The sequence below is a fragment of the Phasianus colchicus genome, chromosome 3 (assembly GCF_987193195.1).
Source record: "Phasianus colchicus chromosome 3, bPhaCol1.hap1.1, whole genome shotgun sequence".
Lineage (NCBI taxonomy): Eukaryota > Metazoa > Chordata > Aves > Galliformes > Phasianidae > Phasianus > Phasianus colchicus.
Genome location: NC_143438.1, coordinates 94,756,777 through 94,897,737, shown reverse-complemented (window position 1 = coordinate 94,897,737; position 140,961 = coordinate 94,756,777). Strand labels below are relative to the sequence as shown.

At 58.7% G+C, this 140,961-nt stretch overlaps 5 protein-coding genes across 9 annotated transcripts in view; all 5 read right to left on the bottom strand.

Annotated features, from left to right (window-relative positions):
* The window catches only part of PUF60 (poly(U) binding splicing factor 60), a 26,759-nt gene extending 12,353 nt beyond the window's left edge, over positions 1–14,406 (bottom strand). Inside the window, exons 1-5 of one of the 4 annotated variants that reach the window (XM_090138238.1) lie at positions 14,258–14,406; positions 5,529–5,624; positions 4,556–4,640; positions 3,720–3,809; positions 2,643–2,693 (exon numbers count right to left, since the gene is read on the bottom strand). In XM_090138238.1, coding sequence (XP_089994364.1) covers positions 2,643–2,693; positions 3,720–3,809; positions 4,556–4,640; positions 5,529–5,624; positions 14,258–14,391 — 456 coding nt within the window. In that variant the 5' untranslated portion in view covers positions 14,392–14,406. Of the gene's footprint in view, positions 1–2,642; positions 2,694–3,719; positions 3,810–4,555; positions 4,641–5,528; positions 5,625–9,820; positions 9,929–14,257 lie in introns of all 4 variants that reach the window. The other 3 variants (XM_031606381.2, XM_031606380.2, XM_031606382.2) reach the window with 3 other exon arrangements.
* A 2,700-nt stretch (positions 14,407–17,106) lies between these two features.
* Positions 17,107–44,187, bottom strand: NRBP2 (nuclear receptor binding protein 2). 2 transcript variants are annotated; one of them, XM_090138202.1, is made up of 18 exons: positions 44,035–44,182; positions 31,589–31,711; positions 31,326–31,421; positions 30,834–30,923; positions 29,279–29,319; positions 29,109–29,203; positions 28,474–28,497; positions 28,152–28,235; positions 27,504–27,559; positions 26,904–26,999; positions 25,853–25,985; positions 25,598–25,700; positions 25,419–25,469; positions 25,109–25,244; positions 20,450–20,503; positions 20,022–20,085; positions 19,131–19,186; positions 17,107–18,327 (listed from the first exon to the last, which is right to left on the bottom strand). In XM_090138202.1, exons 1-18 carry the CDS (start codon positions 44,149–44,151, stop codon positions 18,259–18,261), a joined length of 1,488 nt encoding a protein of 495 aa, XP_089994328.1. In that variant the 5' UTR covers positions 44,152–44,182; the 3' UTR covers positions 17,107–18,258. The 2 variants fall into 2 exon arrangements, with proteins under 2 accessions (XP_089994328.1, XP_031462233.1); XM_031606373.2 differs by having other exon boundaries at positions 17,109–18,327; positions 31,320–31,421; positions 44,035–44,187.
* Positions 44,188–57,512: 13,325 nt separating this feature from the next.
* On the bottom strand, positions 57,513–60,623 carry LOC149918797 (epiplakin-like). The gene has a single exon (XM_090138200.1). It carries the CDS (start codon positions 60,581–60,583, stop codon positions 57,662–57,664), a length of 2,922 nt encoding a protein of 973 aa, XP_089994326.1. The 5' UTR covers positions 60,584–60,623; the 3' UTR covers positions 57,513–57,661.
* Positions 60,624–70,232: 9,609 nt separating this feature from the next.
* EPPK1 (epiplakin 1) lies at positions 70,233–98,500 on the bottom strand. The gene is made up of 4 exons (XM_090138307.1): positions 98,250–98,500; positions 96,786–96,880; positions 96,638–96,708; positions 70,233–92,224 (listed from the first exon to the last, which is right to left on the bottom strand). The coding sequence occupies exons 1-4, from the start codon at positions 98,498–98,500 to the stop codon at positions 71,273–71,275; spliced, it is 21,369 nt and encodes a 7,122-aa protein (XP_089994433.1). The 3' UTR covers positions 70,233–71,272.
* Positions 98,501–100,627: 2,127 nt separating this feature from the next.
* LOC149918796 (microtubule-actin cross-linking factor 1, isoforms 6/7-like) lies at positions 100,628–140,428 on the bottom strand. The gene is given in 37 exon segments (XM_090138306.1): positions 100,628–101,219; positions 101,299–101,419; positions 101,486–101,670; positions 101,774–101,891; positions 103,053–103,127; positions 103,599–103,753; positions 105,189–105,351; positions 107,848–108,036; positions 108,545–108,724; positions 110,317–110,505; positions 111,675–111,818; positions 112,939–113,064; positions 113,582–113,800; positions 114,697–114,856; positions 115,487–115,656; positions 116,401–116,523; positions 117,655–117,864; positions 120,450–120,605; positions 121,539–121,709; positions 121,977–122,303; positions 123,144–123,299; positions 124,813–124,959; positions 125,425–125,526; positions 125,629–125,730; positions 127,754–127,876; positions 130,315–130,541; positions 131,512–131,743; positions 131,820–132,023; positions 132,783–133,001; positions 133,089–133,196; positions 133,292–133,411; positions 133,605–133,828; positions 135,151–135,235; positions 137,010–137,169; positions 138,233–138,360; positions 138,819–138,998; positions 139,772–140,428. Coding segments are annotated over 37 exon segments (6,309 nt in total). The 5' UTR covers positions 140,336–140,428; the 3' UTR covers positions 100,628–101,172.
* Between the last annotated feature and the right edge of the window lie 533 nt (positions 140,429–140,961).

Here is a 140,961-nt window from a genome sequence, read left to right as displayed (position 1 = left end):
AGCATGAGCACAATAGCTCTGACGTGTCTGGGGTTGCCACAGCTCGCATGGCAGAACAGAAGGGCAGTGTTCCATCTTTGACAATCATGGGACTGTAGACATGAACTGTACCTGAAGGAATTCTTCTCCCTGACCATAGGAGGACACAAACGGTGAAGGTTCAACTCCTATTTGCACAAAACAGGGATACTATAAACAGGAACGGTTCTCACCCCATACTGCTGCTCCTGAAGCGATATTAAACTTGCCTCTTGATTGGGTTTAAGTATTTCACACAATTAAAAACCAGCTGTTTGTCAACAGCTCGGCAGTGCTGTGACTGGGAGGACCAGGGCACAAGCACGAGAGCTGACGTGTTGTCTCCCAGGTTCTCCACCACCTTCCCAGCTTTGGTGCATGAAAACCAGTGACCAGCAGACCCTCAGTCTGTGCGCTGCATCCATTTATCGGTGCAGAGCCACCACCATTCTAACCCCGTGCCTGAGCAAAGTGCCTCACCCACGCTGACACAGACTGTGAGACAAATTTAGAGTGCTCTTGGACAAGATACTGCAGCCCTGCACCAGGCAGAGGCAAACCCCACCTTCTGAAGACTATGTTTAAAATTCATGAGCTCCCTTCTTTTCAGTTATCAGTGCAACAGTGGCAAGAAACGTGGCCTTTGCCTTCTCCCACAGCAGCAACCTTTAGAAGAGGATATCCACATCTTACACTGCTGCACAGATTCTGAAATAGGTGGGGCCACATTAGGGCTGTTACATCTGGAGCACACTGGAAAACCGGACTGACAAAGGCAGAATTTTAGATAGACCATCATGACTACAGGCACACGTAAATCACTGACATGGTTCAGCAGCACCAATTTGGGGCAATGATGTAATGTACACCTGTGTGTCTGTGAAACTCACGGACAGAAATGCACTGGCTTTCACTAACTACATCAAGTTGTTTTTGCTGGCCACTGATCCTCTTACTCCATCTCCAAACAGAGCTTAAGGTACCTGCAACCCTCATCACACGGGCAACAGTTAATATTTTTATCAGCGTAACGTTGTTAAGTGTTTATGAAGGTGATTTTAAGGAGAAGCCAAAACATCACCTTGGAATGCTGCTTTTAAAGCAGGAGGTGATGCAAAGTCATCACCACCAGCCTCAGTTTTAACACAACAACGCCAGGAAATTGTGCTCATCTTGCTGATGCAAAATTGGAATCTCGAGCTGTAATACTTGGAGGATTAAGCAGACAGGAAGCTTTAATGACAGGCACTAGGATATCCCAATGGGAAGCTCAGGCTGCACTTCCTTCACATAGGAAATGAGGAATCTCGCCAACGGGACGCGTTGGACGCAGCCAGTCTGCACTTCCTACGTTCCTGATGGGCAGCTGCTGAGTAAAGCACACCCAAACTGCACTGAGCTGTAGCACAGCACAGTGATTCAGAGCAGGCTCCTGCCTCCAGGTTCTGCCCCATCAGCAGCACTCTCCAACTGCCCACAGTCTGAGGGAAAGGATTCAAAATACCAACTATGTCCCTGAGCCTAATGAGAAATCAATCATTTCCTGTTATGCCATCGGTACATACTTTTCATCTATTGCCCATCTATTAACAAGCTATAAAATTTAACAAAAATTGGTGGGGTTAAAGCTGTAATTCAGCATCTACATTAACTGGTAAAGGGCACAAGGGTTCAGAAACCACCTGTGCAGAACTCACATTGAGATACCTGCTCCTGTTCCATTCCACACATCCATCAGTTTTATCTTGGCTGTCCTGCTGACACGCTACCTAGCGTGACAGCATTACAGGAGGGAAAACAGGCAGTTTTATTTTATACTTTGGAGGACAGGCCACCAGATGCATTTTACACCAAACAGAAACATTATATTCCAACAAGATGGAAAATACTTGCAAATGAACCTTTGCATGCAGAATGGAGCTTATTGGACACTTTCTGCAGTGGCCATTGTCCAACATGTCTAGGAAAAAGGAGGGGGTGGATAATGCCAGGTAATCAGAGTCATCGAGTTCTTTGTCATAGCTCATTAAAAACTGCAGCACTAAAGAGACACAGGTTAGCTGAGCAGCTCTGTGGTTCTGTCACTTCCATCACGCTTTCACTTGACTTGAAACATACCGTATTCACCTAGTCTGGACATTTGTACAGTAAGAACAGTCTTACACCTTGGCTACAGTATGTTCTGCAAGCCTGCAGTGCCCCAGCCTTCCCCAGCACTGCGGCTGCCAGGCTTCTGCTGCTGTCAGTTTGCTTCATTAAGAAATTGCCCATTTGTGAGTTACCTTGGCAGTTAGTTTTAGGTCAGGACCTCAGAACTGCAGCGTCCCTAGAAATGCAGCTCCCACAATTTCACAGGTGTGTTCAGTACTGTTCGAAATCTAAAGCTGTCTTTGCCAACTGACTCCAGGGCCCCGACTGCCCGTGTCCCAGCAGACTGCACTCAGCCCACAGGGTCTTCCTCTGGGGAGTTTACACTTTGCCTCTGCTTGCTGTGCTTGTCCATAACAGGTGGGTAAGTGGGAGGGTTGTGCTGGGTTGAATTAAGAGCATTGTATCACCGCTACATACTTCCCCATTCTAGTCCCTGACTAAGTGCCCAAGAAGAAGTGAATATGTCTATTGACCGATTGTAAAGGTGAGAGAGGATCTCCAAAGCCCATTGTCACTGCTGCCATCTGAAAGACAGTAAAGACAGAGTTCAGTCTGTTGGAGCTGAGCATACTACGGCTGTTTGTACAAACTCAAGCAGAGCGGCGGCACAGGGAACCTGTGAGAGAGGCCTCTCCTTCCTCGCCCCTCACTGCCTGGTCCCAAGGACTGTCCAGCGCTGGGACCCTGCAGATTCCAGGCCACCAGGTCAGGGTGGAGTTGTGCTGCTGCCACTGCCTCAGGAAGCAGGGTCTTCTCCCAGGGGGGACTCAAGGCAATAGTAACCTCTGCAACCACTGTCGTTGATTCACCCCCAGCATTTAAAAAGAAGCCCCTCAAACTAGAGCGGCCACTCAGAAACACGCACGGCCCTGACAGGCCGGAGCTGCCTAATGTGGCAAGCACATCCACAGTGACACTTCATTAAACACATCCAGACCCCGGAACCATTATTTTGGGCTTCCCAACTGAATAGAAAACAGTGAGATGTGTTGAAATCTCCAGCAGAAGGGAGATGTAAATGGCAGTTCAATTGCAATCCTTTCCCAGGATGTAAGCATTGCAGCCTAAATTTCAGGAACAGCCAATGACTTCCCAGCAGGGCCGGCAAGGGCTGAAGGGGAACAAAATGGGGCAGCACTGTCAACAACAGAGGAGAGAGAGCACCCTCCCCTGAAGTGGGAAAGATGGTGAAAGGATACTGATCTCAGTAACCCCAGACACCACCTTACACATAAGCTGAAGGGGAAACCCACAGCTAATTCTTTAGCTTCTGGTGTTTTAAGAAGTGTTTGGCCAACTAACAGGAGAGAAACTCTTTTAACAATTTTCTCTTTGAATACATGAAACTGGGGGGGGCAATTTGTACAGGTGAGCAAAGGGCATTTCTTTAGAGGGCTGAAGGCAGTATACTTCGATTTCACTGTGGAAATAGAAGTGCTTGTACCTGGCTCCGGGCATGCCTCAGGGCTGTGCTCTGCTTCTAAGTGTAAAAAGAACTCCACCTTGTTGGGGAGAGTAAGACAGAAAGAGCATCTGGGAAGGCCTCTCACCTGCAGGTTGGTTAGCTGTTGTTGCTGGTGGGCGATGGTTTGCTTCACCAGCACACTCTTGATACTCTGCTCCATCGCATACTTCTTTGCCTACGAGGAAATACAAGGCTCTGTAATCACAAAGCAATACCACAGAACACAGAATGACATTTGACTTCACACCATCGCTCCCCAGAACCACACAACTGGCTGCCAATGGTGCTTTCTGGTGCTCCAGCCCTAAGCACTACGGCACGGTACATTAGGCAGCAGCCAGCAGCTCACTAACGTCTCGGTCTGCATCTCGGAGTTGCAAGCCCTGAAATACAGCACAATGCTTGAGCAGAGGGTTGGATGGACTCGATCTGCAGCAGGCGCAATGTTAGGAAAGCAGCATGCACTACACACTCAGTATTTCCCCTCTTCCTCCCTCTGTCCCTCAGATCCCACCGCAGCACCTTACCTGCCGGGATGAGGGCAGCACAGATAGCCTCCTTCAAATCCTTTCCACTCAGAACATCTGGACAAAGAGGTTCTACAGAAGGGAAAGGGGCTCCTAATGCCCACGCCCAGTTTCTTGGCTAAGCACTACCCCTCCCTTGCCTCATTGCATCTGTCCTCTTCTGACTTGAAGGACCCACTGCTCACGCTCACTGAAATGCTCCAGCATTCCAGTTTCTAGCCTATGGACACAAAGCTGATTCATCTCTTTTATTCAGTCTTCTAGAGATTTGACAAAGCCCAAGCGTTACACCCAGCGGTGTTAGAATGGTGGCTTTTTGTCAAAGGAAACCTAACACCCACAGATGTGCCTGTGCCCACGGGACAAACACTTTCAGCCAAAACCCCTCAGGCACCTGCTGTCCGTGGCTGTACGTGTTTGGGAGGTGCCAGGGAACAGTAGGCTCTAAACCGTGGATTTGAGACGTGTGCTTCGGAAACCTGGAAATGGACAAGGGGAGGATGTACATCTGTCAGCTACGGAGAAGCCAGAGGAAACGAGGCCGTCTCACACTGTGAGCCAAACACATACACAAGCAGCTTCAGCACAACGGGAACATTCACATGAAGCCTACCCACAACAACGCTAGGCTCACCTCACCAGGATGCAGAAGGTGCCTACCCCACAGCTCCCACATCCCCTGGTTTGGTTCTCTTTCTCCTCTTTTCCCAGTTTTGCTCTCAGCAGCAAAGTGGGCCACAAGTCAGCTGTAAGCTCCCCACCAGCTGCACAAAGCGGTACCAGAAACAGAGCTGGACTGAAGTTTCAGCTACATTAAGGCTCGAGTGGGATTGCAAATTGCTGCGTGCTACTGGGTCTCCTTATGAGAAAGGAGGGTAAGGGGACAACAGATGTTTTGTGATGCGTTCTTGTGTGGATGAAATGAGATAGCTGGAGCATATCAGAATCCTACTGCTTGTGGTGTAAGGCTGCTCCTCACAGGAACTCAGTGGCAGTTATATATTGTCTCAGAATTACAGTGTGATCTACTTATGATTCAGATTTATAAAAAAAAAAATTACAGCTCCTACCCCAGTGGTAATTCCATGATGTGCTCTCCAAAAATCATCTTTAAACTGCAAGCTAAACCAAGCAATCCTTGGGCACAACGCTGAAGGTGCGAATCCACAGGGAGCACACGCATTACCCCTGCACATTGCTGGCAGGTGAGTTCTGCTCTTGTAATATCAACAATAAAGGTGTGTTTCAAAACACAGCAAAAAAATAGCAACCACCAAGCAAATAAAACTAAACCAAAAAAGTAAAACCAAACGAAGATAAAAGAAGAGTGATTAAGTGTGAGACAGAGTGACGTGGGGTATACTCACCTTCTGGAGGGCCTCCTGCTGCTCTGGTGTGAGGGGGGGAAGCCCCAGTTTGGCTGCTGTGCTTTGACCATTTTCCATCTTAATGGACTCTGTACCCTAAGGAAATAGAAAAGCACTCATGGAAAAGCTGTTCTGACAAAACCATGCAGATTAAGTATTTCCAGAATCCCAATATGTCAGCATTGGCTAAAAAGCCTTCCCAAATCTGCTGGTATGTCATGCAAACCTGTTCTCAAACGCTATGTCCCCTTCCCACGGAGCACTATCCAACCACTGTACAAAGTGACAAACAACTTGGCAGCTCAATCTGAAGAGTTCCCCAACCATCACGTTTTCAACAAAGAAAAATTAAATAACTTCCAGCCTTCACTTACACCATCTCCATTCCATCCCCCAACAGTTCCACTCCACCAAACATCATCACCCATTCTCTCCATTACTCCCTGCACCGGTTTGTTACCCTCAGTTTCTCACATTCTCTTTTTCAATCTTCTCTCAGTTCTCCAAATTAAAACACTGCTGTAGGTCCCGAGTCACACCACCACCATTCTCATCCCTGGTACAATGCACGTTACCTGCACGTGCAAAATCACAAACCCAACACAGGAATGAAAGGAGCTGCTGGGCTCCTGAACTAACATCTCATGGTTTCACTGATGTATGAAATCCTTCTTTGGGTTTAATGTATCCTACTGCCTTCATGCTTGTGTTTTATACCAAGATTTCTTCCTGTGACGTAACTGATTATCCCCACCGTGTAGGTAACACTTCTCTAAGGCACATGCATTGCAACAGCTCACGCCTGCCTGCTAAGCATCCACCAACTCATATTCTTAACATGTGCTCTGGCATCCCAGTCCCCATCACATCACTGCCAGTCACAGTAAGGCTCATCTCTGGAATCCTTTTAGTGGGCATCTCAGTTCTCCAGTTAAAAACAAATGAAAGAATATGTCAGAACTCTCCAACAAGAATGGGGAGGAGAAAAAGAAAAAGAAACAGACCCGCTCAGGTTCATTAGTAAAACAAGAGCAGCTCTCCTGGCACTGCAGCAAAGCCATTACATGGGAAAAACCAACAGTATAAAAGTAACCAGCAGCTTAGCAGCAGTACTGCCATTCCTTCTGCTCATCTGGTTCCCATCCATTCAAACAGAGCACTGACTGACAGTGAAGAGTTTCCCTGCAGGCACAAACACTGCTGACAGACCAGCGGTCCTCCTCACAAAAAGGATCTCACTGATACATCGAGCTCTTACAGCCCTGATCCCAAAACAGAGACCAGCAAAGAGCTGCTTCTTGGGATCACTCGACGCCTTGGAGAGGAAAACCCATTCTGCTAAAAGCAAGAGATCTGCATCACATCTGCACGCAAACTCTGCACTTTATTGCATTCTCTTTATCCCACCACAAGCAAAGGCAGCATGCACTGCTAGCAGGCTGCTGCTGCAGCTCCCTGCAAGGCACAGGGCTGCGTTACACCCAGCACCAGCACTGGGGTTCAGGCACTGCACACACACGTCCCCCTAAGGAGCCACACACACTGCAAGAACGCTCCAATACTTTAACCAGACAAATTCCTTCCACAGCAGTGATGGACAGCACCTCAACACTAATGCAGCTCCAGTACATTCGTGTTATTCTCAATGCAGGGTAATAATTTGATTTTGAAATTGCCATGGAAATAACAGAGGTTGCCAAGTTCAAGAGGTGAACAGCAGAGAGAAGGGAAATGCCACATATCTGTGTTCTCAGCAGACACCCTAAGGTACAGAGCCAACACAACCATCCTCAAGCCTACCCACTGAAAAGGGTGGAAGAAGGACCCTTCAGCTCAGGGCCTCCTCTGCAGCCTACAGAACTGCAAGCTCCACATGCACCAACAGAAGCTCAGATGCAGCAATCCTTAATATCAGTGCCACCAAGTGCCTCCCCTGAGGACACACCTGATCCATTCACAGCCAGCACAGAGCTCTGCACCAACAGCTGGCGCTGCCCCAGGACTGCAGCTCCCTTCCCTGGAGGCAGCGCTGCCACTGATCCTCCCACCAGCAAACCTGGGGGAAAGCAATGCTAATCGGTGCTCAGCCAGCTCATTAACCAGCTTCTTGTTTTCAATCTGGGCATAAAGTGGGATGGCATTCCTTCTAAGACGACAGACTTCCTAGAGGTGTCTGTGCCCCATACCTGTCGGTGTTTAAAACACATCTGGATAATGCTCTCACTGATGCTCTGACTTCAGGCAGTCTGACAGCCAGACCCACCCACTGCTGTAGGCCTCACTATGGGGACTATTCCTACCTGACAGCCACCAGAGCACCTTACTGGATTAGATTCCTTACAATGAGGCAAACAGTGCTCATTTTCCCAAAAGAATTCTGTTCATTCCTTGTGCAGACCTGATCTGACTTCCATTCACATGGATGTAGAATCATAGAACCACAAGGTCAGAAAGGACCTACAATATCATCTAATCCAACCGTCCTCCTGTCACCATCTAAGCTTATAAACCGTATCTCATAGCACCCCATGCAGATGCCTCCTGAACACGGTGACTCCACCCCTTCCCTGGGCATTCCAGCACCTGACCACACTTTGAGAGAAGCTGTTTTTCCTTATATCTAATCTAAATCTCCCCTGGCACAACTTGTGGCCATAACCTGGGGTCCTATTTGTTGCTTGGGAGAAGAGGAAAGATACCGTGCCATGGCAGAAACTGCCTTCCTACAGAATCAGAGGAAGAAGTGAGAACGGACCACAGCATTGCAGTCGCACAGCTGCAGCTATCCATCCCACACCAGGACTGCATCCTTGGCCTGAAGCCACACATCTGCACCTGCTCTGCTGCTCCTATCAGCTCTGTCTGCACCATCCATTAAAGCAGAACTCAGCTCCTCTCCCAAACAACTTAAAATCCTAGACTGAACAAATACCCCATCTGTCCAGCTGCAGGGAGGTATCAGGCTGAATGGACCTCCCATGCAAAGTTGCACCAGTATAAAAATTACCACAGGGCAAACCTAAGATAAGAACAGAATGCATGAATGTAAGCCCATCCTTCACCCACTGAAAGGTTCCTCCCAGTTCAGTCCGCCTGCCCCAGTGTACCACCGAGGTCTGCATGCTGCCTCCCAGCAGGTCACAGCACAGCTGCTGCTCTGCAGGGCAGGAGGGCAGGGAGCTGCCTACCAGGACAGCAAATGGAGTTGCAGGGTGAGCTCACTGACATCCAGAGATGTCCTAAATCATTCATAGCCTATTCCATAGCAAATCCTGACTGTGCATCAGTCTCGAGCTTACCCTAAGGAGGCTATGAGCATTTTCTGGCATAACAAACACTAAGCAGATGTTAAATCACAGAATCCTTGAATGGCCTGGGTTGCAAAGGAGCACAATGCTCATCAGTTCCAACCCCCTGCTGTGTGCAGGTCGCCAACCAGCAGCCCAGGCTGCCCAGAGCCACATCCAGCCTGGCCTCAAATGCCTGCAGGGATGGGGCATCCACAGCCTCCTTGGACAACCTGTTCCAGTGCCTCACCACCCTCTGGATGAAAACCTTCCTCCTCACAGCCAACCTAAATCTCCCCTGGCTCACTTTAAAGCCATTCCCCTTGTCCCATCACCATCCACCATCCACCCTCACAAACAGTCCTTCCCCTCCTGTTTATACACTCCCTTCAAGTACTGGAAGGAAATAAACCATGCTAACATAAATACCCACTGCACAAGCACTGGAACACAACATTCTAGAGTTGCAATTGCTTCACTGGACCCCATGGACCGCAGTTCACAACTCCATTAAACATCACACAGGGACCTGAGGTGAATTAGAAAGCGCAAAAAGAAAAGCTGACACACAAATAAGAACAGTGGCAGTTGGAACCACTGCAGCCTTCAAATTGGGAAGCTCAAGAGCACACTGCTGATCAGAAGGAAGCACTGCACAGCCCACACTAAAACTGAGAACAGGAAGCAATCAGCAAAGCCATACAGCAACAGTGATCTGTGCAGTGCAGGAAGGCTACGCCATCTCCAGGATTAATTGTGACCATGAAACACTGAAAAAAAGCCAATGTGCTTCCCAAGTGTGTGAGGGTAACAGCACTACCAAGAAAAGGTGGAGCTGTCAGGCAGCAGTGGGACAGCAGCTCTGGAAAAGCAGGCTGTGCTTCACACCACGCTCCTTGCAAACTGCCTCATTCCAACAGCAGAGAGCAACAGGAATGTGTGTCACGCTGCCAGCAGGAGGGAGAATGCGAGCTGCCTTTACAGAGAGAGAAACACAAACTATACCTGGTGCTACGGACACTGCTTCTGAGCGCTGCGAGGCCCTTTGAGTGGTTTGAACTCCAAGAGTTCAGGCACATCCCTTGGAAATCTATTACAGGGCTGAGAACTTCTCTGAAGTACAAACACACACAAGAGAAAAAAAATACAGAGGCTTGTTTATTTTAGGAACCATAACAAGTGAGCAACACAGGAGATTAAATAAGGTAGGAGTGGAAAAACTACTGATGATACTTGAGGAGTAACTAACCAGCAAGAAGCTTCATCTAATAGTCATCCTTCCAACAGCACTGCCAGGTGTGCTGCACAGAGAAGGGGCAGGCATTTAAACCTTCTGAAACACGGCATCTTTCTAGCATCCTGGAGTGCTTGAATAACCACACATTTGTGTGAGCAACACCTCTTTCATAGAAGTGAAAAAGGAAATTCTGCAACATATTTCACTGATGCTATCTGGCAGCATACTCAATTCCCCCAGAGCTCTAAATTCAATACAAGTCCAACTTCTGAAAATATGGGAAGTCTTAAAAACACGCACAAACAAATGGATCATGCTCCCCTGACACAGTTCTTGCGGTGCTTTGTAAACTACACTCAGCTGCATCAGAACTGAGATTCAAACCAACACCATTCTGGATAGAATCACAGAACTGCCCAGGTTGGAAAAGACCTCAAAGATCACCAGGTCCAACCACAGCCCAACCATCCGACCCCAACCCTAACAGCCCTCTGCTAAACCACGGCCCTGAGCACCACATCCAGACGGCTGTTAAACACATCCAGGGATGCTGACCCAACCACCTCCCTGGGCAGCCACTGCACTGCTCAGCAGCCCTTTCTTAGAGAAGTTCCTCCGGAGATCCAACCTGAACCTCCCCTGCCACAACTCCAGGCCATTGCCCCTCGTCCCGTCACCTGTCACCAGTGAGCAGAGAGCAGCCCCGCTCTGCTGCAATCCCCTTTCAGACGCTGGAAGGGAGCGACAAGGTCTGCCCTCAGCCTCCTCTTCCCCACCCTGAACAGCCCCAGTTCTTTCGCTCTCTCCTCAGAGGCCATATTCTCCAAGCCCTTCCTCAGCCTCGCTGCCCTTCTCTGGTCCTGCTGCAGCACCTCCATGTCCTTTCTGTGCTCGGGTGCCCAAAACTGAACCCAGCACTCGAGGTGAGGCCTCACAGTGCCGAGTGCAGGGCAGGACGACTTCCAGAACTACTCACTACACACTGCCCTCCTGTCCATCATCTCAGTCCCTTGGGGAAAAGTCACTGATTGCCCAACGAAGTGTCAGTATGTCAGCCACAAAGCACAGCACCTGGGAGGGAGCGCTGTGGACAGAGGACAAAGCCAGGGGTGCACCTAGAGGTACTGCACTAAGGCAGCATTTGCAATGAAATGACATCTAGAGCCAATACTCCAAGCTGCAATGCGCACTGGCATTTCCACAGCCCTGCTCTAACAGCAAAGATCTGAATGGTTATGAGTGCACCTGCAGCTGTCCAGGCCCTAAAGAAAGGAAAAGATGCCATAACAGAATTACAGACACGATGCCATGTCACCTGTCTGCCTGTCCTGCAAACAGAGACACATGGCCTACAGTAACAGCAGGGGATAAAGGGATCCTAAGGAAGTGCTGAGAAATAAATGCAGATGGAGAAGAAGAAACAGCAGAACTACCCTAGGTAAACAATAGTAACATTCTGAGTAAGGAAATGCCCTAACACAGAGCCTTGGTGTTAACTGACTGCTTGTGGCATTCAGCAAGTTAGAGCTGTGAAACCATCTCAGTACACAGCCTGCTTCTACGTGAAGTTCAGGTCTGGGAAATAAGGATCCTTTTTCTCAGTGACACAGAGATCAGGAAAAGAACAAATTGGGGAAGGTGGGATGGAAGACACCAGATGAAGAAGGGGTGAATCCCATCTTGTCTGCTAAAATGGTGTCATATGTTTACATATAAAACGTATTCAACAATGTAAACTGGTGGACTCAATACCTGGTAAATCTGTGGCACCAGGTAAGCATGCAATGAACATGAAAGTGATCAAACATTGTGCAGCTTTCACAGGATTTATAAGACCCAATTCAATCTCCTTAAAAGATGCATTGCTTTTGACAAAGGAACATCCTCTCCTTTCCATTTTTTTACTGTTTTCCCAATTAACTGCTTCCAGTACAACAGCAGAGCCCATACTGGACATCTCCATTCAGAAAGTTAGCTGAGAGTAAAACCTATGTTTGCCAAACCCCAGAGCTCTGTTTGTCTTCACTGAACTCATTTTGCCCTTCACTCTCCAACTTTTCCAGCCAGCCACCACAATCTCAATTATCCCTGAGCAGAAAAGCACTACAGCTGCACTGAGAGAAGCAGTTTGTGCAGCAGCACTGAAGCGACTCCAGGCACATCAGAGCAGCCTGCTTCCCTTCCAGCACAGAGGGAAGACTAAAGCAGCGAGAGGCAGCGACACTGACCTTGGAAGGAAAGGTGCCAGTGATCACACACAGCATGACTGATGGCTGGGATGTTCAATTCAGTCTGTATCTTAAGGGCTATAAACAAGTGTGGGTCAGTAAAAACATGCAGTGCCTCCAATCGCAATGAATTAACACCATACTGGATGGTCAGATCCAGCTGTTTTCAGGAAGATCAGAACAAAACTCACATAAAAACCACACAGACCGTTAAGAATCCCTTCATACCACATCCACACCCCCGAGACCTGCATGGATGGGGCCTCCATCACCCCCCTGGGCAGCCTGCTGCAACTCATGACCACTCTGAGAAGAAATTCATACACTCATTCCTTATCTTCCATCCCTGTCACATGCTGAGGTGCTCCCTTCAGTTCCAGGACTGCTGCTGCCAATTTCTAGTGTTCACCTACACACCAAAGCTACCTCCCAGCTGCTGCTGCCATGGATAGCCATTACAGGAACCTAAATTAAATTTAAGTCCATAGAGCCAATGATAACTCTTGGTTAACACCAGGTTCATTAAAGCCTGCTTGGGCTCCATGCAATGCTTTGTCTGTGACAGGATTACAGCTCTCTGAGTGGGAACACTCACATTAAGCTGACACTGTGAGCTGCACAGAATCACAGAACGATTGGATTGGAAGGGACCTCAAGGATCACGAAGCTCCAACCCCCCACCACAGGCAGGGCCACCAACCTCCACATTTCACAGCAGCCCAGGGCCCCATCCAACCTGGCCCTGAACACCTCCAGGGATGGACGGGGCACCCACAGCCTCTCTGGGCAGCTGTTCCAGCACCTCACCGCTCTCACAGCAAACAACTTCCCCCTCACATCCATCTGAAATCCGCCCTCCCTCAGCTTCAAACCATTCCCTTGTCCCGCTGTCATCTCCCCCTCCCAAGAGCTGACTCCCCTCCCGTCTTGTGTGGGTTCAAGGGTAACAGCTATGGAGTCAGTTCTGTTCAGAACAAAAATCCAACATCTTAATGAAAACGATGGCAGGGTCAGGAAGCAGAAAACACAAAAACATAATGAAGCATCCCGCTGTGCTACACCAGTGGTCCATGCAAAGCTGTGAGCATCAGATGGTGCCTGGGGGGGCACATCAGCATGGCCACCCTTTGGTAGCTCCCCAGCATCCAGTTTTCACACCACAGGCTCCCCCAGCAGTGTGACACAGCAGAGGTTTCATGTTTCCGTTTCACACAATTCTATTTACAATTCTGTATTTTGAAAAAAAACAAAAAAAAAAAAACAAAAAAAAAAAAACAAACCAACGACAAGAACAAAACAAATTAGTCCAAGAAAGGCTGAACAGCACCCGAATGAAGCACTTAACTTCCAAAATTTGAGACTTCACTCGCACAGAAAACAAACAAGCCTCTGAAATGAGACTTCTGGCTTCACACAGCATCAGCAGCTCCTTGAGAAGAAATCTACTGAACCATCTGAAAACACGATGGACTCCTACAAAACGGGTACGGCTGGGATCCCTTCACGAGCAGATAAACTGACAGCAAACACAAAAACACCCAACGCCTCAGGCGTGCAAAGCCCTTCCATCAGAGCTGAAACCACCAGCCCAACCTCGGGGCCATACGCCACGAGGCCTCAGGGCAGAACACATTCTAAAATACGCTAAAATCCTCTGACGACAACAGCGAGAACTTACTTCCCGAACGAACCTGCGGGCACCAGGCGCGACGTGCCGGTCTGCAGAGCCGCAGCCCCGGCCCCGACCCAGCGCGGGGCGAGCAGAGCCGCAGCCCCGGCCAGCAGCGCCGGGACAGGCCGCAGCCCCGGCCCCGACCCAGCGCGGGGCGAGCAGAGGGCCCCGAGCAGCAGCCGGGCCTCGGGGAGCCGCGGGACGGCCCGAAGGAAGCTGAGCCAAGCCGGACCGAGGCGAGGCGAGCCGCCCGCCCGATCCAGCCCAGGCCGCACGGAGCAGAGCCGGCTCGCGCTGCGACTCACCAAGGAGATGGTCGTTGTGGCCGCCATCTTGTCCACCCCGTCGGCGATCGGCACGGAACTCTCGCGAGAACCTTCAGGGGCGCGCAGAAGGGTAACTTTCGCGAGAGCTCCTGTAGAAAGACTCGGGGGAACATCTCGCGAGAATTCGCGTGAGAGCGGGCGGGACGACGGACTTGGCGCGCCAGCCTCACTCTGCTTCCGCTTCCGCTGCCACGCCCAACCCCCCCCCGTCACAGAGCGCCCCCTGCGCGTTGGGCGGAGTGCTGAGCCCGCGCTGGGTGTTGTGGGAGTGCGATCGGTGCTGCTGCTGCAGCGCGGTGAGCCTGGGCCATTTTGCTCTGCTCCTCGGCGGCCCAGTCTTTTGTGCACAGATTTAAATGCACGGGCAAGGTCAGACCAGTGGAAATACCATTTCTGCCACAGAGGCTGGGAATGCCACAGGAGTTCTACAGATCCTTCGGGTTCTGATAAACGATTCAGAAAGTTCAAGCCAATAAAGCTTCGCAAAGGCGATGACTTCACATCTCAGTGCTGATGGCCAGAAGTTCTGCCACTGCAAAGCATCTTTTTTTCAGCTAGCAGAAAAGGTGCAACGTGTGAATAAGAACACAAAACCGACGTGCCTTAGTTCTAGCCTGAATTTAAGTGCGAGCAGTGAACCACTGGCAGACATTAACTCCTGAGGCTCAGTGGGCTCCTACACTGTGCAATTGCTAGTGACTAGACCTTCTAGTCTGTAGACCAGAACACCTTCTAGTAGATCTAGCAGATCTTCTTGTAGATACTCTGCAAGATGTATCAGCTGCCAGCTGGCCAAGAAGGCCAATGGCACCCTGGCTTGTACCAGAAATGGTGCAGCCAGCAGAGCAGGAGGTGATCATCCCTCTGTACTCAGCTCTGGTGAGGCCGTACCTCAGTGCTGTGCTCAGTGTTGGGTCCTCACTGCAAGAAAGAACCGAGGCCCTGCAGTGTGCGCAGAGAAGGGCAGCAGAGCTGTGAGGGGTCTGGAGCACAAATCCTATTGGAGCGGCTGAGGGAATGGGGTGGTTCAGTGTGGAGAAGAGGAGCTCGGGGGTGACCTTATTGCTCTCTACAGTGACCTGAAGGGAGGTTGTGGTGAGCTGGGGTCGGCCTTTGCTCCCGTGTAATAATGATAGGATGAGAGGGAATGGCCTGAGGTCGAGCCAGGGGAGATTCAAGTTGGATATTTGGAAAAACCTCTCCTCCAAAAGAATGGTCAGGAGCTGCAATGGGCTGCCTAGGGAGGTGCCCAGGGAGTCACAGACCATGGAGGTGTTCAATGAACATTTAGATATACGAGGGACGTGGTTCTGTGGGCGGTGATAGGTGGGAGGTTGGACTGCATGATCTCGGATGTCTTTTCCAACCTTTGTGATTCTATGATTCCATGTGGCATACCTAAGCATTCCTGATACATGGACAGGAATTTCAGGCATTGTGAGCTGACAGACCTGACCATAAGTGCCAAGGACACATCCCCTCCCTTGTCTGGCAGGACTGTTGTCCGACTTGCAAATACAAGGGCAGGATTTCCATTCTTGTGCTGGTGACAGTTCTGCTGAGAAGGCCATGCACATCTCTCTGGATGCTGAGCTGTGGGCCTGCAATACTCCTGCTGCAAAGGAGGCCCAAGGCCACCTGAGCTGCCCCAGGAAAGCCTCATTAACTGGCTGAGGGAAGAACCCTCCTCTGCTCCTCTCTCATGAGGCCCCATCCAAAGCACAGAACCCATGAAGCGCAGACTGCCTAGATGGCAAAGGGCCTGGAGGATTGGTGGGAGAGTCTGAGAGCTGGGGTGGCTGTACATCAGTGTGAACAAATGCCTGATCAGTGGGTGAAGAATCATGGAATCATAGAACAGGTTTGGTTGGATGGGTCTTTAAAGACCATAGAACCATGGAGTGGTTCGTATTGGAAGGAGGCTTAAAGATCATCCAGTTCCAACCCAAGAAGATGGACCTAGGCTGTTCTTGGTGGTCCCAGCACTGGGACAAGAGGCTGAGCAATGGGCCCAAATTGAAAAAATGGGAAAATATTTTTTTCAGTGAGGTTGGCTGAACACTGGCATGGGTAATCCAGAGAGGCTGGATGTCTCCACCTGTGGGGGTTCTCAGACCTGACTGGCCGTGGGTGCATGGCACTGGACCACCCAGCACTGGGCTGGAGTACGGCAGAGGGTGGCTGGACCTCGAGTGGTCCTCACTGACCTCAGATCTTCTATGATGCTGTGACTGCTGCCTGACATGTGCTTGAAACATCCTGCGGCTGCCAGTTAATAAACTTATAACTGCTGAGTGCAGCCAGTAGGAGGGAGATCCATCACTCAAGCTGAGTTGTAACGACATTTACAGAGAGAGTGGTGAGGTACTGGAACAGGCTGCCCAGGGAGGTTGTGGATGCCCCGTCCCTGGAGGTGTTCAAGGCCAGATTGGATGGGGCCATGGGCAGCCTGGTCTAGCATTACGTGGGATGGTTGGTGGCCCTGCGTGTGGCAGGGGGTTGGAGATTCATGATCCTTGAGGTCCCTTCCAACCCTGGCAATTCTGTGATTCTGTGACATTCAAAGAATTGAGTCAGGTGAAATGTGCTAAAGAAGAGCTCACTGGCTGATCAGGGAAGCAGCAGCTGGTGTATGAAGGCATTTCTTAGTTTGCAAAGGCAAGTGCAAGCTTGTTCTGGAGAAAGCAATTTCTGCATCACACAGCTGAATGCTGTTTTTCTTGTGAATGCCTGCTCTATCCAATTTACCCAACTTTGTTGGATCAGCGTTGAACTCGAGGAAGCCGTTTCACTCTTCTTAACTGTAAGAGTGACTAAGAGATCACTGAGTGCTCGCTCAGCAGACCAGCTCCTCGCATGAGACAAGCTGCTTGCAATGGCTTTATTGATTTGTCAGTTCTGTCAGGTTGGCACAGCGCAGCGCGACTGGGAAACACAGCACAACTGACAGCTCAGCGCAGCGTGGCGGCACGGCAGACCCAGCCATACAGTTGGTGCAGCACCACAAAGCACGATGCAGGCAATGGAAGAGTTGGCACAGCGCAGCACGGCAGCAGGGCTGCTCACAGCACGACGTGAGCAGCACGGAGCGCAGCACAGCTTTTGCTACACGAATCATTTCTGTTGGTGATTTTTACCAATGGAACCCAATGTGCAGCAGCTACGATTGCCCCTTTCTACGCACAAGCAATGGAAGTTCCAAACACCCCAGGACACACAGGGAAGGAAGAGACATAGGGGTTTTTCCCCTTAGGATACCGTAAGATTTTTGAAGGCCATGAGACAAACAGGAGTGAAAAAGGTTCTGTTCAGCACCAGTGACATTTCTGCTGTTCCCCGTGTTGGGATCCAGCTGGTGGGTTTGGATTGCTGCAGTTGCTTCTCCTGCTGTGCCAAGTCCAGCTCACAAAGTCCACCTGTCAGCTTATACCAAGATGAGAGCTTCTAACTGAAAGGTATCACAGTGGTTCATCTGTGTGTGGGAAACCTTAAAAAAACAGCAGGAAATGGAGATAGAGGATGGAACATGGCAGATTGCAAACTATGCTGGAGCTTTCCTCCCTTCCGCACCCATCACCAGCTGGCAAAGAGGAAAAAAAAAGAGCTTTAGGACCCGCAGAGAAAATCTTATCACTCCCAGAGGCAAATTTATCAGTCTGTGGAACTCTTGCAGCAGCTCCTCATCTTCACAAACACCGTCAGCACTCCCCCAGGCCCCACAGCTCCCCCTGGATTGCTGCTCCAGGAGTAGGGGCCAGGGCACGTGCTCGTGCAGAGGCCATTCCTTGTGTTATAGCTGGTTGCTATTCCACTTGCTGTTGTCTTTCCACGCCACAACAAAGGCATACACCTCTCATGGACTGCAAAGATTCAGTCTGGAGTGGCCCCGCTGGAGGAGTTGGTTCCAGAGCCCATGGTTGCTCCTTGCTGGGTTTGTGCCCATCCCCATAGCGCAGGGACCCCGCTGCCCCAGGGGTGACTCACAAGGGAGGAGACCGGTGCTTGTGGAAGGCATTTTCCAGGAAGTTAGCCAGTTTCTCACAGTCATCCTAAATATAGAAGAAAAAGCAAGCCAATAGATTAGTTTGCCATGCTTTTTCCAGCATACGGGAGAAAGCACTCTGCTGTTTCAGTTCCAAGCCGTGCAGTTGCTCTGCTCAGATGAAGAAGAGAAGGAAGTCTAGATACACTTTTTTTTTTTCCAGGCATACTCACATATATTTTTCAGTGAGCGAAGCTAAGCCCTGCCTTATCTAATGTCAACATCCAGAATGAGAAATGCTTCAAAACTTTGCCTACAGCCCCAGAATTCCTAACTTGTACAAAATAAAAAAAATAAACGCATTTTTCATTTCCTCCACACTCCTTTACCCTGAGGCCGCGCTGCCCAAATGACTGCACACACAGCTCTGCATTCCTCCTTGAGTCGGTCTGCAGACACCAAGGGAGAGCCTGGAACTGCAGAAGAGGCAGTGCTGCTGACAGGGAGAAGTTTGCAAAGTGACCTGAGAGCAGCGTGGGCTGTTGGGTCCTGGCTGCTTCTCCCTGGCACTGCTCAGGCTTTCACATTCAGAAAGGCAGTGAGTTGATGCCACGAGTGTGGTGACCTGTCATTGCTGGATGGCTGACCCTTCAGAACAGTGGGAGCAAAGTCTGGAGCCCAGAAAAATCAAACAGAGAGGCACTGAGCAAGGGCAGGAGTGCAGCACAGAGCTGCAGCCTGGGCCACGTGGCTGCTGCTGGCTGCAGATGGGGAATAAGGCACGAGGCATTCATGCTGCACGCTGTGCACGATGCTGATGTGGCACAGTGCATGCACACTGATAGTGGCACGGTGTACAAGCAGCCTTACCTCGTGGATGAACCCATAGTGCACCAGCTCTGTGGCAAGGTCCTTGGAATTATCAGCTGCAGAGGGAAGGAACAGTGAGAACATTGGTGCATCCCAGCTCATCCTCTCCCAACAAAGCACACCTCTCCAGCCCACAGCACAGCTGCACTGCGCCTCATTGCATGTTAGGGGCACACACTGTGTGCTGCTGCTCACAGTTCTGAGTAATGCTAGGGCCAACAGAGCAGAGTGTGCAGCGAGTGAGATGCAGGACTGAGCTCCAGCCCCACATCACACAGCACAATGCCTCGGCAGTGCGTCACTGTCAGGTCTTTGAGCTTGCCATGCTTGGGCTCAGCATGAAAAGGAAGCAGGCCGCTTCCTGCAGGTAGGAACAGAAGGAGCTGGTGGAGCAGCAAATCCCAAGTGTCAGTTTGCAAGCTTTGTGTTTTTGTTCTGCCTGTAAGGGACTCCAGCTGTGCAGCCTGCAGAGGGCTCCTGCACACCTTACGAAGGAGCTGCTGCATTGGACAGACCCCAGGAGAAGTGCCCTTCCCCACACCCGTGGGATTCCCCAAGAGAAGAGCGCAGCAGCTCCTTGGAAGGTGCTGTGGAGACTGCCCCAGGGCTGGGAAAAGGCAAAGAATGCACTCATTCACTGGTATTGCCCCAGCCGCACATCTCTGGGTTAAGTGCACGCTCCTGATGGCCACAGGACTCACAAAGTTCACTTCAGCTGCAGGTTGGCACCGCATGCCAAAGGTATGGGAACAAGAAAATGAAGTTTGGTCTGCTCTCCCAGCATGAGAAGGAGAGAAGAGCTGAGTGCAAGCAGTCTGTGCCTAGCCCTAACCCCAAACCTGACCATGGCTACCAGGAAATACTTCATGCACAAGAAGCAAGGAGACCTACTGGGCAGCAAGTCGTAGCTCAGCTGTCGGTGCAGCTTGTCCTCCAGGATCAGCAGGAGCGTGAGCTGCAAAGAAAAGAGAGAGCTCTGTGCATTCATCTGTAAGAGGCAGTATCAATGCTGGAAGCTGCTAGCAGGGCAGGTAGGGGGTGCTGGTCAATGCCAGCATGTGGGGTGTCTTTGGGGCATAGTTTGGGTGACTCAGAGAGATGCTCTCTCTGTTAAACTGGAAAGAAGCAGAGCTAAGAGGTGTCCAAAGACGTCATGGACTGCTGACAGAGGGGTCTGTCAGCTTTGCTCTTCTCTGGGCTTCTTTTGCCTCAGACAGAAGGGCAGGTCTTTTGGGTCCTGCAGCGAACTGAGACCAAGCTGTGCCACGGCACAGAGAACAGATGCTGCCCATTGCATCCTGGTGGGGCTGTGCACTCACATGCCACTGAGTCTTGTCCTCATTCAGCTCCATGTTGCATTGCATCTGCACCACCTGGAAGAGGCCAAAGTGAGCGTCAGCCCGGACACAGCCCCTTGAACTCCCCCAGGTCTGTTTTGCTCCTGTTTTCCAAGCACAACTCTCAAAATCCCACTTAAAAACTGAGCTACCAGCCTGACCTTCTCCTCTGCCTACACCTCCAGGTGCTGTCCAGAACAGCTGAGGGTTCATTGAGCCCAACACCCAGTCACAAACTGCCATCAGCTGATGAAGGGTTGAGTGGGAGCCCTGCAGGAGGTGCAGTTCAGGGGCAGCATTACATCAGGATGAATTCCTCTGCTTTATTTGTCTGGCTGGGTTTTCCCCTTGAGGCCCTGCCCAAACTCTTGGTTATGTTTTAGTGTCATGCTTTAGTTCATGTCCCTGAGGGATGACAACTTCTTAAAACAAAACCAAGATGTCAAAAACTATTGAAATGATGCAGAGTTCATTTTGGGAATGCTGCATTGCACTGCAGCGCATTGAAATTAAATAGACCAATATGGCTTTTCCTTAATATGTCAGCTTCAAGCTCCAGGACGATGACGTGCCCAAGGTGGACGCTCCTTCCTTACACTGAGTAACACCAGAGATCCCTTGTTTGTGTGCAGAACTTCCCCACATCCTGCACACATCACTGAGAACAATGATGGTAACTGAGTGCATCACTGCCACCTGCTCCCGGCTCTCTCTACCCAATGCCCATGATCATCATCCTGTGGGAGGGGACATCGGGAGCTCTCTAGACCCCCCCCCGCCCAAAAGAAGAAGGCAGTGAGTTCAGAGAAGGCTGCCCAGCATCACTTTGCTGCCCTCCTTTGAACTAGTTCCAATTTATCAGTGTCTTTCTGTGTTGTCCAGATGCAGAATAATGACAGCGTGAATGTTCCATCGCTGAGCACGATCCCACTGATACCTCATCCTATGCAGTTTTATTCACGGTCTGCTGCATTCCAACAGATCTTAGCAGTCACGGGGAATGAAGGCATTTGGCTGCTGAAGCAAGCAATGCTCTGGGGAAGCACAGTGACTCCTCACCCTGAACTCCTGACCCGCTCCACCACAGCAGAAAGCAGTGCTCCCACTGAGATGGACATTTCCATCAGTCATCACCTCTTGTAGCTGACTCTGCAGTTTTGATGCAGCTCAAATATTTGGTTCCGGAGCAGAGGAGGCGATGGCTGAGCTGTGAGCCGTGCAGGACCCACACGTCAGCACTGCCTCTCTTATCTCCTCTCACTCTCACTTCTCTTTCTCACCTCTTTTTCTGCTTTTCATATCTCTTCTGCTTGCTAAATGGAACGGTACAGATGGAGGCCTCCATCAGGCTCCTGCAGACCACAACTTCCAGCACTGGAACCTCACACCATGCACTGCTGAGCGCCCTCTGCCACCTTCCCCAGCCTGGCTGCTCTCTGACCTCATACCAAAGAGCTGAGCCCACAGACAAATGTGTGGGCTGCAGGAACATCCAGTGGGTTGATGTGGATGTTATAGCCACGGTCCCAGGCCAACTGCTCTGGGTGGCACAGCTTGAGGAGGGAGACTGGACACGGAATCTCAACTGTGATTCCATGTGAAAACACGCAACCCTGAATGAGTCTCCTGCCAGCCCAAGCTGAGCCACTGAATCATGGAACCACTGAGGTTGGAAAAGACTTCCAAGATCCCCACATCCAACCCCATCCCATCCCATCCCTCCCATCCCATCCCATCTCATCCCATCCCTCTCATCCCATCCCATCTCATCCCATCCCTCCCATCGCATCCCATCGCATCCCATCCCACCCCACCATGCCCACTGACCATGTCCCCATGTGCCACATCTCCTCCATTCTGGGACGGTGACTCCCCAGCCTCCTTTTGCAGCTGTGCCACTGCATCACCACTCTTTGTAGATTAAATGTTTCCTAACATCCAGCCTGAGTCACCTGCACAGGACAGCGATGCTATCTCAAAAGTTCTAAAGCAACCTAGAAAGCACTCTGCTCCACACAGGTTTATAATGGAGTGAGGAAACATCTCCCTGCAGTGCATTTAGGAAGCCTAAAGAGGCTGGAAACTTCCCTTCCTCTTAAATTAATTGTAGTGAGTGATAGCTCATCAACATGGTTTCTTGATTGTGCTGCAACACCTTTTGGATATGGAGGCAATCATAGAATTACAGAACCCTAGAATGGCCTGGGTTGCAAAGGAGCACAGTGCTCATCTGGTTCCAACCCTCTGCTGTGTGCAGAGTCGCCAACCAGCAGACCAGGCTGCACAAAGAACCCACAGGGTGCCATAAGGATCCATAGGGTGCCATAGGGACCCATAATCATAGAATCACTGTAGAGTCACAGAATGGCCTGGGTTGCAAAGGAGCACAATGCTCATCAGTTCCAACCCCTGCTGTGTGCAGGTCGCCAACCAGCAGACCAGGCTGCCCAGAGCCACATCCAGCCTGGCCTTGGATGCCTGCAGGGATGGGGCATCCACAGCCTCCTTGGGCAACCTGTTCCAGTGCCTCACCACCCTCTGGCTGAAAAACTTCCTCCTCACATCCAACCTAAATCTCCCCTGGCTCACTTTAAAGCCATTCCCCTTGCCCTATCACCATCCACCCTCGTAAACATCACCCCAGGCAATGCCAGGGGCCTATAACCAGCAGCACCAGCACTTTCTGCATGGCACTAAAAACACGGCTGAAATGCAGAGTTACTTCAAAGCCCACCCATTAGCTGCCCACAGGCACGCTCCTGTGCTCAGAAATGCTGCTCAGAGCTGCATGGGTGCCCCCATGTCCGTCCACGGGGCTCGCTGGGCATCCCACTGCTGCCTCCCAGAGCTGCCAGCTGTGGTCACATTCCTTTGGCACTTGCAGGTTTGTCCAGATGCAAGATTTCATGCAATGAAACTCAGATCGCCGCTCCCCTCTCAACCCCCGGTAAAATCAATGTGTGTTTTTTCACCAGCCATTAGCCAGACCACGCACCTGCAGAACTGGGGCACTGGATGAAAATGTAGCATATAGCAAATGTAGAGGGGGAGACAGCATAAATGCTTGGGTTTACGCTGACATTCCTCCAATTGATCCAACTGAGCACTGCAGCGCTCTCTAAAAATAAGCCCGGAGCACTATGAATAAACCATAAGTTAAGTGCTCTGAGAGCTGATTTACGGCCGTGATGGAACCACTGACTGCTTTGTAGAGTCATTTCACAGCATCTTGCAGGAACGAGAACCAGTTTGGGGCCTGCGTAGCATTTTTAACATTAATTCAATGCAAGGATGAAGTTGTGTTCATAACATCCACGGTGACACAAGGAGTGCCACGGGCGATCGATGACAAATGACATGATAGCATCAGCGCAGGGAAATACCTCATACAGGGAATAAAGACACAGAATGTTGTTTTAAGGAACAGAGGTGCACACAGACCTATGCCTGATCCCAAAGCTCTGCAGCTCAGCAGATGGAAGCCGGCTGAGCCGTGCCATGCTGGGGCTGCGTCCTGCCAACAGCAGCCAACCCTCCTCTCCCCATGCACTTGTCAGCAAAGTGCCCCTGCTGCCTCCGATTTGGGGCTTCCAATAGAAGACACTGATAAAATGGAGTGAGTTCAATGGAGAGATGGCAAAACCGTGCAGGGCTGCAGCACTGGGACGGGAGGCAGAGCGAGCAGGACCTGGGGGATCGGAGATTCATGATCCTTGAGGTCCCTTCCAACCCTGGCAATTCTGTGATTCTGTGATTCTGTGACTTGCTCTGCCTGATGGCTTTGGGGAAACCAATGGCAGCACGCCCATAGCTGTGGGGGTGCTGAGAGGCTGTTTGCAGAGAGAAAGGAGAGAAGAGACAGACTTAAACAGGGATGTTCTGGACGGACCCAAGGAAATCCTTTTTCATGGTGAGAATGTTCAAACAGTGGATCAGGGACCCACAGAGATTATTGGGTCTCCATCCCTGGAGGATCTCAGGACCCAGTTGGACTCCTGATGTCCCTTCCCATTGAGCAACTGCATGGCAGAATGAGACCCAGCACTGGATACCCAATTTAGGTCAAGCAGCAGTGATTAATCCTGGGAAACTGCTCCTGAGACCAAAGTGGATTCAGCATTTCAAAATGCTGTCAGACCCACGGCGCCCACCCTTCCTGCAAACAACCCTGGGACAAACACAAAAAAGCCCTTGAATCGAAGATGCTGAGTGAAATCCAGCAACCTGGGAGAGACAGAGATGATCTCACAGAGCTTATTCCTGGCACCTGAAACTGACTCCAGGACACTAATAATACAGGAAATCATAAAAGAAGACTTTAAGCTGCCATCACAGAATCACTGAAAATAAGAGCTGAAAGGGTTCAGGATGCCATCCTAGAGAATCATAGGATCGTTAAGGTTGGAAAAGACCTCTAAGCCCAGCTGTCAACACAACCCCTTTGTGCTCACTCATAGAATCATCACATCACTGAGGTTGGAAAAGAACCCCAAAATCCCCAAGTCCAACCCCAACCCACCATGCCCACTGCCCATGTCCCCAGGTGCCACATCTCCACCGCTCTGGAACACCTCCAGGGATGCAGACCCTCCCATTTTCCTGTTCCAACTGCCACTCTGATTGTACCTGGCCTGACTTTACCTTCCTGGTCTCCACATCAAAAGGTTCTGGCGTGGGGGTTTTGGCTTTCTGAGGGTCCTCTGGGGGCTGAGAGAGTGCCCGTGGGAGGGCATGGGGTCTGGAAACAGCGAAATTCATCAGAGGGTAAATCCCATTCCTGGTACAGACACAGAGAGAGGAGACAACCAACTGAGCCCCGTCCTCCTGCTGCCAGGCAGAAGGTCTGTTCGTCCATGTGGAGAGCCACAGAGGGGCTCAAACGAGAGACTAAGCACGGTCCTGCCAGTGGGACACTCCATGGGATGGGATCTGGGGATGTCCCAACACCCACCTGACATCTTCTAAGAACTTGTCCAACTCAAGGAACGAGACCTCTGAGTACCTGGGAGGGAAGGATGGGAACGTCACTGCGAGAGCAGGGCAGGAGAGCAGCACGAAGGGCTGCATGGTGACAGCGTGGTCAGGGTGAATGCAGGTCCTGGGTTCACATCTTGTGCTCCAAACCCTCACCTCCACTGTGCTCCAGGCCGACCCTCACGCCGGATCTCTGCCATCACCATGTTCAGGTCCAGCTCCTTTATCTTCTCCTCCACCACGTTCTCTGGCATCAGATCTAGGGCAGAACCAGAGAGAGGCATCAGCCGGGAGATGCTGCAGGCTGGGCTCTGTGCTCACTGCCATTCTCCACAGGCCCCTCCATCCCCCCAGCTCTGCGGGGCCAGGATGCACGAGCTCAGTGGGGCAGGGCAGTCTCCTGTAACTCACACTGGTTGTTGATGAAGCAGTGTGCTGCCAGCAGCTTCAGGGAATGGACCTCAAAGAGCACACGGTGGAAGAGGAGGCTGTTGGCCGTCGGCCGCTTGTCGGGGTTGAGGGTCAGGCACGACAGAATGAACTCCTGAGGGTCAAACACAAAGCATGAACTGGAGGCAAAGCCCCGCTCCACGTCTGTTTCAGTGCTTGGTAACTCTGTTGGAAAAGAAATTGTTCCTAATATCCAACCTGAACCTCCCCTGGTGCAACTTCAGGCCATCACCTCTCATCCTACCTTACCTCAAAGGATGCCTGGGAGAATGCTGGAATCACCCGAGAGAATGGGGAGAATGTGCACACATGATGGAATGTTTTGGGGATGAATGTGGAGAGAAACAAAAGATGCATGCTGCTGTCTGAGCCCTGTACTGGGCACTTCAGCCTGCCCTGTCTTCTCACCACGCCCTGCCCTTCAGATATTGATAAGCATTTATCAGATCCCCTCTTGACCTTCTCTCCCCCAGGTGCACAGCCCCAGGGCTCTCAGACTCCCCATCAGGAGATGTTCCAGCCCCCTCCCATCTCTGCACCCTCTGCTGGGCTCTCTCCAGCAGTTCCCAGTCTGCCCTGAACTGGGACCCCCACACAGTGCTCCAGCATTGCCCCCCCAGGGCAGAGCAGAGTGGGGAGAACCTCCCTGCCCTGCTGGCCATGCTCTGTGCAATGCACCCCAGCATCCCATCTTGGCAATCAGGGCACACTGCTGGCTCACAGTCAGCCTGCTGGCCACCAGAACCCCCTGGTCCTTTTCCATAGAGCATGCACACACGTGTACACATGCACCTACTGGGATCTGGCACCCAGCCTCACTGCTGTTCCCAGTGGGACAACATGTGGGGACAAGATCTCATCATGATCAGCCGAGCAGGAAGGATTCTGGTGCCCTTCAGCCTGCCAGACTGCTGCCCGCTGCTCCCAGAAGGCTGCTCCAGGGCCACCTGAAACACGTGGGTCTGGCTGTGTCCCAGTGGCTCCGTCCCACAGCTCAGCTGCCCGCACTCACCCTCATGTTGGGGTCATCCAGAGAATGCCGTGCCCTCATGATGGCCTCCTCCGAGACCCGTGTGTCACCGTTGGTCTGGATCTCCAGCACTGCCATCTGGGGAAGGAGGAGCGCAGCTGTGTTTGCAGGCAGCCAAGCCCTGGCTCAGTCCTTGGGGCCCATTTCTCTACCCCAGTGCTGCACAGGCAACCCCCAACCAACAAGCAACAGCCCCCTCATAACAGCACTGAATGTCCCTGTCCCATGTGCTCCCCCTCCCTGGGGGTGCCGCAGCCCGTGGAGGCTGAGCCACAGCAGCAGTGGATGCTCTGCTGAGCCCAGCAGTAGTGCCTCCACCTCCATAGAATCATAGAATCACAGAATCACAGAATGGCCTGGGTTGCAAAGGAGCACAGTGCTCATCTGGTTCCAACCCCCTGCTGTGTGCAGGGTCGCCAACCAGCAGACCAGGCTGCCCAGAGCCGCATCCAGCCTGGACCCGCAGCTCACAGCCAGGTATGGGGAGCTCCCAGGCAGCCAGCAGGCCCTACAAGGCACTGCCTTGCCCCATAAGTGGGGGTCCTGCAGGTTGCCATGCTCTGCAGCAGCCCAGCTCCGTACCTCCAGTGCGCACATCCCAAAGGAGAAGATGTCCACGGCGGTGCCATCAGCCTTCTCTGCAGAACCAAACCAGAAGCCCATCAGCCCAGTTGTGGTGGGACTTCAACCCCCCCACCAGGAGCAGACGACGTCCCCCCTGTGGGCCCTTCTCCCCACACACTTCTATCTGTGCCTGCTTCCCTACCCCAACACCCAGAGCTCTACACAAACCTTTCCAATTAACTCAGAAGACCCGAGGTGGGGCTCACGCTGTGTGCGTGCACAAGGCACAAAGGCTCCTTGCTCCTTTTTTCCCCTCACTCTAATACTTCACACGCTGCTGAGCACTTCTGAGCCAGAACCTTTTCAGGCAGCAACCTGAGCTCATGCTGAGACCTTGTTCTGAACCAGCAACATCCAACTCTCAGCCCATTGCTAGGTGTGCACAGCTATTCTCCCTGTGGGCACAGCTATTCCCCCCACGCGCACAGCTCCGCACTGATCAGCGCAGCATTTCACCTACAGCATTGGCACAACCATCCACAGTCACGAGATTTTCTCTTGGCTGACAGCTTTAGTTCTGAAAGCACCAAACTGCAAACCCGCAGCGGCCAAACATTGAACCACAGCCCTCCCACAGTCCCCCCCCCCAAACTGAGCCCCACTCACGGCCGTATTCCGGGGGAAAGAAATGCAAATTGCGCAGCTCCTCCCTCTCGATCCGGATGGGGCTCCGCAGGTCATCTGGAAGGGCTGCAGGGGAACAAGAAATAATCTGAGCCACGGCTCTGCAAGTGAGCACAGACGGGACTTTGGAGCGTGTCCCTGCCCATGGGGACAGCAGTGTGCACCCACTTCCCCAGGAGATGACACAGCAGTGGAGGTTCGCCTCCTGCTTGCAGCCCCAGGGCCACTCCTTGGTGCCCAGTGGGGACAAAATGCACTCGGTGAAGAGATGGATGTGCTGGAGAGGGAGCAGAGGGACACTCACCGTTAGCAAACACCCGGTGCCACACTGCCGGTCAGCGCCGATGCCAAAGGAGATAAGTGAGAAGTGTAGAGCAGGGGACACAAACAGAAGACAAGGGAATGCCACACTTCAGAACCATAGAATCGTTAAGGTTGCACAAACCACTAAGATCATCGAGTCCAACCCCACCCCATCCCCACTGTCCCACTCACCACGTCCCCAGGTGCCACATCTCCATGGCTCCGTAACACCCACAGGGATGGTGACCCTAGCACTTCCCAGGGCAGCTGTGCCGATTTCTGACCCAGCATTTTAGACACACTGCAGGGCCTTAACGCCTTTCTTGCAGTGAGGGACCCAACACTGAGCACAGCACTGAGGTACGGCCTCACCAGAGCTGAGTACAGAGGGATGATCACCTCCTGCTCTGCTGGCTGCACCGTTTCTGGAACAAGCCAGGATGCCATTGGCCTTCTTGGCCACCTGGGCACACTGCTGGCTCGTGGTCAGCATCCCCAGTTCCTTCTCTGCCACAAGGGCACTGCACACGTGTGATGCTCAGTCATCCCCCAGGGGACTCTCAGCTCTTATCCCTCCCCACAGCTCCCCGCTGCCCACCCCATTCTCAGCCCCAGAGCTGCGGGGCCGCGTCCTACCGGAGCCGATCTTGATGAGCCCGTTGTGCTGGATGAAGATGGTGTCACTGGTGAGGTTGCCATGGATGATGGGGGGCTCACAGGAGTGGAGGAAGCTGGAGGGGGCACAGAGCTGCCCTGAGACGCTGCCCAACACAGCCAGCAGCAGGATGGTGAGGCAGAGAACTTACCTGAGAGCGGACAGGATCTGCGTGCACCAGCGCTTCCAGGCCTATGGCAGAGACCAGAGCTGTGTGAGACAAGCCAGGACCCACATATCGACCGGCAGCTGGGAACCCGACCCCCCACTGCCCTGCAGGGACCACTGCTCGAGGATGAGCCACGCACTGTCCCAGCCACAACAGCCTCCTTTCCAGTCCAGGTTCAGCAAACACCATCAAAGCTGAGAACCTCAGTGCTGTGATCCTCAGTGTCAGACACAGCTCTGCATGGCACCAAAACCCAGTGGGAGTGTGGACACATGCACCATAGAGGGGGCAAAATCTCACTCTGCTCATGGGGTCTGTGCAACATGGTTTGTACCAACGGTGAATCCCAATTCTACCGCTGTGCTGCTGTGGCAGTGAGCTCAGACTTGGGGGAGGGCAATGGGGTCCAGCACAGATCCCACAACACACAGATCCTTGCGTAATGCAGGGAGTGACCAGGGGATCATAGAGTCATGGAGGTTGGAGTCCCCTAAGATCATGCAGTCCAACCTCAGCCCATCACACACACACAATCACAGAATGGCTGGGTTGGAAGGGACCTCAAGGATCACGAAGCTCCAACCCCCCACCACACGCATGGCCACCAACCTCCACATTTCACAGCAGCCCAGGCTGCCCAGGGCCCCATCCAACCTGGCCCTGAACACCTCCAGGGATGGACGGGGCATCCACAGCCTCTCTGGGCAGCTGTTCCAGCACCTCACTACTCTTTCTGTAAAGAATTTCTCCCTCACATCCAACTGAAATCTCCCCTCCCTCAATTCCAACCATTTCCCCTCATCCTGCAGTTATCAACACTTCCCAAGAGCTGACTCCCCTCCTGTCTGTAGGCTCCCTTGAGGTGCTGAAGGCTGCACTGATTCACCCCGCAGCTTCTCTTCTCCATGCTGAACAAGCCCAGCTCCCTCAGCCTGTCTTTGTACGGAGGTGCTGCAGCCCTGCTCATCTCTGTGGCTCCTCTGGCCCCTCTCCAGCAGCTCCCTGTCCTTCTTGTCCTGGGGGCTCCAGCCCTGGACGCAGTGCTGCAGACGGGGCCTCACGAGAGCAGAGCAGAGAGGGACGATCACCTCCCTGTCCCTGCTGCCACCCCTCTGCCGATGGAGCCCAGGATCCCATTTGCTCTCCGAGCTGCAGGAGCACACTGCTGCCTCACGTTCAGTTTTTCACCCACCAGGACCCCCAGCTCCTTCTCTGCAGGGCTAAATCCCTACCGTATGCACTGACCATGTCCCCAAGAGGACATCTCCATGGCTCTTGAACACCTCCAGGGATGGTGAGTCCCCCACCTCCCTGGGCAGCTGTACCAATGCCAGACTCTTCTGGAAAGAAATTGTTCCTAATATCCAACCTGAACATCCCTCAGAGCAATGGGAGGCCACCACCTCTCATCCCATCACTGCTGTGAACATCACTGCTGGGAACAGCATTCATCTGCTCTGCTTTGTAAGAGACCCAAGACCCTTCCCAGCAGGCACAGAGCTGCTCCTTCCCGTGGATGTGCTCCTAAGGAACCTACCCTGGCATTCATGGCCTTGTGGTTTTTCTTGGTTTTCTTCAGGAATTGCTTCAGGCTCCCCGAAGACACGTATTCTGTGATGAAAATGACCTGGGGGGGACAGAGGTGTCAGTTCCTTGCCCAGCTCATGTGCTGCAGCGCATGAAGCTGAGGGTGAGCGTCCTGCTACGTGTCCTGGAGAATCACAGAACCATTAAGGTTGGAAAAGACCTCCAAGATCATCAAGTCTGACTGCCAACCCATCCACCCTGCCCACTAAGCTATGCCCTGAAGTGCCACATCTCCACGGTTCTGGAACACCTCCAGGGATGGAGACTCCTCCACTTCCCCGGGCAGCCCATGCCAATGTCTGATCGGTTTCAGAGAAGAAATCCTTCCTAATTTCCAACCTGAAGAAGGAGAGCCCTGGAAGCAAGGTGAGCAGAGGACTCCGGGATCCCACCACCATCTCTCCCAGCCTGGCATCCGATCCCCACATCCCCCTACCCGTGCCTTCGAGTCCTTCACATCCAGCCAGTATTTATGGAGCTTCACGATGTTGGGGTGGTCCACCAGCACCAGCTGCTCAAACATGGTCTTGATCTTCTCCTATGTGCAGAGAAAGGACAGGTGAGATGGCAGCTCTGGGGGCACGGCAGGACAGCGCAGAGAGCACAGGAAGGTGGGGAGCAGCTCCAGGTCGGGGAAAAGCTGCTTTTGGGGTACAGAAGACACAGGGAGCTGTGGGCACATTCCTCACCATGAGGGGTGATTACCTCGTGTGCTTTGAAGGCCTTCTTGTCAGTGAAGAGCAGCTCATTCCACACCACCTCCACGCCTTCCTCCGTGTCCATGGCAAGGAAGGTGCTCTGGATGCCTGGCATGTTCCCCTGGTTCACCTGCAAGGCACAAGAATCTGTGAGGCCACCCATGAGTGTGCCCTGCCCCCAGCTCCCACCCCACAGACAGACTCACTCACATCACTACATGGATGTGCATGGATCTCCTGTCCCAGGATCCCCGTCCACAGGACGCTCAGGCTGGGACACGAGGAGCACCCAGCCCACTGCCTGCCCAGCCCTCAGGACTCCCATTCCTGGCGCCTCAGGTCCCTGGGACACGAGGGCACAGAACAAAGCCACACATTGGGAGCAACTCCCAGCACAGCAGGATGTCACCATGAGAGCCACCCAGCTCCAATTCACACCCCATGTGGACCCCACATCCTAGCACACATTGGGGAACATCCCACACTCTGAGCTGATGGCTGCAGACACAACGGACAGGGCAGACTGGAAGGTCCAGACCAACCAAAGGCATAACATCAGCCTTGTCAACATCAAGGAGGCTGTGGATGCCCCATCCCTGCAGGCATCCAAGGCCAGGCTGGATGTGGCTCTGGGCAGCCTGGTCTGCTGGCTGGCGACCTGCACACAGCAGGGGGTTGGAACTGATGAGCATTGTGCTCCTTTGCAACCCAGGCCATTCTGTGACTCTACAGTGATTCTATGATAATGGGTCCCTATGGCACCCTTTAGATCCTTGTGGCACCCTAAGGATCCTTGTGGCACCCTGTGGATCCCTATGGCACCCTAAGGATCCTTATGGCACACTGTGGATCCCTATAGCACCCTGTGGATCCTTATGGCACCCTATGGATCCATATGTCACCCTATGGATCCATATGTCACCCTTTGGATTCCTATGGCACTCTCTGGATTCCTATGGCACCCTATGGATCCTTGTGGCACCCTGTGGATCACTGTGGCTCACTGTGGATCCTTATGGCACCCTGTGGGTTCTCTGGGCAGCCTGGTCTGCTGGCTGGAGACCCTGCACACAGCAGGGGATTGGAACTAGATAATCATTGTGGGCCTTTTCAACCCAGACCATTCTATGATGAGATCACAGAACTGTGTAATGGGATGTGTTGGAAAGTTCCTTAAGGATCACAGAACCGTGGACTGGTTGGGCTGGAAGGGACCCTCAGCCCCACCCCTGCAGTGGGCTGTGTGCCCCTCAGCTCAGCTGCCCAGGGCCCCATCCACAGCCCTGAGCACCTCCAGGGATGGGGCACCCACACTTCTCTGGGCAGCAGCGCCGAGGCTCTGGGGAAACGATTTCCCCTTTACACATCCTACCCAAATCTCTCCTCTTTCACCTTAAAGCCATCCCCTTGTCCTTGTCCTGTCCCCACCGGAGCAGCTGACCGCATGGAGCCCATGCAGGCTGAGCGCAGGCCAGCTGGCTGCATTGCTGAGCTCTGTGCGAGGCACGCGGGCGGGGGGAACAAGTAATAGAAGCTCTTTGTGCCCAGGCAGCAGGAACTGGGCCACGAGCGCCCATCTGTTCCCTGCCAATGAGCCGGGGGTGCTGCACAACCCCCCCCCCCCTCCCCAGCGCCGTGCCCACGATCTGCCCCGTGCCACAGCGTCCGAGCCCCGAGCAGCAGCAGAACAATCCTGCATTCATCTGCATGCCGGCAGCTCCGTGCTGTGCCGGAAGAGGCAGGGGGTCCAATCCGCCGGGAGGGGGATGCAGGGCTGCTCTCGTGCAGGGATATTCTGCTGCTGGTGGGGAGAAACCCCCTCATGGAATCATAGGTGCTTTTAGTTTGAAGGGACCTGTAAGAGCCATCTGGTCCAACTGCCCTGCACCGAACACGGAAGTGTTCAGCCCGGGGTACGGTTGGCTCTCCGGGCTGCGAGGGCACAGTGCTGGCTCGAGCCCAGCTGCCAACCACCAGCACCCCAAATCCTTTTTGGCAGGGCTGTGCTTTACCTTGGGCTTGTTCAGCATGGAGAAGAGAAGCTGCGGGGTGAATCATTGCAGACTTCAGCACCTCAAGGGAGCCTACAGACAGCAGGGGAGTCAGCTCTTGGGAAGGGGAGATGGCAGCAGGACGAGGGAATGGTTGGAATTGAGGGAGGGCGGATTTCAGTTGGATGTGAGGGGGAAGTTGTTTGCTGTGAGAGCGGTGAGGTGCTGGAACAGCTGCCCAGAGAGGCTGTGGATGCCCCGTCCATCCCTGGAGGTGTTGGAGGCCAGGTTGGATGGGGCCCTGGGCAGCCTGGGCTGCTGTGAAATGTGGAGGTTGGTGGCCCTGCCTGTGGTGGGGGTTGGAGACTCGTGATCCTTGAGGTCCCTTCCAACCCAACTATTCTGTGATTCTGTGATTCTACCCTTCCATCTCCCAGCACACGCTGACAGCAGGGTCACACACTTGCTGAGGGTGCACTCAATCCCACCGCTGATGTCACTGCTGATGATGCTGGATGCAATTTGCAGCCTTGCTGGTGGCAGAGTTGCTGTGTGTGGGGTCACAACTCAGGGGATGGGAGCTCATCAGATGTACCCCGGGTTGTGGTGTGGCCACAGTCACCCTGAGATCATGGAATCAAAGGATCCTAGAATGGCCTGGGTTGCAAAGGAGCACAGTGCTCATCGGTTCCAACCCCCTGCTGTTTGCAGGTCACCAACCAGCAGACCAGGCTGCACAGAGAACCCACAGGGTGCCATAAAGATCCATAGTGAGCCACAGTGATCCATAGGGTGTCATAAGGATCCACAGGGTGTCATAGGGATCCACAGGGTGCCAAAGGGACCTAAAATCATAGAATTATCATAGAATCTTTGAATGGCCTGGGTTGCAAAGGAGCACAGTGCTCATCAGTCCCAACCCCCTGCTGTGTGCAGGTCACCAACCAGCAGCCCAGGCTGCCCAGAGCCACATCCAGCCTGGCCTTGGATGCCTGCAGGGATGGGGCATCCACAGCCTCCTTGGGCAACCTGTTCCAGTGCTCCATCACCCTCTGGGTGATCTTTAAAGTCCCTTCCAACCAATCCATTCTATGACCTACGATTCCATGAGGCTGTGCTGGGATTGGAGGGCTGAGGGAAGCCCTTATGCTTCCCTCAGTGTCCATGAAGCTGCTCTTCTGCCCACCTCAAAAAAACACCAACGGAAAATCATCTCATGGTCCTGAGAAAAACCCCAAACCGACACCAGTGAGCAGCCACTGTGTGCTGAGCGGCTGCAGAACTCACACTGAGCAGCAGCCCCACGCACGGAGCTCTCAGCTGCACCACTAAATAAATGCTGTCTATGACCACAGAGGGGACTGGGGGCAAAAGGAGCAGCCACAGTCACTGCTGTGATCTCACCCTGTGCCTCTCAGGGCTCCCTCCCATCAGCTCTGTGAGGCAAAGCTCCTCCTGCACCAGACTGGGAAATTCTGTGCTCGGGTTCCTTCCAGAAAGGCGCTGGCAGGAGCTGAGGCTGCGTGGGGAGACCATGGGGACGGGTAAGTGGAGGTTACGACAGATCAGATTGCATCTTACAATAAATCGCTCCTTTTGTGCTTCTCACATTACAGAAGCTGAAACAGCAGACAGAAAAAGGTTTGGTGATGGAGCACCGGGGCCGTGGGGGAGCAGTGGTTCTATCAGGAGGGCTGGGAATGCTCACAGCAGCGCCCAGCCGCCCCTCCGTGCAGAGATGCTGATCCAACCCAAACCTCCCCGCTGCCACCTGAGGCTGCTTCCTCACATCCCACAACCATCTGCAAACAGAGACCGACCCTCTTTGCTGCAACCTCCCTTCATGTCCCTGCAGATGGGGTCCGCCCTCAGCCTCCTCTTCTGCAGACTGAGCAGCCCCAGCTCCTTCCCCTGCTCCCCTTGTCGTGCTGTCTGCTCCCTTCTCCAGCTGTGTTGCTATTCTCTGCCCATGCACTCTCACCAGTGCTGAGCACTGAGGCTCCCTGGTTCTGATACAACCCAGGATGCAGTCGGCCTTCTTGGCCTCCTGGATACACAGACAGCTGGCTCTCACCAGCACCCCCAGATTCCTTTCCCATCCGGATCTGCCCTCCTGTGTGCACTTAGCACAGCACCAACCCTGAGGGGGAGGCCACCTCCTGCCTGCAGGAGCTTTACCCAAAGCACTTCCAAAATCTGGCACAGGTTTGCTGCTTTGTCTCCAAGGCAACTGAGCAGGGCAAAACCTCAGCGTTCAGCCTGAGCAGCACGGGGTCACGTCAGCATCCTGGGCTCCCCGGGCAGGGGGCTGCAGGGCGGGCACGGAACAAAGCTCACCAGCAGCAGTGCTGATGCCTCGGTTATTCGGTGGCCACGAGCATCTGCTGTGCCATAAGCCCTAACCCCATGGCATGGAGCAAAAGCCCGGCTGCAGGCAGGGGGGACACGCAGGGCACAGAGGCGGCGATGCTCACAGTGGGCACAGCCCACTGTTGGGATTTCCTGGGGCTGAGCAGGGAATGCTGTGCCCAGGAGAGCAGAGCAAATCCCAACCCGCTCCTCTGCTCTAGGATCTCATTAGCCCGGGCAAAAGGCTGCAGGTGGGTCTTTAGAGACTTTGTTGGAGTTACAGATGGCACAGAGCAGCACATGCAGGGACGCAGAGTTGTGTCCTAGGGCAGGAGGGAATGCTGCAACACAGGAACCATTCTTCCAACTATGTCAAAAGGAAAAGAAAAGGAGCTCAGATGGCTGAAGCCACACTGACAGCTGTGCTGCCCGCCTCAGCTCACTGAGGGCTGTGGGTGACAGACAGCATTGGCTGCATGCGGAGTGCAGTTGGAGAAGACCTCCAAGATCCCCACATCCAACCCAACCCACCCCACCATGCCCACTGCCCACCTCCCTCAGTGCCACATCCACACAGTGCTGGAACACCTCCAGGGTCGGGGACTGCCCCACTTCCCTGGGCAGCCTGTGCCACTGCATCACCACTTCCCAGGAATAAATTGTTCCTAACATCAACGCTGACCCTCCCTCACGCAATGCAAGGCCATCAGCTCTCATCCTATCGCCGTTCCCTGGGAGCAGAGGCTGACCCCCACCTCGCTCCAACCTCATTTCAGGGGGTGGGAGACAGCAGTGAGTTCTCCCCTGAGCCCCCTCTGCCCCAGGTTGCGATGCGCTCAGCTGCTGTGGGGCTTCACCTGGCAGAAGGTGACAGAAACTGATGGCTGACATCCACCCACTGCTATCTGTGGTTTGCAGCAGAACAACAGCCCGAGCCCACAGCGGCGGAGCAGCAGCAGGACAAGGGATCTGAGCTGCCAGATAAACCTGTTTTCTCTGCACGATCGTGTTACACAATGAGCAGGTGAAGGGAACACATGAGATGGAAAATATTTTGATCCTACTGAAGCATTTGATCCTGCTCTCACAAAAACAAGCGCTCAGCACAAGCTCAGAGCTGGGTGGGCAGAGGGTGAACACGCTGCCAGCTGCAGGACTTTATTGTGCTGGGATGGAAGAGAGCCATGCACAATCACTGTGAGATCTGCTGCAGCTCAACACCATGCAGTGATGGAGAGAAATGTTCGGGTGAACAACACCTGTCCTGCACAGGTGGATCTCAAAAAGGAGAAAGGCGGCAGAACCACGGGCAGAAGAAGAATCATAGAATCATTGAGCTGGAGCAGACTTCCAAGGTCACCAAATCCAACCCCTACACATCCCCACCTTTGAGCCCACTCATAGAATCACAGAATCATTAAGGTCGGAAAAGACCTCTAAGGTCACTCAGTCCAACCACCAGCCCCATCACCACAGGAGCGGTGGGGGCCGGGTGCCTTTCTCTCCATGCTGAAGCCTGCCCTTCCTTCTTGCCCTGCACCTGCTGCAGCAAACCTGGGATCCCTGACCTCTGTTCCACTGCTGAGCAGGCACAGAAGTCTATTTTTCCACTGCTCAGATAAGAGCCAGGCACAATGCTGCGGGCTGAAGGCAATGCCTGGTTGGTACCTCCAGGGCAGAGGACTTCCTTCTGAAGGGCGAAGGAATCATAGAATCATCACAGAGCCATGGGATGGTTGGGTTGGCAGAGTCCTTACAGATCACAGAGCCAAGGAATTGTTGGGTTGGCAGGGTCCTTACAGATCACACAGTCATGGGATGGTTGGGTTGGCAGGGTCCTTGTAGGTCACAGATCCAAGGAATGGTTGGGTTGGCAGGGTCCTGTGCAGCACAAACCATAGCTCAACCTGCATGATGCCATCATTCTTCTTCCCCGAAAGCACCACAACCTCACATCTGATCCCTGCATGCCCACACTGAGGAACACTCCAGCACCACCTCTCATATCCTAATTGCCCAGTGCCAACTTGTGGAATGGAACAGGAAACCAACAGTGCTTGCACCATTCTGTGACATGGCTGTGGGCACCTCCTTCGTCCCAGCAGTACAATACCAAAGCTCCCGGGACCGTGTGTGTGTTCCCTGGTTGCAGTGGAGCAAAACAAGGAAGGAGATGAGGGGCACACGAAGTGCACAGCCCATGAGGCTCCTACACACTTGGCCACTGCACACAAAAATACCTGCAGGCAAAAACAAGCGGAAGGGCAGAAACGAGCTTGGTAAAAACAGGAAGGGACAGAACACGGAGAGCCTGGGTAATTTTAGCAGCCCTCCTTGGCACGTGGGCTGAGGAGCACAGAGGGAGCAGCTGTGTGCATTGGGGACACGGTGAGGATTGGAGCAGATGGGCAGCGAGGAGCACAGCATACAGCCACAAACTGCAAACTGACGCCGTTCTGGTGGGGAAAACAGATGGAAATAAAGCAGTGTGTGCTGCAGGAGGAAGGAGACGTTCCTGCACCCACCCACCCACCCACCTTGGGCAGCCAACATCAGCACCCGCCCAGCGCCGAGAACACAGAGTGGGATTGTTGTGGCTGGGGAGGATGGAGGGATGCTGGAGATGGGGAAAGCTGCACGGAAAGCAGACCTGAAACAAATGTAGAACCACCTCTGTGCATCACCCACACAGACTGGGAGGGTGTGAGAAGGACACTGAGAGCAGCTCAACATCTGCTTCACTGCCAAGCTGACTTGCTGAGGAGAGGCTGTGCTGCCTCCTTCCAGCAAAGGTCACCCATCGGTGAGCTGTGCCATCCTGCAAACAAACCCCCTCAGCAAACCCCTGCGATGCCCACACCTTCATCCAAGCACGGAGCACAGTGCTGCAATGCCACAGAACCATCTGCTTGCTGGGCTCAGTGAGCTGCCAGGACCCCCAAGATAAACTGCAAACAAATGCCCCCAAACCTGATGGAAGGAAAACAGACGGTGTGTGGAGAAGCAGCAAAGTCCTCCAGGCTCCTTGGCTGTGCAAAAGCAAAACAGAGCCCGGCAGCCTGGAGCCCTCCCTCCCAGCAGAGCTGGCAGCAGCATGGCTGTCAGAAATAGCTCCGGTGGCAAAAATTAAATAGCTGGAGGCTTTCCAGCAGAACACATCGCAGCGCTGCTGATCCTCACCGCAGCCTCCAGGAACACTCAAAAATGGGGAAGCTGCAGCCCCTCCGTGCATGCAGACGGTCGGGTTATTTCCCTGCCTTCTCTCTTACTTCGGGGTCTTTGGGAACGCTTCTGAACCTGGCTGATTTCTCACTCCATTCTCCCTAAAATCTGCTTTTTTTCATTTCTCCTCTTTCTACTGCTCGCTCTTTTTCCTTTTTTTTTTTTTTCTGCCGGGGGCGTAGAGGTGAACCAAAGCTCAGAGTTTAGGGCCCTCCATCCATGCAGTCATTAACCCTTTCCTGATGGGCATTAACACTGTACCAAAGGGTGACCAAAGGAGGAGATGTGGGGCAGAGCTGCAGCAGCAAATACCCCGGGGGCAGCAGCCCCTTCCCATTGGATACGTGTTTGCAAAAGCAATGCCACGTGGATACGAAAACATTTGTTTTGAGCAACACAGTATCAGAGTTTGCCAAAGCCCTGCAAAACTTCCAGCAGAAACAAAGCGCTGCTTTGCCGGCCCCGCTGCTTGGACTGCTCAGGATGGGTGGAAAAAAGTAAATGCAGGCACCAAACCAATGCAGAAAACAAACTTTTCTGAAGTGGAAACGTCTGACAGCACTGCTGTCAGAGCAGAGAGAGGGAGGTAAGGGGGCATCAGCTGAGCTGCGCTGATGCGAAGGCATGGAAGGATTCACGGCTGCTTCTCCACATTTGTTGCAAAGTACTTCAAATGCTTCTGTTTCTTCATCCATAACTTCACACGCACCATAACGAAATGCAACAGGAGAACGCAGAGGAAGCTGTGACGTTCCTCTCTCCCTGGCACACGGTGCATTCACACTGCTGCATGCACAGCTGGAGAGCGGCGCAGCACCGCGGAGTGGGGAAAACAAAGTGCAGCCCTGTGTGCATCTCTGCGGTGCCAACGTACTGCACTCCTCCTGCACTCAGACTCTGCAGCACAGCAGCAGAGCCCTGTGTGGGTGCCTGGGGCTCTCCCACCCCGCTGTACCCAACTGCAGCACTGCACGGCACCGTGCATCCAGCACAGCACTGCACAGCACCATGCATCCAGCACAGCACTGCACAGCACCATGCATCCAGCACAGCACCGTGCATCCAGCACAGCACCATGCATAGCACTACACAGCACTGTGCATCCAGCACAGCACTGCACAGCACCATCTATCTAACACAGCACCATGCATCCAGCACAACACCAGCACAGCACTGCACAGCACCGTGCATCCAGCACAGCACCAGCACAGTGCTGCACAGCACCGTGCATCCAGCACAGCACCAGCACAGCGCTGCACAGCACCATCTATCTAACACAGCACCATGCATCCAGCACAACACCAGCACAGCACTGCGCAGCACCGTGCATCCAGCACAGCACCGTGCATCCAGCACAGCACTGCACAGCACCGTGCATCCAGCACAGCACCATGCATCCAGCACAGCATCAGCACAGCACTGTGCATCCAGCACAGAACCAGCACAGCACAGCTCTGTGTACCCAGCACAGCACCATGCATCCAGCACAGCATAAGTACTCTGCATCCAGTACACAGCACTGCACACCCAGCACAGCACTGTACACCCCTGTAACACAGCACTGCACACCCAGCACAGCACCATGCACCTGGCACAGCATCAGCACAGCACTGCACACCCAGCACAGCATCAGAACAGATCAGCACTGTGCATCCATGGCACAGCACCATGCATCCAGCACAGCACAGCTCTGTGCACCCAACAAAGCACCGTGCACCCAGCACAGCATCAGAACAGCACTGTGCATCCAGCACGGCACCAGTACAGCACAGCACAGCACAGTGTACCCAGCACAGCAGTGCACACCCAGCACATAGCACCACGCACCCAGCACAGCACCAGCACACCTCTGCACGCCCAGCATAGCACCAGAACAGCACCAGCACCCAGCACAGCATTGTACACCCAGCACAGCACCAGCGCACCTCTGCACATCCAGTATGCAGCACCATGCACTCAGCATGCTGCACCATGCACCCAGAACAGCAATGCAGGACCCATGCAGGGCCAAGGCTGTTCTGCAAAAGCAAATGAAAGAGCATAAATAATGAGAGCCAGTCATCAGGGCGGCAAGAGGGAATCCCTGTGGTGGCAAGGCGTGTTGTGCTTGTGGAAATCAGAATGTTTGTGAAACAGAAGGGCTGTGTGTGTGTGCATTAGGAAACAGCAGCCACAAACATCAGCGTGTTTTCTTCCTGGTGCACGACCGAAGCACCAGGAATACGCAATAATGTCTCACACAGAACTTCCCCCACATTTGCTGGCACCATCAGGCACTGCTGCCACGTCTCTGTGATGCTGCCATGCAGCTCTGCTGGCAGTGCCACCGACAGTGCCACGGTTGTTTGCAGCTCTGCCACGTGCTGCAGCAGAGGACAAGGGGACAAAACTCTGGGGTCAGTTCTGGCCACAGCACTACTCCTGAAAGTGCCCTCAGGGCATTAAAATATACATCATTACGTGTCACCACTGGGTCACATCAACATAGAATCACAGAATCCTAGAATGGCGTGGGTTGCAAAGGACCATAATGATCATTGAGTTTCAACCCCTTGCTGTGTGCAGGGTCACCAATCATCAGACCAGGCTGCCCAGAGAACCTATAGGGTGCCACAGGGATCCATAGGATGCCATAAAGATCCATAGGATGCCACAAGGATCGACAGAGTGACATAGGGATCACATAGAATGCCTCAGGGACACATGGGGTGCCATAATCATAGAATCATGACAGAATCTTAGCATGGCCCACACTGACCATCCAGTTCCAACCCCCTGCTGTGTGCAGGGTTGCCAACCAGCAGACCAGGCTGCCCAGAGAACCCATAGGGTGCCACAGGGGATCCATAGGGTGCCACAAAGATCCATAGGGTGCCATAAGGATCACATAGAATGCCACAGGGACACACGGGGTGCCATAATTGTAGAATCATGATAGAATCCTAGCATAGCCTGGGTTGCAAAGGAGCACAATGCTCATCAGTTCCAACCCCCTGCTGTGTGCAGGTCACCAACCAGCAGCCCAGGCTGCCCAAAGCCACATCCAGCCTGGCCTCGAATGCCTGCAGGGATGGGGCATCCACAGCCTCCTTGGGCAAGGAGGAACATGGACAACATGGATTATCCAAATGAGAAATGACTGCAGGTCATCCCTCTGCCATGGACATCAAGGGTGTTCCGATGGGTTTGGTGGGCCACTAATTAATGCTCATCATCCAGAGCTCTGATAAAACACAGCACACCTCCGGGTCAGCTGCGATTCCATCCCAGCCGTTATGCACTGCTTGGAACAGTCGTCTCCCCACTGCTCAGCTCATGCAGCAGAAGTCATTTTGTGCCCATAGCTCTCATTGCAGGACCATCGTGGTGCTCTCAGCTGAAAAGCTGCTTTCCCAACAGCTCTCCCCACCCCTCAGGCTGTCCCACAAAGACCTGGGATCTGCAGCAGCCACTCCACACTGTGATTCCCGGGGATGAGTGTGTGTGCAGGGTCACCAACCTCCAGACCAGGCTGTCCAGAGAACCCATAGGGTGCCACAAGGATCCATAGGATGCCATAAGGATTCATAGGAATGAATCCTATGAAGTTGTAGATGCACCTCTTCTGCACCTTCAGCACTCGGCTGCCCAGTTGAGGTCCACCACACCTCACTGAGACGCAGCACTGGAGCCGGAGCTCAGCACCCATTGGGTGCAGCATTCAGGTGATGGTGGTGGGCACCTCCAGACCCCATCCCAAAGGAGCCGTGGGCAGGATGCTGGTCTGGGAGCACATGGGACAAGCTGGGGGTGCAGATGTGGGATGCTGGATGTTGCATCAGCCAAAGGCACTGTGAGTCCCTGATGTGCAGCAGAGGAGGTGGGGAGAGGGAGGGAACTGCGATCCACGGGCACAGAGGTGCTGCAGGGAAGGGGGGGACATGGGTTGGGCAGGTCCTGGTGGTACTAGCACCAACACAGGAAGGTGACCCACATCTCAGCACAGCACAGACTGGGCTGGGACAGGGAAGTGATGGAGTCCCTATCCCTGGAGGTGTTCAAGAACGGCGGAGATGTCACACATGGGGACACGGCCAGTGGGTACGGTGGGATGGGCATCACTGGGGATCTTGGAAGACTTAATAAGTCGATGCTTCTGTTTAGGGACACGGTCGATGGGCACAGTGGTGATATGGGTTGGAGGGTGGACTTGGGGATCTTGTCCAACCTGAATGGTTCTCTGATGCCCGATTCAGAACGAGGGGTGCCCAAAGGCAGGGCAGAGCGCCGGGAGCCGCACCGGGCTGTTAGCAGGACATACAGAGGGGATTACTGCGGGTCGGGCCTTTTTCAGCCATCGCCGTCCCACCTCCGCCTGGGGCGAGGATTTACCCCGGCTCTGACGCCGTTCCCGAGCGCCCCGATGGGGGCAGGGGGGAATTCGGGCTCCGCTTCCAGGGCACATCGCACGGGTACGGGGACACGGCTGGGGGAAAGAGGTCCGAGGGCGACCCTGAGCTCCGCGGGACGCGGGCGGGCACCGCGTGAGCGCCCTGCGGGGCCCCGGACGGGAGGATGGGCTGCGGCAGCCCGAAGCGCTCCTCCGGGGAGGACGAACCGGATCCTCCGCCCCGGGGGCAGCGGCCGCAGCGGTGCTCCTCCGCGGTTCACCCGCGGACACACCGCGCTGCCACCGGGACGGCACGCGGAGCTCCACGCACCGGGACGGCCCGCACCGGAGCCACCGCACGGCGCTCACCGCACCGGGGCACGCCGAGCCCCGCTCCCGCACCGCGCTCTCTCCGCACCTTCCCCGCTCCCCCCCTCCCCGCACCCCGCGGGCCGTTCCCGCACCGCCCTCCGGCGGATCCCGCAGCGCAGCCCGCACCCAGGGGCTGCTCCCGGCCCCCACCTGCTCGCGGCGCTTCTGCCACCGCCCGCACGGGCTCTCCTCCAGGATCTCGCTTTCCTCCTCGCTCTCCTCCTCCTTCTCCTGCGCCAAACGCGCGTCGGGCTCCGGCACCGCCATCCCCGCACCGCTCCGCTCCGGGCTGGACGGATCGGGCTCTGCCCCCTCCTTTACCCCTCCCGCCCCGCTCCGACGTGAGGCCGCACACGGACCGCCCCCGGACCGCCCCGCGGGGAGAGGAGGGGCCGCCCCGCACAGCGCCCGCCCCGGGGCTCGGAACCACAGAATCGTTGAGGTTGGAGCAGATCTCCAAGATCCCCGCGTCCAACCGCAGCCGCACCCCCCCCCCCCCCCCGGCCCTTCTCCATGCCCTCTAAGCGTGTCCCCAAGAGCCACATCTCCCCGGCTCTGGAACACCCCCAGAGATGGGGACTCCCCCCCCACCCCGGGCAGCTGTGCAGTGGCATCTCCACTCTTTTGGACAAAAACTTTTTCCCAATACTCAAGCTAAAATCAAATCCATCTCTCTCCAGTTTAGAGATAGGGGTGCGGTGTGGGACCGTACCAAAGGTGTGCCTGCGGTGTGCTGCAGCCATCGGTCTGATGAAGCCAAATGCTGTGTTTTGCCCTTCAAGGATGTCCGACCTCCATCCCACCCTGTGTCCATGCAGCCTGCAGCAGGGCTGCAGCACTGGGACTTACAGAATGACAGAAACACAGAACGGTTGGGTTGGAAGGGACCTCGAAGAGCACTGAGCTCCAACCCCTGCAGTGGGCTGGCTGCTCCCCACCAGCTCAGGCTGCCCAGGGCTCCATCCACGGCCTCTGGCACCTACAGGAATGGGGTGTCCACCTCATCAACTTCCAAATTTAAAGGAAAAAAATAAAGTAACAACAACAAAAACCCAAGCAGAGCTCCATGGCCAAGCCTTCATACCCAGTGCATGACACAAGCTGCAGAAATGCCGCATGCTGCTGTGCCGTCCATCCCCATCCCTTCCAGCCCTCTCCTTGCCCCCACCTCCACCACTCCCCACCCCATCCCCTCTCAGTGGGGTCTCTGTGCCAATGCCAGCACAAAGTGGAGCTCAGGACCTTCCAGGCCCATCAGTGCTGTGCTGTGCTGTGCTGTGCTGTGCTGTGCTGTGCTGTGCTGGGGGGCAGAGCTGGCACAGAGCTGCACCCCCCCGCAGGGCCTCACACTCTGCAGCAGGAACCACTCAGCTGCATTTAAGCAAGGAACTTCCCAGCTGTGCTCATTCCTCTGTCAGTTCCTGGCTCGTTTGCTGTTTTTTTCTTTTCTTTCTGGCCGTTCTGGTTCCTTTCAGCACGTTCATTATTTGTCCCACCCTGCTCGCTCCACCCCGCTGCCTGGTTGCTGTTTTGGGAGACGTTCCCTCCCCGCAGCCCAGCCCTGTTCTGTGGTTCTCAGCAGGGGCTGTGGCCGTCAGTGGCATCTCCAGGTGTCACTGAGAGCTGCTGCCTGCGGCACAGCTGAGCCAGAAGCCTTGCTGTGGGTGAACTGAGCACTGAGCACCACAGGGACACCGTGCCACAGGCCTGGGGACCTCAGCACAGTGGAGCTGTTGGAGAGAGTCCAGAGGAGGGCACTGAGATGCTCAGAGGGCTGGAACGGCTCTCCTATGAGGAAAGGCTGAGGGAACTGGGCTCGTTTAGCCTGGAGAAGAGAAGGCTGCAGGGAGACCTGATGGTGGCCTCCAGTGCTTGGAGGGAGCGGATAAACAGGAGGGGAACGGCTGTGTGTGAGGGTGGTGGTGATGGGACGAGGGGAATGGCTTTAAAGTGAGCCAGGGGAGGTTTGGGTTGGATGTGAGGAGGTTTTTGAGCCAGAGGGTGTTGAGGCAGTGGAACAGGTTGCCCAAGGAGGCTGTGGATGCCCCATCCCTGCAGGCATCCAAGGCCAGGCTGGATGTGGCTCTGTGCAGCCTGGGCTGCTGGTTGGCGACCTGCACACAGCAGGGGGTTGGGACTGGATGAGCATTGAGGTCCTTTGCAACCCAGGCCATGCTAGGATTCTGTGATTCTATGATATGGTGCCTGTAGGGACACTGTGCCACAGAGTGCCCAATGGCACTTAGTGCCATCACCTCCCAGCTGCAGAAGGCCCACCTTTCAGTGCCCCCCCCCCAGAGTTACATCATTGCTGCCTATCAGTGCGCCTGTGGCTGTGAGCTCCTGGGTGACCCCATCCTGCACCAGACCAGCCCTGTAGGTAGGGAAGTCATTGCTTCTTATCAGAGTGTAAAAGTTTGTCTGGCAATAAGCACGGGGAATAGAAGGGCTGGGGACAGACAGCAGCACACACTGTGCCCCGGAGCCCTTCCTACAGCATCCGTCCCCACGCATCCCTGCGGTGTTCCGGTGAATGCCCTTATCTGTGGATCACACACAGAATTACAGAACAGTTGGGCTGGAAGGGACCCCAAGAATGATGAAGCTCCAACCCTCCATCACAGGCAGGGCCACCAGTCTCATATTTAATAGCATTTAATAGCCCAGGGCCCCATCCAAGCTGGCCTTGGATGCTGCCTTCCTGCTGCCACCGTCCCCCATTCTCAGCCTCAATGCAAACCCTGTGCTGGGGAGCACCTCCTGCCTCCAGGAGCTGCCCTCAGCAGGTGGGAGCTCAATCCCAGCACAGGCCAAGCGTGGGCTGAAGATAAAAAGCAGTGCTCAAAAACGTGGAAGGGAAGAACCTGAACAGAGGGTGTGAAGAGCTGAGGGGGTCTCAGTGGGATCACTGGAGAGATGGGGCTATAAGAAAACAGCAAAGTGTAGCACTGACTGCAGAGAGGTCACAGATGGAGCCCTTGTGCAAGGAAAGTTGGAGGAGCAGCGTCCAAATGTGGTGGCAAATGATGAGAATTATATAACAAATCCATAACAGAAATGGTGACAAATTGCCGGAGTGAAACGTTTGCCCAGTAGGTTTGGAGGAGAGCAAACATCTCATTGCTGGAACGTTGGCTGTGTGCAGATGGCAGCTGGCACCACTGTGCAGTGCTCGCAGATCATGCAAGAGGGACGAGCGGAGCTGGCAGCACTTGGAGGTGCCACCAAGTGTGGGCACACTCAGCTCTGAAGCTGCAAAGAGCTGCAGATGATTTCAGGGCACAGGAAGGGCAGCAGAGCCCGGGCACAAAGCAGAACTGAAAGCTGGGAAAGCAGCTGAGCTGGGATGTGCAGAATGATGGCAGCACACAGAAGTGGGAACCCACAGCCACACAGAATCAGTATTTGGGATGCTTGATAGAAAGGTTTTACAGCACACGAGGGCAGTAATTTTTTATAGCGTTTCTTTGGGACAGCGCTGTGGAATTCATCGCCGTCGGGTGTTTATGGCAGCCAAAGTAGAAAATGATTTTCAAAGCCATTAGGCAAATTTGTGGGAGGGAAATTGATTGAAGGCCATTAAACAGTGGGATGCAGATGCAGCCTTTGGCTCAGGAGTGCCCCGAGCTGCGCTGTGCCAGAAGCTGCAGGTCTACAATGGGGCAATTGCCGCACGGCCCCCACTCTTCCCTTTGGGATGAGCCATCAGAAAGGGGCACAGATGGGATCAGGGATCTGTGGGTCTGCCCAGGGGCTCTGCTCTCTGCTGCCTGCTGTTTTCTGGGGAGGAAACACTTTCCATCAACACGAGGCCTTGGTTGAGCTCGGCTGTGGTTTGCACTCACGCTGGCTGCGCCCTGGAGCCGCAGCGCTCCCCGTGCACAGGTGGCTCCTGCATAAATCCTGGAGATCCTTTGAGGAATGCAAATCCCCTCCGGCAGCATGGATTGCTGAGGTCCTGCATTCCAACCCCAGCTTTTTGAGTGCAGCGTTCCCAGCATGGCACTGTGACTTCCTTGGGCACGTTGTGGGACGGATCCAATGCTCAGATGGGAGCAGAGCTGGCACTGGATCAGTGGATGCTCCGCTGCAGTGATCCTCCCCAGGGCCATCAGTGCCCATCACTGCACAGCACACCCACATCCATCACCTTTTCTTCACCCCTTATCCTCAGTGCCCTCTCCACTCTTAAGTCTTTTAATCTTCTTTCTATGATATCCTTTTTCCTCCTGGGAAAAATCATAGAATCACAGAAGCACAGAATGGCCCAGGCTGAAAGGGTCTGCAAGGATGATGAAGCTCCAATCCCCACCACACACAGGGCCACCAACCTCCACATTTCACAGCAGCCCAGGCTGCCCAGGGCCCCATCCAACCTGGCCTCCAACACCTCCAGGGATGGACGGGGCATCCACAGCCTCTCTGGGCAGCTGTTCCAGCACCTCACCACTCAAACACACAGTGGAGCCTCCATTTGTCTTGCCTGTCCACATTCAAGCATTAGCTGCATGCTTTTCATCTCCTGCTTGTCCTGCCTGTCTCAGGACTGCATTAGTCGGACATTTCAGACACTGCTGCCCCAAGGACTTGGGTTGGAACTGCACCGCTGCGCTTTCAGGTGTGGTTTAGATGGAGGAGAGTGGGGATCTGAAAGCAGCTTCACGTAGTGGTGGTACTGATGGAGCAGTGGGGCAGGAACTCCTGGTGCTGTTTAATGTGCAATAACTGTGCCCACCCTTGAGCTGGGGCCTGGAGCAGGTGACCCTTGGAGGTCCATCCCACCTCCCTCTGTGCCATTCTGTGATTCGGTACCATTTGGGTGCACCCTGCGTTTAAACTGACCCGGTTTGAGGGGATCTGTGAGCCCCTTTCTGGGTTGGTTCACATGCAGTCCTCTGCAGAGCACTCCACCGGCTCTGGATTGGTAGCAAAATGCAGGAATGCAGCTGAGACCCCCCTTCTGTTCCGAGGCTCCAGCAGTGCCAATGTGGGCAGCACCGAGGTTGGGCCGGACCCCCTACCCCCTTCCCTCCCTCCCTCCTGGCTGCTCGAGGCCCTTTGGTTTCCTTTTGTTTATATCCATGTGATGGATGGGGTTGGGACGCGGTGACGCCGTGTGGCTTTGCACAAGTCGCACTTTGTCACAGAGTAAGGGTCAGTCCAGGTGGCAGACAGCCTGTGGGAGTGGACAAACATCCTCTGCACTGCCTCCTTTCAGCACTCAGCAGCTCCTGCCAGGCAAACATGCGGCAGCAAATGAGGGATTTGTGTGCGCTGAGTGAATGCGCCGGGCTGCACCTCCTCTGCACAAATGCACACAGCCCACGTTCTGTGTGAGACCTGCTGCTAACCCCGAGCTGTGCTCACAGCAGGGCACACCACGTGCGTTAATGCTGCAGGACCACAGCCCTCCTGGGAGCAAAGCAGAGCAGTTTCCTGAAACCCCTTCTGACAGCGGTCACTGCTGAGAGCATCTCCTGCTCACCTTCCAGAGGTGCATCCTCTGCAGACATCTCGGGAGGGGTTCAGGGAGCTGGGAGGGCTGAGCTATGTCCCATGGAGCTGGAAGGGCTGAGCTATGTCCCACAGAGCTGGGAGGGCTGAGCTATGTCCCATGGAGCTGGGAGGGCTACAGGCTCCAAGCTGTGTCTCATGGAGATGGGAGGGCTGAGCTGAGCCCATGGAGCTGGGAGGGCTGCAGGCTCCAAGTTGTGTGCCATGAAGCTGGGAGGGCTGCAGGCTCTGAGCTGAGTCCCATGCAGCTGGGAGGGCTGAGCTGTGACCCATGGAGCTGGAAGGGCTGCAGGCTCTGAGCTGAGCCCATGGAGCTGGGAGGGCTGAGCTGTGCCCATGGAGCTGGGAGGGCTGCAGGCTCTGAGCTGTGCTCCATGAAGCTGGGAGGGCTGAGCTGAGTCCCATGGAGCCAGGAGGGCTGCAGGCTCCAAATTGTGTGCCATGGAGCTGGGAAGTCTGCAGGCTCTGAGCTGAGTCCCATGGAGCCAGGAGGGCTGAGCTGTGCCCATGGAGCTGGGAGGGCTGAGCTGTGCCCATGGAGCTGAGAGGGCTGCAGGCTCTGAGCTGTGCCCATGGAGCTGGGAAGGTTGCATGCTGCTGTTCTGGGCCGTGGCACGTTTCTGGCAGCTCCTGCACATCCCCAGCTCACCACATGTGCTTCCATAAGAGGAAAGCTGAGCAGCACAAGTGGCAGCGCTCCATGCAGACGGGCAGAGCTGGACACGCAGTGTGGCTGTGAGCCACATGGGGCACACGCTGTTCTGCTCATAGTGAGCTCAGGGCTAAAATTGGAGCGGCTGAGGCCCTGCGGGTGAGCAGGGCATGCAGGTGGCAGTGGGGAGAGCAGAGGAACAGAGGGGTGAAAGGTGCAGTGCTATGGGGCACACAGGGGGTTGGGGCCAAACCCCAGGGGTCTGGAAGAGCGCTCTCAGCCATTGGCAGCTGCCGAGGTGTGTGGATACTGCTGGAACAGAGAGAGCTGCTGCCTTTTGTTCTCTGCTTGTAGCATAAAGTTTGCTTGGATTCTGTCAGACCGAACTCCTTTCTTCTCTCCTCACAGCAGCTGAAAGGGCTCGGGGTGCTTGGAGCCCCAGCAGAAGCTTGGTTGCAGTTTCATGATGTACTGATGGACAGTGGGCTGAACTTGAGCCAGCAGTGTGCCCAGGTGGCCAAGAAGGCCAGTGGCATCCTGGCTGGGATCAGGAATGGTGAGCAGGACTGGAAGTCGTCCTGCCCTGCACTCGGCACTGTGAGGCCTCACCTCGAGTGCTGGGTTCAGTTTTGGGCACCCGAGCACAGAAAGGACGTGGAGGTGCTGCAGCAGGGCCAGAGAAGGGCAGCGAGGCTGGGGAAGGGCTTGGAGAATATGGCCTCTGAGGAGAGAGCGAAGGAACTGGGGCCGTTCAGGGTGGGGAAGAGGAGGCTGAGGGCAGACCTTGTCGCTCCCTTCCAGCGTCTGAAAGGGGATTGCAGCAGAGCGGGGCTGCTCTCTGCTCACTGGTGACAGGTGACGGGACGAGGGGCGATGGCCTGGAGTTGTGGCAGGGGAGGTTCAGGTTGGATCTCCGGAGGAACTTCTCTAAGAAAGGGCTGCTGAGCAGTGCAGTGGCTGCCCAGGGAGGTGGTTGGGTCAGCATCCCTGGATGTGTTTAACAGCCGTCTGGATGTGGTGCTCAGGGCCGTGGTTTAGCAGAGGGCTGTTAGGGTTGGGGTCGGATGGTTGGGCTGTGGTTGGACCTGGCGATCTTTGAGGTCTTTTCCAACCTGGGCAGTTCTGTGATTCTATGCTGTGATTCTATGGGACCCCATAACCCAGTCTGGGGATCCCATAAACCAGACAGGAGACTCCATACCCAGACTGGGGCCCCCATATCCTGAACTGGAGACCCAGTAAGTCAGACTGGGATCTCCATAACTCAGACTGAGGACCCATATCCTGAACTGGGGACCCCATAACTCAGACAGCAGACCCATAACCAAGACTGGTGACCCCATGGGACCCCCTAAATCAGACTGGGGACCCCATAACTCAGACTGCAGACCCATAACCAAGACTGGGGACCCCAGCCCTGGGCTGCTCGGAGCCCTCTCCATTTGCTGCCTCCTTCCTGCTGTGCAGAGCAGGGCTGCAGGTAGTGATGCTCAGTAGAGCGCAGCGCTTTCAGTGCAGCAGCACACGCCATGCCTGCAGGATTGAGCTGCCCCAGACCCCACCGTTCCCATTTTCAACCTCTGTGTTCAGCTGCCAGGGAATTTCCTGCCCCTCAGCCCGTGGTTTCCTTTCACAAATCTCAGTTGATTCCTTTCCATCCCTCCAGGATTGCCCTCCCTGCTGCTCCCCAGCACTCACAGCCACCCCACGACCTCCTGTCCTGAGGCACAGGTTCTGCCCCTGCCCTGCATGGACTTTCTGGCCTGGGGAAATGCTGGTGGGTGCAGTGGAGCAGCACCCATAGGTGCAGCCTGAGCACCCCCACCCTGCATTGTGCATGGGGAGAGCAGGGCGGGTGCCTGCTGCATCTGGGATGCTTCAGCCCAGGGGGATGTGGGGGACGTGGCCCCATCCTGTGACTGCAGGAAGGAGTTAAGTGCACATCAGAGCTGGTGAGCTCCCTGTCCCAACAGCTTTTAAACACTTATTTTGACTAGAAAAAGAAGTAGAACCAGTTAAGTGGAAAATTAAGCTGGGATTTCATCATAATGATATCTTCTGTTCCTTTTCCCTGTCTGACTTCTTTCATTAGGAGAAAGTAACAGGCTGAGCTTAAAGGTGATACCTTTTTCCCTTCTGGAGGATAAGACAAAAGCAGAGACACCCTGAAATTTTACTGCTGACCCCCGGTTTTGTGATGTTAAAACAAAACCAGAGCAGCTGCACCCAACAGCAGAGCTGGCAAGCAGTAAAGGCAGAAGATAACTTTGGTCTCCTGTATCAGCCTCATGGCTGCAACAGGGTAAGCACAGCCAAGGTCCTCCCTGCCACCAGGAGATTGCTTTGTGGTGAAAGGGGAATATGGACTCTGAAAGCCAAATCTATACCATATCTTCATCAAAGGCTTTGGCACAATATCAGGTGTGTGTCAGCAAGCTCAGCCAACAGGTGAGCAGCTCTCAGAGCGATGGATGACATTGAACTGAGAGTCATAGGAGGAAATGGAACGGTACAAAATGCAAAGTCATGCCCTGCACTCGCCAAATAAACATTTGTGCCATACATTAGGAGCCTGGGTTGGGAAATTGTTGGAGAGGAGAAGGCCTGAATGCAACCAGCAGCCCCGGGATGAATGCAAACAACAGCCCTAGAGATGCGGCGTGTTAACTCTGCTGGGATGTGTGTCCAGGAGAGGCAGTGCCACTGAACAGAGCACAGCTCACAGACATTGAGCAGACATGCTGAACAACGCTCATATGGGAAAGGAGCAGAGGACAGCAGCTGAGGGAATGCAGAGAGGAGGTGGGAGCAGCACGGAGTGCTAGCGCGTGGAACAGGCGATAAGATTGCTCGGGGTGGTTTATCAGCACACAGCAGCAGAGCAGCAGCAGATCTGCTCCAACTGATGGATGGGCTTTGCATGCAGAGGACATTGGTACTGAATGGCTAAAAGTGTGGGGGCTGCTGGGGACGGAGGCTGGAACGACTCCAGAAGCAGAGGCAGAGGATGCCCACCCCATTTTGCAGATGTCTGTGGGGCAGGGAGCAGGCATGCTGCCCGTGTTGGCTCTTGGGGTGGGTTGGCACATTCTAGTGGAGGCAGTGGGGTGGGTGGGCTCTACATCCCACACCTGGGGGCACACTCAGGGGGTCTATGGCCCCCACGGTGGGGAATGCCATCACAGTGGAAAAGCTGCCCATGCTGTGGGTATGCTGCTGCTTCCCTGCTTGTGGCTGTAGCTTGGCCTGACCCATGGGCTCAGTGATGGTGTGCTGGGGGCTTCTGCTCCCAAACCCAATTTTCTCCCATCAAACAGAGAAGCTCTCCAGCGCTCCACTGTGGTGTGATGCTCCCAAAGGGACCGGGCAGCAGCTCCTTTCAATCCGACCCTTTATTTTCCCCACTGCCCTCATGCCTCAAAAGAGTGTTCAGATGCTATCCAGATGCATTCCGTTATGAAACTAGCTCATAACTATGCAAATGTATGCAGATCTCTCCTTACACAACGTCCTGTTTTCATTCAGCTTCTTTTTTGGAAATCCAGCACTTCCTATGGTAGCACAGTCGGAGCCCAGAGAAGCCATCTGGAGCCTCCTGGCTCACCGAACGGGCTGGGGCAGGGAATGGTGCCGGCTCCTTTTGGAGCTCCTGCCCACTGTCCTCTGACAGCCAGCACTGGACCGGTCCCGTGGCCCTGCCAGAACCCGTGGCACAGTCTGATGCCATTAGCAGGGGGGGGTCTTTGTGGCCCATCCAGCCCCAGTGCCAGCCAAGGGCCTGTGTGCAGAGAGCAGCATGAGAGCACAGCAGCAGAATACAGCAGCAGTCAATTGGTATCTGCTCTCCAGCCCAAGTTGTGGCTCTGGTGCCTCCTGGCACACAGCTCTGAATTGTAATTTAGCAGAAATCCTCCATGGGTTTTCCTCCATGGCTTAGTCCAACAGCTTTTTGAACCAATGCTAACTTCTGGCCTTCATTCTGCTGCAGGGAGCCCTCAGCTCCACTGCCCAGAAAATACTTCCTTCAACCCAATGGCTTCTGCCATACCCCTGGTCCTCGTGTTGAACACACGACCCCACCGCGAGCCACTGCATTCTCCACCTCTTGGTCACCTCTTCCAGACTGTGTCCCCCATCTCTTGCTTGCCTCTTCCAGCATGTGGAGCCCACTCAGTCCTTCCCCATGCTTCGTCATTCTTGTACTTGTCTGATTTCTCACGACGTGGGACAATAAGATGTGACAATGAACACCTCAGGAGGTGCTGTTCCGTTCTCTGCTCCCTTCCTGGTAATTCACAGCAGCTCCGTTCCCTCTGGAGCAGTGTGGCTCAGTCTGAAGCGCCCAAGTTGCTGCACATCTCTATTAATTGGTTTGTTTGTTAGTGAGCTCCCGCTTGTGGAGGAGCTCTCCTGGTGCTCATACTGAAGTGCTGTAACTCTTAGGTATCTCTGCCAGCACCTCCCTGTGCCTCCCCAGCAGGGATGGGTACCCATGGGCCATGTCCCCGGGCTGCAGGCTGTGTGTGACATACAGGACTTGCACTGCCATCCCCATGTGGCACATGAAGGTGTCTGGGATGGGGCCATGCAGCCATTCAGCCCCAGGCACTGCCCGTGGGCCTCTCCCAGCACTTTCATACAGCTGAAGAGCTCTGTGCGTGGGGAGTGTCCTCTAGAGGTAGCACATCCAGTGCGCTCTGCTTTGCCTCTCTGTGCTCTCTGCAGTGTCCAAGGGCAGGTGCCAGCCGTGTCATAGGCACTGTGCCTGCTGGGATGGCTGAACCTGCCAGCTGGACTTGCTGGCAGCTCCTGATGTTGATGCAGGCTTCACCAGTGTGCACTGGGATGCCTTGAGCAGGGAACCACGGGGACCCACTGGATGGCAGTGAGACCCCATGGGCCAAGGCCTGGGTGCCCCAGTCAGGGCTGGGACACTGGAGGCTGCAGGGACCCACACTGCAGGGACCTTCATCCATGGGAACCCACAGGGCCCTGAGGGGCTTTGGGATGTGGGCAGCCCAACCTGGGGCTTGCATGGGTTCGGCTGCTGAGAGCTGCGGGCTCAGCCTGTGTCTGCTGTTGCTGGGAGGAGCAGCATGCCCCGGGGTCAGGCTGATGGCAGCCATGCCCGGCACAGCCTGGCTTTGCAGAGAGGCTGACATGGCTAAGCTGGGAGGACACAGAGAGCAGCTCCAGCCCAGCTTAGGGCATCGGGCAGCTGCAGGTCTGTGGTCTGAGGATCTGGCTCCAGCCCAGCCCAGCTGAGGCCAGGCTGTGTGGGGCTGAGTGCCGGCTGGGTCCCAGCTGTGGGGCTGGCAGAGGCCCAGGATGAATGCCAGGTGGAGGGGCCTGGTCCTGCTGAGGGTCCCACTGAGGGACCCAGCTGGGGGTCTGGGTGAGGGGCTGGGTGAGGCCCCTGCTGAGGGCTTACCCTGCTAAGGCCTCATTGAGGCCCCCACTGTGGGCCTGGCTGCAGCCTGGCTGTGGCCCAGCTGGGGGATTGGCCCCACTGAGGCCCAGAGGAGGGACTGACCCCACTGAGGCCCAGCTGAAGGATTGGCCTCAATGAGGCCCAGCTGAGGGACTGACCCCACTGAGGCTCAGGTAAAGGATTGGCCTCACTGAGGCCCAAAGGAGGGACTGACCCCACTGAAGCCCAGCTGAGGGACTGACCCCATTGAGACCCAGAGGAGGGACTGGCCCCACTGAGGCCCGGCTGAAGGACTGACCCCACTGATGCTCAGATAAAGGATTGGCCCCAGTGAGGCCCAGGTAAAGGATTGGCCCCAGTGAGGCCCAGAGGAGGGACTGGCCCCAGTGAGGCCCAGAGGAGGGACTGGCCCCACTGAGGCCCAGCTGAGGCCCACTGTGCCATGGGGGACAGCAGCAGGGTGACACTACTGTCACATCCACACAGACATGGTGAGAGCTCTGTGTCACTCATTGCCCTGTTACAGGGACATGGACACTCAGTCACACACCTGAAAGGTGAAAGGCACAAACATACACATGCACACAGAGTGTCTGCACGCACTCTCAGTGCCTATGCTCTGTGGTCTGTGCCTATGTGACACACACACATGGCTGCTTGTTGCAGCACTGGGCAGTGTGGGGATGCTCCCACACGCTTCCCCTCCTTGATGCCCTGGCACTTGTGAGGGTAGCCCTGCCCTGCGACATCCTCTGGCTCAGATGAGACCTCACAGTTCTCTACACCTCCATGAGAGGAGGTCTGAGTGAGGTGGGGATTAGCCTTTGCTCCTAGGGAGCTGTAATAGGATGACAGGCGATGGCCTCACGTTGCTTCAGGTGAGGTTCAGGTTGGATATTAGGGAACATTTCTTCTCTGAAAGAGTGGTGATGCACCATTACAGGCTGCCTATGGAAGTGGAGGAGTTACCATCCCGGGAGGTGTTCCAGAGCTGTGGAGCTGTGGCACTGAGAGACATGGTCAGTGGGCATGGTAGGCACGGGTTGGGGTTGGACTTGGGGATCTTGGAGGTCATAGAATCATAGAATCACTCAGGTTGGAAAAGACCTTAAAGATCATCGAGTCCAACCATGACCTAACCATACTACCCCAACCAAGAATCCTCTGCTAAATCATGTCTCATCACGGTACAGCTCCTGAGGTCTTTTCCAACCTTTATGATTCTATGGTTCTAAGGAAGAAGGGGACAGACTCTAGCGAGGTTTGTTGTGACAGGACAAGAGGAAATGCTTTTACACTAAAAGAGGGGAAATTTAGGTTTGATATAAGGAAAAAGTTTGTTATGCTAAGGGTAGTGAAGCACTGGCACAGGTTGCCCAGAGAGGTGGCAGATGTCCCATCCGTAGAGACATTCCAGTTCAGGCTGAATGGAGCGCTGAGCCCCTGACTGAGCTGTGGGTGTCCCTATTCATTGTAGCAGAGTGGGACTAGATGGCCTTTAAAGGTCCCTTCCAACTCAAACAATGCTATGATTCTCTGATTCCCTTGGCCCTGATAGCTCTCGGCTCCTGTGAGTACACCCAGGAGCTGACCACATCAGAGCTCCAGAAACAGAAATCCATTCCCACCTCAACTGTATGCAGCGAGCTCCAGCAGCCCGGCAGATCCCCACAGCCCCAGCTTTCCTCAGTGGAGTGGATGGGTCAGGGTGAAGTGTCTCAACAGGTGGCCACAGCCATGTGTGCTACCCAAACTGCTCTCCCCTCAGCCAGGCCGGGGTCCCAGCTATCCTGGGCAGAGGTGGTCTGTCCCTCTGCACTCTTCTGTAGCTGATAGTTGTGCTGCCCACAGCTCCTGCTTTGGGGTCTCTGCCTTCTCCCACTGGTGGGGTTTTCTGACCCATCTGCTGTGGGTGCCAGACACACATCTCCCTGTCTTTTGTCAAGCCTCCCCACACCCTCCCCAGAACCCCCCAGCAAATGCTTCACTGGGAAAAAAAATCTCAGGGAAGCAGCAGTTGAGACAGGAAGGAGTTTAACCAGGCAGCAGCATTGTTCCACCGCTTCAACACCACTGTTTCCTGCCCGTAATTGCGCTACATGGAGAGGCAGCGCTCACCAGCCCCCAGGTGGTATTTTCCCCACGAGGCAGAGCTCGCTCCTCCTCTGGGGTGGGTGGTGCTAGAGGTCCTGGTGCTGTCTCTTCTTTCCCTGTGTGCCTGTGACAACGGTGGTGGTGATGGTGATCTTGTTCACTGTCAGCCCTCCTGTGCCATAAATGTCGAGACACGCTTCTCGTTTGTACTCAGAGACCTGCTTGGTGGAGAGGAGCTCCCACACTGACACCCTCTGCTCCTGGAACTGCCCAAAGGTAATGTAAGAGCCTTCAGACTGGAGGAGATCCACTGTCTGCTGGGGAAGGGCTGCGAGATGTCTTTCTTTGCTGTGTGTCATGGTGCTGCTGATAGCCCTGACAAGTTCCTCAGTGGTGAGAGTCCCGTCACGGTACAGCTCCAGGAGCTCCTGCCTTTTGTCCTCAGGGAGGCAGTCAGAGGACAGCAGGTCCCACACAGAGACTCGTCTCCCCTGGAACTCATCCACTGCCATCTCAACTGTGGTGGACTTCAAGATTTCCTCCCAGGTCCTGTCCTGCAGGTGACGGGTGTGCTCTGCTTCTGTGACGGCCATCTCTGCCCTTGGACCACTTACATGCGTTGACTGCTCTGCCTTTGCTGCTTCTGTCTTGGCCACAATGGTGCTGACAACGGTTTTCACCTGCTCAAGGGTTAACTCTCCTGCCTGGTACAGCTCGAGCAGCTCCTTCCTGTTCTCCGCAGGGATGTACTTGGAGTGGAGCAGGTCCCACACAGAGACCTTGTGGCCCCGAAAGTCTCCAACCTCCATGTCGACAACTGTGGTTTTCAAGGCTGTTTCCCATGACTCCTCTTTGGAGGATTCATCATCCTTCTCTCTGGCTGCTGGCACAGTATCCTTGCTGGAGTGCTTCACTGTGATTTGGAATTTCCTGCCTGTAGATTCTTTTTTCTTAATGAGAGTGGTGACAACAGTTATTAACTGCTCCAAGGGCAGTGTCCCGTCACAGTACAGCTCCATTAGCTCCTGCCTTTTGTCCTCAGAGAGGCAGTCAGAGGACAGCAGGTCCCACACAGAGACTCGTCTCCCCTGGAACTCATCCACTGCCATCTCAACTGTGGTGGACTTCAAGATTTCCTCCCAGGTCCTGTCCTGCAGGTGACAGGTGTGCTCTGCTTCTGTGACGGCCATCTCTGCCTTTGGACCACTTACATGCGCTGACTGCTCTGCCTTTGCTGCTTCTGTCTTGGCCACAATGGTGCTGACAACGGTTTTCACCTGCTCAAGGGTTAACTCTCCTGCCTGGTACAGCTCGAGCAGCTCCTTCCTGTTCTCCGCAGGGATGTACTTGGAGTGGAGCAGGTCCCACACAGAGACCTTGTGGCCCCGAAAGTCTCCAACCTCCATGTCGACAACTGTGGTTTTCAAGGCTGTTTCCCATGACTCCTCTTTGGAGGATTCATCATCTTTCTCTCCGGCTGCTGGCACAGTATCCTTGCTGGAGTGCTTCACTGTGATTTGGAATTTCCTGCCTGTAGATTCTTTTTTCTTAATGAGAGTGGTGACAACAGTTATCACCTGCTCCAGGGTTAATACCCTTCCATGGTACAGCTCCATTAGCTCCTGCCTTTTGTCCTCAGGGATGTAGTCAGAGAAGAGCAGGTCCCACACAGAGAACTCACCGGCTGGGATGTCAATGGTGGTGGACTTCAAGACATTATCTTGTGCTGAACATCCGTCTCCATTTCCCTCTGCCCTTGACACTGCTTTTTGTGGATTCCCAGCATTTGCTGTGGGTGTGATATTTGCAGCTTCTGTTTTGTTTATGACGGTGCTGACAGCAGCAGCCACCTGTTCTGTGCTCAGTATCCCTGCCCTGTACAGCTCCAGCAATTCCTGCCGCTTCTCCTGAGGGACGTATGTGGAAAAGAGCAGATCCAACAAGGAGACATTTTGTCCCTGGAACTCACCAGCAGTGACATAGATGGTTGCAGACTTTAAAGATTTTCTCAACTGCTGCTCCTGGGAGCGTGTGTCCTGCACCGGCTGTGACTCTCCTATCTCACCATCGGCTGTTGCTGTGGATGAGCTCAGGTCTCTGTTTCCTGTTTCCACCCCAGTGATGATGGTGGTGAGAATGATGATCATCTCTGGGACGGTCACTGTCCCTGCTTTGTATTTCCTCAGCAGCTCCTCTCTCTGGTGATCAGAGATGTAGCGAGAGAAGAGGAGCTCCCAGACGGTGACGCTGGAAGAGCCCTGGAAGAGCCCCACGCTGACGGTGGTGCGGGCAGCCTGCAGGGCTTTGCGGGCGTCCTTGTTGAGCTGGAAGAGCACGGATCCTTTGTCCATCACGTGCAGCATGAGCAGCCCCGTGTCGGGGTCGGGCACGCAGCGGCGCAGGAGCTGCGTGTAAGTGAGGTTTTCATGCGTGTTGGGGTCAAAACAACTTCTAGTTTGGTTCTTAGGGTTCAGAAGGAACTGGCACATCTCGTGGTCAAAGTACCCACGCTGGTGGGCCACCTCCACGGGGAGACGGTCGCTGTTGGTGGGGTCGATGATGCCGCCGGTGGCGATCTGGGCCTCCAGCAGGCGGATGGCGTGTTCCTTCACGATGAACTCCTTCTTCATGGCCTGGAAGAGGGAGATCTTGTGTCCCGTGTACGGCTCTGTGTACCCGGTCACGGCTCCCTCTGCTGACAGCAGCTTCTCATAGAAATCTCTGCCGATGAGTCCTGCGCTCAGTGCCTCTTTCACTGACAGCTTTGCATTGCTCATGGGGTCGGTGAGGAACCCCGATGCAGCCTGTGCCTCCAGCAGCACCAGGGCTGTGCCCGGTGTCAGGAGCCCCCTGATCATGGCATCATAGATGCTTAGCTTCTTGTTCTTCGCCTGGATGAAGACGCCAGCTATGAAGTTACTCCCACCCCCACGCATCTCTGTGCACTTGCTTGCAGTCGGGTTCATTGCCGTGTTGCTTGGCTTGTTGTTCTGAAGGGCTCCACTCATCTTCTGTCTCTGGGCAACAGTCTTGTTGCCGTGGAGCACCTTATTTGTCTGGCAAGAGAGAAAGAGAAGACCTGGTGAGACACAGGTTCCTGAGCCATTCTCATGGTGTGAGTGAAGCGAAGCCATGTGGCAGCCCAATGGGAAGCAGGAAGCAGCACGGACAACCTGGCCTCTCTCAGAGTCCTCCGAGGAGCTGCTAGGCCTCCTGGACCCCCACATCTTTGGACTCTGAGAGCTTCCCCTCCTGTGCCTGAGTGATGCCTGTTTTGGGCACAGGGCGCAAAGTGAGCACAGCCCTGCTCACCTCTCTCTGGCTGCTCTGCTGCCCCGGCTTGGCAGATTTAACCAGTGATCACCCGACCAGCAGAAGTCATCACAGAATCACAGAATCACAGAATGGCCAGGGTAGGAAGGGACCTCAAGGATCATGAATCTCTAACCTCCCTCCCACATGCAGGGCCTCCAACCTCCATATTTAATACTAGACCAGGCTGCCCAAGGCCCCATCCAGCCTGGCCTTGAACTTCCAGGGATGGACGGGGCATCCACAGCCTCTCTGGGCAGCAAGTCATGCCAAGAAGCAGTGTTGGCTTCCCAGTGTTGCTGCCACTGGCCACTGTCCTGCTGCAGAGAGCTGCTGGCCAGTGTTGTGTGTCACCTGCCCTCATCCCTGCGTCCTCATCACACTGTCTGGCTTTGCACTGGTGGGCTGTGAGTGTGGGCTGTGGACACGGCCCAGCTCAGTGCTGTAGAGATCCTCCTGCCCCGTGGTCTCAGAGCACCCCAGAGTGACACAGGCCATGGGACTGGTTCAAGGGAATTGGACAGATGGGTGCAGGGGGCTGTTGAGATCCAGTGCAGCAGAGAGAATCTGAAACTAGCAGAGACCTTCTCTAAGGCTAAGGTTTGCTGTGGATGAGGTGTGTCTGGGTTTCTGCTGGCTCTGAAGCCACAGGGCTGGCAGAGCCCCATCTCGTGTCCCGTTACGCTCTCCTCGCCTCTTTAACCAAGGGCTGGTGCCACAGGCATGCTCACGCGGCTCTGTGGCCAGAACTGACTTTGAAGTGCACTTGGAGATGGTCTGAGGGAGGGTTGGTGGCCTGTGCCCATCACCACCCTTGGACCATTCCAACCAGTTCCAGAGCCTGGGGACAAGGGCAGGGTCACTGGGAGGGCTGGTCTGGCTGTGTGCTCTCCGTTCAGTGTGGCAGGGGTGCTCTGCAGATGTTTGGGGAAACAGCTCTAGGAAATATCTCCCAGCCCCTCGGCTGTAGGGGGGACTGAGTGGTTCGCCCTTTGTTTTTAGCTAATTGTTATGGAGATGAAATGACAGCTGAAGTGATATATGCATATATAACACAGAGTCAGGGAGGGCTAAGAACAGAAAGCTGCTCAGGACGCTGCAGTGAGAGCTGTTTGCAGTGGGCTCTCCCCTTCACATAGATGCTTTGCAATAGTGTGACAAGTCACAGTCTTGCAGTGCCATTCACACAGAAATGCAGCCCCCAACCCAGATACCTGCTGTGCTGGAGGATGACAGCTGTGATCTTCAGAGCTGTGCAGGGTCAGACTGTGGGCTCCTGCAGCTCACAGTCTCATTTCCATCCTGAGCTGGAAGTGGACAATGGGAAGGATGGAGAATGAGGTAACGTGTAACATTTCCCTGCATCCTATGGCAGTCTCTGTTTTGGGCTCAGTGGATTTCATGAGCTGAACACATTTGTGGTCTGTTTAACGTTTCTGAAGGGATCTCTCCCAAGCAGGCTCTTATGAAAGCTCTGCAAGCTCTCAGCATCCCCAGCATCATTTGGTGATAAGGCCATGGATCTCGTAAGCATAGCAAAAACAAAACTCACATTTATCTGGGAACACCCATCTCCCATAAAGCTGCAGTGACTGACGTTAATGATAAGTTTAGTTATCAAGGACACAGCTTAATTCCCTGATGTTTACCTAACTGGTCCAAAAGTCTCTGAGTCATTGCTTTCGATCCATTTACATATTGCATCGATGCTGGTGGAGATTGATCACGGTGCTGGGACACTGCATCCCTGCATCACCTGCCCTGGCTCCGGGCTCCCTCTGGCTGAGGGGCTGCAGCCCGCCCCCAGCACCAGCCCCGGAGAGCCGCTTCCCTGCAGCTGAATCCCCCTGGAGGTGCGGGGCTGGTTGTGCCACCTCAGCACTGCAAAGCAGAGTTAGTGTCACACCCCAGAGCAGGAGGCACCTATGTAGGACACGGATGTCGTGTGAACACCCCATACAGGAGGACATTGCCCAATGGCAGGCTATCATTAGCCCGTCTCTAATCAGCACTCCTGATGCTGGGGCTGGGTTGCAGACGCAGCTCCCGGGGCGGCAGCCTCCGTCCTTTTTGGTTGTCACAGCAGCTCGAGGCCGTGGTGGAAGCGGTTTTCTGGCTGGGGTGAGCCGTGGCCCCTTGCCCTGCCTGCACCCCGGGCAGTGTGCACATTGCTGCATCCCAGCCTGGTGCTCACAGCCCCACTGTCAGGCTCCCAGCTGAGACCTCGGCACAGTCCTCTGTCCTCCTCTGTCCTGTGGGATCAGGAGGGTCCCACAGCTCCGGCTGCTTCCCCCCAAATCCTGCTGTCCTGGTGCCTGGTCTGGTGGTTGGTGACCCTACCCATGACAGAGGGGTTGAAACCAGATGATCTTTGAGGTCCTTTTCAAACCAGGCCATTCTGATTCTATGATTCATTCTATGATTCCATGACACGAAGCGCATCGCATGGAGCACCAGCTCCATCGGCTCTAGAGCCACTCCATCACTTCATCTCTTCTTAGCAAGGACTGTGCCATACCTGGAGCCCGTGGCTTCAGCTGCCCTCCAAATGGCAGTGGTGGAGGAGAGGTCTCTATCCCTTGCAAGCTTCTGGGATCTGCATGGTGACCCAGTGCACCCAACACCAGAGCTATGCCAGGTTGCCCAGTGGTCCCAGTACCCCCCCACCTCCCCAGATGGGCTGTATCCTACCTGTTGGACACCGATCCAGAGCCGTTGCTCCCCACCGGGCTGCGCTTCTCCTCCTCCCACCGCCTCTCAGGCAGGACGAGCAGCTGAGGCAGGCTCCCAATTTAAATCCTCCGCTTCCCCGCCCCAGGGGCTGACACGCGGGCCCTGCCCTGTGCCACGAGCCCAGCCAAAATACAGCCAACCACTGTGGCATGCCTATGCCTCAGCAGTGCTGCGGCTGCCCCTGCCCCAGGAGGTCAAATGAGTGATGGTCGTGGAGGGGTTCTGCTTCTGGGATCTGCTACCACCATCTCCTGATGTGTGATCCTGATATCCCAGAGGTCTCCATGGATCTGGGCTCATTTAGCCTACCTTGGCTGAGCCCCTCATCTGGGGCAGAAGCTGCAGCCACCTCCCATGGCCCTCCTCACTCCCCATGAGGGACAGAGGTCTAGCTTGCCCCCGGTGGGGCTGGGACCATGCAGGCACTGAAGATCCTTCTGATGGGTGGAGTTGGATGGTCCTTGGGGCTGGAGGTGCTCTGGGATAGACATCTCTCAAAATGATGGCATCACAAAGCAGTGGAGGTTGGCAGGGACCCCAGCAGGTGGGTGCCCCTGGGCCAGATCCGGGCAGCAGTTGAAGGTCTCCAAGCAGGACGCTCCACAGCCTCTCTGGGCAGTGCCTCTCTGTTACCTTTGTGCTCCTGGAGAGCAGGGCAGCGCCAGCACAGTGCCAGGCCAGCACCTGCCTGGGGGCTCAGGGCACCTGCTGGGTTGCTCGTTGGCATAGGATGTGCAGGAGCAGGGAGCGAGGGGCTCTGCCCAGCACTGGGCTGAATGGAGCTGAGGCTCTGCCCCATGTTTGAGCCACTTGCCATCAGACCACAGCCACAGCTCTGATGAACATAGCTCTCCTGGTGCTTTCTTCCAGCAGAAGTGTGGTTTGGGCTGGATTGCTCAGGTGTGTAATTGCACAGCTGTGCATGTGCTCAGAGGCTGACTGTGCATGTTTGCAGCTGCATGTTTGCTCACGTAAACATGCGCACCTGACTGTGCCTCTGAGGTGTGCAACTCAACTGTGTGTGCACATTGGACAGCATACATGCAACGGAGAGCATGGATGTGCTCACACACCTACATCTGTGTGAGCCTCTGTGCGCAGCTGCATGTGTGTGTGTGTGTGTGTGTGTGCGCGCACCCATCCCCGTGTGGGTGCGTGTGAGGTGGTGCCCCACTCAGAGGCGTTCCCAGCCCCTGCCCTTCCCTCCCTGGGCTCTGCTGTGGGTGCACATTCCTGCCTTCGTGGGTGCTCACCGGACTGGATGAGCAGCACACAGAGCGTTTTCCCTCTGAGTCACCACAGAGGTTGGCTCTGCTGAGTGCACCTGGGCAGGAGGTCCCCGCGTGTGGGGATAGAGCTGTGCACAGGACCTGGTTCTGCTGCTTTTTCTCCCTCCCCAAAAGTTCTTCCTTACCAGACAGACACCTGCTTCCAGCTGCAGCTGCCAATGCCACAAGCCAACGCACCTCACTATAGGTTTGAAGGTTCAGTATTTGGGCTCTGCTGAAGACAAAGCCTTGTTCAGGGCTGGGTCCTTGGCAGGAGTTGGGTATGAGGGCTGCATACGGTGTCTGTGCCAGCAGGAGGATCCTCTCCATGCCCTGCTCTGAGCAGCACGAGCCCTGAGCATGAGCCTGACCAAGGGCAGCAGCAGGCAGTGTGACACTGCTCTGTGCTCTCCATGCAACGACTGCAACCACATGGACTGCTCCTCTGAGTGGTTCCAGTGACTCCAGACCACCACCCAGAGCCACCCACCTCGTTTGGGCCACCAGCTTGGATCCTGGACACCCAGCTCTGAGTGCTGCAGTTGGCGGCTTCCCTCAGAGATGCATCACTTTGCACTCATCAGGGCAGAGGCTGTGGTTTATTTCACTGCAGCACAGCCCAGGCTTCTACTACAGCTGTGGAGAGTGGATCAGAGAACAGAGCATGACTGCTCCAACAGCAGACATCTCCTGCAGGATGTGTGGGCCTGCCTGGGGCAGCCAGGTGACCGCACTGCATGCAGGCACCACCTGCAGTGAATCAGCCATGGATCCCAGGAGCTGCGTCCCTTGGAAATGATGGTGCCTCACCTGCGCCCTATTCCCTCATTAGCAGAGAATTAGGTCACTCTTTACTGATGAGGACTGAGCATTTCATCCTACTCACTGCTCCCTACTCCTTAGCCAATTCCTGAGATGTGATATTGCTTTTTCTTTTTCAGCCCTTGGGCGGTTTGCTTTCTTCAGAGCCTTGAGGCTCTCCCAGTGGCTGTTTGGAAGTGGCTGAGCTGGAGCTATACAGCCAGTGCCTATGTGTGTGCAGCTGTGCTGTGCTGTACCTGTCCCTCTCTGCTGCTCCTGGAGCTCCACATTAGCACTGAGGCTTAAAGGAGAGCTCCCATCCCATCCTTGGAGCAGCACCAGCCCCTCACCTTGGGATGCTGGCATAATGGGGCCAGTTCCTCCTTCCCTGCAGCTGCTTCTCCACCTGCTCCCCATCTGCACCACGTCCTATGGTTATCTTGGAGGATGCTTTCCAGTCCACCACTGCTCCTTGGGGTTGGTGTAGAGGCACATGGTGTGGCCCATCTTGAGTTTGGATAGCAATAGGACAAGGGAGAATGGTTTTAAAGTGAGCCAGGGGAGGTTTAGGTTGGATATGAGGAGGAAGTTTTTCAGCCAGAGGGTGGTGAGGCAGTGGAACAGGTTGCCCAAGGAGGTTGTGGATGCCCCATTCCTGCAGGCATTCGAGGCCAGGCTGGATGTGGCTCTGGGCAGCCTGGGCTGCTGGTTGGTGACCTGCACACAGCAGGGGGTTGGAACCAGGGAGCATTGTGCTCCTTTGCAACCCACCCATTCTATGAGTCTATGATTCTATATGATCTCAGTGGTGTGGCCCCTCTCAGTGGCAGGCATGTGGTGTTCTTGCTTTGGCAAGTGATGGCACGAGGACAAAGCCTTTAGCAAGCAATGTCCTTGCTGAGCAGCACTGATAGTTTCACCCATTTTGTCCTTCTCTGGAAGGCAGCTGAATTGCCACTGCAAGCTGACACCACACCTCGTGTACTTTGCACACCATCAGAGGGTTTGGAGTTGGGCTGCAGTTCCTGTTTTGGTTTACAACCAAAATAGAGTAGCTTCACATTTTGCTGTGCCAGGAGCTGGAAGTTTGCGAGAATGCAGATGACACCACACTCTGAAGAAGGAATGCTGGAGGAGAAGGCAGAGAAGCATAGCATCACTGTCCAGCATTGCTCTGGGGTCAGTGCATGAGGCACTGGAGTGCCATGGTGGCATGCAGCTGCATCCTGTCTTGTTTGGTTGTACATACGGCTGTCAATCATAAGGAAAAAAAACAGTGAGGGTGCATGGCACAGAGAGTGCCCCTCACTGCACAAAGCCTGGACACAGACACATGGGATACTCTGCAGCACAGCCCCGCAGTGCTGGGTGACACAGCGGCTGGTCCTGCAGCTTCCAGGGGAGCCTGGAAGGGATGCATGGGCATCGCAGCCCGGTGGCATGGCCTCACCTGCCAGAAGGTGTGGGTGTCCTTAGCAGGAGCAGCTGCCAACCACATCAGAGAGATGAGATCCTTTCTCAAGGATGCTTTGGCAATGGGGGGGGTGTTGCTTTCCATCGATGTTTGATTTGGGAAAGGTCCTCTGCTGGAGGTGCTGACACTGCTCCCCCGCAGCTGCTCTGTGCAGCCGCACAGCCCAGGATGGATGGCTGTTGGCTCAGAGCAGACACAGAACCCCAGAACTGCAGGAGTTGGAGGGATCTCTGGAGATCCTCCAGTCCAACCTGGCCTCATTCTCCTGACTCCACCCTTCAGATATCGATCAGCACTGATCAGATCCCTCTGAGCCTCCTCTCCTCCAGGTGCACAGCCCCGGGGCTCTCAGCCTGTTCCCATCAGGAGGTGCTCCGGGCTCCCACCATCTCCGCACCCTTTGCTGGGCTCCCTCCAGCAGTTCCCAGTCTGCCCTGCAGCACTCTGGCTATGACCCATCACTGCAGAGCAGAGGGGAGAACCTCCATGCCCTGCTGGCCATGCTCTGTGCAAGGCACGCCAGGGTCCCAGCAGTCTTCTTGGCAATCAGGGCACACTGCTGGCTCATGGCCAACCATTGGCCGTCAGGACCCCCAGGTCCTTCTTAGCATGGCTGCTTTCCATCAACTCAGCTCCAACCTGCCCTGGTGCCCAGCGCACTGCAGAAGGCGGCACACGGTGGAGCTCTTGCACCGGGATTCCCTACGGCCAGTGTATCTGGAGCTGCTCATACGGGGCAGCTCAGGGCCCGTGGGGAAGCATGAAGCTGCAGTGAGGGGTTTGGGGAACATCCCCTCAGCTGCGGGTGCCCACATCGCACCTGCTGTGCCTCACACAGGGATCCAGGCAGGCGATGGAGTCCCCATCCCTGAGCGTGGTGATGTGGTGCTGGGGGACATGATCAGTGGGCACGGTGGGATGGGTTGGGGATCTCGAATGTCTTCTCTGATCTTAACGATTGTGTGACCCTGCAGTGGGGTTAAGACCCCCTCCAGCCGAAGCCATTCTGTCCCTGTGGGTCCCTCCTGACAGCTCAGGATGTTTTGCAATTCTAAAGCTCTTTGGAACGCACGCTGAACCGGCCGAGCCCAGTACTTGAGGGATGGGCACGAGCAGCAGCTATGGGCAAACAGAAGAGACAAAAATCCTTTTTATTCTGAGCGATTGCACAACTTGGAGCTCTGTGGGAACTGAACTCTGATCATTTTCACCCAGACGTGCGATGCGGATCAGTGGGAGTTCTGCCGGTGCTTCAGATCCGCGGCACACGCAGCTATACAAAGAGCCCGGGGCGCTGTCAGCAGCAGCTTCCTGCAGCCTTTCCAGAGAACTCACTTATCTTCCGGCTTCCCATGAAGTCCTGGCATGAGAGTTTGCTCTGCAGCTCCAGGCACAGCAGAGGGCACACGCGCTCATGTTGCATGATTACCCCTCGCACTGCTGCTCTCCTCCCAGAGCAGGAGCAGATGTCGCTCTACCAGGAGCTACTGGTGGTGCCCTGGGAATTCTGCAAGGTGCTCTGGAACACAGACTTGACATGCTCACATTTGCTCCTCTTTCAGCTTTGCAAGCAGCTGAATGAGCTGCCTGCTCTGCAAGCCCCCTGCTCTGCTGCTCTTGTGTGATCCCGCCTGGAGCACTGCATCCACTTCTGGCGGTCCCAACACAAGAAGGACATGGAGCTGTTGGAGGCGGTGCAGAGGAGGGCCACAAAGATGATCAGAGGACTGGAGAACCTCCCCTACAGGGATGGGCTGAGAGAGTTGGGGCTCTGCAGCCTGGGGAAAAGAAGGCTCTGGAAAGAATTTACAGCCCTTCCAGTACCTGGAAGGAGCCAGAAGGAAAACTGGGGAGGGACTTTTATGAGGGCATGTAGTGACAGGATGAGGAGAAACAGCTTTAAACTGGAAGAGAGGAGATTCATAGTAGATCTTAGGAAGAAATTCTTTAGTTTGAAGGTGATGAAACACTGGAACAGGTTGCCCATTGAGGTTGCGGTTGCCCCCTCCCCTGGAAGCACTCAAGAGCAGGCTGCATGGGGCTCTGAGCAACTTGAGCGAGAGGGAGGTTGATCCTAGGTGATCCTAAAGGTCCCTTCCAACCAAAACCATTCTGTGATTTTGCAGATCTCAAATGTGCTGAAGGGCTGTGGGTTGGGGCTTTGGGTTGAGGCTGTTGGTTAGGCTGGGGCTGTTGGTTGGTCTGGGTGTTCTGAGGTCACAGACACCTCCAGCTCTGTGCATCCTGTTGGATTTGCACTGTGCTCATGGTAAAGAAGCACCATAAGAGACCACAGTTCTTCCTGCAATGGGGTCAGGGCAGTTCAGAGGGGCTGCAGAGGCAGCAGGACGGCCAAGCAGGTGGGATTTGGGACACCCGCAGCCAAGAGAATTATAGAATCACTCATAGAATGGCCAAGGTTGGAAAAGACCTATCAGGATCATCCAGTCCAACTGTATCACCAATATTTCCTGCTAAACCACGTCCCTCAGTACAGCACCTCAACGTTTTGGGATGCGCACTGTACTGCAAACATGCAGCTCTGCCATCAGGAACCTGTGGTGCCCAGTGTGATGGCCAAAAAGGCAGCGTGTGGTCACACATCTTCCATCCTGCTCCAAATGGGGCATTTTAGGGCTCCTTGGCCCAAAGCATTGTGTGGTGCTCTTCTTTGTGGCTGTACTGTGTAATTATTCACATTAATTACTGTGTGCTCTCAGCTGAGGGTGGTGAGCAGGATCACAGTGGTCCAAGTGGAGATGTTCAGGTCCCAACCGATCCCCATCATGCCCACTCATACAATCATATATTCAGAGTCATTAAGGTTGAATAAGATCTCCAATACCACCAAGTTCAACCCCAACCCATCCCTACCATGCCCACTGTTCCTGTATGCCACATCTGCACAGCTCTGGGACACCTCCAGGAATGGGGACTCCCACACATCCCTGGTGCTCTGCTGAGGTTCATTGCTAATTTCCACATCTCACCTACGTTTGTTTTCTACTGTCAGCTCTAAAGACAACAGTGAAAACTTGCTTTTCCAGAACATAACTGGGTTAATTACAAACATCCACAGTCAACTCATCTGAGGATTGTAAGTTTCCTTTTATTAAACAGGAGTAGAGTTATTCAGCCCAGAACTGTACAGCACAGAGGTCCCAGGGCTGTCTCCAATGTGGGAGCATGCACATGGTGTGCACCTGGAGGAGGACAGGTGAGTGAAACACAGGGAATCGCAGAGCTGAGAAATGAAGGAAGGAAGCAGCGTAGGCACGGCTCCCTCCTGCAGCTCCCTGCTGCTCACTGCTACCAGCACAGCCCTGGCCAGCAGTACGGCACAGCACCCACTGCTGTCTCCCATCACCTGCGAGGATCCCAAGGAACAACTCTATGGGCGCTCTCTGTAGAACAAGAGAACTGAAGGGAGGGGAACCAACTTCAGTGATGGTGATACTATGAAAGTAAGTACCAAGTGATTGCAGTGTACGAAGCAGTGAGAGACCAACCAGCACTCAGATGAGAGAGGAAGAGGTCCAGAGACCCCCGGGAAAACAGAATGGGCTGAGGCAGTGAGAGCAAGCTCAGGAAGCTCCTCCAGGAGCACCCAACATAAACATGATGCTGTCTGCATGTAAGCTTCAGATGTGCAAACCTAAAACTATGTCAGTGCCATGGAGATTGGGGCAAACATGTTCAGTGCATAAAGAATATACATGAGATGGGAAGCAAAAATTCAGCTCTCACGTCAGCTAATACTGTAAGAGATTTTTGTCCATATAAGAAGAAAGCATACAATATATTGCACATAAATGACCGGAGATAAGCCAGGCTGATTCATGAATTCCAGGAAGGTAATAAAAGAAAAAGGATTAGATGGTATAACGTAATGCATCACTGAGTCACTTCAAAACCATATTTCATGCATGAGTACTATGAAAAAATGAAAGCGAAGAAGGAAATACTGAAAGTGCTCTCAGGAGAAAAAGAAAAACAAGGTAAGTCAGTGAGAAAAAATAATGGAGACAAAAATGCAAGAAGCAAAACAAGTAGGAACAGACTGAAAAATACAAAGGTAATAACACAGAAAAAACAGACAGTAATTATAATTAATCAGGAAAAATCTTAAGGAAATACAGCCCCGTGTCTGGGTCGGGCACGCAGCGACGCAGGAGCTGCATGTAGGTGAGGTTCTCGTGCGTGTTGGGGTCGAAGAAGCCCTTGGTGTCGTCGCTGGGGTCGGACAGGACGCGGCTCATCTCGCGGTCAAAGTAGCCCCGCTGGTAGGCGGCTTCGACGGGCAGGCGGTGGCTGTGCACGGGGTCGATGATGCCGCCGGTGGCAATCTGGGCCTCCAGCAGGCGGATGCCGTGCTCCCTGACGATCAGCTCCTTCTGCATGGCCTGGAAGAGGGAGATCTGGGCGCCGGTGTAGGGGTCGGTGTAGCCCGTGACGGCCCTCTCGGCCGACAGCAGCTTCTCGTGCAGCTCGCTGCCCACCAGCCCGGAGGAGACGGCCTCGTCCACGGAGAGCTTCTGGTTGGTGAGCGGGTCGACGAGGAAGCCGGTGGCAGCCTGCGCCTCCAGCAGCACCAGGGCCGTGCCCTGCCTCAGGATGCCCTTCCACATGGCCTGGTAGATGCTCATCTTCTCCGTCTTGGCGGGGTCGGCCTTGGAGGGCACCAGCACGCCGGCGATGCAGCCCGTGCCGTCCAGGTAGCGCTTGACGGAGGCCATCTGCGTCACCTGCTCCACCGTCTTGGAGCCCTGGACCAGCTCGGCCAGCGTGTCCTTGTCGATGATGCCCGAGTCCAGCAGGTCCGAGGCGGTCACCTGCCGCCTGAGGCCCCGGAACGTCACCTTGCCGCTCCGCTCCACCGCCTCCTGGACCAGGAGGGCGAGCAGCCTGGCCAGCTCGTCCAGCGTCAGGCTGCCGTCGCGGGCCTTCCCCAGCAGCTCGTGCCTCTTGGCCTCGGAGACATACTTGGAGAAGAGGAGCTCCCAGAGAGAGACCTTCCTGCCGTGGAAGTTGCCGCCCGACACCTCGATGCTGCGCGAAGACAGGGCCCGCTCCAGCTCCAGCTCCAGCTCCAGCTCCATGGCCGTGGCCGCGGCCGCGTCCGTGTGGCGCTCGCCGTCCTGCCGGGAGCTGCTGGCATCGCCGTTGTGGGCCGGAGGCGGGGCCTCCTGCTGCGTCGTCTCCTGGCTGGAGGCGGCACGGCCCCGTCCCGCGGCCCCGCTGACGATGGTGGTGAGAAGGGCGGTCATCTCGGAGATGCTCAGCGTGCCCGCCTTGTACTTGCGCAGGAGGTCCTGGCGCCGGCGCTCGGGGACGTAGCGAGAGAAGAGGAGCTCCCAGAGGGTGATGCTCTGGCCCTGGAAGAGCCCTGAGCTGACGCTGGTGCGGGCGGTCTGCAGGGCTTTGCGGGCGTCCTCGCTCAGCTGGTAGAGCACCGAGCCCTTGTCCATCAGCTGCAGCATCAGCAGCCCCGTGTCCGGGTCGGGCACGCAGCGACGCAGGAGCTGCATGTAGGTGAGGTTCTCGTGCGTGTTGGGGTCGAAGAAGCCCTTGGTGTCGTCGCTGGGGTCGGACAGGACGCGGCTCATCTCGCGGTCAAAGTAGCCCCGCTGGTAGGCGGCTTCGACGGGCAGGCGGTGGCTGTGCACGGGGTCGATGATGCCGCCGGTGGCAATCTGGGCCTCCAGCAGGCGGATGCCGTGCTCCCTGACGATCAGCTCCTTCTGCATGGCCTGGAAGAGGGAGATCTGGGCGCCGGTGTAGGGGTCGGTGTAGCCCGTGACGGCCCTCTCGGCCGACAGCAGCTTCTCGTGCAGCTCGCTGCCCACCAGCCCGGAGGAGACGGCCTCGTCCACGGAGAGCTTCTGGTTGGTGAGCGGGTCGACGAGGAAGCCGGTGGCAGCCTGCGCCTCCAGCAGCACCAGGGCCGTGCCCTGCCTCAGGATGCCCTTCCACATGGCCTGGTAGATGCTCATCTTCTCCGTCTTGGCGGGGTCGGCCTTGGAGGGCACCAGCACGCCGGCGATGCAGCCCGTGCCGTCCAGGTAGCGCTTGACGGAGGCCATCTGCGTCACCTGCTCCACCGTCTTGGAGCCCTGGACCAGCTCGGCCAGCGTGTCCTTGTCGATGATGCCCGAGTCCAGCAGGTCCGAGGCGGTCACCTGCCGCCTGAGGCCCCGGAACGTCACCTTGCCGCTCCGCTCCACCGCCTCCTGGACCAGGAGGGCGAGCAGCCTGGCCAGCTCGTCCAGCGTCAGGCTGCCGTCGCGGGCCTTCCCCAGCAGCTCGTGCCTCTTGGCCTCGGAGACGTACTTGGAGAAGAGGAGCTCCCAGAGAGAGACCTTCCTGCCGTGGAAGTCGCCGCCCGACACCTCGATGCTGCGCGAAGACAGGGCCCGCTCCAGCTCCAGCTCCAGCTCCAGCTCCATGGCCGCGGCCGCGGCCGCGTCCGTGTGGCGCTCGCCGTCCTGCCGGGAGCTGCTGGCATCGCCGTTGTGGGCCGGAGGCGGGGCCTCCTGCTGCGTCGTCTCCTGGCTGGAGGCGGCACGGCCCCGTCCCGCGGCCCCGCTGACGATGGTGGTGAGAAGGGCGGTCATCTCGGAGATGCTGAGCGTGCCCGCCTTGTACTTGCGCAGGAGGTCCTGGCGCCGGCGCTCGGGGACGTAGCGAGAGAAGAGGAGCTCCCAGAGGGTGACGCTCTGGCCCTGGAAGAGCCCCGAGCTGACGCTGGTGCGGGCGGTCTGCAGGGCTTTGCGGGCGTCCTCGCTCAGCTGGTAGAGCACCGAGCCCTTGTCCATCAGCTGCAGCATCAGCAGCCCCGTGTCCGGGTCGGGCACGCAGCGACGCAGGAGCTGCATGTAGGTGAGGTTCTCGTGCGTGTTGGGGTCGAAGAAGCCCTTGGTGTCGTCGCTGGGGTCGGACAGGACGCGGCTCATCTCGCGGTCAAAGTAGCCCCGCTGGTAGGCGGCTTCGACGGGCAGGCGGTGGCTGTGCACGGGGTCGATGATGCCGCCGGTGGCAATCTGGGCCTCCAGCAGGCGGATGCCGTGCTCCCTGACGATCAGCTCCTTCTGCATGGCCTGGAAGAGGGAGATCTGGGCGCCGGTGTAGGGGTCGGTGTAGCCCGTGACGGCCCTCTCGGCCGACAGCAGCTTCTCGTGCAGCTCGCTGCCCACCAGCCCGGAGGAGACGGCCTCGTCCACGGAGAGCTTCTGGTTGGTGAGCGGGTCGACGAGGAAGCCGGTGGCAGCCTGCGCCTCCAGCAGCACCAGGGCCGTGCCCTGCCTCAGGATGCCCTTCCACATGGCCTGGTAGATGCTCATCTTCTCCGTCTTGGCGGGGTCGGCCTTGGAGGGCACCAGCACGCCGGCGATGCAGCCCGTGCCGTCCAGGTAGCGCTTGACGGAGGCCATCTGCGTCACCTGCTCCACCGTCTTGGAGCCCTGGACCAGCTCGGCCAGCGTGTCCTTGTCGATGATGCCCGAGTCCAGCAGGTCCGAGGCGGTCACCTGCCGCCTGAGGCCCCGGAACGTCACCTTGCCGCTCCGCTCCACCGCCTCCTGGACCAGGAGGGCGAGCAGCCTGGCCAGCTCGTCCAGCGTCAGGCTGCCGTCGCGGGCCTTCCCCAGCAGCTCGTGCCTCTTGGCCTCGGAGACGTACTTGGAGAAGAGGAGCTCCCAGAGAGAGACCTTCCTGCCGTGGAAGTCGCCGCCCGACACCTCGATGCTGCGCGAAGACAGGGCCCGCTCCAGCTCCAGCTCCAGCTCCAGCTCCAGCTCCAGCTCCATGGCCGCGGCCGCGGCCGCGTCCGTGTGGCACTCGCCGTCCTGCTGGGAGCTGCTGGCATCGCCGTTGTGGGCCGGAGGCGGGGCCTCCTGCTGCGTCGTCTCCTGGCTGGAGGCGGCACGGCCCCGTCCCGCGGCCCCGCTGACGATGGTGGTGAGAAGGGCGGTCATCTCGGAGATGCTCAGCGTGCCCGCCTTGTACTTGCGCAGGAGGTCCTGGCGCCGGCGCTCGGGGACGTAGCGAGAGAAGAGGAGCTCCCAGAGGGTGACGCTCTGGCCCTGGAAGAGCCCCGAGCTGACGCTGGTGCGGGCGGTCTGCAGGGCTTTGCGGGCGTCCTCGCTCAGCTGGTAGAGCACCGAGCCCTTGTCCATCAGCTGCAGCATCAGCAGCCCCGTGTCCGGGTCGGGCACGCAGCGACGCAGGAGCTGCATGTAGGTGAGGTTCTCGTGCGTGTTGGGGTCGAAGAAGCCCTTGGTGTCGTCGCTGGGGTCGGACAGGACGCGGCTCATCTCGCGGTCAAAGTAGCCCCGCTGGTAGGCGGCTTCGACGGGCAGGCGGTGGCTGTGCACGGGGTCGATGATGCCGCCGGTGGCAATCTGGGCCTCCAGCAGGCGGATGCCGTGCTCCCTGACGATCAGCTCCTTCTGCATGGCCTGGAAGAGGGAGATCTGGGCGCCGGTGTAGGGGTCGGTGTAGCCCGTGACGGCCCTCTCGGCCGACAGCAGCTTCTCGTGCAGCTCGCTGCCCACCAGCCCGGAGGAGACGGCCTCGTCCACGGAGAGCTTCTGGTTGGTGAGCGGGTCGACGAGGAAGCCGGTGGCAGCCTGCGCCTCCAGCAGCACCAGGGCCGTGCCCTGCCTCAGGATGCCCTTCCACATGGCCTGGTAGATGCTCATCTTCTCCGTCTTGGCGGGGTCGGCCTTGGAGGGCACCAGCACGCCGGCGATGCAGCCCGTGCCGTCCAGGTAGCGCTTGACGGAGGCCATCTGCGTCACCTGCTCCACCGTCTTGGAGCCCTGGACCAGCTCGGCCAGCGTGTCCTTGTCGATGATGCCCGAGTCCAGCAGGTCCGAGGCGGTCACCTGCCGCCTGAGGCCCCGGAACGTCACCTTGCCGCTCCGCTCCACCGCCTCCTGGACCAGGAGGGCGAGCAGCCTGGCCAGCTCGTCCAGCGTCAGGCTGCCGTCGCGGGCCTTCCCCAGCAGCTCGTGCCTCTTGGCCTCGGAGACGTACTTGGAGAAGAGGAGCTCCCAGAGAGAGACCTTCCTGCCGTGGAAGTCGCCGCCCGACACCTCGATGCTGCGCGAAGACAGGGCCCGCTCCAGCTCCAGCTCCAGCTCCAGCTCCATGGCCGCGGCCGCGGCCGCGTCCGTGTGGCGCTCGCCGTCCTGCCGGGAGCTGCTGGCATCGCCGTTGTGGGCCGGAGGCGGGGCCTCCTGCTGCGTCGTCTCCTGGCTGGAGGCGGCACGGCCCCGTCCCGCGGCCCCGCTGACGATGGTGGTGAGAAGGGCGGTCATCTCGGAGATGCTGAGCGTGCCCGCCTTGTACTTGCGCAGGAGGTCCTGGCGCCGGCGCTCGGGGACGTAGCGAGAGAAGAGGAGCTCCCAGAGGGTGACGCTCTGGCCCTGGAAGAGCCCCGAGCTGACGCTGGTGCGGGCGGTCTGCAGGGCTTTGCGGGCGTCCTCGCTCAGCTGGTAGAGCACCGAGCCCTTGTCCATCAGCTGCAGCATCAGCAGCCCCGTGTCCGGGTCGGGCACGCAGCGACGCAGGAGCTGCATGTAGGTGAGGTTCTCGTGCGTGTTGGGGTCGAAGAAGCCCTTGGTGTCGTCGCTGGGGTCGGACAGGACGCGGCTCATCTCGCGGTCAAAGTAGCCCCGCTGGTAGGCGGCTTCGACGGGCAGGCGGTGGCTGTGCACGGGGTCGATGATGCCGCCGGTGGCAATCTGGGCCTCCAGCAGGCGGATGCCGTGCTCCCTGACGATCAGCTCCTTCTGCATGGCCTGGAAGAGGGAGATCTGGGCGCCGGTGTAGGGGTCGGTGTAGCCCGTGACGGCCCTCTCGGCCGACAGCAGCTTCTCGTGCAGCTCGCTGCCCACCAGCCCGGAGGAGACGGCCTCGTCCACGGAGAGCTTCTGGTTGGTGAGCGGGTCGACGAGGAAGCCGGTGGCAGCCTGCGCCTCCAGCAGCACCAGGGCCGTGCCCTGCCTCAGGATGCCCTTCCACATGGCCTGGTAGATGCTCATCTTCTCCGTCTTGGCGGGGTCGGCCTTGGAGGGCACCAGCACGCCGGCGATGCAGCCCGTGCCGTCCAGGTAGCGCTTGACGGAGGCCATCTGCGTCACCTGCTCCACCGTCTTGGAGCCCTGGACCAGCTCGGCCAGCGTGTCCTTGTCGATGATGCCCGAGTCCAGCAGGTCCGAGGCGGTCACCTGCCGCCTGAGGCCCCGGAACGTCACCTTGCCGCTCCGCTCCACCGCCTCCTGGACCAGGAGGGCGAGCAGCCTGGCCAGCTCGTCCAGCGTCAGGCTGCCGTCGCGGGCCTTCCCCAGCAGCTCGTGCCTCTTGGCCTCGGAGACGTACTTGGAGAAGAGGAGCTCCCAGAGAGAGACCTTCCTGCCGTGGAAGTCGCCGCCCGACACCTCGATGCTGCGCGAAGACAGGGCCCGCTCCAGCTCCAGCTCCAGCTCCAGCTCCATGGCCGCGGCCGCGGCCGCGTCCGTGTGGCGCTCGCCGTCCTGCCGGGAGCTGCTGGCATCGCCGTTGTGGGCCGGAGGCGGGGCCTCCTGCTGCGTCGTCTCCTGGCTGGAGGCGGCACGGCCCCGTCCCGCGGCCCCGCTGACGATGGTGGTGAGAAGGGCGGTCATCTCGGAGATGCTGAGCGTGCCCGCCTTGTACTTGCGCAGGAGGTCCTGGCGCCGGCGCTCGGGGACGTAGCGAGAGAAGAGGAGCTCCCAGAGGGTGACGCTCTGGCCCTGGAAGAGCCCCGAGCTGACGCTGGTGCGGGCGGTCTGCAGGGCTTTGCGGGCGTCCTCGCTCAGCTGGTAGAGCACCGAGCCCTTGTCCATCAGCTGCAGCATCAGCAGCCCCGTGTCCGGGTCGGGCACGCAGCGACGCAGGAGCTGCATGTAGGTGAGGTTCTCGTGCGTGTTGGGGTCGAAGAAGCCCTTGGTGTCATCGCTGGGGTCGGACAGGACGCGGCTCATCTCGCGGTCAAAGTAGCCCCGCTGGTAGGCGGCTTCGACGGGCAGGCGGTGGCTGTGCACGGGGTCGATGATGCCGCCGGTGGCAATCTGGGCCTCCAGCAGGCGGATGCCGTGCTCCCTGACGATCAGCTCCTTCTGCATGGCCTGGAAGAGGGAGATCTGGGCGCCGGTGTAGGGGTCGGTGTAGCCCGTGACGGCCCTCTCGGCCGACAGCAGCTTCTCGTGCAGCTCGCTGCCCACCAGCCCGGAGGAGACGGCCTCGTCCACGGAGAGCTTCTGGTTGGTGAGCGGGTCGACGAGGAAGCCGGTGGCAGCCTGCGCCTCCAGCAGCACCAGGGCCGTGCCCTGCCTCAGGATGCCCTTCCACATGGCCTGGTAGATGCTCATCTTCTCCGTCTTGGCGGGGTCGGCCTTGGAGGGCACCAGCACGCCGGCGATGCAGCCCGTGCCGTCCAGGTAGCGCTTGACGGAGGCCATCTGCGTCACCTGCTCCACCGTCTTGGAGCCCTGGACCAGCTCGGCCAGCGTGTCCTTGTCGATGATGCCCGAGTCCAGCAGGTCCGAGGCGGTCACCTGCCGCCTGAGGCCCCGGAACGTCACCTTGCCGCTCCGCTCCACCGCCTCCTGGACCAGGAGGGCGAGCAGCCTGGCCAGCTCGTCCAGCGTCAGGCTGCCGTCGCGGGCCTTCCCCAGCAGCTCGTGCCTCTTGGCCTCGGAGACGTACTTGGAGAAGAGGAGCTCCCAGAGAGAGACCTTCCTGCCGTGGAAGTCGCCGCCCGACACCTCGATGCTGCGCGAAGACAGGGCCCGCTCCAGCTCCAGCTCCAGCTCCAGCTCCAGCTCCATGGCCGCGGCCGCGGCCGCGTCCGTGTGGCGCTCGCCGTCCTGCTGGGAGCTGCTGGCATCGCCGTTGTGGGCCGGAGGCGGGGCCTCCTGCTGCGTCGTCTCCTGGCTGGAGGCGGCACGGCCCCGTCCCGCGGCCCCGCTGACGATGGTGGTGAGAAGGGCGGTCATCTCGGAGATGCTCAGCGTGCCCGCCTTGTACTTGCGCAGGAGGTCCTGGCGCCGGCGCTCGGGGACGTAGCGAGAGAAGAGGAGCTCCCAGAGGGTGACGCTCTGGCCCTGGAAGAGCCCCGAGCTGACGCTGGTGCGGGCGGTCTGCAGGGCTTTGCGGGCGTCCTCGCTCAGCTGGTAGAGCACCGAGCCCTTGTCCATCAGCTGCAGCATCAGCAGCCCCGTGTCCGGGTCGGGCACGCAGCGACGCAGGAGCTGCATGTAGGTGAGGTTCTCGTGCGTGTTGGGGTCGAAGAAGCCCTTGGTGTCGTCGCTGGGGTCGGACAGGACGCGGCTCATCTCGCGGTCAAAGTAGCCCCGCTGGTAGGCGGCTTCGACGGGCAGGCGGTGGCTGTGCACGGGGTCGATGATGCCGCCGGTGGCAATCTGGGCCTCCAGCAGGCGGATGCCGTGCTCCCTGACGATCAGCTCCTTCTGCATGGCCTGGAAGAGGGAGATCTGGGCGCCGGTGTAGGGGTCGGTGTAGCCCGTGACGGCCCTCTCGGCCGACAGCAGCTTCTCGTGCAGCTCGCTGCCCACCAGCCCGGAGGAGACGGCCTCGTCCACGGAGAGCTTCTGGTTGGTGAGCGGGTCGACGAGGAAGCCGGTGGCAGCCTGCGCCTCCAGCAGCACCAGGGCCGTGCCCTGCCTCAGGATGCCCTTCCACATGGCCTGGTAGATGCTCATCTTCTCCGTCTTGGCGGGGTCGGCCTTGGAGGGCACCAGCACGCCGGCGATGCAGCCCGTGCCGTCCAGGTAGCGCTTGACGGAGGCCATCTGCGTCACCTGCTCCACCGTCTTGGAGCCCTGGACCAGCTCGGCCAGCGTGTCCTTGTCGATGATGCCCGAGTCCAGCAGGTCCGAGGCGGTCACCTGCCGCCTGAGGCCCCGGAACGTCACCTTGCCGCTCCGCTCCACCGCCTCCTGGACCAGGAGGGCGAGCAGCCTGGCCAGCTCGTCCAGCGTCAGGCTGCCGTCGCGGGCCTTCCCCAGCAGCTCGTGCCTCTTGGCCTCGGAGACGTACTTGGAGAAGAGGAGCTCCCAGAGAGAGACCTTCCTGCCGTGGAAGTCGCCGCCCGACACCTCGATGCTGCGCGAAGACAGGGCCCGCTCCAGCTCCAGCTCCAGCTCCAGCTCCATGGCCGCGGCCGCGGCCGCGTCCGTGTGGCGCTCGCCGTCCTGCCGGGAGCTGCTGGCATCGCCGTTGTGGGCCGGAGGCGGGGCCTCCTGCTGCGTCGTCTCCTGGCTGGAGGCGGCACGGCCCCGTCCCGCGGCCCCGCTGACGATGGTGGTGAGAAGGGCGGTCATCTCGGAGATGCTGAGCGTGCCCGCCTTGTACTTGCGCAGGAGGTCCTGGCGCCGGCGCTCGGGGACGTAGCGAGAGAAGAGGAGCTCCCAGAGGGTGACGCTCTGGCCCTGGAAGAGCCCCGAGCTGACGCTGGTGCGGGCGGTCTGCAGGGCTTTGCGGGCGTCCTCGCTCAGCTGGTAGAGCACCGAGCCCTTGTCCATCAGCTGCAGCATCAGCAGCCCTGTGTCCGGGTCGGGCACGCAGCGACGCAGGAGCTGCATGTAGGTGAGGTTCTCGTGCGTGTTGGGGTCGAAGAAGCCCTTGGTGTCGTCGCTGGGGTCGGACAGGACGCGGCTCATCTCGCGGTCAAAGTAGCCCCGCTGGTAGGCGGCTTCGACGGGCAGGCGGTGGCTGTGCACGGGGTCGATGATGCCGCCGGTGGCAATCTGGGCCTCCAGCAGGCGGATGCCGTGCTCCCTGACGATCAGCTCCTTCTGCATGGCCTGGAAGAGGGAGATCTGGGCGCCGGTGTAGGGGTCGGTGTAGCCTGTGACGGCCCTCTCGGCCGACAGCAGCTTCTCGTGCAGCTCGCTGCCCACCAGCCCGGAGGAGACGGCCTCGTCCACGGAGAGCTTCTGGTTGGTGAGCGGGTCGACGAGGAAGCCGGTGGCAGCCTGCGCCTCCAGCAGCACCAGGGCCGTGCCCTGCCTCAGGATGCCCTTCCACATGGCCTGGTAGATGCTCATCTTCTCCGTCTTGGCGGGGTCGGCCTTGGAGGGCACCAGCACGCCGGCGATGCAGCCCGTGCCGTCCAGGTAGCGCTTGACGGAGGCCATCTGCGTCACCTGCTCCACCGTCTTGGAGCCCTGGACCAGCTCGGCCAGCGTGTCCTTGTCGATGATGCCCGAGTCCAGCAGGTCCGAGGCGGTCACCTGCCGCCTGAGGCCCCGGAACGTCACCTTGCCGCTCCGCTCCACCGCCTCCTGGACCAGGAGGGCGAGCAGCCTGGCCAGCTCGTCCAGCGTCAGGCTGCCGTCGCGGGCCTTCCCCAGCAGCTCGTGCCTCTTGGCCTCGGAGACGTACTTGGAGAAGAGGAGCTCCCAGAGAGAGACCTTCCTGCCGTGGAAGTCGCCGCCCGACACCTCGATGCTGCGCGAAGACAGGGCCCGCTCCAGCTCCAGCTCCAGCTCCAGCTCCATGGCCGCGGCCGCGGCCGCGTCCGTGTGGCGCTCGCCGTCCTGCCGGGAGCTGCTGGCATCGCCGTTGTGGGCCGGAGGCGGGGCCTCCTGCTGCGTCGTCTCCTGGCTGGAGGCGGCACGGCCCCGTCCCGCGGCCCCGCTGACGATGGTGGTGAGAAGGGCGGTCATCTCGGAGATGCTGAGCGTGCCCGCCTTGTACTTGCGCAGGAGGTCCTGGCGCCGGCGCTCGGGGACGTAGCGAGAGAAGAGGAGCTCCCAGAGGGTGACGCTCTGGCCCTGGAAGAGCCCCGAGCTGACGCTGGTGCGGGCGGTCTGCAGGGCTTTGCGGGCGTCCTCGCTCAGCTGGTAGAGCACCGAGCCCTTGTCCATCAGCTGCAGCATCAGCAGCCCCGTGTCCGGGTCGGGCACGCAGCGACGCAGGAGCTGCATGTAGGTGAGGTTCTCGTGCGTGTTGGGGTCGAAGAAGCCCTTGGTGTCGTCGCTGGGGTCGGACAGGACGCGGCTCATCTCGCGGTCAAAGTAGCCCCGCTGGTAGGCGGCTTCGACGGGCAGGCGGTGGCTGTGCACGGGGTCGATGATGCCGCCGGTGGCAATCTGGGCCTCCAGCAGGCGGATGCCGTGCTCCCTGACGATCAGCTCCTTCTGCATGGCCTGGAAGAGGGAGATCTGGGCGCCGGTGTAGGGGTCGGTGTAGCCCGTGACGGCCCTCTCGGCCGACAGCAGCTTCTCGTGCAGCTCGCTGCCCACCAGCCCGGAGGAGACGGCCTCGTCCACGGAGAGCTTCTGGTTGGTGAGCGGGTCGATGAGGAAGCCGGTGGCAGCCTGCGCCTCCAGCAGCACCAGGGCCGTGCCCTGCCTCAGGATGCCCTTCCACATGGCCTGGTAGATGCTCATCTTCTCCGTCTTGGCGGGGTCGGCCTTGGAGGGCACCAGCACGCCGGCGATGCAGCCCGTGCCGTCCAGGTAGCGCTTGACGGAGGCCATCTGCGTCACCTGCTCCACCGTCTTGGAGCCCTGGACCAGCTCGGCCAGCGTGTCCTTGTCGATGATGCCCGAGTCCAGCAGGTCCGAGGCGGTCACCTGCCGCCTGAGGCCCCGGAACGTCACCTTGCCGCTCCGCTCCACCGCCTCCTGGACCAGGAGGGCGAGCAGCCTGGCCAGCTCGTCCAGCGTCAGGCTGCCGTCGCGGGCCTTCCCCAGCAGCTCGTGCCTCTTGGCCTCGGAGACGTACTTGGAGAAGAGGAGCTCCCAGAGAGAGACCTTCCTGCCGTGGAAGTCGCCGCCCGACACCTCGATGCTGCGCGAAGACAGGGCCCGCTCCAGCTCCAGCTCCAGCTCCAGCTCCAGCTCCATGGCCGCGGCCGCGGCCGCGTCCGTGTGGCGCTCGCCGTCCTGCTGGGAGCTGCTGGCATCGCCGTTGTGGGCCGGAGGCGGGGCCTCCTGCTGCGTCGTCTCCTGGCTGGAGGCGGCACGGCCCCGTCCCGCGGCCCCGCTGACGATGGTGGTGAGAAGGGCGGTCATCTCGGAGATGCTGAGCGTGCCCGCCTTGTACTTGCGCAGGAGGTCCTGGCGCCGGCGCTCGGGGACGTAGCGAGAGAAGAGGAGCTCCCAGAGGGTGACGCTCTGGCCCTGGAAGAGCCCCGAGCTGACGCTGGTGCGGGCGGTCTGCAGGGCTTTGCGGGCGTCCTCGCTCAGCTGGTAGAGCACCGAGCCCTTGTCCATCAGCTGCAGCATCAGCAGCCCTGTGTCCGGGTCGGGCACGCAGCGACGCAGGAGCTGCATGTAGGTGAGGTTCTCGTGCGTGTTGGGGTCGAAGAAGCCCTTGGTGTCGTCGCTGGGGTCGGACAGGACGCGGCTCATCTCGCGGTCAAAGTAGCCCCGCTGGTAGGCGGCTTCGACGGGCAGGCGGTGGCTGTGCACGGGGTCGATGATGCCGCCGGTGGCAATCTGGGCCTCCAGCAGGCGGATGCCGTGCTCCCTGACGATCAGCTCCTTCTGCATGGCCTGGAAGAGGGAGATCTGGGCGCCGGTGTAGGGGTCGGTGTAGCCCGTGACGGCCCTCTCGGCCGACAGCAGCTTCTCGTGCAGCTCGCTGCCCACCAGCCCGGAGGAGACGGCCTCGTCCACGGAGAGCTTCTGGTTGGTGAGCGGGTCGACGAGGAAGCCGGTGGCAGCCTGCGCCTCCAGCAGCACCAGGGCCGTGCCCTGCCTCAGGATGCCCTTCCACATGGCCTGGTAGATGCTCATCTTCTCCGTCTTGGCGGGGTCGGCCTTGGAGGGCACCAGCACGCCGGCGATGCAGCCCGTGCCGTCCAGGTAGCGCTTGACGGAGGCCATCTGCGTCACCTGCTCCACCGTCTTGGAGCCCTGGACCAGCTCGGCCAGCGTGTCCTTGTCGATGATGCCCGAGTCCAGCAGGTCCGAGGCGGTCACCTGCCGCCTGAGGCCCCGGAACGTCACCTTGCCGCTCCGCTCCACCGCCTCCTGGACCAGGAGGGCGAGCAGCCTGGCCAGCTCGTCCAGCGTCAGGCTGCCGTCGCGGGCCTTCCCCAGCAGCTCGTGCCTCTTGGCCTCGGAGACGTACTTGGAGAAGAGGAGCTCCCAGAGAGAGACCTTCCTGCCGTGGAAGTCGCCGCCCGACACCTCGATGCTGCGCGAAGACAGGGCCCGCTCCAGCTCCAGCTCCAGCTCCAGCTCCATGGCCGCGGCCGCGGCCGTGTCCGTGTGGCGCTCGCCGTCCTGCCGGGAGCTGCTGGCATCGCCGTTGTGGGCCGGAGGCGGGGCCTCCTGCTGCGTCGTCTCCTGGCTGGAGGCGGCACGGCCCCGTCCCGCGGCCCCGCTGACGATGGTGGTGAGAAGGGCGGTCATCTCGGAGATGCTCAGCGTGCCCGCCTTGTACTTGCGCAGGAGGTCCTGGCGCCGGCGCTCGGGGACGTAGCGAGAGAAGAGGAGCTCCCAGAGGGTGACGCTCTGGCCCTGGAAGAGCCCCGAGCTGACGCTGGTGCGGGCGGTCTGCAGGGCTTTGCGGGCGTCCTCGCTCAGCTGGTAGAGCACCGAGCCCTTGTCCATCAGCTGCAGCATCAGCAGCCCCGTGTCCGGGTCGGGCACGCAGCGACGCAGGAGCTGCATGTAGGTGAGGTTCTCGTGCGTGTTGGGGTCGAAGAAGCCCTTGGTGTCATCGCTGGGGTCGGACAGGACGCGGCTCATCTCGCGGTCAAAGTAGCCCCGCTGGTAGGCGGCTTCGACGGGCAGGCGGTGGCTGTGCACGGGGTCGATGATGCCGCCGGTGGCAATCTGGGCCTCCAGCAGGCGGATGCCGTGCTCCCTGACGATCAGCTCCTTCTGCATGGCCTGGAAGAGGGACATTTTCTGTCCTGTGCTCGGATGGCTGTATCCCGTCACAGCTTTTTCTGCACAGACCAATTTCTTCTGCAGCTCGCTGCCCACCAGCCCGGAGGAGATGGCCTCGTCAACCGAGAGCTTCTGGTTCTTTACTGGATCGATAATGAAGCCGGTGGCAGCCTGCGCCTCTAGCAGCACGAGTGCTGTCCCTGGCCTCAGGATGCCCTTCCACATGGCCTGGTAGATGCTCATCTTTTCCGTCTTGGCGGGGTCAGCCTTGGAGGGCACCAGCACGCCAGCAATGCTGCCTGTTCCCTCGAGGTATCGTCTCACAGTCTCCTTCTGTGCTATTTCTTCTGCAGTCTCTTTTCCTTCCTTGAGTTTTTCCATGGTTTCCTCTGTTATTATCTGTGCACTGAGAAGTTCTGACGCTGTTATTTGTTGTCTGATGCCTTGGAACCAAACATCGCTTCTGTTCTGCTCTTTCTCTTCGATGATGTTTAATATTATGTCGATGATTCTCTGTATGATGTGGTGGGATTCCTCTTTATATTTTTTCACGAGTTCTTTTCTTTTCTCTTCTGTGATGTACTCAGAGCACAGAAGTTCCCACAGTGATAATTCACTTCCTTTGTATTTCCCAACAGACACCTTTACCTTTGTTGACATCAGTGCTTTCTTTGTATGCTCATCAATGTAGAAATAGTCCTCTTCTTTCTCCAGGACTGGCAGCAGGTACAGTCCTGTGTTTGTATCTTTGGAACACCGTTTCAGGAGCTGACTGTAGCTGCTTTTCTCATGGATATTTGGGTCTATAAATCCTTTGCTGCCATGGTCGGGATCAGAAAGCAGGAGGAACGTGTCCCCATCCAGGTGGCCACGCCGGTAGGCCACCTCCACAGGCAGGCGGTGGCTGTGCACGGGGTCGATGATCCCACCAGTGGCAATCTGTGCCTCCAGCAGACGGATGCCATGCTCCTTGGCTGCTACCTTACTCCTTATGGCCTGGAAAAGGGAGATCTTAGCGCCTACCTGGGGATCTGTGTATCCTGTCACGGCTCTCTCTGCAGACAGCAGCTTCTCATGCAGCTCCCTGCCCACCAGCCCGGAGGAGACAGCCTCATCCACGGAGAGCTTCTGGTTGGTGAGCGGGTCAATGAGGAAGCCGGTGGCAGCCTGTGCCTCCAGCAGCCCCAGCGCACACTGCTCAGAGAGGAGCCCCCTCTCCAGTGCCTGGTAGATGCTCATCCTCTCTTTCCTTGATGGCAGTAGCACTCCGGCGATGCACCCTGTGCCATCCAGGTACCTTTTGACTGCGTCCTTCTTGGTGAGGCTGGCAAGTGTCAGGCTCCCATCCTGCAGTTGCTCCAGAGTCCTCTTGTCAATTATCTCTGAGTTGAACAGCTCTGACACCGACACCTCTCCCCGCAGCCCTTTAACCTTGAGGGCTTCTCCTTTTTGCTCTGTATCCTCAATTACTTTGAGGATGAGAGCTATAAGGTCTTCCAGAGTAAGAGTCTTGCATTTATATTGCTTTAATAGTTCTTTCCTTTTCTGCTCAGAGATATAATGAGAGTAGAGAATGTCCCAGACGGACATTGTTTGGTCCTTGAATCTTCCAACTTTCACTCGAAGAGGCTTTGACTGCAGAACCTGCCTTGTCAGCTCATCAACGTAGAAGTATTTTCCCCCTTCCTGCACAACCTGTAGCATGTACAACCCCGTCTCTGCATCCTGAACACACCTCTCCAGGAGCTGCATGTAGGTGAGGTTTTCGTGCGTGTTGGGGTCAAAGAAGCCCTTGGTGTCATCGCTGGGGTCGGACAGGACGCGGTTCATTTCCTCATTGAAGTATCCACGCTTGTAGGCCACCTCCACGGGGATGCGGTGGCTGTGCACGGGGTCGATGATGCCGCCGGTGGCGATCTGGGCCTCCAGCAGGCGGATGCCGTGGCTCTTCACGATCAGCCCTTGGTTCATGGCTTCAAAGAGGGACATGGGTGCTTTTGTGTAGGGGTCAACGTAGCCCGTCACAGCTCTTTCTGCAGAGAGCAGCTTTTCATAAACCTCCACTCCAACGAGTCCAGCCTTCAGCGCCTCCTCCACTGAAAATTTCTTGTTTTTCTCTGGGTCGATGATGTAGCCGGTGGCAGCCTGCGCCTCCAGCAGCACCAGCGCCGTGCCCGGCCTCAGGATGCCTCTCCTCATGGCCTGGTAGATGCTCATCTTCTCATTGCTTGGCTGGATGAGGACCCCCGCTATGAAATTGCTGCCCTCCAGGTATATGCGAACAGAGTCCATTTTGGTGACTTCTTGGACCGTTTTCTTCCCCTGGTTGAGCTCATCGAGGGTTTTTTTGTCTATCAGCTGGGACCGGAAGAGATCACTGGCAGACACCTTTTTCCGCAGACCTTTGAATGCAAACTTCCTGCCTTGTGCCTCGGTTTCTGTGATAATTGTGGTGACAATCGTTACGATTTCTTGCAGTGCTTCGGCATTCTCATCTTTGTATTTCTGCACCAGCTCTCTCCTTTTGCTGTCCGTGATGTACTCAGAGTTGAGGAGGTCCCAGACGGACACCGTCTGTCCTTTGAACCGCCCTACATTGACACAGACAGTCACAGATTTCAGCACCTCCATGGTTTGGTCATCCACACAGAACATTGCATTTTTGGACAGAGGAAGGAGCCAGAGACCCGTCTCAGCCTCGTAAATGCACCGGTCCTTCAGCTGCTGGTAGGTCACGTTTTCCTTTGTGTTTGGATCAAAGAAGATCTGGGTGCTGTCATTCAGCTGCACGAGGCTTTGGTTCAAGTCCTCATCAAAGAAGCCGAACCTGTATGCAGCCTGGAGTGGGAGGTGATGGTGGTGGATGGGATCGATGACCCCTCCAGTGGCCAGCTGGGCCTCCAGCAAAGGCACAGCATCAGCCATGGGAACGAGCTCCTTCCTGACTGCCTGGCACAGGGAGATGGGGCTCCCAGTGTAGGGGTCTGTGTAGCCCACCACCGCCCTCTCTGCACGGAGCAGCGTCTCAGTGAGCTCTTCACCAACAACGCCTGCCCGCACAGCATCCCTCACACTGAGCCTGTGGCTTGTGGCAGGGTCGGTGAGGTACCCCGTGGCTGCCTGAGCTTCCAGCAGCTTCAGGGCAGCCCCGGGCAGGAGGAGGTTATTTTTCATGGCATCGTAAAAACTCATTTTCTTTTTGGACTCCTCTACGATCACCCCAGCGATGCTGCCCGTGCCCTGCAGGTATCTCTTCACGCTGCCCACTTCAGCCACCTCCTCAGGAGTTCGGATGCCCTGAGCCAGCTCTTCAAACATCTTCTCCGTGATGATGCCGGCCTCCAGCAGCCGGACGGCAGGGACGCTGCCCTGCAGACCCCCTAGCATGATGTGGGTGCGGGCTTTCATTTCCATCTCCCCAACCAGCTCAAGCACCAGCGCAATCAGCTGCTGCAGCGACATTTCCTTTGCACGGAATCTCTCCACAAAGCCCCTTCGCTGCTCTTCGGTGAAGTACCCGGAGTGGATGAGCGCCCAGAGGGAGACTCCTTTCTCCTTCACCATAGTTTCCTGGAAGAGCTGCTGGATTTGCTCATCCGTGTAGGCAGGAGCGGCCGTCTGCAGCAGAGGCAGCAGATGGAAGCCAGACAACTCGTCCTTCTGGCAACGCTGGATAAGTTCAGCGTAGCTGACGTTCTCCTTGCTGTCTGGGATGCAAAAGGCTTTGTTGCTGTCGCTGGGCTCAGAAAGGGCTCTGCTTGTGTCCTCATCCAGGCACCCACGCTTCTGGGCAGCCTCGATGGGGACATGGTGGCCGCACGTTGGGTCGATGATGCCTCCAGTCGCCATCTGCACTTCCATCAGCTGCATGGCCTGCTTGTCCGCAATCAGACCCTTCTTCATGGCCTGGAAGAGGGGTATCTTCCTACCTGTGAAGGGGTCCTTGTACCCCGACACTGCCCCTTCTGCTTGCTGCAGCTTCTCGTGCACCTCCGGCCCGATGACGCCCTCCTTGACGGCCTCATCCACACGGAGCTTCTGGTTGTTCACAGGGTCGATGATGAAGCCCGTGGCAGCCTGGGCCTCCAGGAGTGGTAGGGCTACTCCGGGTACCACAATGTTCTGTTTCATGGCCTCATAGATGCTCATCCTCTGGTTCGAGGGCTGGAGCACGATGCCTCCAATGCTGCCGGAGCCGTAGAGGTACTTTCTGACTGAGTCCATGCGCAGGACTTCCTCAGGGCTGACAGACCCCTCCAGCACTTCCTCCAGCAGGGTCCTGTCAATAATGCCCGTCTCCATCAAATGGTACGCGCTGACACTGCCCCTCAGGGCCGGGAACTTGATGGGGGCCCATTTCTTCATCTCCTCCTCCAGCATGGCCCGGATCTGCTCCAGGCTGAGCTTCTTCAGCCGGTAGTGGTTGAAGATCTCCCGGCGCCGCCCCTCACTGAAATACTCGGAGGTCAGCAGATCCCACACAGAGACCCTCTCTCCGCGCAGACGCCCGAAGCGGACGGGCAACCAGGAGCCGCAGAACAGCTCACGTGTGGCAACATCCACGAACTGCCGCCTCCTGCTGTTCAGGGGGAGCAGGCAGAGACCGCTGCCCGGCTCCGTCACGCACTTCTCCTTCAGCTGCAGGTAGGTGAGGTTCTCCTCCGTGTTGGGGTCAAAGAAGCCCTTGGTGTCATCGCTGGGGTCAGACAGGATGATGGTCATCTTCTTGTCCAGGTAGCCACGCTTGTAGGCCACCTCCACGGGGATGCGGTGGCTGTGCACAGGGTCGATGATGCCGCCGGTAGCGATCTGGGCCTCCAGCAGGCGGATGCCATGCTCCCTGACGATCAGCTCCTTCTGCATGGCCTGGAACAGCGAGATCTTGTCCCCTGAGCAGGGGTCTCGGTACCCAGTGACACATTTCTCTGCTGACAGCAGCTTGTCGTAGACGTCAGGGCCAATGACATTTGCCCTTAACGCCTCATCCACAGAGTAACGTTTGTTGGCTGTCGGGTCAATGACGAAGCCAGTGGCGGCCTGCGCCTCCAGGAGGATCAGCGATGTCCCTGGTCTCAGGAGCCCCTTCCTCTTGGCCTGATAGATGCTGATCTTCTCCTGGGATTCGGGAAGCAGCAGCCCAGCAATGCTCCCTGTCCCTTCCAGGTACTTCCTGACCGTGTCCATGCCCACTACTTCCTTGGCTGATGTTTCCCCCTCCTTCAGTTTCTTGAACAGATCCTTGTTGATGATCTCGGAGCTCAGGAGCTGGTCGGCGGTCACGCGTCCCCTCAGCCCTTCAAAGGTGATGTTGGCTGCAGAAACCATTTCCTCAACAGCAGTACGGACAGCCTTGGCCATCTCCTGCATGGAGAGCGCTCCCTCCAGGTACTGCCGGGTAAGGGCAGCTCTTTGCTCGCTCTGGATGTAGTCAGAGAAGAGGAGCTTCCAGAGAGACACCGATTTTCCCTTGAACCTGCCTACAGCAATGGGCACCTTTGTGTTCTCCAGAGCTATTTGGGTGCTGTGGTTGAGGAAGAGGCGCGTTCCTTCGGTTCCGTCACCGAGCGGCAGCAGTAGGAGCCCAGTGCTGGGGTCAGTGATGCACTGCGCCAGCAGCTCTGCGTAGCTCAGCTTCTCCTGGGAGCTGGGGTGGAAGAACCCTTTGCATTCCTCAGTGGGATTGGTGAGGAGCTGCCGGGTGCTCTCATCCAGGTACCCCCAGCGGCACGCGGTCTCGGCAGGGACACGGAGGTGCCGGCCCGGAGCGATGACACCGCCGGTGGCCATCTGAGCCTCCAGAAGGTGGAGGCCGTGGTCCCTGGGGATGAAACCCTTGCTCATGGCTTGGAACAGGGACAGCATCTCCCCGGTGCAGGGGTCCCTGTAGCCGCTGATGGACCTCTCTGCTGAAGACAGTTTCTCATGCAGCTCGGGGCCGACGAGGCCGCTCCTGACCGCCTCATCCACAGAGAAGCTCCTGTTCTGGATGGGGTCGATCAAGCTGCCAGTGGAGGCTTGCACCTGCAGCAGCGCCAGTGCAGTGCCGGGCAGCAGGAGGTGCTCTCGCAGTGCCTGGTAAAGGCTCCTCCGCTCCCCAGAGGGCACAACCACGCCGGCCACGCTCCTTGTGCCATGCAGGAACTGCTGCACCGCGTCATCCTCTGCCACCTCCCAGGCTGACACCTTCCCCTCCTGCAGATCCCTGAGCACGTCAGGGCTGATGATGCCGGCGTCCCGCAGCTCTGTGCCACTCACTCGCACTCCCAGCCCCGCAAATGTGAGCTGCAGGGGCAGGAGGAGGAACCCCGAGGCTGGATCCACCATGCATCGCCCCCTGAGCTCCGCATAGCTGACCCTCTCCATGCTGTTGGGGTCGAGGAACCCTTTGCTCTCCTCGCTGCCGTCAGACAGGAGCTGCCCCATCTCCTCATCAAGGAGCCCTTTTTCACAGGCAGCCTCAGCCTGGAGCCGCCTGCCTGTGGCAAGGTCGATGAGGCCCCCGGTTGCCAGCTGGGCCTCCAGCAGCCGCAGGCCCTGCTCCCTCCCGAGCAGCTCCTTCCGCAGTGCCTGGAACAGAGGGATCAGCTCCTCCGTGTAGGGGTCCATGAAGCCAACAGCTGCTCTCTCAGCAGCCAGCAGCCTCTCTTTCAGTTCCAGTCCCACCAGCCCCCTCTGCACGGCCTCTGCCACGGACACGTGTGACTTCTGCCCCACATCAGCGATGCCACCCGTGGCTGCCTGCGCCTCGAGGAGGAGCAGCGCTGGCTCCAGGCTCAGCAGGTGCTCTCTGGTGGCATCATAAAAGCTCATCATCTTCTTCATAGCCTCCACGTACACCCCAGCGATGCTGCCAGCTGCACCACTGCTGTGCACTGCCACTGCATCCCTGACAGCTGCTGCCAAGGGTGATTCACCAGGGTGCACTGCTGCCACATCCCTGCCAGCTGCACCATCAAGGTGCATTGCTGCTGCATCCCTGCCAGCTGCTGCCTTCTGCTTACCCGGCAGAGCATCCCGGCAGTTTGCTCCTGGCGCGTTCCCGTGCTCACTGTGACCGTTCATCGCTGCCCCATTCACTGCTGCCCCATTCACCACTGCCCCGTTCAGCACTGCCTTGCTCGCCATCCTCCTGCTTCCTCCGCACTGTGTCCTGTTCACAGCAATCTGTTGAGAGGGGAGAGAATGGGGAAAATCAGTGAGAAATCTGCTTTTCTATGTTCTGCAAGCTACACGTAAAGAAGAAAAAAAGTGTCCCATGGGCAGTGGGGGTGAGCAGTCCCACGAGAGAGGCTGTGGATGCCCCGTCCATCCCTGGAGGTATTCAAGGCCAGGTTGGATGGGGCCCTGGGCAGCCTGGGCTGCTGTTAAACGTGGAGGTTGGTGGCCCTGCCTGTGGTGGGGTGTTGGAGCTTCATCATCCTTGAGGTCCCTTCCAACCCAACCATTCTGTGATTCTATGATTCTCTGTGTGTTTCCCTGGTGCACAGAGCTGGACCCGCTGCAGACACACCTCTGCTGCTTCCTGAGCTGCAGTGCTGGCTCTGTGCAGGATGCATAAGGATGCGATGCTGTGCAGAGAGCTCAGGGCTGCTTCCTGAGGGCACTGGGGTGAGGTGAGCAAAGCCCCCAGAAGGCATAGAGAAGTGGGGGTGAGTGCTGCAGACCCTAATGGGGGTGTGGGAACTGCTGACCTCGGGTGTGTTTGGAGAGCTGCTGGGTGTGCAGGGGCTGCCAAAGCAACAGGAGGCAGCTGAGCACTGTGCTGTGCAAACCAGAGCATAAAACTGACAGAGGGGAGAATGGGATCAGATGGGGGGAGGGGGGGTAAATCCCTTCCCCAGAGCCATGGGTGTCCCACCTCTGGAGGTGCCTGAGGCTGTGGATGGGGCCCTGAGCTGGTGGGCGTCACCCAGTGCACAGCAGGGCTGGGACTGAGCTCTGGGGGCTCTTTTCCAGCCCAGCCGTGCTGCAGTTCTGTGATTGTGAAGGATACTTCCAACCCAACCATCGCATGGTTCTTTGTTCCATGGTGATGTGGGTTTTGCGGAGCCGCGGGGTCTCAGGACCACTCCTCAGAGCCACCCCGGCTGGGGCTGCAGCACTGCAGCAGGGTGGCAATGCGAGGCACCAAACACTGCACAGCTGCAGCTGCACCGAGGTGAGGACTACGTGCATCGCAGCAGCTGTGTGTGGGTCCCGCCCTCGGCTCACAGCCCTGCCTGGCGCCAGCAGAGCAAACATCAGCAGTGCAGAGCGGTGCAGCTGTGGGCATTGCAGGCTCGGGGAGCCCCACGTGCACCCCAAGCAGAGCGGGCACTGTGGGAATGGAACGTTGTTTCTGCATTTGATATTAAAAAGAGCAATTGGTTTGAAGAAGTAGGACATCACGCATTTGTATTCTGTCACTTATCCCTAGCAATAATTCAGCTAAGAAGTAAAACACTGTAAATGTTAGCGGCATGTTTTAGAAACATTATTACTGAATTATGTGATCAATTCTTTCTTGCAAAACTGGAATAGTTGTTAAATGTTCCAACCAATGCGAGTACAGCGTTAGGGATTAGGAAACGTATTGTAGAGTTGTTCTGTTAGGATGAGAAACTCCCAGCAAAAGAAAGGCAGATTCAGCAAACATCAAAGAAATGAGGGCCGAACTGTCTCACTCCGTGAGAAGGCTGGGTGTGAAGGCAGGCACCCGGATACTCCCCTGTCTTTTTCCTGAGCTCATCTTTATACAAAGAAGGACAAGCAGATATCCTCAAAATAACGATCAGGTGTGGAAGGAGTCAATTAATTAACTGCAGATTGACGCTTACGCAGCAAAAATTTATGTCTGTCCAGTGTTTCCATGTTTGGTGAAGCGTCGAGGAGATTGTGAACCTGCAGTACTCAGCCAATGGGGAACCAGGGGAGAAGGAGATCAGCGTCGGGGAATAAGGAATAAAAGAGGTAACGCTGTTTTCTGGGTGCTCTCCTGCTTGCAGGAGGCCTGCCGTTGCAATTGCGAATAAAATCTGCTTTATCAGAGATACCGTCCTGGAAAATTATTTTGGATATTTCCTACAGCACCGGAGGGCCCCGCACAGCCCGATCCCACCCTGCAGGGCCCTGGGCACAGAAACCATCTCTGATTCTCTGATTTTACGCTTCCATGGCCCCAAACCTTCAGCCCAGAGCGGGGCACTTCTCAGGTTTGGCACAAAGCCTCTGCGGGGCCAGCAGGAAAGTAGGCTCACGGCTCAGCAGCCCTCTGAGGCACAAGGAGGAGGCAGTGGGGGGGGGGGGGGGAAGGGTGGGGAGAGGGATGCTGCTCCCTTCCATTGCACAGCGTCAGCCCCACGGAAACTGTGAGTAAGGTGAGCTCAGGGCAGGGCGGCTCCTGGCTGCGCTCCAGGCGCTCCTCAGCACAGCACAGCAAAGCCCTGCACTGCTCTGCGCAACACTGCACTGCACTGCACTGCACTGCACTGCACAGCACAGCACAGCAAAGCCCTGCACTGCACAGCACAGCGCTGCACAGCACTGCACTGCACAACACAGCACTGCACAGCACTGCACAGCCCTGCACTGCACAGCCCTGCACAACAAAGCCCTGCACTGCACTGCACAGCACTGCACAGCCCTGCACAGCAAAGCCCTGCACTGCACAGCACAGCACAGCACTGCACAGCACTGCACAGCACTGCACAGCACTGCACTGCACTGCACTGCACTGCACAGCACAGCCCTGCACAGCGCAGCACTGCACAGCCCTGCAGTGCACAGCCCTGTACAGCAAAGCCCTGCACAACACAGCACTGCACAGCCCTGCACTGCACAGCCCTGCACAGCAAAGCCCTGCACTGCACAACACAGCACTGCACAGCACTGCACTGCACAGCACAGCACAGCACAGCACTGCACAGCACTGCACTGCACAGCACAGCAAAGCCCTGCACTGCACAGCTGTCATGGCTTTATGGTTTTTTTTTATTTTCAGTATTCCACATCAAAACATCATGTACTGGAATTAAAGTGTTAATGCTCTAATTCTACGTACCTATCCCTATACATTACGGAAGTCATGGGATCTGACCCTTCCGGGGGGGGCGGTCTCTTACAGCCTGGCAGTGGGTGCTGGAGGTGCTTTCCCAGCCGTTCCAAGCTTTTCAGGTTTGACTCGGTCTCGGGAACTCTCTCTCATATCTTATTTGATTTATTAGTCTCAATTTCAATTAGATTGTATTATATTGTGTTATTTTGTATTCCGATATCATAGTTAGTAAAATAAGTTTCCCTCCATAGATTGTTGCCGCTGTTTTTTTTCTCCCCCCTTCCTTCCTTCCCATTTTGTGGGGCCAGGCGGGGGGTGGGGAGGGCAGGGGCATACTGCCCTCTGTCACGGGCATAAATTGATCTAGTCAACTCCGTGACAACAGCACTGCACAGCACTGCACAGCAAAGCCCTGCACTGCACAGCACACCAAAGCCCTGCGTTGCACAGCACAGCACTGCACAGCACAGCAAAGTCCTGCACTGCACAACGCAGCACTACACAGCATTGCCACTGCACAGCACTGCACTACACAGCACTGCACAACCTGGCGACGGTGTGCACTGCTTTGGGCATTGCACCGTGCATTGCTCCATGTGTTTCTCCACTCATTGCCCTGTGCATTGCTCTGTGCATTGCTCCATGCGTTGCTCTGGGCGTTGCTTTGGGTGTTGCTTTGGGCATTGCTCCGTGCATTGCTCTGTGCATTGCTCCGGGCTTTGCTCTGTGCATTGCTCTGGGATTTGCTCCATGCATTGCTCTGTGCATTGCTCCGGGCATCACTTTGGGCATGGTTCCATGCATTGCTCCGGGCATTGCTCTGGGCATTTCTGGGCATTGCTCTGGGCACTGCTTTGACCATTGCTCCATGCACTGCTCCGTGCATTGCTCCACTCATTGCCCCACGCACTGCTCCGCTCATTGCTCCTCTCACTGCTCTCTGTATTGCTCCGGGCATTGCTCCACACGCTGCTCCTCACTCTGCTCCACACGCAGCACCCCCCCCCCCCCCCCCCCCGCAGCCCCGGTTTCGTTCACAGCCCTCCCAGCCCTCCCTGCTGCTGGTCCCGCACGGCCCCGGAGCGGTGGATGGGAGGGAAGAGGGGCCGGCATCGTTCGAGTGCGGGGAGCGCCGCTTCGGGGACGGAACAGCGGAGCTGCGGCTGGGGAGCGGGGCTGGGCGCCGCGGAGCTCCGGGCATCGGGACCGATATGGGGCGTCCCTGGGGGGGCGAGAATTGGGGCGGGGGGCCGCCGAATGACCGGAGGACACCCGGAGCCCTCCGCCTCTCTGCCCTGCCGTACCGACGGCCGTCGGTTCGGCTGTGCGGTGCGGGGCTCCGCCGCTGCGGGACGCGGGGTTCGCTCCGTGCCCACGCGGGGCCCCCCGCTCCGTGCTCCCCCCGCCCCGCGCCGCCACCCCACGCCCGCTGCCTCCGTCCTCAGACCGGTGCGGGCGGAGCCGCATTCCTGGCGTTCCTGGCTGCGCTTCCGCGGCCCCCGCTCAGCCCCGCAGCCGCTGCTCGTCGTGCCATCCCCGCATACCTCCCCGCGGCGCTCGCGGTTCGGGTGCGCCCTGCAGGTGCCCGCGGTCCCGAAGCCTCCGCCGCTCTTTCCTGCCCGGGATCGGGGCGCGTTTAATACCTTTCCCTTCCCCGCCCCCGCGGATGACACAGCCGGCCCAACCCCGCACCTTCGGCACGCGGGCGGCACTCCCCAAACCCCCCTCCGCCCCCCCCCTCCCCAAACACATCGGGGTCCGGTTGCGGCTCAGCGCCGCCCTGCGCCCTTCGGGAGGACCGGCAGGGGGGTCGGGGGGACCCTGAAAGCTCAACGTGAGCCCAACCCCGTTCACTTAACCCCAGCCTTGACCCCGATCCTAATCCCGGCCCTAAACAGCTAACCCCAACCCTAACCCTAAACCCAACCTCAGTCCTAAACCCAAACCCAACCCCGACCCTAAATCCAACCTCAACCCTGACCCTAACCCTGACCCACAACCTCAAACTTAATCCCAACCCTAACCCCAACCTCTACCCTAACCTCAACCGAACCCCAACCCCAATCCTGAGCCTAATCCCAACCTTAAACCTGACCACCAACCCCAATCCCAACCCCAAACCCATCACCAACCCCAAACCCAACCTAACCCTGACCCCAACCCTAACACTAACCTCATCCCCAGCCCCAACCCTCACCACCAAAGCCATCCCCAACCCCAACCTTCACCCCAATCCTAACCCCAATCCCAATCTTCACCCCAATCCTAACCCCAACCCCAACACTAACCCCAATCCTAACGCCAACCCCAACCCCTAACCCAATCCCAACTCCAACCCCAAACTCAACCCCACTCCAACCCCAACCCCTACCCTAACCCTGACCACAACCCCAACCCTGACCACCAAACCCAACCCCAACCCTAACCCTGACAACTAACCCCATCCCCAATCCCAACCCCAAACCCAATCCCACCCCAACCCCAACCCTAACCCTGACAACTAACCCCATCCGCAATCCCAACCCTGACCACCAAACCCAACCCCAACCCTAACCCTGACAACTAACCCCATCCGCAATCCCAACCCCAACCCCAATCCCACCCCAACCCCAACCCTAACCCTGACAACCAACCCCATCCCCAACCCCAAACCCCAGCCCCAACCCCAAACCCCAACCCCAACCTTAACTCCAATCCTAACCCCCAACCCTGAAACCAACCCTGACCCCCAACCCCAAACCCCAACCCCAACCTTAACTCCAATCCTAACTCCCAACCCCAACCCCAACCCTGACCACCAATCCCATCCTCAACCCCAACCCTGACCCCAACCCAACCCCAACCCCATCCGTGGACAGTGCTGCCTGTGGTGGAGGTGATATCGGGTTCTGTGTGCCCTCCCCCCCCCCCCCCCCCCCCCCAGTCCCATCAGCCTCCCCCCCACCCCCCATCCCTGCAGCTCTCCCCCCACCCCAGAAGCTCCGCACATCCCGGCGCGGTCCCCTTCCTGTCCCACCTCCCCCCCACCCCGCCACTCTGCGGTGCCCACTCTGTGCCGAATCCTCGCTCCCGGCCCCCCCGAGGCCGAGCAGCGTTTAGGAAGGGACCCCCATCCGCAGCGCCGTGCCCCCAGCCCGGCCCCCGGCCGTGCCCTACCTGGAGGTGCCCCGGACCGGGACCCCCCAGCCGGGTCGTGTCGGCACCCTGAGCCGCCGCTTCGCCTCTGGGCTGCGGGCGCTTCGGGAGCCCCCGGGCGATGCGGGTCGCCGTGCGGGGAGGGGGGGAAGCGCTGCGTTTGGGCGCAATGTTTGTGGTGCGTGGGAGTTGTGTTGTCTGGAGGGATGCCCGTATCCAAGGCAGAGATGAGCCAGTGGTGTGGCACTGAGTGGCGCAACACGGCACGGCATGGCTTGGCACTGCATGGCATTGCATGGCATGGCATGGCACGGCACTGCATGGCATTGCATGGCATGGCATTGCATGGCATGGCACAGCACAGCACTGCAATGTGCTGCACAGCATGGCATGGCACGGCACAGTGCATCATGGCACGGCACAGCACTGCACAGTGCAGCACAACATGGCACTAAGCAGCATGGCACAGCACAGCATGGCACTGCACTGTGCAGCAGAGCACAGCACGAACAGCACTGTGCAGCACAGCACAGCATGGCAAGGCACAGCACACAGCACGGCACGGCATGGCACAACACAGTCTGGCACGGCATGGCACAGCATGTCATAGCATAGAAAGGCACAGCAAGGCACAGCATGGCACAGCATGGCATGACACAGCACGGCACAGCACAGCATAGCATGGCATGGCATGGCATGGAAAAGCACAGCAAGGCACAGCAAGGCACAGCACGGCATGGCACGGCATGGTACAGCATGGCACAACATGGCATGGCATGGAAAGGCACAGCACAACATAGCGTGGCACGGCATGGCATGGAAAGGCACAGCAAGGCACGGCATGGCACAGCCCATCATGGCATGGAAAGGCACAGAAAGGCATGGCACAGCATGACACGGCATGGTACATGGTACAGCATGGCACAGCACAGCATGGCACAGAAAGGCACAGCAAGGCACAGCATGGCACAGCACAGCATGGTACAGGAGGGCATGACACGGCACGGCGCAGCACAGCATAGCATGGCATGGAAAGGCACAGCAAGGCACAGCATGGCAAGGCACACCATGGCATAGCATGGTACAGCACGGAAAGGTACAGCAAGGCACGGCATGGCACGGAACGGCACGGAACGGCACGGCACAGAAGACCCGACTGCAGTGCGGGCAGTGCGATGGGACTTGGGGCTGCTCTGCCCCTCTGAGCCGCTGCCTCCGCCCCACGGGCAGCCCGAGGAGGGGGGAGGAGGGGAAAATGGGGCAGAGCGGTGGGGTCACGCGTGCACGTGGGGGGCACAGAGCGGCGCGGGGACCCCCCGGGTTTTGCGTCCCGGTGCGGGCGGTGCGGGGCGGGTTCCATTTCCACGGCGCAGGAATGCGCTGCGCAATTCGCACCGGCGGCCGCAGCCCACGCCGGGCGTGGTGGGCGCTGCGCCCCACGGAGAGCGGGGAGGTCCGGACCCCCCGCCGCTGCGGCACCGGCGCTTCTCGGTGCCGTCCAATGCGGAGCGATGAGAGCGGAGGCGGCTTAAGGGACGACAGCGTTGCGATGGGGTCGGGATCAACGGGGCTGGGAGGGGGGCACCGCAACCGCCCCAAAGCCCGCGGGTTGGGCGCAGCACCGCGCAGCGCTGCACGGGGGGACCGAGAGTCGCCCCACGACACCGGGAGGCGGCACGGGGCCGCGCTGCAGCCACACGGGGGCACGGACCCCAAACGTGCGGTGCCACCTTGGGCTACGGCCGGAGGACTCTGATCCACCTCTGCATCCTCCCCCCCCTTCCTGCAATCCCCGTCCCAACTGCAACCAGCTGCAGAACTGTGGGGCGTCCTGTGGGGACAAGGAATGGCACCGGGGGAAAGGATATGGGGAGTGGGGTGGGATGGGGTGAGGATGGGATGGGGATCGGGATAGGGATGGGGATGGTGATGGGGATGGGATGGGGATGGGGATGGGGATGGGGATGGGATGGGATGGGGATGGGATGGGATGGGATGGGATGGGATGGGATGGGATGGGATGGGATGGGATGGGATGGGATGGGATGGGGATGGAGATGGGATGGGGATGGAGATGGGATGGGATGGGATGGGATGGGATGGGATGGGATGGGATGGGATGGGATGGGGATGGGATGGGGATGGGAATGGAATGATGACACGGCCTGTCCCAACACTGCAGTGTGGGCGTTGGCTGCAGCTCCCACTCAGCCCCCACCCCGGCACAGCAGGAATGGCAGCGCCGCGTTCCTGGCTGAGGAGTTGACGCGGCTCAGCGCCCAACGGTACTCGGTGCCAATTGTGGCCGGCGCCGCGTCTGTGCCGGTGGCACCGGGTTGGCAGTGAGCCCAGCAGCAAACACAGACAGACAGACAGACAGCACGGCACGCCCTTGGTTGCGTATAGAAAAAGACCTCTACTCTTTATTGTGGCTGTGGGGCTGCGCCCCACCGGGGTTACATTCAGCTCTACTGCTGTCCGGTTAGCGGGGAGCGGTGAACATGCGGGGACCCCCAGCCCGGGTGGGACGGGGGGGGTGGGCAGCTGAGTGCCGAGGGGTCGGGGATAGCACCAGAATTGGGGCTCCGAGCCCGAGAGGGGACCCCGCGCCCACCGGGAGCGGATGGACGGAACCGCCCCTGGCCGAAGCCGAACACGTCCGGGGGTTCCCAGCGGAGCGCAGCGCTGCGGCGGCACCGGGATGGGGGCACCGGGAGCCGGGGGAGCTCAGGCGGCCGCGCGCTGCCGCGGAGGGAAGGTTGTGGGGTTGCACACACTTGGGCGGTTCCGGACGAACAGCGCAGCCCTCACCGAGGGGCTCCCGCTTTGGGGGTCGCGGCGCGGTGCCGGAGGGTCCCGCGGCGTCACCGTTCTCCGGCCCCGGGACGAGCGGCTGCCGGGAGGACGGTCCTGAGTGGGGGCAGCCGAGGGTGGGCGGCGGGGGTCAGCGGCACGGGCTGCGGCGCTCCGGGGGGGACCCGTCGGGCGGCTCTGGAAGGAACGGCGGGGATGAGCGAAGCCCTCCGGCGGAGCGGAGCGGCCCCCAACCCCCCCGCCCCGCGGCGCTCACCCGGGGGGGCCGCGTCGGGGCTCTCCTCGGCCGCGGAGAAGCGCAGCTCCGCGCCGTCGGGCGGCAGCGATCCGCGGGTGCGCGGGCAGCGGTCACCGGAACGCGTCCTTCGCTGTACCGACTGCGGGAAGGAGAGGGTCAGCTTCGGGTGGGGGATGAGGGGGGTGCGGGGCGATCCCGGCCGTACCTTCCTGGCCAGGGGGCTGCTGGGGGCCGAGGCGCTGCTGTAGAGGCTGAGGCTGGAATTGGAGCGGCTAGGGGACAGCGCTTTGGAGGAAGGGGCCGATTGGATCCCCGAGCATTTGGCGGCGGCCCCGAAGGCGTCGGGACTCAGATACTTCTCGTTGATCTTCACGTTGGTCCGCCCCTTCACTGAGGGCGAGAAGCGGTGAGGGGAGTCGGGGGGTCCCGGCTGCGGAGAGTGGAGGAGTGGGAGGGGGAGGGGGGGGAGGAGACGGTCCCGGCCGGCGCCCACCTCGGCACGGATCGTTCTTCACCAGGAATTCGTCCAGCGCGATCCAACCGCCCCCGACGCGCACCATCAGGGTGCTGCGCAGGATGCGAACCATCCGCAGCTGCTGCGACTCCCCGAACTGCGGGGACGGCCGCGTCAGCGCTGCGGGGCACCGTGGGGTGCAACACAGGTCGGCGTGCCCAGCAGTGCCCGGCACCAGGGATGGAAGTGCCGGTGTGCCCAACACCAGGGATGGCGATATCAGGGTGCCCAGCATTGGGGATGGCAGTGTCAGGGTGCTCAACACCAGGGATGGCACTGTCGGGGTGCCCAGCACTGGGGATTTCAGTGTCAGGGTGCCCAGCACTGGGGATGGCAATGTCAGGGTGCCATCAGAGCCTGGCAATGGGGGTGGCAGTGCTGGGGTGCCCAGCATTGGGGATGGCAATGTCAGGGTGCTCAACACCAGGGATGGCAATGTCGGGGTGGCCAGCATTGGGGATTTCAGTGCCAGGGTGCCCAGCATTGGAGATGGCAGTGTCAGGGTGCTCAACACCAGGGATGGTAATGTCGGGGTGCCCAGCATTGGGGATTTCAGTGCCAGGGTGCCCAGCATTGGGGATGGTGATGTCAGGGTGCCCATCAGAGCCTAGCAATGGGGGTGGCATTGCCAGGGTACCCAGCATTGGGGATGGTGATGTCAGGGTGCCCAACATCAGGGATGGCAATGTCAGGGTGCCCAGCATTGGGAATGGCAGTGTCAGGGTGCCCAACACCAGGGATGGCAATGTCGGGGTGCCCAGCACTGGGGATTTCAGCGTCAGGGTGCCCAGCGCTGCTGATGGTGATGCTGGGGTACTCAGCATTGGGGATGGCGATGTCAGGGTGCCCAGTGGTGCCCATTATTGAGGATTTTGGTCTCCCAGTGCCCATTACTGGGAATTTCAGTATCTGGTGCCCATTACTGGGGCTTTCAGTGCTCGGTGCCCATTATTGGGGATCTTGGTCTCCCAGTGCCCGTTATTGAGGGTTTTTGTCTCCCAGTGTCTATTACTGGAGATTTCAGTGCCCGTGGCCCATTATTGGGGTTTTGTGCCCATTATTGGGGATTTGGGTGCCCATTATTGGGGTTTTGGTGCCCATTATCGGGGTTTTGGTGCCCATTATTGGGGTTTTGGTGCCCATTATTGGGGATTTGGGTGCCCGCTATTGGGGTTTTGGTGCCCATTATCAGGGTTTTGGTGCCTGGTGCCCCACACGATGTGCCCCACAGAGGCTCCCAGCCATGGTTGGCACTCACGCGGTATCGGTTGGCACTGATCTGCTCCACCTGGAATCGCTTGGCACAGTTGCATTGGGCCACCTGCCTGTTCACCTGGGGGTCCCCAACAGGGTCAGACCCACAGTGCAGCCCTGCTGCGACCCACAGATGCTCCCCAGTGCACCCCACAGATGTTTCCTGCTGCACCCCACAGCTGCTCCCCTCTGCACCCCACAACTGCTCCCTGCTGTACCCCACAACTGCTCCTTGCTGCATCCACAACTGCTCCCCTCTGCACCCACAGCTTCTCCTTGTTGCACCCCAGAGCTTCTCCCTGCTGCACCCCACAGCTGCTCCCTGCTGCACCCACAGCTGCTCCTTGCTGCACCCCACAACTGCTGCCTGCTGCACCCAACTTCTCCCCACTGTACCCCACATCTGCTCTTTGCTGCACCCACAGCTTCTCCCTACTGCACCCACAGCTGCTCTCTGCTGCACCCATAGCTGCTCTCTGCTGCACCCCACAACTGCTCCTTGCTGCACCCCACAGCTGCTCCCCTCTGCACCCGCAGCTGCTCCCCGCACCTCAGCCTGGATGCGATCTGCGTCGGCGCCGCGGCGCTGCGGGTCGCGGTTGGGGTGCAGGGCGCTGACGAACTCGCAGTAATCGATGAAGCCGTCGCCGTTCGTGTCGAAGATGTTCGCAACTGCTGTCATCTCCAGTGTGTTGGTGGGGAACTCTGCGTGGGGTGGGGGCACCAATGGGATGGGGCACCAATGGGGATGGGGCACCAGTGGGGATGGGGCAACAATGGGGATGGATGGGACACCCAAAGGGGACAGATGGGATACCATTGGGATGGGGCACCAAGGGGGATGGATGGGGCACCAATGGGGATGGGGCACCAAATGGGGATGGGGCAGCAAGGGGGACAGGGCACCCAATGGGGATAGGTCATACAGTGGGGATGGGGAACCCAATGGGGATGGAACACCAATAGGAATGGGGCACCAAGGGGGATGGGGCAGCAATGGGGATGGGGCAGCAAGGGGGACAGGGCACCCAATGGGGACAGGTCACACAATAGGGATGGGGCACCAATAGGGATGGATGGGACACCAATTGGGATGGGGCAACAATGGGGATGGATGGGACACCAATGGGGATGGGGCAGCAAGGGGGACGGGGCACCAAATGGGGACAGGTCACACAGTGGGAATGGGGAACCCAATGGGGATGGGACACCAATGGGGATGGGGCAACAATGGGGATGGATGGGACACCAATGGGGATGGGGCACCAAGGGGGACGGGGCACCAATGGGGATTGGACACCCAAAGGGGATGGATGGGGCAGCAATGGGGATAGGGCAGCAATGGGGATGGGCAGCAAGGGTACGGGGCACCCAATGGGGACAAGGCACCAATCGGGATGGAACATCCAAAGGGGATGGATGGGACACCAATGGGGATGGGACACCAATGGGGAGGGGGCACACAATGGGGATGGGGCAGCAATGGGGATGGGGCACCAATGGGGATGAGGCACCAATGGGGATGGATGGGACACCAATGGGGATGGGGCACCAAAAGGAAATGGGGCACCAAGGGGGATGGGGCACCAATGGGGATTGGCACCCAAAGGGGATGGATGGGGCACAGATGGGGATGGGGCAGCAATGGAGACAGATGGGTAACCCAATGGGGATGGGGCACCAATGGGGATGGGGCACCCAATGGGGATGGGGCACAATGGGGACAGATGGGTAACCCAATGGGGATGGGACACCAATGGGAATGGGGCATCAGTGGGGATGGATGGGACACCAATGGGGATGGGGCACCAAATGGAGATGGGGCACCAAGGGGGATGGGCACCAATGGGGATTGGACACCCAAAGGGGATGGATGGGGCACCAATGGGGATGGGGCACAATGGGGACAGATGGGTAACCCAATGGGGATGGGACACCAATGGGGATGGGGCACCAATGGAGATGGATGAGTAACCCAACGGAGACGGGTCACACAATGGGGACAGGATACCCAATAGGGACAGGACACCCAATGGGGACGTGGCACCCAATGGGGACGTGGCACCCAATGCGCCCCTCCACTTCCCAGCCCCCCTTCCATGGGACCCCCACCCCGTTTCGCCCCCCGCCCCGCTCTCACTGGAGCTGAGCAGGCTGTCCATGAACTCCCTGAGGCTGATGCGCCCGTCCTGGTCGCGGTCGATGCTGCGGAACACGTCGAGCACGCGGGATTTCATCTGTGAGATCCACTGCAGGAAGCGCTGCCGCCACTGCCCGAAGTCAAAGTGGGAGAACTCCTCCAGCTGGGGGCACAGAGGGCAATTCATGCGGGGGGGAGAGCAATGAGCCCCTCCTCTGTGCCCTCAGCCCACGGGGGTGGGTTTGTGTGCGGGACCCCCACCACTGCATGGCAATGGGGCACAGAATGGCCATGCATAGGATCACAGGATGGTTGGGTTGGAAGCGACCCCAAGGATGACGAAGCTCCAACCTCCCTGCTGCATGCAGGGCCACCAACCTTCACATTTCACAGCAGCCCAGGCTGCCCAGGGCCCCATCCAACCTGGCCTCCAACACCTCAGGGATGGACGGGGCATCCACAGCCTCTCTGGGCAGCTGTTCCAGCACCTCACCGCTCTCACAGCAAACAACTTCCCCCTCACATCCAACTGAAATCTGCCCTCCCTCAGCTTCAAACCATTCCTTTGTCCTGTTGTTATCTACTCTTGTAAAGACTTCAAGGCACGCTGGGTGCAGCGCTGCCATCCTCCCTGCACAGCACTGAACAACAACCAGCAAACACAGCACAGCACTGCACAGCACTGAGCACAACCAGCAAACAAACAGCACAGCACAGCACACTGCACAGCACACACAGCACTGCATACAACATGCACTGCACACAGCGCATAACACACAGCACATAACACGTAACACACAGCACATAACACGTAACACACAGCACATAACACGTAACACACAGCACGTGACACACAACACACTGCACACACAGCACACCACACATAACACACAGCACACCCAGCACCCAGCACACACAGCATGCACTGCACAGCACCACAGCACATAGAGCACCCAGCATGCACTGCACAGCACACAGCATACAGCACACAAAGCATGCACTGCACAGCACCCAGCACCCAGCATGCACAGCACACAGCACGCACTGCACAACACACAGCACACAGCATGCACAGCACAGCACATACAGCACACACAGCACGCACTGCACAGCACACAGCACCCAATACCCAGTTCCTAGCACGCACGGCAAACAGCACGCAATTGCACAGTACAAAGCACACAGCACCCAGCACCCACAGCACCCACAGCACCCACAGCACACAGCACGCACAGCACACAGCATGCACTGCACAGCAAACAGCATACAGCACACACAGCATGCACTGCACAGCACACAGCACCCAGCACACCCAGCACGCACTGCACAGCACACAGCATACAGCACACAAAGCATGCACTGCACAGCACCCAGCACCCAGCACCCAGCATGCACAGCACAGAGCACGACGCACTGCACAGCACACACTGCACCCAGCATGCACAGCACTCAGCACACAGCACACATTGCACAGCACACAGCATGCACAGCACTCAGCACTCAGCACACAGCACACAGCACGTGCTGCACAGCACACAGCACCCAGTATGCACAGCACCCAGCACACACTCCACAGCAAACAGCATACAGCACACAGCATACAACATACACACACAGCATGCACTGCATAGCACACAGCACACAGCACACTCAGCACACACTGCACATCACACCCAGCACACAGCATGCACAGCACACAGCACACACTGCACAGCACACCCAGCACCCAGCATGCACTGGACAGCACACAGCACCCAGCAGGCACAGGACACAGCACGCACTGCACAGCACACACAGCACCCAGCATACACAGCACCCAGCACCCAGCACACAGCACGCACTGCACAGCACCCAGCACCCAGCATGCACAGCACTCACAGCACCCAGCATACACAGCACCCAGCACACAGCATGCACTGCACAGCACACAGCATACAGCACACCCAGCACGCACTGCACAGCACCCAGCACCCCCAGCACCCAGCATGCACAGCACCCAGCATGCACTCCACAGCACACAGCATACAGCACCCAGCATGCACTGCACAGCACATGGAGCACATAGCATGCACTGCACAGCACACATAGCATGCACTGCACAGCACACACAGCACCCAGCATGCACAGCACTCAGCACCCAGCACACACTGCACAGCACCCAGCACACACTGCACAGCACATACAGCACACAGCATGCACAGCACAACACACAGCATACAGCACACACAGCATGCACTGCACAGCACACAGCACCCGCAGCACGCACTCCACAGCACACCCAGCACCCAGCATACACAGCACACAGCACGTGCAGCACAACACCCAGCAAACACTGCACAGCACCCAGCACCCAGCACATACAGCACGCACTGCATGCACAGCACCCAGCACACAGCATGCACAGCACACAGCATGCACTGCACAGCACACAGCACCCAACACCCAGCACCCAGCACACATACTGCATGCACTGCACAGCACACAGCACAAACAGCATGCACTGCACAGCACCCAGCACCCAGCACCCAGCATGCACAGCACCCAGCACGCACTGCACAGCATGCACAGCACCCAGCATGCACAGCACTCAGCACACAGAACGCACTGCACAGCACCACAGCACCCAGCACGCATGGCACACTGCAGGCTGCAGCCGTACCTCCTGCAGGCGCTGCATTGCCGTCTCCAGGCGGTACTGCCGCTGCAATGCTGACAGCCACAGCTGCTGCCAGCGCTGCAGGAGCTGCGACACCACAGGAGGAGGCGGCTCTGCCGCAACCAGCGGCGCTGCGGGCTGCAGGGCGGCTTTGGGGCTGCTGCGGCGTCCTGCGGGGGGACAGGATGTGGGGTCATGTTATAGGGTCATGGGGAGGGTATGGGGTCATGCTATACGGACACAGGAGGGCATGGGGTCAGGTTATAGGGACACAGGAGGGTATGGGGTCATGTTATAGGGACACAGGGAAGGTATGGGGTCATGTTATAGGGACACAGGAGGGTATGGGGTCATGTTATAGGGACACAGGGAGGGTATGGGGTCATGTTACTGGGACAAAGGAAGGGTATGGGGTCATGTTATAGGGACACATGAGGGTATGGGGTCATGTTATAGGGACACAGGAGGGTATGGGGTCATGCTATAGGGACACAGGAGGGTATGGGGTTAGGTTATAGGGACACAGGAGGGTATGGAGTCACGTTATAGGGACACAGGAGGGTATGGGGTCATGCTATAGGGACACAGGAGGGTATGGGGTCAGGTTATAGGGACACAGGAGGGTATGGAGTCACGTTATAGGGACACAGGAGGGTATGGGGTCACGTTATAGGGACACAGTGAGGGCATGGGATCACATTATAGGGACACAGTGAGGGCAGTGCTGTTTATGGGGTCACCCCGTGGGCTGCATGCATTATTTACGTGCAGCCCCCCTCCTTGTGGTGGCTGCGCTCAGCTCCACGCTCAGTTTCTCCCTGCAGCCTTTGGTCGCCTTGTCCACATCGTCCTGTTTGCGGTTCAGCTCCTCCATGAACTCCTGCAGCACAGCATTACTGCTCAGCCTCCCCCCATAAAACCCCCATCCCCTGCACTCCTGCAACACAGCACTGCTGCTCAGCCCCCACCTCAAATAACCCCATGACAACCCCACGCACTCCTGCAGCAAAGCATTGCTGTTAACCTTCCCCCAAATAAACCCTACCCCACGAATTCCTGCAGCACAGCACTGCTGCTCAGCCCCCACCCCAAATACCCCCCACCCCATGCACTCCTGCAGCACAGCATTACTGCTCTGCCTCCCCCTAAATACCCCGCACCCCATGCACTCCTGCAGCATAGCACTGCTGCTCAGCCACCCCCCCAAATAACCCCATGACACCCCATGCACTCCTGCATCACAGCATTACTGCTCCCCCCCCACAGACCCCTGCCCCACAAAGTCCTGCAGCACAGCATTGCTGCTCAGACCCCCCTACACCCCCACCCCATGCACTCTTGCAGCACAGCATTACTGCTCAGCCCCTCCCAAACATCCCCACCTCATGCATTCCTGCAGCACAGCACTGCTGCTCACCCCCCACCCCAAATAACCCCATGACAACCCCATGCACTCTTGCAGCACAGCACTGCTGCTCAGCCCCCACCCCAATTACCCCCACCCCATGCACTCTTGCAGCACAGAATTGCTGCTCTGCCCCCCCCATAGACCTCAACCCCATGCACTCCTGCCGCACAGCACTGCTGCTCAGCCCCCACCCCAATTACCCCCACTCCATGCACTCTTGCAGCACAGAATTGCTGCTCTGCCCCCCCATTGACCCCCACCCCATGCACTCCTGCAGCACAGCACTGTTGCTCAGCCCCCACCCCAATTACCCCCACCCCATGCACTCTTGCTGCACAGAATTGCTGCTCTGCCCCCCCATAGACCTCAACCCCATGCACTCCTGCAGCACAGCACTGCTGCTCAGCCCCCACCCCAAATAACCCCATGACAACCACACGCACTCCTGCAGCACAGCACTGCTGTTAACCTTCCCCCAAATAACGCCTACCCCATGAATTCCTGCAGCATAGCACTGCTACTCAGCCCCCACCCCAAATAACCCCCACCCCTTTCACTCTACAGAACAGCATTACTGCTCAGCCCCCCCCATAGACCCCACAGCATGCACTCCTGCAGCACAGCACTGCTGCTCAGCCCCCACCCCAATTACCCCCACCCCATGCACTCTTGCAGCACAGAATTGCTGCTCTGCCCCCCCATTGACCCCCACCCCATGCACTCCTGCAGCACAGCACTGCTGCTCAGCCCCCACCCCAATTACCCCCACCCCATGCACTCCTGCAGCACAGCACTGCTGCCCAGCCCCCACCCCAATTACCCCCACCCCATGCACTCTTGCAGCACAGAATTGCTGCTCTGCCCCCCCATTGACCCCCACCCCATGCACTCTTGCAGCACAGCACTGCTGCTCTGCCCCCCCCCCCCCCCCCAGACCTCAGCCCCATGCACTCCTGCAGCACAGCACTGCTGATCGGCCCCACCCCAAATAACCCCCTGACACCCCACACACTCCTGCAGCACAGCACTGCTGCTCCTCCCCGCCCCCCCGTTGCCCCCCGCACCGCATGCTGCCTGCTGAGCTCCCGCAGCAGCTGGCTGCACTCGGGCAGCGGCTCCCCGTCCCGTTCGCTCAGCGCCTCCTCGGCCGCCGCCATCCACAGCTGCAGCCGCTGCAGCTCCTCCCGCTCTGCCTCCAGCCGGCTCTGCTGCGCCTGCAGCCGCTGCTCCTGCTGCTGCAAACAGCTCTGCACCTGCGGCACCGCAGCAGGGTCATGGGAGAACCGGGCTGACGGACAGAACCGGGCTGACGAACAGAACCGGGGTGATGGGCAGAACCGGGGTAATGGACAGAAACCAGGGTGATGGGCGAAAACAGGGGTGATGGATGAAACAGAACTGGGCTGATGCACAGAACCGGGGTGACGGACAGAACCGGGGTGATGGGCCAAACAGAACCGGGCTGATGGGCAGAATCGGGGTGATGGACAGAACTGGGCTGATGGGCAGAAGCAGGGTGACGGGCAGAACCAGGGTGATGGAACAAACAGAATCTGGCTGAGGGACAGAACTGGGCATGATGGACAGAACCAGGCTGATGAACAGAACCGGAGTGATGGGGTGAACTGGGGTGATGGGTCAAACAGAACCGGGTAGAACCAGTGTGATGGATAGAACTGGGGTGACGGACAGAACCGAAGTGATGCACAAAACCAGGCTGATGGGCAGAACCAGGGTGATTCACAGAAGCAGGCTGATGGACAGAACTGGGCTGATGGACCAAACCAGGGTGATGGGCAGAACTGGGCTGATGGACAGAACCAGGGTGATGGACAGAACTGGGCTGATGGGCAGAACTGGGTTGATGGACAGAACTGAGCTGAGGGACAGAACCAAGGCGATTCACAGAACAGGGCTGATGGGCAGAACCGGGTTGATGGACAGAATTGGGCTGATGCACAGAACCGGGCTGCTGCACAGAACTGGGCAGCAGTTGCAGCATAGGCTGCATGGGGGGGAGCTGCTGCCCTACAGAACGCAGGGACAGAGAGGTGCTACAGGAGCTGCCCCATAGGGGTGCACCCCACAGCTCTGCCCCACGTGTTGCTGCAGCCGATGCATCGCTGCCCCACTGGGCGGCACTGAGGGGTGTTTGGGGTGGGGTGGCAGCCCCCGATTTCTGCTCCCCACCGGCACCACACGGATCAGGGCTGGGCAGAACCGACCCATATGGGGTGCTGTGAACACAGAGAGCCCCTGGAGAGGGTGGGGGGCTCTGGGCAGCACTGCCCCGTGGGGCCGCTCCGGAATGGAGCCCGAATGCTTCTCCTTCCTTATGGGGTCTGGATAGGATTTGGGTGCCACATGCACCACGGTGGGAGCGGGTGAGGGGGGGTCGGGGGGCTGCAGGAAGGGCACCCACCTCCTGGAAGCGGCTCTTGGCCACGGTGAGCCACGATTTGATGGTGATGACGGAGTCAGGGTGGCACATGGAGAGGATCTCCTCCCCCAGAGAGGTGATGCATTCCAGCTCCAACTGCTGGCACTGCAGCGACTGCAGCAGCTCCTGCGGGAGTGCACGGGATGAGGGGGTGGGGAGGGGGGGGGTGGTCCCATGGAGGACCCCATAGAGGACCCCATAGAGGACCCCATAGAGGGCCCCATAGAGGGTCCCACAAAGGTCCCCATAGCCTCACAGTCTGGATTTGGTGGGACCCACAGCAGGGGAGTGATGCAGCCCCACACTCTGGCAATAGGGCCGGCAGTGGGATCGGCAATGGGATCGGCAATGCACCGTGTACCGTGCAACCCCATGGCCAGAAGGGGGATGTGCTGGAGGTGGGGGGGCAGTGGCATGCAGCTGCAGCTGGCACTGAGCTGGTGCTGGTTCTGGCACTGAGCTGCAGCTGGCGCTGACCCTGCAGTTGGCTCTGGCTCTGACCTGCAGCTGACACTGAGCTGCAGCTGATGCTAACCTGCAGCTGGCTCTTGCACTGTGCTGCAGCTGGCACTGCCCTGCAGCTGGCTCTGCAATGGACCTGCAGTTGGTCCTGGCACTGAGCTGCAGCTGATGCTGGCACTGCCCCTGCAGTTGGCACTGAGCTGCAGTTGGCACCGAGCTGCAGTTGGTGCTGGTACTGCCATGCAGCTGGCACTGCTCTGCAGCTGTTTCTAACAAACACTGCTCTGCAGCTGGCTCTATTGGCACTGCCCTGCAGCTGATGCTGGCACTGCCCTGCAGCTGGCTCTATCAGCATGCCCTGCACCTGGCACTGACCTGCAGCTAGCTCTATCAGCACTACCCTGCAGCTGGCTCTTGCTGGCACTGCCTTGCAGCTGGCACTGCCCTGCAGTTGATGCTGGCACTGCCCTTCAGCTGGCACCGACGAGCAGCTGATGCTGGCACTGCCCTGCAGCTGGCACCGACCTGCAGCTGATACTGGCACTGCCTTGCAGCTGGCACTGACCTGCAGCTGGCACTGACCTGCAGCTGTTTCTAACAAACACTGCCCTGTAGCTGGTTCTATTGGCACTGCCCTTCTGCTGGCACTGCTCTGCAGTTGGCTCTAACACTGCCTTGCAACTGTCTCTATGGGCACTGCCCTGCAGCTGGCACTGAGCTGCAGCCGATGCTGGTACTGCCCTGCAGCTGGTTCTATCAGCACTGCCCTGCAGCTGGCACTGACCTGCAGCTGCTGCTGGCCCTCCTGCACGGCGCGCTCCTCCTCGGGGCAGACGCCGTATTTGAGGCTTTTCTCCGACTCCGAGAGGCGCCCCAGGAAGGAATGCACCAAAGTGTGGAACTCCTCCGCCTGCCACACAGCCAGGGAGCACTCAGAACCCAGCCCGTAACACACAGCCCCACAACCCATAACACACAGCCCCATAACACACCGCCCCACAACCCATAACACACAGCCCCAGAACACACAGCCCCACAACCCATAACACACAGCCCATAACACACAGCCCCACAACCCATAACACACAGCCCCATAACACATAGCCCCACAACCCATAACACACAGCCCCACAACCCATAATACACAACCCATAACACACAGCCCCATCCCCCATTCCTACTTCCCCGTTTTCCTGCATCCCCCATTCCTGCATCCCCCATTCCTACATCCCCCAATCCTGCATCCCCCATTGCAGCATCCCATCCTCGCGGCCGCCATTCCCGCAGCCCCAACTCCGTAACCAATTCCTGCAGCTCCCTTCCTGCATCTCTCAGCCCTGCATCCCCCCATTCCTGCAGCCCCATCCCCACACCCCCACCGCTCAAATCCCGCATCCCCATTCCTGCATCCCCCATTCCTTCCCCACCTGCCGCAGCGCAGCCTCCAGCCTCCCCTGCTTGCACACAGACATCCTGCACACCGCGTCCCACCGCACGCTCAGCTCCTCCATCTGCAGCTGCAGCCACTGCGCATCCACACCGCCGCCTCCGCCGCCGCCGCCGCTGCTGCTGCGCGTCAGCTCCCGCACGGAGCGCTTCAGCATCTTCATGCAGCTGGCGCGCTTCCCCAGCTCCTTCTGGAACACCTGGGGGGGAGCGGGGCTGCTGGGGGGCTGGGTGCTCTGTGGGTGCTGGGGTCTGGGTGCTCTGTGGGTGCTGGGAGTCTGGGTGCTCTGTGGGTGCTGGGGGTCAGGGTGCCCTGTGGGTGATGGGGGGCTGGGTGCTCTGTGGGTGCTGGGGGTCAGGGTGATCTATGGGTGTTGGGGGCCAGGGTGCTCTGTGGGTGCTGGTGGGGTCAAGTGCACTATGGGTGCCGGGGGTCAGCGTGCCCTATAGGTGCTGGGGGTCAGGGTGCCCTGTGGGTGCTGGGGGGCTGGGTGCTCTGTGGGTGCTGGGGGTCAGGGTGTTCTGTGGGTGCTGGGGGTCAGGGTGCTCTATGGGTGCTGAAGTTCAGGGTGCTCTATGGGTGCTGAGGTTCAGGGTGCCCTACGGGTGCTGGAGGGTCAGGGTGACCTGTAAGTGCTGGGTTTCAGGTGCTCTATGGGTACTGGGGGTCAGGGTGTTCTGTGGGTGCTGGGGGGGTCAGGGTGATCTATAAGTGCTGGGGGTCAGGTGCTCTATGGGTGCTGGGGGTCAGGGTGATCTGTGGGTATTGGGGGTCAGGGTGCCCTATGGGTGCTTGGTAGTCCCTGTGCCCAAAGGACAGGGGATTTGGGTACACTGGACAGCCTGCAGTTGTCCTCTAGGGACACTCAGCTATGTGTGCACCCAGATGCATGCCCACTCCCATAGAAGCCCCCCACCCACACACATGCCCACCCCCATCGAATCTCACGTCCATGAACACCCATCCCATAGAAACCCACCCAGAATGGATGTCACCCCCCATTGACGCCCACCCCCATGAACACCTATCCCCATTTCCCCCCCCCCAACAGTCAACCACCCCCCTCACTCTGCACCTCATGGACTCCCCCCCCACCTTATGTTTGTCCATCAGGTTGCTGACGAGGTCCCTGTCCCCGCCCACGGGCGCCTCGTCGCAGAGCTGCGGCTCCATGCGGTACAACCAGTCCAGCAGCGCCTGCAGCGCGTCTGACAGCCGCCCGGAGAACAGCAGGTTCTGCTCCAATGCATGCTGTCTGCAGGGAGCGGCTGCTGCCCTCAGTGAACGGCTGGGGGGGGGCTGGATGCACCCCCAGGGCTCAGAGCCCATCCACATCCCCATCCCCATTCCATCCCCATCCCATCCCATCTCCATCTCCATCTCCATCTCCATCTCCATCTCCATCCCCATCCCATCTCATCTCATCCCATCCCATTCCCATCCCCATCCCATTGCACCTCATTCCCATCCCCATCTCCATTCTCATCCCATCCCACCCCCATCCCATCTCGTTCCATCCCATCCCATCTCCATCTCCATCCCCATCCCATCGCACCTCATTCCCATCCCCATCTCCATTCTCATCCCATCCCATCCCATCTAATCCCCTCCTCATCCCCATCCCCATCCCCAGCCCCACCACCATCCCATCCCATCCCCATCCCCATCCCCATCACCATCCCACCTCATCCCCATCCCATTCCCATCCCCATCTCCATTCTCATCCCATCCCCATCCCATTCCATCGCATCCCATCCCCATCCCCATCACCGTCCCACCTCATCCCCATCCCATTCCCATTCCCATTCCCATCCCATCCCATCCCATTCCCATTCCCATTCCCATCCCCATCCCCATCCCCATCCCCATCCCACCCCACCCCCACCTCTCAGCACTGTGGCTGCACAGCTCCTCCCATCTCGCTTTCATTTCCTGCAGCATTTCCTGCAGCTGCTGCATGTCCTCGTGCTGCAGCTCGCTGTCCAGCAACGCCCGCCCGCAGCGCAGCGCCGCGTCCAGCAGGGGGCGCTTGGAGCGGAGCGTGCGCTGGAACAGCTGTGGGGCCGGGGGGGGGGAGGTCAGCAGCACCGCCTGCCCCAAATCGCCCCGCATCCCAAACCCCCCACCTCCCTACATCCCCCATAACCACCCCCGATCCCCGCCCCCATTTCCCCACACGCCCCCAAAAACCCCACACTTACTTCCCCCATCCCCCCCACATCTCCCTGCTCACCCCCAGACCCCCTCACACTCCCCCGCATCTCCAACCCCCCTCCCCTTCTCCAAACTCCCCCACCTCCCTACATCCCCCACAACCCCACCACAGCCCCCCCTGAGCCCCCCACTCCCCTATTTCTCCACACACCCCAAAAAAAACCCAACACCACCCGCCCCCACCGCATCCCCCATGACCCCCACATCTCCCTGCACCCCTGCATCCCAAACACCCCCACCTTCCTACATCTCCCACAACCCCCCAAACTCCACTAACCCCCCCACCCCCCCATTTCCCCACACACCCCCAAAAGAAACCCCACACCGCCCACCCCCCCCTGCATCCCCAATCTCCCCCACCCCCCCTGCACCTCCCACACCCCCCCACATCTCCAACCCGCCTCCCCTTCTCCAACCCCCCCACCTCCCTACATATCCCACAACCACCTCCCACCCCCCCATTTCCCCACACACCCCCCAAAATACTCCACCCCCCCCAAATCCCCAATCTCCCCCACATCTCCCTGTATCCCCCAGACCCCACCTCCCCCCCACATTTCCGACCCCCCTCCCCCCATTGCTGACCTTGTGCTCCTCCAGGCTGCGCTTCGTCTCCTCCCTGCTGCCCCCAATGCAGCCCTGCGGCTCCTGCAGCCTCAGCTCCGCGTCCTGCAGAAACTGCAGCAGCTGCCGCCGCGCCTCCCAGAACTGCAGCACGACGGGGGGATCAGCACCAAAACAGCAGCAGAACAGCAGAACAGCAGCAGAACAGCACCAGAGCAGCAATGGAACAAGCAGGACAGCAACAGAACAGCAACAGAACAGCAGCAGGACAGCAGTGGGACAGCAGCAGAGCAGCAACAGAACAGCAGTGGGACAGCACCAAAACAGCAGCAGAACAACAGCGGAACAGCAGCAGAAGAGCAGCAGTGGAGCAGCAAAAGAGCAGCAGTGGAACAGCAGCAGAGCAGCAGAAGAACAGCAGCAGAGCAGCAGCGGGACAGCAGCAGAAGAGCAGCAGTGGAACAACAGTGGAACAACAGTGGAACAGCAGAACAGCAGCAGAACAGCAGCGGAACAGTAGAAGAACAGCAGTGGAACAGCAGGAGGACAGCAGCAGAGCAGCAGCAGAAGAACAGCAGAACAGCAGGAGGACAGCAGCAGAGCAGCAGCAGAAGAACAGCAGAACAGCAGGAGGACAGCAGCAGAGCAGCAGCAGAAGAACAGCAGAACAGCAGGAGGACAGCAGCAGAGCAGCAGCAGAGCAGCAGGAGAACAGCAGCAGAGCAGCAGCAGAGCAGCAGTGGCACAGCAGAAGAACAGCAGTGGAACAGTGGGAGAACAGCAGCAGAACAGCGAGAGAACAGCACCAAATCAACACCGAATCACCCCACAAATCACCATTAAACCACCCCTAACCCCATCCCCCCCCCTCACCCTGAACCCCCCTCACCCTCCCAAACCCCTCTATCCCCCTCCGTGCCCCCCCACCCCCCTCCCCGTCACCCCCCCCAGCCCCCAGCCCTGCCTTCCCCCTTCCTTCCCCACATCCCCATTCCCCCCTGCCCCACCCCCCCTCACTCCCCCCACCCCCCATCCCTGCCTCCCACCCACCCCCTCACCCCCATCCTCCCCATTCTCCCCCCACCCCCACCCCCCCTCCTCTCACCCCCATTCCCCCCATCCCCCCCAAATCCCCCATCCCACCCCCACCCCCTTACCCCCCCTCCCCCCCCATCCGCCCCCCACCCCCATCCCTGCCTCCCCCTCACCCCCCCCACCCCCCCACAGCCCCACCCCCCTGAACCCCCCTCCCCCCCAAATCCCCCCCCCCCGCACCTCCTCGCAGCGCCTCCGCCCGCCCCGCAGCTGCTCTGCCCTTCGCTCCATGCCGTCCCGCAGCGCCCTCAGCCGCTCGCCGCCGTCCCGCACGGCCGCGCTCTGCCCGCCCGCCCCGTCCCGCCGCCGGCTCAGCCCCTCCAGCCGCAGCGCCGCCGCCTCCAGGCCGCCCAGCTGAGCGCGGCGGGCAGCCGCCTCGTCCTGCAGCGTCTGCGCACGGGGGGAGCGTGGATGTGGGGCGCGGGTGTGGGGCGGGGATAGAGGGCACGGCTATGGGGCACGGATGGAGGGCACGGCTATGGGGCGCGGATAGAGGGCACGGCTATGGGGCGCGGATGGAGGGCAGGGATACGGGGCACGGATAGAGGGCAGGGGTATGGGGCGCGGATGGAGGGCACGGCTATGGGGCACGGATGGAGGGCAGGGATACGGGGCACGGATAGAGGGCAGGGGTATGGGGCGCGGATAGAGGGATGGGTATGGGGTGTGGATAGAGGGCACGGCTATGGGGCACAGGTATGGGGCACAGGTATAGGGCACGGCTATGGGGCACGGCTATGGGGTGTGGTTACAGGGCACAGGTGTGGGGCACAGACAGAGGGCACGGGTATGGGGCACGGATATAGGGATGGATATGGGGTGTGGATAGAGGGCATGGCTATGGGACACAGGTATGGGGCACAGGTATAGGGCACGGGTATGGGGTGTGGAGGTATGGGGCATGGGTATGGGGCGCGGATAGAGGGCACGGCTATGGGGCACAGATGGAGGGCAGGGATACAGGGCACGGATGGAGGGCACGGCTATGGGGCATGGATAGAGGGCATGGCTATGGGGCGCGGATAGAGGGCAGGGGTATGGGGCGTGGATAGAGGGCACGGCTATGGGGCACGGATGGAGGGCACGGCTATGGGGCGCGGATGGAGGGCACGGCTATGGGGCGCGGATGGAGGGCACGGCTATGGGGCGCAGATAGAGGGCAGGGATACGGGGCACGTATAGAGGGCAGGGGTATGGGGCGTGGATAGAGGGATGGGTATGGGGTGTGGATAGAGGGGACGGCTATGGGGCACAGGTATGGGGCACAGGTATAGGGCATGGGTATGGGGCATGGAGGGTATGGGGCATGGGTATGGGGCGCGGATAGAGGGCACGACTATGGGGCACAGACAGAGGGCATGGGTATGGGGTACAGATATAGGGCACGGATATGGGGGTCGGATAGAGGGCACGGCTATGGGGCGCGGATAGAGGGCACGGCTATGGGGCACGGCTATGGGGTGTGGTTATAGGGCACAGGTGTGGGGCACAGACAGAGTGCACGGGTATGGGGCGCGGATATAGGGATGGATATGGGGTGTGGATAGAGGGCACGGCTATGGGGCACAGGTATGGGGCACAGGTATAGGGCACGGGTATGGGGTGTGGAGGTATGGGGCATGGGTATGGGGCACAGATATGAGGCACGGGTATGGGATGTGAGTATAGGGCACGGGTATGGGGTGTGGGTATAGGGCACAGGTATGGGGCACAGATATATGGCACAGGTATGGGGCATGGGTATGGGGTGTGGATATAGGGCATGGATATGGGGCACAGGTATGGGGTGTGGGTATAGGGCACGGGTATGGGGCACAGATAGAGGACATGGGTATGGGGCACAGATAGAGGGCATGGAGATGATGGGGCATGGAGGTTATGGGGCAGAGAGATCATTGGGCACAGAGGTTATGAGGAACAGAGATTATGGGGCAGAGATTATGGGGCACAGAGATTATGGGGCACGGAGATTATGGGGCACGGAGATTATGGGGCACGGAGATTATGGGGCATGGAAGGCTCAGGATGGCACGCAGATGGGGCATGGAGATTATGGGGCACAGAGATTATATGGCACGGAGATTATGGGGCAAAACCCCACAGCCCTACAACCCTACAGCCCCACAACCCCGCAACCTTACAGCCCCACAACCCCACAAACCTACAGCCCCACAACCCTTCAGCCCCACAACCCCACAGCCCCACAACCCGATAGTCCTACAGCCCTAAAACCCCACAACCCCACTACCCTACAGCCCTACAGCCCCACAGTCCCACAAACCCACAACCCTACAGCCCCACAACCCCACACCCCACAACCCTACAGCACTACAGCCCCACAGCCCCACAACCCTACAGCCCCACAATCCCACAGCCCTACAGCCTTTATAGCCCCACAAACCCTACAGCCCCACAACCCCAAAGCCCTACAGCCCCACATACCCACAACCCCACAACCCTACAGGCCTACAGCCCCACAACCCTACAGCCCCACAACCCCACAGCCCTACAGCCCCACAGCCGTACAGCCCCACAGCCGTACAGCCCCAAAGCCCCACAACCCTACAGCCCCACAACTCCACAACGCTACAGGCCTACAGCCCAACAACCCTACAGCCCCACAACCCCACAGCCCCACAACCCCACAGCCCCACAACCCAAAAGCCCCACAACCCAAAAGCCCCACAGCTCCCAGCCCCACAACCCTACAGCCCTACTGCCCTCAGCCCCACAGCCCCACAGCTCCCACTCTCCAGCCTCCAGCCCCAAAGTTCCCATCCCACAACCCCACACCCCCACAGCTCCCAACCCCGCAACCCCACAGCTCTCAGCCCCACGACTCTCAGCCCCACAGCCTCCAGCCCCACATCTCCCACTCTCCAGCCTCCAGCCCCACATTTCCCATCCCACAACCCCCAACCCCACAAACCCCAGCTTCCCCCCTCCCCCCTCCCTCGGCTGCATCCCCTCCATGCCTGCAGCTGCAGGATCTGCTGGTCGACGCGCTCCACGCGGATGCAGGATGCAGTGGAGCCGCTCAGCAGCCGCTCCGTGCGCTGCAGCCAATGCTGCAATTCCTGCACCGCGCCGTGCAGCTCCGTGCTGAGCGACAGCGCCTCCGACAGCCGCTGCTGCAGTGGGGGGAATGGAGAGTGGGGCTGGGATGGGAACAGCCCCACAGATCCCAGCCCCACAGATCCCAGCCCCATAGATCCAACCCCACAGCCCCACAGATCCCAGCCCCACAGATCCCAGCCCCACAGATCCATCCCCACAGCCCCACAGATCCCAACCCCACAGCCCCACAGATCCCAGCCCCATAGATTCCAGCCCCACATATCCCAGCCCCACAGATCCCAGCCCCACAGCCCCATAGACCCCAGCCCCATAGATCCATCCCCACAGCCCCATAGACCCCAGCCCCATATATCCATCCCCACAGCCCCACAGATCCCAGCCCCATAGATCCCACCCCCACAGCTGCCAGCCCCACAGATCCATAGCCCCATAGATCCCACCCCGCAGCCTCATAGAACTCCAACCCCACAGCCCCATAGATCCACAGGCCCACAGATCCCGTACCCACTTCCCATACCCACAGTTCCACAGCCCCACAGACCTGCAGCTGAGAGACCTACAGATCCACAGCTCACATCCCATCCCATCCCATCCACCCCCTGTATCCCCCCATCCCATCCCATCGCATCCCATCCCACCCCATCCCATCCCATCCCACCCCATCCCACCCCATCCCATCCCCACCCATCCCCATTCCATCCCCTCCCATCCCATCTAATCCCATCACCCTTCCACTCCAATCCCACCCCATCCCACCCCATCCCATCCCACCCCATCCCACCCCACCCCATCCCATCCCACCCCATCCCACCCCATCCCATCCCACCCCATCCCATTCCAACTCATTCCCGCCCCCATCCCACCCCCATCCCATCCAATCCCATCACCCTTCCACTCCCATCCCATCCCACCCCACCCCATCCCATCCCATCCCATCCCATCCCCACAGATCCCAGATCTCAGCCCCCCAGCCCCCAGCCCCACACCTTCCTCTCCTGCGCCTCCTCCTGCACGCTCTCCCACTTGTGCTCCAGCAGACGCAGGCGATGCTCGGTGCTGCAGGGCTGCGCTGCGGGGCTGCAGCTCTGCAACTCCTGCAGCCGCTCCCGAATGCTGTGGTACAAAGCGAGCTTCGAATCCAGCGCCCTGCAGAGCTCCTGCAAGGCAGCAATGCAGCAATGCAGCAATGCATGAGTGCAGCGCTAATAGCGGGTGGGGTGTGGGATGGGGTGGGATGGGATGGGGATGGGGATGGGGATGGAGATGGGATGGGATGGGATGGGATGGGATGGGGATGGGATGGGGATGGGATGGGGACGGGGACGGGGACGGGGATGGGATGGGGATGGGATGGGGTTGCAATTTAATGGGTAATTAATGTGTTTTTTTTGAGGACACCCCCATTCCCCCCCCCCCGCTCTCACCAGATGCGCATTCAGTTCCTCTTTGGTGCTCTCGGGATCCCCGCACTGCATCCTGCAGCAGCACAGCTGCATCTCCACGCTCTCCAACCACTGCAGCAGCTCCGTCAGCTCCGCGGTGACGTCCTGCACGCAGCCCAGGCTGTGCTGCAGCTGCAGCTGCCTCCGCTCGCTCTCGGTGCAGACGGTGTCCCAGCGCTGCTGCAGCTCCTGCAGGCTGCGCTGCAGCCCCTCGGCTCCGTCCCCTGCGCTGCACTGCAGCAGCCCCTGCCCGGCGTCGCTCACCGACTGCACGCTGCGCGCGTGGGACTGCACATCATTCTGCAGCACCTGCGATGGAAAATGCAGCTCTGCACCTGCTGCGGCCATGCAGCTGTGCCATGTAGCCATGTGGTGCAGCCATGTGATGCAGCCACGCAATACAGCTGCTTCAGCCATGCAGCGCAGCCATGCAATGCAGCCATGCAGCGTAGCCATCTAAAGCAGCCATGCATGTCTCCGTGCAATGCAGCTGCTTGGCAAAGCAACACAATGCAGCCATGCAGTGCCACCATGCAACAGTCATGCAAGAGAGCCATGCGGTGCAGTTGTGCAATGCAGTCATGCAAAGCCACCTTGCAATGCAGCCATGCAATGTGGCCACACAACAAAGCCATGCAATGCAGACATGCAATGCAGACATGCAACACAGCCAAGCAGTGCAACCATGCAGTGCCGCTGAGTAATGCAGCTGTGCAACACATCCACGCAACACATTCGTGCAACGCAGCCACGCAGTGCACCTACTCAGTGCACCCGTGCAGTGCAGTAGTGCAACACAGCCATGCATGTCACCCATGCAACACAGCAATGCAACGCATTGGTGCAACGCATTCGTGCACCATGCAGTACCGCCATGCAACGTAGGAACGCAGCATATCCACGCAGCGCAGCCATGCAAACATAGCTGTGCAGGCATAAAAAAAAACAGCATGCAGTGCAGCTGTGCAGCGCAGCCGTGCACCACAGCCATGCATCACAGCCGTGCAAACATAGCTGTGCAGGCATCCAAAAAACAGCATGCAGTGCAGCCGTGCAGTGCAGCCGTGCAGCGCATTGGTGCAGCACAGCCGTGCATTGCAGTGGTGCAGCACAGCCGTGTTTGCAGCCGTGCATCGCCCCCCCGCTCACCCTGTGCTTGGCCATCTCCACCTCGCAGCTCTGCAGGTCGCAGCAGGGCGCCGTGCTGCTCTGCAGCTGCTCCGCTGTGTGCGACAGCCACTGCAGCAGCGCTGCCAGCTGCTGCTGGAACTGCCCCAGGCCCAGCAGGGCTGCCTCCAGCTGGTGCTGCATGGGGGGGGGGGACCCCTGTGAGACCCCACTGAGACCCCTATTACCCCACAGTGCCCCATTGAGACCCACTGAGACCCGCAGCACCCCACTGAGACCCCACTGAGCCCCACAGCGCCCCACTGAGACCCCCATTGCCCCATAATGCCCCACTAAGACCCATAGTGCCCCACAGCACCACACTGAGACCCCAATGAGACCCAGTGAGACCCCACTGAGACCCTCATCACCCCACTCAGACCCCACTGAGCCCCACAGTGCCCCACTGAGACCCCCCTTGCTCCATAACGCCCCACTGAGACCCATAGTGCCCCACAGCACCACACTGAGACCCCAGTGAGACCCACTGAGACTCCACTGAGACCCCAATGAGACCCCACTGAGACCCCCATTGCTCCACAGTGCCCCACTGAGCCCCACAGCACCACACTGAGACCCTCTGAGACCCCACTGAGAGCCCCATTACCCCACAGTGCCCCACTGAGACCCACTGAGACCCCATAGTGCCCCACTATGCCCCACTGAGACCCACTGAGACCTACAGTGCCCCACTCAGACCCACAGCCCCACTGTGCCCCACTGAGACCCTCTGAGACCCACAGTGCTCCACAGCACCCCACTGAGAGCATAGCATCCCACTGCACCCCACAGCACCCCACTGAGAGATGCACAGCACCCCATTGAGACCCCCATTGTCCCACCCGGCCCGGCCCCCCAAAGCACCGAGCCCCCCACCTTGCCAGGCCCCACCCCACCGTGCCCTCCACCTCACTGAGCCCCCACCCCACTGAGCCCCCCACCACCCCATCAAGCCCCCATCTCCCAGCTGACCCCCCACCCTACTGACACCCCCTCACCGAGCCCCCATCCCAATGGAGTCCCCCATATTACCATGCTGAGCCCCCACCCCACTGAGCCCCCATCCCACTGAACACCCACCCCACTGAGACCCCACCCTGCTGAGCCCCCATCCCATTGACCCCCCCACCACCCCAAGCCCCCTGCCTTGCTAAGACCCCCATTACCCCACGGAACCCCCTGTTGCCCCACTGAGCCCCCACCCCATTGAGCCCCCAGCAACTCACTGAACCTCCACCCTGCTGAGACCCCACCGAGCCCCCACCTCACTAAGCACCCACCCCACTGACTCCCCCATTACACCACTGAGTCCCCACCCCACTGAGCCCCCCCCCCACCCCATCAAGCCCCCATCTCCCAGCTGACCTCCCCACCCCACTGACCCCCCCAACAAGCCCCCACCCCACTGAGCCCCCGGCCCACTGACTCCCCCATTAACCCACTGAGACCTCACCCTGCTGAGCCCCCACCCCACTGACCCCCCCCACCAAGGCCCCGCATCCCAACCAAATCTCCCATATTACCACACTGCGCCCCCACCCCACTGAGTCCCCTACTGCCCCACTGAGCCCCAACCCCACTGAGCCCCCCATCACTTCACCATGCCCCCACCTCGGTGCCACCCCCATGACCCCAAAGAGCCCCCCCCAACCTGCCGCCCCACGATCTCCTCCTCCAGGTGATCCCAGCGGCGGCGGAAGTCGAGGAGTTGGGGAGGGGGATCCCCCCGTGTGGGACCCCCAGGGGGCTGCAGGCACTCAGCATCAACACGGCACTGATAGAGATCCTGTTTGAAGTCCTGGGGGGCAGCAGGGAGCGTTGGAGGCATGGGATGGAGTGGGGTGGGGGTGGGATATGGGATGGGATGGGATGGGATGGGATGGGGATGGGATGGGGATGGGGATGGGGATGGGGATGGGGATGGGGATGGGGATGGGGATGGGATGGGGATGGGGATGGGGATGGGGATGGGGATGGGGATGGGGATGGGATGGGGATGGGGATGGGATGGGGATGGGGATGGGGATGGGGATGGGGATGGGGATGGGGATGGGGATGGGGATGGGGATGGGGATGGGATGGGGATGGGGATGGGATGGGGATGGGGATGGGGATGGGGATGGGACGGGGATGGGATGGGGATGGGGATGGGGATGGGGATGGGGATGGGGATGGGGATGGGGATGGGGATGGCACGGCATGGCATGGCATGACACAGGATGGTATAGAATGGCACGGCATGGCACAGGATGGCCCCCATCACCTTGAGGTCCTGCAGCTGCTGCTGCACCACATCGGGGTCCCCCCCGATCAGGAACTCCTCGGCCACGCGCAGCTCCGCCGCATCCACCCACTGCGACAGCCGCTGCGTACGGAGCATCGCATGTCGATGAGGGGGGGGGGGTGGGGAATGTGGAGGGGGGGCCGGATCCCCAAACTCCCCCCAACCCCTCATCCCCTGCCCCACCTCCATGCTGTCCCGGTAGCTCAGTGCGTGGTGCAGCTGCTCCTGCAGGCGGCCGCGCAGCTCCGACCAAACTTTGTGCAGGCTGTGCCAGGAGGAGCAGAGCTGCGGCGGCGCAGCGTCAGCGGCACCGCGGGGTGGGGGGGGGCAGGGGGGGCTCCGTGGGGGTGGGGGGGTGAGGGGCGGGGGGATGGGGGGCTGAGTGGGGGGGTCGGGGGGGAAGGGTCTGGGGATGGGGTGTGGTCAGCGGTGTGGGTGGATGGGTGGGGGTCAGCAGGGATGGGGGGCGGGGGAGGTCAGTGGGGATGGGGGTCTGAGTGGGGGTCGGGTGGGAGGGAGGCTGGGGAAGGGGTCAGGGGGGGTGTGGGGGGTCTGAGAGATGGGTCAGGGGGGATGGGGGGCTGAGTGGGGGGTGGGGGGAGGGGTCTGGGGATGGGAGGGCAGGGGTATGGGTGGATGGGTGGGGGTCAGATGGGATGGGGGTGTGGGGGTCAGTGGGGATGGGGGTCTGAGTGGGGGTCAGGGGGGAGGGGGGTCTGGATGGGTCAGCAGTAATGGGGGTCCGAGGGTCAATGGGGAAGGGGGTTAGGCAGGAGGGGGGTCTGGGGATGGGGGTCAGCAGGACCACACAGGGCTGTGGGGTTGGGTGTTGTGGTCAGTGAGGGTGGGGGTCTGGGTGGGGGAGGAGAGGGAGAGTGCTGGCTATGGGGGGTTAGCGGGGGGATGGGATGGGGGTCACTGGGAATGGGGGGATGGGGATGGGGGGCTGGCTGTGGGGATGTGAGTGTGGGGCTCAGGGGGGAGGGAGATCTTGGTGGGGTGGCAGTGGGGATTAGAGTTTGGGTCTGGGGTCTGGGTGTGGGGTCAGGGATACAGTGGGGGGATGTGGGTCCGGTGTGGGGCTCAGCAGTACCACATGGGGATGGGGAGGGGTCCCGGTGGGTGCTGTGGGGCTGAGGACAGCACAGAGCATCGCCCTCACAGGGGGACAGCGTAGTGTGGGACCACCCCACAACCCCACAACGCCACAACCCCAAAGCCCTACAGCCCTACAGCCCCACAACCCTACAGCTCCACAACCCCACAGCCCCACAACCCTACAGCCCCACAGCCCCACAGCCCTACAACCCTCCAGCCCCACAGCCCCACAGCCCTATAACCCCACAACCCTATAGCCCCACAACCCTATAGCCCCACAACCCTACAGCCCCACAACCCTACAGCCCCACAACCCTACAGCCCCACCTCCATGACTCCATCCCACATTCCCATCCCAATATCCCCATCCGCACATCTCCATCCCAGTGTCCTCCTGCCCACATCCCCATTCCCACATCCCCTTCCCTGCAACCCGATCCCCATTTCCCCTTTCCTACATCCCTTTCCCCATATCCCTTTCTCCACATCCCCATCCCCACGTCCCCACCTCTATGGCCCCATCCCACAACCCCATCCCAGCGTCCCCATCCCCACATCCCCACTTCATGACCCCATTCCCACATCCCCCTATCCCCACATCCCCACACCCCCATCTCCCACGTCCCCCCATCTCCATCCCCACCCCACATCTCCACATCCCCATCCCCAGCCCTACATCAACCATCCCTACATCCCTCACCCCCAGATCCACAGCCCACACCCCCATCCCCACATCCCCCATTCCCCCATCCCCCCATCCCCAAATCCTCCATCCCCCCATCTCCATCCCCTCATCTCCCCACCCCACATCCCCCCATCCCCACATCTCCCCACCCCACATCTCCCCACCCCACATCCCCCCATCCCGCATCCCCCACATCCCCCACATCCCCCATTCCCCCATCCCCACATCCCCCCCATCCCCACATCCCCCATCCCCATATCCCCCATTCCCACACCCCCATCCTTACATCCCCCCACCCCACATCCCCTATCCCCCCATCTCCCCACCCCACATCCCCACATCCCCCATCCCACATCCCTGGACCCCCATCCCCCCATCCCCATCCCCATCCCCACCCCACATCCCCCATCCATACCCCTGGACCCCCATCCCCCCCATCCCCATCCCCCCCACATCCCCTCACCCCACATCCCCCATCCTCCCCTCCCCACCCCATCTCCCCACCCCCCATCTCCCCCCCCTCACCTCCTCCACCCCTTTGCTGACGTTGGCTGCGGCCGCATCCCCACACGCCTCCATCAGCTGCGCCCCGACGCAGCGCAGCGCCTGCAGCTCGGCCTGCAGCGCCTCCAGCTCCTCCTGCAGCGCCTTTGGGGCGGCACAAAGGGGGCTCAGCACCACAACCCCTCCCTATGGAACCCTATGGCACCCTATGGATCCTTATGGCACCCTATGGATCCTAATCACACCCTAGGGACTCTTAGGACACCCTATGGATCCTTATGGCACCCTATGGATCCCAATTGCAACCTAGGGATCCTTATGGCACCCTATGGAACCTTATGGCACCCAATGGATCCCAATTGCAACCTACGGATAGTTAGTGCACCCTATAGAACCTTATGGCACCCTATGGATCCCAATTGCGACCTAGGGATTCTTAGTGCACCCTATGGAACCCTATAGCATCCTATAGATCCTTATGGCACCCAATGGATCCCAATCGTACTCTAGGGATTCTTAGGAACCCTATGGATCCCTATGGCACCCTATTGATCCTTAGGGCACCCTATGGATCCCAATCGCACCCTAGGGATTCTTAGGACACCATATGGATCCCTATGGCACCCTATGGATCCCTATGGCACCCTATTGATCCTTAGGGCACCCTATGGATCCCAATCGCACCCTAGGGATTCTTAGGACACCCTATGAATCCCTATGGCACCCTATAGATCCTTATGGCACCCTATAGATCCCAATCACACCATAGGGATCCCTATGGCACCCTATGGATCCCTATTGCACTGTATGGATCCTTATGGCATCCTATGGATCCCAAACACACCCTAGGGATTCTTAGGACACCCTATGGATCCCTATGGCACCCCATTGATCCTTACAGCATCCTATGAATCCCTATGGCACTCTATGGATTCCTATGGCACCCTATGGATCCCTAGGGCACCCTCTTGATCCTTATGGCACCCTATGGATCCCTATGGAACCCTATGGATCCTTAAGGCACCTTACGTATCCTTCCAGCACCCAATGGATCCCAATTGCACCCAAGGGATCCTTATGGCATCCTATGGATGCCAATCACACCCTAGGGATTCTTAGGACACCCTATGGATCCCTATGGCACCCCACTGGTCCTTATGGAACCCTGTGGATCCTTATGGCACCCTATAGAACCCTATGGCACCTTATGGATCCCTATGGCACCCAATGGATTCCAATCGCACCCAATGGATCCTTATGGCACTCAGTGGATCCCAATCACACTCTATGGATTCTTAGGACACCCTAACGATCCTTATAGCACCCAATGGATTCTTAGGACACCCTAAAGACCCCTATGCACCCAATGGATCCCTGTGGCACCCAATGGTTCCTTATGGCACCCTCTGGATCCCTATGGCACTCTATGGATCCTCATGGCACCCTGTGGGTCCCTATGGGTTGGTGACCCTACACACAGCAGTGGGTTTGGAACTCAGTGATCATTAGGGTCCTTTTCACACCAGGCCATGCATCGGTGCTCTGACCCCATGCACACCTGCGCAGATCATGCTGCATGCCATGCACACCTGCATGGGTCACACTGCATGCCATGCACAGCTGCACAACGCATATTGCGTGCCATGCACAGCTGCACAGGTCACACGATGTGCCATGCACATCTGCATGGATCACGCTGCATGAAATGCACAGCTGCACGGATCACACTGCATGCCACGCACACTTGCACAAAGCACATTAAATGCCATGCACACCTGCGTGGGTGACACTGCATGCCATGCACATCTCTGCGTAGTGCATTGCATGCCATGCACACCTGCATGGATCACGCTACATGCCATGCACACCTGCATGGATCACACTGCATGCGATGCACATCTGTGCATAGTGCATTGCATGCCACGCACACCTGCATGGATCACGCTGCATGCGATGCACATCTGCACATAGTGCGTTGCATGCCATGCACACCTGAATGGGACACGCTGCATGCCATGCACAGCTGCATGGGTCACGCTGCAAGCCATGCACACCTGCGTGGATCATGCTGCACGCCACGCACACCTGCACAAAGCGCATTGCATGCCGTGCACAGCTGCATGGATCACGCTGCATGCCATGTACACCTGCATGGATCACACTGCATGTGATGCAGATCTGCGCATAATGCATTGCATGCGATGCACACCTGCACAAAAGGCATTGCATGCCACGCACACCTGCATGGATCACGCTGCATGCCTTGCACACCCGCACAGATCACACGGTGTGCCATGCACACTTGCATGTATCACGCTGCATGAAATGCACACCTGCATGGAACACGCCGCATGCCATGCACACCTGCATGGATCACGCCGCATGTCATGCACACCTGCACAAAGCACGTTGCATGCCACGCGCAGCTGCATGGATCATGCTGCATGCCACGCACACCTGCACAAAGCACATCGCATGCCATGCACAGCTGCATGGATCACGCTGCATGAAATGCACAGCTGCACAAAAGCGCGCTGCGTGCCATGCACAGCTGCATGGATCACGCTGCATGCCACGCATACCTGCACAGACTGCAGCCTGGCGCTGATGCCTTCGGGTTCCCCCCCCTCGCCCTCCATGCGCAGCAGCAGGCGCTGCGTGTCCGCCAAGGTCAGCGCCAGCTCTGCAGCTCCGCCCCAGAATCGCTCCGCCAACGCCTGCAGCTCCTGCAGCCGCAGCTCCGCCGCCTCCGTCTCGGCCCGCAGGGAGCCCCACTGCGACTGCAGCTGCGCCGCGCGGTCCTGCAGCGCTATGGGGCACAATGGGGCAGGGGGGTGGAGAGCGTGGAGACAACCGGGACCCCATGGTGGGGTGGGGACACAGCTGGGGGGTAGTGGACACCAAAAGACACCCAGAGATGGCATAGGGATATCACTATGGGGCAGTGGGATCAGAACATACAGGGACCCAATGGAGGGGTGGGGAGAGAGCTATGGGGCAGCAGAACCAAAAAGGGACCCAGAGGTGGCATGGGGATACCACTATTCTGGCAGCACTATGGGGCAGTGGGACCAGAACCCATGGGGAGTCAGTGGTGGGGTGGGGACAGATCTATGGGGCAGCAGAACCTAAAAGGGACACAGAGGTGGCATAGGGACATCGCTATGGGGCAGCGGATCCCAAAAGTGGAGGGATGAGGACAGAGCTGTGGGGCAGAGGGACCAGAACATACAGGGCCCCAATGGTGGGGTGGGGACAGATCTATGGGGCAGCAAAACCCAAAAGGGACCCAGTGGTGGCATGGGGACACCGCTATGGGGCAGCACTATGGGGCGGTGGGACCAGAACCTATAAGGCCCCAGTGGGGTGGGGACAGCACTATGGGGCAGCGGACCCCCATAGGGACCCAGTGGTGCCATGAGAGAATCGCTATGGGTCACGTGGCTCAGAACCCATAAGGACCCAAGGAAGGGGTGGGGACAGAGCTATGGGGCAGAGGGACCAGAACCTATAGGGAGCCAACAGTGAGGTGGGGACAAATCTATGGGGCAGCAGAACCTAAAAGGGACCCAGTGGTGGCGTGGGGACACAGCTATGGGGCAGCACTATGGGGCAGTGGGACCAGAACCTATAAGGCCCCATTGGTGGGGTGGGGACAGCACTCTGGGGCAGCGGACCCTAAAAGGGACTCAATAGTGGGGTGGGGACAGCGCTATGGGGCAGCAGACCCCCCCCAAAAGGCCCCATTGTGGTGCCCCCAGCACGTAGCACTGCCCTACCTGTGGCCGCAGCGTTGCAGCCGGCCGCCCGCATGCTGTCCCGCAGCTCGTCGCATTGCGCCCGCACCGCCTGCAGCGCAGCCCCCATCTGCTGCAGCTCCGCCACGGCCACGCTGTTCTCCCGCAGCCGCTCCCGCAGCTGCGCCGCGTCCCCGTGCAGGGGTGGGCAGCCCCGCAGCCTCCCCTGCAGCCTCTCCATGCACTCCCGCAGCAGATCCATGCGCTCGCTCAGCTGCGGGGGATGCGTTGCAGTGCTGCATCGCAGCCGGCTCATCCCGGGGCTGCAGTGCTGCAGTGCTGCGCCGTACCTGCCCGTACCGCGGCAGCGCGTCCTCCAGCATGGCAGCCGCCCGCTGCATGCGCTCGCGGATGCGACCGTAGCGCTCCTCTGCCTCCTCGCAGCGCTGCTGCAGTGGGGCCGCCTGCTCGGGGCTGAGCTCTTGCAGCTGTGCAGCCACGCGCCGCAGCTTCGCCACCAGCGGGCGGTGCTCGGCGACGGCTTCACGCAGGCACTGTGGGGTGGGCACGGTGCATGGCATGCATTGGTGGTGCTGCAGTTGCACCGAGGGGTGGGCACGGTGCATGGCATGCGTTGGTGGTGCTGCAGTTGCACCGAGGGGTGGGCACGGTGCATGGCATGCGTTGGTGGTGGTGCTGCAGCACTGAGGGGCTCCAGCCCAAATGCATGGCCTTGTGGCACAGAACACATAGAGAGCAACCAATGGTGGGGTGGGGACAGAGCTATGGGGCAGTGGACCCTAAAAGGGACCTAATGATGGTGTGGGGACAGCACTATGGGGCAGCAGACCCTAAAAGGGTCCCAGCGGTGGGGTGGGGACAGAGCTATGGGGCAGATGGCACAGTACTTATAGGGACCCAATGGTGGCATAGTCCATTGCTATGGGGCAGCAGACTCCTATAGGAACCCAGTGGTGGTGTGGGGACAGTGATATGGGGCAGCAGACCCTAAAAGGGACTCAATGGTGTGTAGGGACAGCACTATGGGACAGCGGACCCTAAAAGGGACCCAATGGTGGGGTGGGGACAGCGCTATGGGGCAGCAGGCACAGTACTTATAGGGACCCAATGGTGGCACAGTCCATTGCTATGGGGCAGCAGACTCCTATAGGAACCCAGTGGTGGTGTGGGGACAGTGATATGGGGCAGCAGACCCTAAAAAGGACCCAACGGTGGGGTGGGGACAGCGCTATGGGGCAGCAGATCCCCCAAAGCCCCAGTGTTGACACAGGCTGCCTGCTGGCTGCGCTCACCTGCAGCAGCGCCTGCTGCTCCCGGAATGCGTCGCAGCTGATGGCGTCGGGGCAGAGCTGCACCGCGGCCGCCTGCGTTTCCTCCAACCATGGCTGCAGCTCCGCATGCGCCTCGCAGAACTGCGACAGCAGCGCCTGCGCCTGCTCCAGCTGCACCGAGCGCGCCCCGCTGCGCTGCCACAGCTGCTCCGCATGCTCCCGCAGTGCCTGCACCGAGGGCTGCGGAGATGCGCAATGGCGGTGGGCGCTGGGATGCAGCAGCGCTGGCTGCAGGGATGCGGGGGGTTGCAGGGATGTGGCGCTCACCTCCATGCGCTGCTGCATGGGTTCCGGGCAGCAGCGCAGCATTGGCTCTGCAACGCCCAGCAGGCGCTCCACCAAACTGCGGTGGTGCAGGATCTCAGCTGAGAGCAGCTGCAGGACAGAGGGAGGTGATGAGGCACAGATGCAGCCCCAGGACCGCATGCGGGTCTGCATGCATTGCATGAGAACACGACTCCCCAACCCACCTTGTGCTCAGCCAGCTGCGCATCCAACGCCTGCATGTCCAGCTGCACGCTGCCCGCCGCATCCAGCCGCTCCTGCAGCCCCGCCAGGCGGTCCAGCTCCGAATGCAGGAACTGCTGCAGCTGCAGCACATGCAACACTGTCACCCATGCACCAGAGAGGGCTCCGGAGCAGCATTCCCCCCCCCCGAGGGCTCCGGAGCAGCATCCCCCCCCCCCCGAGAGCCATGTGGAGCCCTCACGCATGACACAGTGCTGCTCTGGAGCCGACCACGCAGTGGTGCAGCGCCGACGCTGCATCACCGCATTCCCACACCTTCTCCTGGTCGTTGCATGGGGGCTCCCTCCCATCCCACGCATTCAGCTCCGCCTCCACGCGACCCAACCAAAGCTGCAGGTCTTCCTGCGCGGGACCCACGCGGGACGAGGCGTCCATGGCCTGCGCCATGCGCTGCTCCGTGTCGGCGCTGCTCTGCGCCGCGATCAGGTACCGCATCCGCAGCCATTCCAGCCTCTCCTGCGCCAGCGCCGCCTCCTCCCCTGCGGCACAATGGCGCCGTGGGGCTCACGACCCCACACCCTCTGCTGCCCGTGGGGCTGACCCGGCACCCCCCCCCTCCTTCTTCCATCACCCTCAGTGCAGGGAGCTGCAGCCCCCACCCCCAGCATAGACCTCCGGGTGCTCAGCCCCCCCGCCATGCCCACCGCAGCTGTGAGCATCGCATGATGCCATGCATCCAAAGTCAGCGCAGGACAGCAAAGCCTCCCAGGTCCCCTGGCACTGCAGGGTTCTCTCACTATCCCCAAACTCCCTCCCCCCCATGGCTGCACCACAGACTCCCCCCCATGGCAGCAGCACAGACCCCCTCCCATGCCTGCAGCACAGACCCCCCCCCATGGCTGCAGCAAAGCCCTCTAACCTTTATCCTACCAACCCCCTCCCCTCCCCCCAACTCCACCGCAGCTGCATCGCATGACGCCATGCACCCAAAGTCACCGTAGGACAGCAGAGCCCCCCCAGGACCCCCACCACTGTGGGATCCTCTCATTGCCCCCAGGGCTGCAGCATGGACCCCTGCCCACCCCACCCCAGGGCTGCAGCAGAGCCCTCTCCCCCACATGCACGGCCTCTCCCCGCGTCATCCCCACCACAGCTGCATCGCATGGTGCCGTGCACCCAAAGTCAGCGCAGGACAGATGAGCCCCGGGACAGCAGAGCCCCCAAGGACCCCCAACACCATGGGGTCCTCTCACTGCCCCCCTCCCCCCCTCCCTCACCCCCAGGGCTGCAGCAGAGACCCCCCCTCCACCCAGGGCTGCAGTAAAGACCTCCACAGGCCCCCCTCAGCCTCCATCCCCACTGCAGTCGCATGATGTGCCATGCACCCAAAGTTACTGCAGGACAGCAGAGGAGCCCCCCAGGACCCCCACCACCGTGAGGTCCTCTCACTGCCCCCATGTGCTGCAGCATGGACCCCCCCACTCTTCCCAAGGGCTGCAGCACAGTTCCCCTCATGCCCCCCCCCCATCTCCACTGCAGCCATGAGCACTGCATGTTGCCCACCCACCCAAACTCAGTGCAGGACAGCAGAGCCCCCCAGGACAACAGAGCCCCTGGGACCTCCAGCAATGCAGCGTCCTCTCATTGCCCCCCCCCAGGACTGCAGCACAGACCCCTCACTCCCCCTGGGCTGCAGCAGAGCCCTCCATGCCCTCTTCCCCCCCAAACCCCACCCCAAGTCCCCTCAGTTGCCACACACCCAAGGTCAGCTCAGGACAGCAGGGCCCACCCTAGGGCCCCCACCACCATGGGGTCCTCCCACTGCCACCCCCCCTTCCCCCCCATGGTGCTGCCCACCCACCCGTCACCATGTGCAGCACACACTGCCCACGTTCCAGGACATCCTGCAGCTCCGGCAGCCGCGCGCGGATCTCCTCGCAGAGGGTCTGAGGGGAGAGACCCCCCCCATTATGTCAGACCCCCACCCCATTATCTCAAAGCCCACCCTATTATGTCAGACCTGCACCCCATTATCTCAGACCCCCACCCCATCATGTCAGACCCCCACTCCGTTATCTCAACCCCCCCCATCATGTCAGACCCCCCACCCCATCATGTCAGACCCCCACCCCATTATGTCAGACCCCCATCCCATTATCTCAGGCCCCCACCCCATCATGTCAGACCCCCACCCCAGGATCTCAGTCCCCCAACCCCATGTTCTGAGCCCCCCACCCCTGTGCCCTCAGCCCCCACCCCCATCATCTCAGTCCCCCACCCCATATTCTCAGCTCCCCAAGCCCAGGATCTCAGCCCCCCCACCTCTATGTTCTCCCTCCCCCCATCCCTGTGCCCTCAGCCCCCCATGTATTCTCAGCCCCCCACCCCTAGCCTCTCAGCCCCCCGGCCCTGTGCCCCCCAGCCCTGTCCCCTCAGCCCCCCCACCCCCATACTCTCAGGCCCCCCATCCCCTCAGCCCCCCCAAGCTCTGTGCCCTCAGACCTCCTCACCCCCATCCTCTCAGCCCCCAACTCCATGTTCCGAGCCCCCCAACCCCCATATTCTCACCCCCCCAACCCAGCCTCCCAGCCCCATGCCTGCAGCCCCCACCCCCATATTATCACCATGACACCCCCCCACTCCCATGCTCTCAACCCCCCAGCCCTCCCCACATCCCCCAGCCTTACATCCCCCATAAAGACCCATGACCCTCATCCCTCCCCACACCCCCATCTCTCCCCACACCCCCTACCCCCCCGCACATCCCAATTCCTCCCCACACCCCCAACCCTCCTCATATCCCTAATTCCTCCCCACACCCCCTAACCCTTCTCATATCCCTAATTCCTCCCCACACCCCATAACCCTCTTCATATCCCTAATTCCTCCCCACACTCCAAACCCTCCCCAGAACACCCATCCCTCCCCACATCCCCCAACCCTTCCAATATCCCAATTCCTCCCCACATCCCCCATCCCTCCCCACACCCCAGACCCTTCTCATATCCCTAATTCCTCTCCACACCCCCAACCCTTCCCATATCTGAACTCCGCCCCATGCCCCCCAACCCTTCTCATATCCCTAATTCCTCCTACACCCCCAACCTTTCCCATATCCCAATTCCTCCCCACACCCCCCACCCTTCTCATATCCCTAATTCGTCCTCATACCCATCCCTCCCCACACCCCACACCCTCCTCATACCCCTAATTCCTCCCCACACCCCCAACCCTTCCCACATCCCAATTCCTCCCCACACCCCCCATCCCTCCCCACACCCCCAACTCTCCTTGTATCCCAATTCCTCCCCATACCCTCAACCCTTCCCATATTCCAATTCCTCCTCACACCCCCCATTCCTCCCCACACCCTCCAACCCTCCTCATATCCCAATTCCTCCCCACACCCTTCATTCCGCCCCACACCTCCAACCCTCCTCATATCCCTAATTCCTCCTCAACCCCCCATCCCTCCCCACACCCCCCATCCTTCTCATATCCCTAATTCCTCCCCACACTCCCAACCTTTCCCATATCCCAATTCCTCCCCACACCCCCCATCACTCCCCACACCCCCAACTCTCCTCATATCCATAATTCCTCCCCGCACCCCCCAACCCTCCTCGTATCCCAATTCCTCCCCGCACCCCCCAACCCTCCTCGTATCCCAATTCCTCCCCACATCCCCCAACCCTCCTTGTATCCCCACTTCCCCCCCACCTGTCCCTGTCGATGCGCATCCCTCAGGCTGTCCCCGCAGCCCTTGGTCCCCCAGAGCTGCGCCAGCAGCCGCTCGGTGGCCGCCAGCCACTCCTGGAAGGAATCGGCGCCCTGCTGGAAGCGCTGCGCTGCCGGGACGATCCGCTCCAGGAACACAAACCTGGGGGAAGGAGGGACGGCACGGCGGTGAACATGGGGTGCAGGGAGTGCTTGGAGGGATAGGGGACAGGGGACGGGGATGGGGATGAGGGACAAAGATGGGGACAGTTATGGGGACAAGGGACAGGGGACAGGGATGGGGGACAGGGACAGGAATGGGGGACAGGGACAGGAATGGGGGACAAAGATGGGGACAATTATGGGGACAGGGGACAGGGATGGGGGACAAAGATGGGGACAATTATGGGGACAGGGGACAGGGATGGGGGACAGGGACAGAAAGGGGGGACAAAGATGGGGACAATAATAGGGACAGGGGACAGGGATGGGTGTCAGGAATGGGGGATAGGGGACAGGAATGGGGATGGGGACAATTATGGGGACAGGGATGGGGACAAAGATGGGGACAAGGGACACAAGACAGGAATGGGGAACAAAGAGTTGGGAATGGGAACAGGGACAGAGATGGGGGACAAAAATGTGGACAATTATGGGGACAAGGGACACAAGACAGGGATGGGGGACCAAGATGGGGATGGGGATAGGGACAGAGATGGGGGACAAAGAGGGGACAGTGATGGGGACAAGGGATGGGGACAGGGATAGAAAGGGGGGACAAAGATGGGGACAATTATGGGGACAAGGCACAGGGATGGGGATGGAGACAGGGACAGGGGACAAAGATGGGGACAATTATAGGGACAGGGATGGGTGTCAGGATGGGGGACAGGGGACAGGGATGGGGATGGGGATGGGGAGAGGGGACATAGATGGGGATGGGGACAGAAAGGGGGACAAAGATGGGGACAATTATGGGGACAAAGGACACAGGACAGGAATGGGGGACAAGGACAGAGATGGGGGACAAAAATGTGGACAATTATGGGGACAAGGGACACAAGACAGGGATGGGGGACCAAGATGGAGATGGGGACAGGGACAGAGATGGGGGACAAAGAGGGGACAGTGATGGGGACAAGGGACAGGGATGGGCACAGTCTGTGTGCCAGCAGAGCCGCCTGCCCCGCTGCAGCTCCGTGCTGCAGCCCTGCAGCCTCCCCCACCTTTCCTGCACCTCCTCCAGCAGCCGCCCCCAGCGCTGCCGCAGCGCGGCCACATCTGCACGGTTGGGTTCGTCCTGCAGGCCGCGCTCCACGCGGGGCCGCCGCTCCTCCAGCAGCCGTCGCAGGAGCTGCGGGCGATGCGGGGTCAGGGCTGAGCCAGGGCTCCGTGCCCCAGCAGCAGCCCTGCATCATGGTGCATCACGGCGCATCGCATTGCAGCACATTGCATTGCAGCACACTGCATCGCAGCACATTGCATCGCAGCACATTGCATCGCAGCACATTGCATTGCAGCACACCGCATTGCAGCGCATTGCATTGCAGTGCATTGCATCGCAGCGCATTGCATCACGGCACATCGCATCACGGCGCATCGCATTGCAGCACACCGCATTGCAGCATATTGCATCGCAGCACACTGCATCACGGCGCATTGCATTGCAGCACACTGCATTGCAGCACATTGCACCATGGCGCATTGCATTGCAGCACATTGCATCGCAGCGCATCGCATTGCAGCACATTGCATCACAGCGCATTGCATTGCAGCGCATTGCGGTGCATCGCATTGCATCGTGGCGCTGACCTTCTGCTCCTCCAGCTGCGCCTTCGCCACCTTCACATCGGCAGCCGGCGGCCTCTGGTTGCCCACCAGCTCCTCCATGTCGGCCACCCACGCCAGGAGAGCCTCCAGGGTGTCCTCAGGGACAGGGACGGCCTGGGGAGTCACCTGCAGGGAGACACCGCTGGGGCGAGGGGGATCCCCCCAGGTTCACGGCCAGGGGGGTCCTGGCCCACCTGCGTCCCCTCCAGTGTCCCCATGTTCCCATATTCCCATGTCCCTATGTGCCCCCTTGTCTTCATGTCCCCACAGTCCCCACGCCCCACATCCCCGCATCCCCATGTCCCTGCATCCCCATGATGTCCCTGCATCCCCATGATGTCCCCGCACCCCCATGATGTCCCCACACCCCCATGTCCCCACGCCATGGAATGGCTCAGTGCTGTCCCAGCACCACACACACAGACCCCAGGGTGCACAGCGGGCGCGACGCAGCCCAGCAGATGTGCAGCACCACAGCAGCCCCAAGCGCATGGCTGCAGCACCACAGATGGACCCGTGGAGACTCCTGGCACTGGGCAGGGAGAACCAGGATCCCCAGAGGGAAAGGTGGGGGCTCTGGGATCCCCATGGGGACAGCTGGGGGCACTGTGGTCCCCATGGGGACAGATAGGCACAGCAGAGTCCTCACAGCCTTGGTGACAGATGGGGGTACTGGGGTCTCCATGGAGACATCTGGGGGCACCAGGATCCCCATGGGGACAGCTGGGGGCGCTGTGGTCCCCATGGGGACATCTAGATGGGCACAGCAGGGTCCCCACAGCCATGGGGACAGATGGGGGCACCGGGATCCCTGTGGGGACAGCTGGGAGCACCAGGATCCCCATGGGGACAGCTGGGAGCACTGGGGTCCCTATGGTGACAGCTGGGCACAGCAGGATCCCCATGGGGACAGATGGGCACAGCAGGGTCCCCACAGCCATGGGGACAGCTGGGGGCACTGTGATCCCATGGGGACAGCTGGGGACACTGTGATCCCCACGGCCACGGGGTCGGCACGCTGCCATCCCTTTCGGGGGCCGCTGCTCGGCCATCACCTCGTGGCCGTCGGTGCCATCCGTCAGCGCAGCGGTGCCGGTCCGGGTGCCGGCAGCGTCCCCCCCTGCCGGGTATTGGGTGACCTCCACGATCTCCGTCACGATGGTCTCCGTCACCTCCGTCACCTCCGTCACCTCCCGCGCGCTGACGGGCTGCCACGACCGCGGCCCACGCGGCGCCCGGGGGGGGGTCCAGACGGCCGCCCCCTCCCGTCCCCGCGCCCGCAATGCGACGCACGCGGTGCTGCCGTTCTGCACCGCCGCCTCCGAGAGGCTGCGCTGCAGCACCGGGCTGCGCCGTGGCCCCGCCGCGCTCCAGCCGTTCTCTGTCGGCGCTTTCCCGGCGTGGGGTTCAGCCCCGCAGCCCCCGTCTGGACCCGGCGGTTCCTCGGGGCGGCGGCTCTTCTGGCCCAGGCAGCCGGGGCGGCTCGCCGAGTTCCCCATGGCGCTGCAGGGCTGCGCTCACATCCCGGCCTGCAACGAGCCGGGCTGGGCGTCAACAGAGCTGCAGGAATCCCTGCGCCCGCTGCACCAAAATCCTGCGCCAGTCCTGCACGCAAAGTCCTGCACGCAAATCCTGAATCAAAGTCCTGCACCCAAAGTCCTGCGCAAAAAGAAGTCCTCCTCCCAAAGTCCTGCACAAAAAGTCCTGTGCCAAAGTTTAGCAAACAAAGTCCTGCACCAAAGTCTTGCACACAAAGTCCTGCACCCAAAGTCTTGCACCCAAAGTCCTGCACCCAAAGTCCTGTGTCAAAATCAGGTGCCAAAGTTTAACACACAAAGTCCTGCACCAACATCCTGTGCCAAAATCCTGCACACAAAGTCCCGCACTAAAGTCCTGCACATAAATCCTATGCCAATGTCCTGCACACAAGGTCCTGCATGCAAATCTTGCACACAAATCTTGCACCAAAGTCCTGCACCCAAAGTCCTGCGTCCACAGTCCTGCACCCACAGTCCTGCACGCAAATCCTGAATCAAAGTCCTGCACCCAAAGTCCTGCACCAAAATCCTGCACCCAAAGTCCTCTGTCAAAATTAGGTGCCAAAGTTTAGCACACAAAGTCCTGC

Excerpts from the sequence above, each read along its gene's own strand:
- NRBP2 (XM_031606373.2), bottom strand. The coding sequence starts at position 44,151 with ATGGCGGTGCCGGAGCCCGACGCGCGTTTGGCGCAGGAGAAGGAGGAG. Across the intron at positions 30,924-31,319 it reads TGAAGGACTCGAAGGCACGG|GTCATTTTCATCACAGAATA; the intron begins GTAGGGGGATGT and ends TGTCCCCCCCAG. Across the intron at positions 29,204-29,278 it reads CAGATCCTGTCCGCTCTCAG|CTTCCTCCACTCCTGTGAGC; the intron begins GTAAGTTCTCTG and ends TGCCCCCTCCAG.
- LOC149918797 (XM_090138200.1), bottom strand. The coding sequence starts at position 60,583 with ATGAGTGGAGCCCTTCAGAACAACAAGCCAAGCAACACGGCAATGAAC.
- EPPK1 (XM_090138307.1), bottom strand. The coding sequence starts at position 98,500 with ATGCCGTGCCGTGTTGCGCCACTCAGTGCCACACCACTGGCTCATCTC. Across the intron at positions 96,881-98,249 it reads CCGGTCCGGGGCACCTCCAG|GGCGCAGGGCGGCGCTGAGC; the intron begins GTAGGGCACGGC and ends GTCCTCCCGAAG. Across the intron at positions 92,225-96,637 it reads ACCGCGAGCGCCGCGGGGAG|ATTGCTGTGAACAGGACACA; the intron begins GTATGCGGGGAT and ends CCCTCTCAACAG.